The 121,896-nt window shown below is 50.1% G+C and overlaps 3 protein-coding genes across 26 annotated transcripts; all 3 read left to right on the top strand.

Annotated features, from left to right (window-relative positions):
• Window positions 1–643: 643 nt before the first annotated feature.
• Window positions 644–9,483, top strand: CDC23 (cell division cycle 23). 2 transcript variants are annotated; one of them, XM_065029340.1, is made up of 16 exons: window positions 644–803; window positions 871–943; window positions 1,829–1,966; window positions 2,222–2,264; window positions 2,626–2,731; window positions 2,826–2,958; window positions 4,163–4,340; window positions 4,434–4,531; window positions 4,748–4,829; window positions 5,403–5,556; window positions 5,709–5,828; window positions 6,165–6,240; window positions 6,570–6,631; window positions 7,496–7,574; window positions 7,666–7,785; window positions 8,670–9,483. In XM_065029340.1, the coding sequence occupies exons 1-16, from the start codon at window positions 688–690 to the stop codon at window positions 8,838–8,840; spliced, it is 1,749 nt and encodes a 582-aa protein (XP_064885412.1). In that variant the 5' UTR covers window positions 644–687; the 3' UTR covers window positions 8,841–9,483. The 2 variants fall into 2 exon arrangements, with proteins under 2 accessions (XP_064885412.1, XP_064885413.1); XM_065029341.1 differs by lacking the exon at window positions 5,709–5,828.
• Window positions 9,484–10,593: 1,110 nt separating this feature from the next.
• JAKMIP2 (janus kinase and microtubule interacting protein 2) lies at window positions 10,594–74,611 on the top strand. 16 transcript variants are annotated; one of them, XM_065029333.1, is made up of 29 exons: window positions 10,594–10,754; window positions 22,308–22,577; window positions 27,161–27,658; window positions 29,578–29,787; window positions 30,685–30,783; window positions 32,667–32,813; window positions 34,144–34,284; window positions 35,060–35,116; window positions 36,875–36,994; window positions 37,466–37,594; window positions 38,539–38,622; window positions 38,964–39,026; window positions 41,128–41,226; window positions 44,244–44,342; window positions 44,680–44,733; window positions 45,585–45,650; window positions 46,496–46,564; window positions 48,270–48,347; window positions 49,206–49,409; window positions 50,959–51,024; window positions 52,619–52,691; window positions 54,861–61,932; window positions 62,718–62,885; window positions 63,829–64,003; window positions 64,608–64,797; window positions 65,091–65,202; window positions 66,393–66,501; window positions 67,018–71,331; window positions 71,965–74,611. In XM_065029333.1, exons 2-21 carry the CDS (start codon window positions 22,449–22,451, stop codon window positions 52,667–52,669), a joined length of 2,463 nt encoding a protein of 820 aa, XP_064885405.1. In that variant the 5' UTR covers window positions 10,594–10,754; window positions 22,308–22,448; the 3' UTR covers window positions 52,670–52,691; window positions 54,861–61,932; window positions 62,718–62,885; window positions 63,829–64,003; window positions 64,608–64,797; window positions 65,091–65,202; window positions 66,393–66,501; window positions 67,018–71,331; window positions 71,965–74,611. The 16 variants fall into 16 exon arrangements, with proteins under 16 accessions (XP_064885405.1, XP_064885403.1, XP_064885402.1 ...); XM_065029331.1 differs by having other exon boundaries at window positions 66,286–66,501; XM_065029330.1 differs by having other exon boundaries at window positions 66,286–66,599.
• Window positions 74,612–88,076: 13,465 nt separating this feature from the next.
• Window positions 88,077–115,927, top strand: LOC135575390 (uncharacterized). 8 transcript variants are annotated; one of them, XM_065029315.1, is made up of 21 exons: window positions 88,077–88,208; window positions 91,966–94,350; window positions 94,535–94,777; window positions 95,482–96,103; window positions 96,240–96,334; window positions 96,463–96,554; window positions 96,688–96,826; window positions 96,991–97,182; window positions 97,420–97,551; window positions 97,754–97,831; window positions 98,116–98,280; window positions 98,434–98,555; window positions 98,871–98,936; window positions 99,047–99,185; window positions 99,336–99,474; window positions 99,759–101,505; window positions 102,281–103,582; window positions 107,149–107,326; window positions 107,633–107,744; window positions 108,935–111,698; window positions 112,323–115,927. In XM_065029315.1, the coding sequence occupies exons 2-16, from the start codon at window positions 93,976–93,978 to the stop codon at window positions 99,881–99,883; spliced, it is 2,724 nt and encodes a 907-aa protein (XP_064885387.1). In that variant the 5' UTR covers window positions 88,077–88,208; window positions 91,966–93,975; the 3' UTR covers window positions 99,884–101,505; window positions 102,281–103,582; window positions 107,149–107,326; window positions 107,633–107,744; window positions 108,935–111,698; window positions 112,323–115,927. The 8 variants fall into 8 exon arrangements, with proteins under 8 accessions (XP_064885387.1, XP_064885386.1, XP_064885382.1 ...); XM_065029314.1 differs by lacking the exon at window positions 88,077–88,208 and adding an exon at window positions 89,978–91,396; XM_065029310.1 differs by lacking the exon at window positions 88,077–88,208 and having other exon boundaries at window positions 93,491–94,350; window positions 102,281–102,448; window positions 103,392–103,582.
• The last annotated feature ends 5,969 nt before the right edge of the window (window positions 115,928–121,896 follow it).

Genomic DNA, 121,896 nt, shown 5'->3' with positions numbered 1-121,896 from the left:
AATTAAACAAATGAGAGCAAAAATTCAAAATAAAGACCAAATTAGCAGTGAACAAGATTTTCAGTTGCCACTAACTGAGGAAAGCCGCCCCCAAAAGTCTCCTTATGGTACTAACCCTTCCTTAGATGCCTCTGAAAGGCCCTAGATTTCTCTAGGCCTTCTTTCTCTTCGTTCTGTAGTCTCAACAAACACTACCTTCATCGCCTCAGCGTACACATCTGTTAAAGACGGGTAACTATATATCTCGGTGGAAAGGCACAAAGTCCAAACAGTTAATAACCTTCCGACAGCAAGCAAAAAGCGGGTGAAAACTACTTAAAAAGGCAAGGCTCAGAAGAAGGGAAGGACAGCGCCAAGATAAGCAGTTTGGTGCACTGGGAACCCTCATGTTCAGCCTTTCCCAAAGCACCTTGTTTTGCCGTCATTGCCCCTCCCGGCTCCCAGAGGAGACGCGTCCCAGCAGCGGAGGAGAGAGCGGGGCCGAGCGGGGCCGAGCGGGCCCGGCTGAGGCCGCTACCGGTGAGAACGCACGTCCGCCACAACTGGCCAATCAGGCCTCAAGGCTTTAGAGCGCCTGCTGTAATTGGGAGCGAGGCTTCCAGAGCTCATCCAACCAGAAGGCTGCGTCTAGAGAGCGGAAGCGCGCTCAGTGTGCGGCGCTGTGATTGGTGGGAGGCACACGGCGGGATGGCGACCGCGGGGCTGGGGAGCGGCGACTTCTCGGACCTGCGGGAGATCAAGAAGCAGCTGCTGAGCGTGGCGGAGCGGAGCCGCGAGCGGGGCCTGCAGCACAGCGGGAAGTGGTGAGCGCCGCGGCCGGGCCGGCCCCGCGGCCGCCGGGCCTGCGCTCACGGGCCTCTCTCCCCGCAGGGCCTCCGAGCTGGCGTTCGCCCTGGAGCCGCTGCCGCTGAGTGAGCTGCCGCCGCCGCCCGCGCTCACCGAGGTACGGCCGGGGGGGGGGGCCCGGCCGCTGCTGGCGGCGGGGACGCGGCTGTGCCCTGCAGAAGGCGCGGCCGTTCGGCTGGCGGGGTTGCCGGTCCATCTCCCGCGCTGCTGAGCACGAAACAGCGGCCTGCTTGGAAAGGCCGGGCAGGGGCTGCTCTGGGTTCGGGCTGGTGTACGATGCTGTGAAGTTCCCTCCCGTTCCATATTTAACGGAGCTTAGTGTGCTTTCCCAGGTGAAAGCATTCCATTTTACTTGTTGCTGTGCTCTAAATGAGATACTCTGTAAGCAAAATTTGAAATCGTGTTACTTTTTATTTATCCTTACTAAGCCCAAAATTTATTGTCATATCAGTAATTTTGTGCCATTAAACTTTTGCTCCTTGGGACACCAGAGAAACAAGTGTATCCCCATCCCCGCCTCAGCAGGTGTACACTAACACTTTTAGGTATATGCCTGTTTTGTTGAATTACAGGAATGAAAAAGTTAAGTGCATTTCACAACAGCTACCAAGGAAATGTTCGCATTTAAGTTAGGAGTTAATATTGTTTGAGATTAAATTCCTGATTAGGTTTCTTATTTACGGTCATTTCTACTCATTTAACAGCTAGTTTTTGGTCTCTGGTGGCTTGCCACAATTTGTTTTCTGGAAACTCATTGTTTACTCTAAATGTTTCAAACTAGTCTATACTCATTTGAGCACTAGGAATCTGATCCCTGAAGGGAGTGGAGAGGATTTTGTGATTGTACTCAAACCATCTTTGAGGGTGAGTACCTTATATTTTTAGCTTTCAGAGCAGCTTCATAGGTACATTTGTAACTAGGTGAGTTTCCTAAAGCATGTCAGAACTTCGGAGATCTTAAAACTCTTCTGTGTCCCTGCAGGAGGATGCTCGTGATCTGGATGCCTATACGTTAGCCAAGTCTTACTTTGATCTGAAGGAGTATGACAGGGCTGCCTATTTTCTACGGGGCTGCAAGAGCCAGAAAGCCTACTTCTTGTATATGTATTCGAGATACCTGGTAAGACAGAAGGTTCAGTGCCTTTTAGCACTGAACTCCTCTGCATCCCGCCCCTCCCTGGCATACCGTATTTTTTGCCTATTTGTTCCAGATGACCACCTGGAAACCCCAGTTGTGTTTGGGGGGAGGGAGATGAGGTGTTTTCAGAACTGTGATGTTTGTGCAAATTTAGTTTACATGCTGCTGCTAGCATTGCAGCAAACATAAGTAATATGCTACTGTAATGTAATCTTGGTTTTCCTCTCTTTTGGACAGTCGGGGGAGAAGAAGAAGGATGATGAGACAGTGGATAGTTTGGGTAAGTCTCTGGTGTCAAGAAACACAAGACAATATAATGAAACTTCCAATAGTGCCTCTTGATGTAAATCATCTTGGGTGTATGTCTTTCCCCTCAATTTTTGGGTAACAGTGTGTGGTAACATTATTTCTTTAATGCTCTCTCAGTTCATTGGCTTGGTAAAGGTTACAGATTTTCATTTATTAATTCTTCTGTTAAAGCAGGTGATCAGACTAAGTTATTTTCTTTTAAAAAGAGGAAAGTAGTCACAGGCTGGGAAGCATCTAGGTGATGTCAGTGATGATTCTGAATATACCCTACATGTCGTAACTGCCCTGGTACGACTCTTTACTGAAAGCCGTTTGACTTTCTCTTCGTGCAGGACCTCTGGAAAAGGGACAGGTGAAAAATGAAGCTCTCCGGGAATTGAGAGTTGAGCTCAGCAAGAAGCACAAGGCACAGGAACTGGATGGATTTGGCCTTTATCTGTGAGTGTCTGCATGTATTTCTAACATATTCATGTGTATTTGTGTGGATATGCAGGGTTTTAATTTCTGATTAACCTGATAACATTCTTTACAGGTATGGTGTTGTGCTGCGGAAGTTGGACCTGGTGAAAGAAGCAATAGATGTGTTTGTTGAAGCTGCCCATGTCTTACCTTTGCACTGGGGGGCCTGGCTGGAACTTTGCAACTTGATTACAGATAAAGAGATGGTAAAACTTGGGAGATATTAAGATGTGGTAACAAATTCCAGAGTTTAACCTGATTCAGTTGCCCCAAAATTGATGTCGCCTACTACTTTATTCTGTGAGACTCCATCAAGCAAGGCAATCTAAGGTTGTAAAATATGTTGTTAAAGTCTCTTTCTTCAATTGCTTGCCATGCTATAATTTGAGAATCTTTATGCAGGCATGGCTGATTTCTTATCATTCACCCACAAAGCAGTTTAAGAAATGGCTAATTCACATACTCTGAAGTAGTTACCAGCAGGGTTATTGCCTTGTCACATGGAGGAGATTCTCCTAAAATATTACTTTTTTTTTTTTTTTTTTCCTTAATCTGGTACTAGTTCCACGGTTATTCAGCACTTTTGGTGGCCTGAAATGATTTATAGAATCACTGCTTTTAAAACTGAAAGAGTAATGTAGGTGTTCCCTTTGTCAAGTACAAAGCCATGCATAGGATCAAAGAACTGAACTTGTGTATAGAACCGAAAACCCCACATTTTTCTTTATGCATGGGATTTTATGAGACCACTTCTGGAATTCTTCAGTCAGTTCTGGCTGGTGGGATATTTAAAAAAGTAGAGGAGGCACAGAAGAGAGCCTTACTGACTTGTGGAAAAAGGGAAATGCATTTTTGATGAGATTATTTGGATTCTGTTCACTTAGCTCATGAAAAATAGTGATGTGATATTGATGTTGAAACATAAGAAAGTACAGCCTTTCAAAGGACTTCTGAATTTAGTGGAGAAACAAGGCCAGTGGCTGATGCAGAAGCTGGGTGCTGTCAGATTTGAAGACCCATTCTTTACTGACTGACCAAATGAAATGGCTTCAATTCTTCTGCAATTTCAGTAGTCGTGGGAATAGATTGAGTGTGACTAAATAGAATTGTGTGGTCCATTTTGTAGTGCTTTTTACACTGGCTAGCTTAATGGTCCTTTCCTGTTTCAATATTGTCAATTTATAGGTATTATTTAGCCTCTCCTGTTGAAGAACCTGATATTAATTTTTGGTCCTAATACCGCTCTTTTGTAGCTGGTGTTATGGTTTAATAAAGCGATTGCAGGAAAGCCTCCTACCTCAAGACCATCTGCTAAACCATGGGAGGGAAGATAATGGATTCTTTGCCACAGGTGGCTCTTAGAATGCTACTGATTATCATCTCTTCCCCCTCTTCTTTGGTTCTTGCTAGTTGAAGTTCCTGTCCTTGCCAGACACATGGATGAAAGAGTTCTTCCTTGCACACATTTATACAGAGCTGCAGCTGATAGAGGAGGCTCTGCAGAAGTATCAGAGTCTCATTGATGCAGGATTTTCCAAAAGCACTTACATCATCTCTCAGATTGCAGTTGCCTACCACAATATCCGAGGTCAGTGGCACTTACTAACTAGTAGGAATGAGCCTTTTAATGCAAACTTGGCATTTATGGTTCTTGTTCTCCCACCTGCTGTTCTTTCTTCAGATATTGACAAAGCTTTATCCATCTTTAATGAGCTAAGGAAACAAGATCCTTACAGGATAGAAAACATGGACACTTTCTCCAACTTGCTATACGTAAGGGTAAGCACTCTTCCCGTTGCCTGTCCATAATGCTGTATCTGTCGCAGGCATGTTAAGCCCGGCAGAGCAGCTGGTGCTGTCTAGCCTCTCTGAATATAAGCTTTCAGCTTCTACTTCACAGCTCCATGAAATAAATGCAGTTGCTAAATGACTAGGTTTTCTTCGAAATTGTAACATGCTCCTTTTCTCATTGCTTTCATTTCTTTGTTTTGCTAGAGCATGAAGCCTGAGTTGAGCTACCTGGCTCACAATCTCTGTGAGATAGACAAGTATCGTGTTGAGACCTGCTGTGTAATTGGTGAGAGCCAGCTCTTCTACATGATCTTACTATGCTGTCCACAGGCTGTGTGAGGAAACGTTAGAAACAGTTGTGGAAGTGAGCAGCCAGCAAGGCTATCAAAACCACTTGGTGAATGTGGATTCAGGCAGCCTAAAAAGCAGACCAAATGAGAAAGGGTGCCCTTTTCCCGTACTTCTCTCTGAACGAGCGGCTGTAATACTGTCGGTGCACAAAGGAGTTGAAGAAATCACTATGAACACTCGGGTATTTGATAATCCCTTTTATAGTCCTGAAACTCCAATGGAAGTAATTGTGTGTCAGGACCAGGAAATGAATGTTAGAACATGACATAAGTTTCAAGGCCAGCGGGATGGGATCTAAATTGATTGGCACAACTGGAAAAGGAGTGACCAGAACACTGGAGAACAGACTGCTGTTGTTAGCTCTCTCGAGGTTTGAATCAGTTCTGCCTTTAGTAGAACTCTTAAGTTAGGAGGTGGTAGATAATGCCTCTTCCATCTTTTTTTTCCCTACTTCTGTTCTCTGTTTGTTTCTTTTAAATTTATTTAAATATTGTTACTTTTGCTTCAGGGAATTATTATAGCTTGCGTTCCCAGCATGAAAAAGCAGCCCTCTATTTCCAGAGGGCCTTGAAACTGAATCCTCGTTATCTGGGAGCCTGGACACTTATGGGACATGAGTACATGGAAATGAAGAACACATCTGCAGCTATCCAGGCTTATAGGTATCACTCATGTACTGCACAAAATGGTGTTTGAGTTTGCATAAATAAGGACTGAAGTGGTATCTTCTATTTCTTGTTAGTCTTTTGCTGAACTCTGTCTTGGCTTTGATCCTGACTGCTTTCTGACTAGTTCATCTCCTTTTCTTCGACAGGCATGCAATAGAGGTGAACAAAAGAGATTACAGAGCATGGTATGGTTTGGGGCAAACCTATGAAATCCTCAAAATGCCATTTTACTGTCTCTATTACTATCGACGGGCCCACCAACTCAGGTAGAGTTGAGAACAGAGCCATATTTATTGGTCTTCATTCTGACGTGGTAGCGTCTATTAATAGCTAAGGAAAGGGAAAGGAGAAGAACATCAATGCTATGTGATTTGTGCAGTCTTGCTATTCCAAATCCTTTTAGTTTTATTAATTAACTATTAGCAAAGGCTTTGTCAGTTAAATGCTGAGTAATGCTGGTCAGGAGTATAAGTTATGAGTGATGTTTTACGTAAGAAAAGATGACAGACACTGCCAGATGTAGATTTCCACGTTCTTTCCACCCGCCACCCTGAGATCAGCTGGCTGTCCATTATACTATGTTTAGAAATTCTCTTTTACAGACCAAATGATTCTCGTATGCTGGTTGCTCTAGGAGAATGCTATGAGAAACTCAATCAGTTGGTGGAATCTAAAAAGGTAAGTGAGAACTGATATGTGGAGTAAGACATCAGGATGTCTCCTAGGACACTAGGTGGCGTTGCAGTAGAATTAGTAGAATTGTGTTGCTAGTGCTACTGGAAATGCACACAGTGTGGTGTTAGGAGCTTATTGAAATGGTTTCTGTGGCAGTTACAATTGGGGAAGTTCTGCTGCACGGTAACTAGAGCAGCTGATAGAGTTGTCTACCGGTGATATATGCTCCTTTGGTGAAAAACCATGTAGTTTTCTGTTTCAAATTTGCTTGCATGAGTCATGAGCTGGAAGAATTTTTGTGATGTGCTTGACTGACTTTCCTTCCTTGACAGTGCTATTGGAGAGCTTACGCTGTGGGAGATGTGGAGAAAATGGCACTGGTGAAACTAGCAAAGTGAGTGTGTGTTATCACTGAACTGTCAATATTGTGTGAAATGTAACCAGCGCTTTGATCCCTGGTGATAAAATACTAAATGTAAAACAAGTGGAATTGCTGTTAGGTAGCATAACATTTACTACATAGCTCCAAAAGTAATCTTTAGGTCTGTAGTGACTGCGAATTCTGGTGTCCAGCTTTAGCTTTAAGTTTCCCTTAGAATAACTGGAGGGAATCATATGACCTGTGAATCCTGAGGTGATTTGAGCAGGCTGTGCTGGCAACTGTATGTGTTGTATTGAACCTTAAAGCAATCCATGAGGGTGGATGGTGTACAAAATCGTAGCTACATTTCCCTCTTCCCCCCCTGCCCCATCCAGTATATGGTGGTGATATTGGGAAAGGATCAAATGTGAAATAAATGTAAACACTCTGACATCAGCACTAATTTTTGGTGGGAATAAAGTAATACAAAGTAGAAAAAGTGAAGGGGAAGGAAAAGGGCAAGTGAAAGTGGAGCTGCTCTACGAAGACTTTTGGGATGTAGCGGGGGAAGAAGAAGCACTAGAGGAAATAGACAGAATAGGCTGTCAGAGGGCTGTTAAAAGCTTTAAAATGTAGTAGAATAAGCAAAGGTCCCTGCTTGGGTTGTCACTGCTTCTAGCAGTTAGTATCTGACTGGCTCCCTTCCTGGTAACATCAGTGTTCTCAAGCTGGATCATCGCTTTCCATGAGGGGCAGCACACGGTGCATGTCTTGCAAATTCTGAAGAAAAAGACCTGGCCTCAGTGCAGGTCAGGCAAAGTGGGTACTTTCTCATAGCCGAAGGAGGTCTTTGACAGCACAGCCTCGTTCCAGTGGCCCGTTTTTCTCCTTTTCTAGGCTGCACGAACAGCTGAATGAATCTGAACAGGCAGCTCAGTGCTACATCAAATACATCCAGGATATCTATTCCTGTTCGGTAAGATGATGTCTTGGTAATAAAGATAAACGTGGTGTAGAACTACCTTGGAAGGCACTCAGAGATGATGGTTTTCCCTCCCTCACTGTAGGAGTTAGTGGAGCACGTGGAGGTCAGCACTGCCTTCCGTTACCTGGCCCAGTACTACTTCAAGTGTAAGCTCTGGGATGAAGCCTCAGCATGTGCTCAGCAATGCTGTGCATTCAATGACGTGAGTACTTGCACAGTGTTTGGTGTTTCTTTCTGGAGGATCGATGATGTTGATCTCGGCTCCCTTCAGCGTAAAAGGAATCCTTTGTTGAAGGAATGAGGGCTGTCTGCCATGCAGGTCACATCGTGAGTGGTGGTGTTACATACCTGATTACCAGTGCTGCCCACGATTGACTAAAATAATGGCATATGGTGTAGATAGTAAAATTGAACCGTGTCTCAGTGGTGTTCACTAAATAAAATAATTTGAGACTCCATGTGTCAGTCTTAAGGCTGCTGAAAATCTTGGTGGTGAGAAGGTGGTTAAACGCTCACAGACTCCCACGCACTGTGTAGTGATGATACTCAAATGACTTTCTCTCATCTGTGTGTAGACAGTACAGAGGATATTGTATTACTTAGGTTTTGTATGTGACTCTGTACTCTGAGATGTTCTGTATCTGTAATAAGTGGGCAACTTTGGATGTTTAACGTCAGCCTGGTGACAGACACTAGCCAGGAGTGCAAGGTGTTTAGCCTATCCTTAACAAAGCTGTCTGGATCTCTAGAGAACTTGAATTCAGCTTCTTCGAAGCTTCTCCAGTCTACTTGTTGCTGGAATATTCAGCCAGCTTCAGTGGTTGATGGTATCACTGTCTGAAATACCCAAGTGACATGTAAATCTGGTGAGTAAAAGGAGAAAAGACTGGGGGAAAAAAAAAAAAAAAAAGAGAGGCACCTTGATATTTTTAAGTAGCAGAAGAAAAAAGAAATAAGGATGTTATTGTAACTTGCAACCTTACAGAATGACAAACTCCTATAACTTATGCTGTATACATACAGAGTTAGACCATGGAGCCACCCATCCATCGGTACATTGTTTTGTTTTTTACAAATTGTTTGCAGACTAGAGAAGAAGGAAAGGCCCTTCTGCGGCAGATCTTACAGCTTCGCAACCAAGGAGAAACATTATCGACAGATATTGCTGCTCCCGTGTTCCTCCCTGCGTCATTGTCAGCCACCAACACTCCCACACGTCGTGTCTCCCCACTCGATCTGTCTTCTGTAACACCATGAACAATGCTGGTGCTTCTAACCTGTGCATTGAATGTGATGTTGCAGATGGGGCTTGGGACCACTTCTTCATTTCCAGTGGAACTTCTCCATTCACATGAAGGGTAGGAGTTATTGGAAGCCCCAGCTGAAGATGGATGTGCCCCAACAGGCAGAGTGCAGCCTTTGAGAAAGTGCCTATGCTGAGATGTGAGAACCTGCTGCACTTCTCACCAGATTGTTCCAGCCAGAGGGCAGACATCTCCCCGTACACAGGACTGCTCCTAACTGGGGGATTGTGAAGATCTTGTCAGCTTGAGTTAAAACGTATTTGAAGTGTGATTCTGCCCCGTTACCTTTGGTCTTTACTGAACTTCCTTGAATGACCTCTTAGTGGTATCATCGCTGTCTAGATTGGAAACTGTTACCTGCCTGGCTACTTAAGGACTTCTGCTAGTCTTGAACTACACAGGAGCTGTTTCTCTAAAGCCGTAGAGAGAGGCACTTAGATATAGGTGCCATGTCTCTGAAGGATGGAAGGGTCAGAGGAATTCCAAGTAGCCAGAGTGACAACTGTTTGCCATTCTGGCTGTGGATCTGACAAATGTTTTGGCTTTCAGTAGAAAAGCAGCCAGTGGGATAAAACAATTAAAAAACTAATGGTTAACTTGCTGTCCTTGGGCTTCTTTATGGTACAGCTCTCATGTACTGTAGCAAATGAAATTGGATGGACTGTAATGGATCGTTTTGGTGAAGATGGCTTGTCCCTGTTCCCATATCCGGGGGGTAAGGCTAAATGTGACTTTCAAAGATGCATATGTACTACAGACATGACCGTAAATGAACAGATTAACATAAGCAAGAGGACAGTGCCCTTAGATGCCTTTGCTGAGAACAGGAACGAACCATTCCTGTTCCTACTTTCTTGAAGTTTGCTAGGGGAACACATGTGTATGCTTTCAGTGCCTGAAGCACACGTTCACAGCCTCTGGTCTCTCCAATCTCAGCCCATGACCTGAGGTCTCTTTGGTATCCATGTCTAGACTGTGGGTGTCTTGCTCAGTCTCAGCCCTGGACTGAGGATATCCACAGGTTTGGGTTTCTCCTGTCAGCTGGCTGGTCCCATTTGGGGTTGCTGTTGGAACATACATGTATGTACACAGAGCAAAGAGCACAATGATACAGAAAACAGGCACCAATATTGGTTAATTAATGAAAGCGTAGAACACACTATGATGATGAGTTGTGCCAGCCAGACCAAAGGTTGGTGACCAGCTGCAGGTGGCAGATCTTTTACCTGTCTGTCAGCACTCGCTTCCCCCGTTTTCTCATGCTTGTTTCTCCCTCACCCACCTTCACCCTCCTCTAGGCTCTATGGTCATTCCCCAAGGCATCCTGTGCCACATTTTATGTGGTCCTGCCCCCCCTTCAGACATGTTCAAGTAAATTTGCTCTTGCTTGTAGGCTGAGGTGCGATTTCAGGTGCGGGGACGTGATGCCCTCCCTCGCTCCCGCCCACACGAGTTGCTGAGGGAGCGCTCCCCAGCGCCCCGGGCTGCGGCTGTTTCGTGTCCCCAGGGTCCAGCCGGAGGGTCCGCGCCGCCAGGCCCGCCCCGAGCGGCTCGCGCGGCGCCCTGACTGACAGCCCCGCGGTGCGGGCCGAGCTCCCGCCGCGGGCGGCCCCTCCGTGGGCGCTGCCTGCGCCGTCCCCGCTCCGCCGCGGCGTTGCCATGGTGGCCGTGCGCGCGGCGCTGCGGCGGGGCGGGGCGGGGCCTGCGCAGACCCCCGCCCGGCAGCGCAGGCCTGGCCGGGAGGCGGCGGGGGCGGCGGAGCCGGGGCCGGGGCCGGGGCCGGGTGCTGCAGCCGCCGCGGCGGCGGGAAGATGGATGCGCCGTGCTCGTCCCTCGCCGCTCAGCGTTCTCTCCTGGCCGCGGCACGGTGAGCGGAACGGTGGCTTGGGCCGGCTGCAGGGGCCGGGCGGGGGCGGCGGCGGTGATCTGCAGCTGGAGATGGCGGTGATGGAGAGGAGGGCGGGCGAGCAGGAGCTGGTGATGGAGGCAGAGGTGTGGCCGGCGCAGCCCGCAGCGGCGAGCCGGGAGCCCTGCAGCTCCCGCACCGTTGTGCTCCGGGCGGGCATTGTCTGGCTGTGCCCAGCGCGGTGGGCTCGCTGGTTACAAAGGAGGTTTCCAGGCTGCGATGTGCGGAAGCTGCAGCGGCAGCGCCCGGGCTGGGCCGCCGTGAGATGGCAGCGGCGCAGCCGAGCGGCTCCCTGGGCTGTTGGTACGGGCGGTGTATCTGTGCCTGTTCCGTTATGCACAGAGCACCGCACAGCGTTTCTGGCCGACCATGTATTTTTTTAGAAATGCACCTGTACGTGTCTTGAAGTGTCAGGGTTGGTGTGTCTCTGGATGTGTGTGTGAAGACATTCTCTGCTGCAAACACAGACCCCACAAAACGCATCTCTTTGTACGTGCAACACATGCGTTTTTTCACAGCCATTAGCTGATGAAACGTGCCGCTTGGGCTGACGTGCAATGTATTTGTAAATCACTGGGCTGCCACCATTCCTCAGTTTCACTATGGCTTAAGAGGGATCGAAATCGTGCATTTCGGCTATCTTATGGCACTGAATGCTCATTTGTAGTCTGTTTCTATTTTTTGCTGTGAATGCAAATATATAAAAGATGCTGAGAGTACCTTATTGGCTAGGAACGTAAGTATATTCTTTTAAAGTTTAATTTGCCCTCTTGTATGGAAAAAAAATGAATGAGATGTGTTTTTTAAACCATTTGCGTTCTGATACTGCCCAATGCATCACTGTAAGGTGACACGTTGGAGTCCTGTTCTCAGTGTCTCTGATTTGCTGGGTCAAATTCTGCACAGGTGCACATATCATGCCTGGTCTAGGTGACTGGGTGGCCCATCAAGAGAGTTTTATCCCTTTTCAGGCAGTAACGTAAGGGTAATTGCTTCCGTTCTGGCTCAGGTTTTGTTTCTCTTGATCTGGCCTGCTACTTTCCGTACGGATTTCAAATCCAGTCCTGCTGTGCTGTAAATGCCAGCTTTGCTGGCACTTGACCAGGTTCAGATTGGTGCTTGAGTGAGGTAAGTATCTGGTGATTCTAAAAGGTTCTCTGGGAATGGTTCTGAGGTTGGTGAGAGCGGTTAGCTGGTAGTTGTTGAAGAGGCTGTAAGACATGAGTGGTCTATAAGTAGTTCTGTAACAACCAAAGGACACCACGGGTGCCTCCGTGCAAGGGCTTTGGGCCATTAGTGTGGCCAGAGGAGGGCGACAAGACAGAGAAAGGTCTCGAGGACAAGACTCACTTGTTTGGTTCAGCTTGGAGAAGAGAAGGCTGAGGGGGGAGCTCATCGCCGTCTGCACCTTCCTCATGGGGGGGCAGCAGGGGGGTGGTGACCGGTGACAGGACGTAGGGAATGGAATGGAGCTGCGACAAGGGAAGTTCAGACTGAACATTAGGAAAAGGTTCTTTGAGAGCGTGGTTGGTCACTGGAACGGGCTCCCCAGGGAAGCGGTCACAGCACCAAGCCTCACAGAGTTCAAGAAGCATCTGGAGGATACTTACTCTTAATCACATGGTTTAGTTTTAGTTGGTCCTGCAAGGTGCAGGTGGTTGGACTTGATGGTTCTCATGGGTTCCTTCCAAGTTGAGATATTCTGTGATTCTGATCAAGTCAATGGGGTTGCATCCAGTTCCACTCTTACTTCTACAGTGAGGAAAACCCTGCGGGGGAGCCTCAGGGAGGAAAGACGGGCGAGTTTCTGTTGGGGTTTCTGTAGGAGATGCCTGGTGGAGGTGGCTGCCAGAAGCTGTTGGTGTGATTGCCCCTTTGGCCTTGTCCCTCTCCCAGAACTGAGGCAGTGTGGGGGACTGCTGGGGCTCACTGGCTGCCGGTGAGCTCCTAGCTCAGGGGACCAGACTGCCAGTGCCAGATGCTGCCACCTTTCTGACCTGCTGATCTTGGACTGACTGTTCTGTTAGTGCCTAAGGCAGAGAAACGCGGCCCTTACCTGGAGATTCATTCAAGCCAGGTATTTCACAGTGTCCACCCCAAGCTTAATTCAGGCTCTGCGATATTGCGAATGCTAATGCATTGCCTTGGCCTCCCTTTGAATAACCTTGTCTCTGTCACCTTTTAGTGGCTTCTGATAATCCCTCTGCTTCCAGAGGCCATTCCCAGCTAAATAATCTTCTGAATAAGAACTTCCATATCCTACTTATTAGGAACTGAACATAAGGTACAGCTAAAACATGGTTGTGTGTTGGTTCTTGTAATGTATACATGTATGCTGGATTCTGTTAGACTTTATTATCAAGGCCTTCATGTAGCTGGAGAGGTGCTGCATAATTTCTCTTGTCCTTGCAAAGCCCCAGTGACCTCAGGGTATTCAAGTCAGGAAAATGCTGTGAAACAGAACTGGCAAAATGGTGCCCAGAATAATTTTCAGCTGTTATTTTTATTCATCCATTTGATAGACAGTTGATATTGTGGTTTAAAAAAGTGTAAGAAAATAGTCCTCTTGTTGTAAAAAAAAAAAAAAAAAAAAAACTATGGTGATGGATTCTACTGTCATAAGGCTGCTGTAGCTCAGGTGTAACTTGAGCAGTTGAAATCCAAGTAATTTGTTAATAATAACTTCTTTTTAACCAAATTATGGGAGACTGAAGATGCTTACAACTTGGCTTTCGCTACTGGGTCGTGGTCATTTACCAGATACCTGAACTTTCAATCACTTTCTAGTCAGTCGCTTTGTATCTTCTGGGTTCTGTCAGATTTCTCTCTCATCTTTGTGCATAGTGATGCAATGTTTGGCTTATAAGACTGGAAACCAAATGTTTTTGGTTTTGTTTTTTTAAAAAATATTTTACTTGAATTTACAATGGTGTGTTTGAACAAGCTAGGAACACATAATACAAATTCCCAGCAGGTAGCCTCCTCAAAGTTTCTCTCTAAATCTATATCCTTTGGTCATCTGGTCTTTGCTAGATTATAACAGATTTATCTTCCCATCCTCAGAGGTGGATTCGCTTCTGCTTTTTCTGTAGTAGTCATCTACATCTGTGCGAAGCACCTGTGCGGTTCTCTGCCATCAGCACTCAAGACCCAGAATCCCTGGGGGTAGAAAAATGTAATTTTTGTAGTACTTCTTGTTTTTGTATTTTCAAGGTCTATTTGAATTTCTCCTTTAACCTCTGAGGACTGGAAGTCTTTGCTCCGGGAGGTGGGGCTCTAAATAGAAAATTCAATGGTAAAGCTCTGTGGTCTTGCCACACTAAACGCCGTCAAGTTGAAGGAGTGTAAATACAGCTTCCCTGTAAGTGACAGAAAACCAGTGTGGATCGCAGTGTGCAGTTTGGATTCTAAAACATCCAGTGAACTTTCAAGGGAAAATAATGACAGGCAACCACTTTTGGGAATGCAGGCTTTCAGTTCACCTCACTAAAACTTACAGTGCTGTATGATTTGCTTGACGTGTATTTGGGTCACTGGTGGGTAGCTGAGAAACTGTCACACATCCTGGGAAATTTAGGACCATTTCATTTTTTAATCTGGAAGATCGCGTTTGGATGTCACAGCCGGTTCCGCATGGTACGTAGTCTGAATGGGCTGTTGTCGGAAGAGAAGCAAGGTGACCATCTGCACGTGGATGCAGCGACGTTTCAGAACACGGCTGCCTAGTGAGGTCCTGTTCTTGCAGATGAAGGCTGGGTAGGCCACAATTCCATTTCTGACTTTGGATGAAATGTGACTCTGTGGTGAATAATAAAGCAAACTGATATACCTGAGAAAATGGTTTAGGTAGAACAGCTGCTGTGGTATACCAGCTCTTCTTTTATATTAAAAATAATAATGCAAAGTATAACATTATCTCAGATTATTTTATCAAAAAACCCAAAATTAATTATTTGACCTGAGAACAACTGATGCTAAAATGCACGCTGTCTCCCATTTTCAGTTTATGCATTTCCCTCATCTACACCTGGGAGGTCATATCTCAGTTGCCATTTAACACCTGTACTCCATTTGTCAACCTATTTGTTGAATTTTGTTGAAATTGTTTCTTATAATATTCTTTTAAGTGTTTAGAGGGAAGACTTATTAAAGCTTACATTGTATGGACTGTAAACAAAGGATCTAAGTAACACAGAAATTAACACTGAAAAGGAGAAATAGCTGTTGAAAAATGCATTGAGGTCCCAGGAGGTTTAAGATCATCAATAATGAGTAAGCAAATAACATTGGGAGAAATGGTAGAGTCAGAGCTGCTGGGTTTTTTTCTGCTGCGTGTGCTCTGGTTTGCTAAAATTAACTAAGTTTATTTTCTTTTAAAACGGAGGCAGAAATATTTTTCAATATTCGTTTCTATAGTGTACGCCAAATCCTTAGAACTCTTAGTGTTACAAGCGATGTTACATTCTAATTAATTAGAATCAATACTGTACTGTTTCGCATGCATTTGGGGTAGGCTTGGTGTGGAAATATTTTAGTGCTTAATTAAAAAAGACTTAAAATTGTATTAATACACATCTTCTATGCATATTTTCATGAACGTGAATGTTATTTTTGTTCTTGAAGTTCTGCTATTCTTAAATAAGTCGTTGGGGTTTTTTACACTGTATTTATTTGTACTTAATATTTAATGTTCTGCAGGCTGCTATAATGTATTTCCTCTCTGTGCATTGGTGAGGAACAAAACAAGAAGATGCAGTAATTTTTGGAGAATCAGCTGGGAGAATCTGCTTTAATTTAATACAACCCTTAGTAATTGCCTCTTCTCCCCTCTCTGGTGGGAAGTTACAGTCAGTCTTAGACGAGCAAAGAGTATGTGGGGACTGTTGAAGAACATGGAGTAATTTACATTGTGTTGGTTACCGTTCAATAGTGTGTAACTAAGCAAAAGGTTGCATTAATTAACTTGGAAATGCTTTTAAGAATGACCCTGCAAGGTTGGAGCGTGTCTGGTGAGTGTTTCCGAGGCGCCGCGGGCGGCGGTTAAACCCCGCGCGTCCGGTGCCGTCACCGTGTCCCGCCGCACGGCGCGCCCGGCCCGCCTGCGCAGGGCTCTGCGTTGGCAGGTCCCTTCTGAATCGCGTCACGTAGTTTGTAGGTCGCAGCATGACCTACACGGTGCCGTTTTCCTGGAACACGCAGTGTGTCAGTGATCTAGCCTGTGTTAGGTGATCTCAAGTAGAGTGTAAGCATTGTCCTTGGAAATTGATTTGCAATGATAAACAATAGCTTAGTGCCTATTAAAACACCTCTGAAACTAGTGTATTTTTCTGGCTTTAGGTGCAGCCTTAATGGAAACCTGTGTGCTCAAGGCAGTAGCCCGACTGTCTTATAAGTGTAACCTTTTAATTTTTTTGTAGCTTGCCATGTCATGTATGAGCCAGCATCTCAGCTGGCTCTCACGGGTGGGGTTTTGCACTTATGCTTTCACCAGCTGAGAGCCCGAGCCATCACCTGCTTACATGGGAGGAGGATGCTGCTCCCCTGATCAGTATTAGCTGATGCTTGCATTTTTAAAACAGCACAGTTCAACTAAAAATCAGCCTGCAGATTTCAGGGGCAGTTTTTAAATAGTAAACTGTAAGGATGAATTCTACATTCAACACGAGTTTCACTATATCCTGGTTGTTGATCTGTTGAGTCCTGTTCTTCGCATGATGAGCAGAGCTGCTGAAGTCACCATGTACGACGTCGTGCGGTATGTTCCCGTTTGATTTGTTTTGTCAGGAATGGCAGTTACTTGTCCCTTAGCCATTAGTGGAAAAGCAGATTTCTGATGTGACCCGGTGAAAGCTCTGTTTCGGACCGGCGTTAAACTCACAGACTCCAGGCATGTTGAAGGAGCCTCTTTCCACATACGACAGAAAAGTAAGAATCACAGCAATTCAGAAATGGAAAAGACCAACTCTGGTCATAGTGCATTCATAAGTGAATGATCCTGAGTGTTTCTAGTGAATGTTGCTTGCAATGTTTCTATTTTTAAAGGTATTTTGACTCTAAAAGATGCATAGAAATGGCTAATGTGTTTACATTTCTGCTGAAAAGCTGATGTGAAGGGACAAACCGTAATTCATGTTGGCTTAGTCTTTGCCTGGTGATAGGAACATTCAGATTCTTTTCCCAGAAAATGGAAGGAAAGAGCAAGAGGGATATAGGACGTGGGAAATTAGAGCAGTGTGTACATGAGGTTCTGCAGGGCATTGATAGTGATACGGTGGGAGAAGAAAATACACGTTTTGAAATTATACTGAACTGCAGGCTGATAAGGAATTGCAGGAGGGACTGATCTGGTTGCAAGTAAGGTGTCCAGAAAAGAAAATTGTTCATTGTAGAGATCTGTGCTGTTGGACGTGAATGTGGGAGGCCAGAATGCACAGTTTTCTTGCTCATTCTGACATTGGTATCTACCTTTATTTGCTGTGGCAGGAGTTGAACTAAAAAAATGGCAACAACTTTCAGAAGTTAACCCTCTTACTTTAAATAGAAAAATTACCGAGATATCTGACGGTCTTTAGTAGCGCATGTAAAATATCCTCCTCTGATACCTGTAAGACAACAGATAATCAGGGCTATGGCCTTAGGAAGAAAGAAAAGGAAGGGTTTCCAGGATAAAGATACAGAGCATGAACTTTCCCTCACTGTTTGTTGTTTTCTTGTTTATATGCATTTGAGTTAAATAAAAGGTGGTTTTCCTGACTTGTCAAAATGAAAATCAAAGAAAGGAAAACTCGATGCTATACACTCTGGGAACGGCAATGGTTCTCTTTCAGGCTGTGTGTGTTGTCACTGGCAATGGTTGAGTGTGCCCCTGCTTGCACAAAATACATTTACAAAAACATCCTTTTAGTAAACTAGGAACAGGTCTGGAATAATGCTCAAAGTACAAAACCACTGAAGTGGTTTTTTAGACCTCCGTCCTGCAGTGAACTGGGCAGGCTGGTGCAGTTCATCCTTCTCCTGACAATCCTGCCAGTCTTAAATAGCGTGTTTAATTAGTGTCCATGTCTCATTCTGAAAACTATCAATTCTGGAGAATTTCCATTTCCCTTCAGGGTTGGGAAGGATTTTGTATTTTCACTGGCAGTATTATTCTCAGTGTGCATCATGTTATGGGAACTTCTTGGGAAATGATTGTATGAAAAAGAGAAAGACCTTATTTTAGCCACAGAATACTAGAATATTGGTTTCACAAAACTCCTCAGGTTTGCCGTGGATAACAATAACGCTTCCGTCACCTTTTGACTGTTTCCGTGGAGCCACCAGCAATGGATAGAGTTTTCTGGTTCTGTTTTAGAGCAAGGACCAATGGCGATTTTAGCACGAGCAGCCTGGCAGCACCACATTCGTCCCGTACTCCTTGTGCAGAGCCCAAATCTGAGGGATCATTTGAGTCAGTTCTGAAGGTATTTTAATATTCCTGAAAATTGTTGTGGTACTAACTAAAAATCTCATGACAATACTATGATTTTTGTGCAGTCAAAAGCAGGGGGTGGTGAGGTTTTGCTCTGAAGAGCTGCTTATCACCATTTGGTAAAATAAAACATATGAACTAGTGTGTGAAATTTGCCATCTTCTGACTATAAAAAGAAATACAGGACAGTACTGTACAAACGCTGCGAATATTTGCAGGAAGTCTGAGCTAAGGTTTTGGGTTGGTCTTGGATTGCTGAATTATGATTTCATACTAAATTAATATAAATTGTACTTTTAATAACAGTTTTCATTAATCATGTATTCTGTTACGTGACATAACACACAGCATAGAACACAATAACCAGGGCTTGAATTTTATTCTGAAACAATGCAAAGCATAGGTGAAACCTGGTAAATAAAAGCCAAAGCAAAGACTTAATTTAGGATTCATTCAAATCTCACTAGCAAAGTGAGACAGGCTTTGGAGAGATAAGGAGTTGTGTATGGCCACTGTTCCCCTTGTAGCTAACAAAATTGTTGCGGTGATGGGAATTGGCTTATACGGCAATGATATTTCCAAAAAATATTGCTGAAGAGCAGTTCAATGAACAAGGCTGCATGCTGTCTATCTACTGGACAACATTTCTAGCAGGTAAGCACTGGAACTACTCCTCTCATTCTAAGGGAGTTTCACCATCGTGTGGGAGCAGAAAGTGTCTCTCAAAATTGCTGCAGGTTGTTGGCAGAGACGGTGAAGCGCACAAGGGCCACAGGGATTTGCTGAGGATGAAAAACCTTCACAGTGGTATTTCCATAATTTTTTTTTAATTTGCATTGAGAACCTGCAAATGCAGGGAAGAACTACTAAAGGCCACAGACTTTTGTTCAACTAAAGCTTGCAGAAGAAGTTGTCTTCGTGTCTGACTTAGGGGTGGATATCAATTTGTAACCTTGAACCACCGTCAAACTTCTCTATTTGATGGAAAGACATAACAGCTTGATTTTGGTTTTTGATTTGCCATGTTCTGAAGTTCTGGTTCTAGAGTCAGCATTGGGATCTAGAGCCAGGGAGCCTAGATTAGCAGTCTTGATTTGGAAAAAGCCCTGATGCTGGGGTTACCTGACCCGCATCCCAGCAGCCTTGTCTGGTGGAGAGTTGGGTCAGCGGCGTTCTGAAGCAGCATGTTAATCGTTCTCTTGGCAAGAGGTGAAACGCTGTCTCTGAGCCCCGAAGAAAACGAGTTTCGACTCCTTAGAGTTTCTGCTTGTTTACACAGCTGCGTCCAGCTCACAGTGGAAGGAGTGTCCCCTGTCCCTGAGCAGAGCCAAGCGTCTGACGGCCGTGCTTTGGGAAGAGCACGTGTGTGACATCCCTGTCAGCTCTTGTCCTCAGAAGCAGAAGATGGAAGTATAACTGAAATGGAAATATTAGCCTTAGAGCGAGCTCCGATGGGGTAGGACTTTTCCTATGGGCACGAAAAATAAAAGCACCTTTCTTTTAATTGCAATTTCAGATAAAAGCAACTTGCTCAACAGTAAGCAAATGACTTGCCCATGTGACAAGTTCCAGTTTAGTCAAACATAGATGATTACATAAATGAGACAGTTCAAGAATTCTTGATAGCCCCTTCATAATAATGTCGGTGTTACATTATCCCAATAAACTTCCTCCCGAGACTGTGGATTTTGGAGGATTGGGTCAGACAATGGGAAGTTCATCTACTTTGTTACAGATGAGCAGCTGATCCCTTGAAACAGACAAAAGATAAGAGCTAGTACTTGTACCAACATCCTTACACAAGTATTTTTTCCTGTGTAGTCGGGACTCCTAAGAAATGTGAATATCACTCTGAAATACAAGCAGTCGCATGTTCCCTGCTTCTCGTTGGTGGAAGAGGCTGATGTTAACAGCGCACTGAGCGACTGGTTTTAAACACTGCTGAGTAGTGAGTGCCAGTTGTGCAGAACTGCACGGCGTTGCTCATGTTTCTGTTGCCCTCTTGTGCACAGAGGAGCGGAAACTGCCCCCCAGCTCTGGAAATCCTGAGGCTGTTGGTACTGTTATAGATTGCATAACTAAAGTAAATTTGCTAATCAAACCAAGAATATGTTAGTAGTTGACGATTCACTGAGTTGTGTAAATGTTAAACCGCCATAGTTTGCCACGTTTTGTTTTTGCAAGTTTTGGCTGGAAAGATGTTGCACACCCTGCTTTTCAAGTTTTGGCGGGAAAGATGTTGTGTGCTTATGGGGAGGGGAATGTGCTTCGCTGTGCGGGTAAGACTGACTGACGGCATAGCAACCAGCTAACCAATCAGGAAGAAGATTGGGGGCGTGTACTTACGGACGGTATATAAACGCTTTTCTTCTGTAACCCATTTGCGTGCCTTGGGTGCCGCAGTGACTTCCCAGCTGCCCGGTGCTGCTTTGCTCATTTATCTTTAATAAAAGTTATTCTAAACTAGATCTTCTCCAACATTGCAAACCAGATCTCCAAACATTCTCTTTGCTAGCAGCCACAGATGGGAATAATAATGCTGTCAAATAAAAGTGAATACGGGGATGATGATGGTGTTTGTCTAATGTCCACGTTTTTATTTGGTACAGTTAACAACCAGATGTTAAAGCCTCAGTGATTATATTATGGTGTGATATTGCCATTCCTTGTGTCAGCTATAAACTAGGATTTTATCCTCCGAAAGGCATAGGCATTCATTTCTCCTTCTGTGGCAGAGTCTAAGATACTAGACCCTAAAAATAAATCCCTGTGATTAACATTTTGCGTTGCCTGTGCCTTAGATTTAGTGGTGAGTATTTTGCCTTATTCTGTAGCTAGAAAGCACAGTTTATTTGGAAGCTCCATAGCCTTAAAGGCGTTCTGGAATTATGAACAGAATGGTCCAGTTGGCAGGTACCTACAGTGACCACCTCGTCCAACCGCCTGGCCACTGCAGGGCTGACCAAAAGGTGAAGCGGGTTATTAGGGACGCTGTCCAAATCCTCTTAAACACTGGCAGGCTCGGGGCAGCAACCGCCTCTCCAGGAAGCCTGTTCCAGGGTTTGACCACCCTCTCAGTTCGGAAATGTTCGTAATGTCAGGTCTGAACCTCCCCTGGTGCAGCTTGCTTTGTTCTCGCGCTGGGGGGATGGGTACCGTTGTGTTGATGTAAGGCAGGTGAATTCCTGGGAACAGTATTTCACCGAGTTTCAAGAAAAGAAGGAAGAGCTTATGCATCTGTGACACGTCTCTTTTCTTTTTTGTCAGTCCTTGGTTTGATTATATCTGGTCTAACCGAACCCTGGTTTTGGTGGTCTGGGAATGAATGCTATCTACTGGACAGAGGTGAAAACTTACTAATGTAAAACTTGTTTTTCTGTAGTGTACACCTGTCCTAAGATTTTGCATCCATAAAACTTATTCCACACATTGATTATACTGGGTGGTGTAATAAATGGCTGAAAAAACACCCTTGTACTTATTGGTCTGGTTGTGGAGCAATACCCTAAATAACTGATTAAATCTCTTGTTGGATCTAAGGGTAGAAATTCCGTGCAGGAGGTAGGTTTTTTTCTCTGATTTCTGTGGTGTAACTGACATCTCTCCTGTGACTTCAGGACAACTATTCTGGGGCTACACCAGTGCAAATCATCTTGGCATTCCCAGAGGCATTTTTAGACAGCTGCCAAATCCTTCTATTAAAGCAAAATTTGGAAAAAAAAAGCTTAAAGACTGCAAGGCTTGGATTAAGTGACCTCTGCTTTCTAGTCCTGTGCTTTCAACAGCACCCATCCTTATGGTAAACAAACTCCTGTCTTCATTGCACAGTGCCCCTTTCTGAGAACATTAGAAGGGACTATTTGGAATCTTCTCTAGTACACCAGACCGGCATACAGAAGCCTGATGGTGCTGCCATCTCCCTTGGACGTTTTCAGATAAAGATTGTGGTGTGTGGAGAAGTGAGCTATCTCTTGTATTCTGTAACCATGTCAACTGTCGTGCTGCAGTGTCCACTGACAAATGATAGTACGTCTTATTTCTCGCAGGGCTTCCAAAGCATCAGAGTCCAGGACCTTAAGGAATGTCACACAGTGGGTGCTGAACTAACTGGCACTGAAAGGAACAGGAAAACATGGCAGTCCATATTTGAAATAATTGAACAGGTGGACTCTCGCTGATAAGAAACCATGTCAAAAAAAGGACGTAGCAAGGGCGAAAAGCCTGAGGCCCTGATCGTTGCCCTACAGGCTGCCAATGAGGAACTCAGGACCAAGCTAACAGACATTCAAATAGAGCTGCATCAGGAGAAGTCTAAGGTAAGTGAGGACTTGGTTTTAAAGAACAGTGTCTGAGCTGAAGGAGAGAAACACATGGGAAAAACAGTATCACAGAAATCAACAGGTGCAACACAACTCTTTCCTAGAGCAGTGATCTGATTCTTTCCCCACATACAACAGTTTCTTGCTGTGGATAACCTGTTGCTTCTGTGGAAAAGACTCATTTTTGCTGAGGGACAAGTTTAAGAAGCCTATGGTCTTCAAATGGAGCAATATGTCTTTTGTAACATCTTTGGACATATTCCAATTAGTGGGTTTCATCCTATCCACTCAGTGTTTAGAGTGTTTAGTTTTAGTAGTGTTACTGTTTTTTGAACAGCTGATACTTGATAAAGATGTGCCCTTATTTCAAAGTCGAGTGAAGTATTCCTTAAATATATAGCATGACAATCCTTGTCAGCCCTTGTAATCCATCTGCAGTGTATTGTATACACTGGGGTATGTATGCATTGTTTAAAGCTTGTTCAGGTACCACTGGTCTGCTGGAGTTACAGTCTTGGGTATGTAAAGTTAGTCTAAACCCAGCTGAATATCATGCATGTAGGTTATAGCCGTGGCCATATAGTACAGACGTAGCTGTGAAGGTTTGAGATGCTTCCCATATACTTCAGAAGCCTTAGGTGCAACCTCAAGGCTGCATGCTGCAGCTTCAGCTCTGGCCTACGTTTTCGGCTGAACTTTTCACTCTTTTCTGAATTGTCTGTGCTAGGGCAGCGCTTGCAAAACACATAATACCTCCTTACACTGCTACAGCGTTTGTGCCTGGTAAAAAGACTGAGTGTTGTTTTACACCTACTCCACTTATGCCCTGCCTGCATTCTGTTAAAATCCTTGCAAGCAACATCAGTTTTCCCACAGGTGGTACTGAAGTGGCTTTGCAAAGACGTGTACTTTTTGCTCTCCGCTGTGTTGCTTCCCCTTCATTTAGAGATGCTTCTAGCGGCAAGCACAATATGCCTGTGTTGTATAGTCAGAGTACAGCTTTTGTGCAATAAACCCTTGCATGGTGAGTGCTAAAATTCCCTGAATGGGGGTGAGATTAAGGCTGTCTTCAGGTTTAGCAGTGTGTTCTTTATGAGCAGTGAAGATAACAAATGTGCGTTTAATAACTCCTGGTGAGTTGTTAGGAAGTGGAGTGGGAGCAGTGCTGGCTGCAGCCTGGCAGCCCCCGTCTGCAGTCTGGTTGGCAGCCGCGTTTTCCAGGGGTGGTGCCTAGTGATATTTTTCCAAATGAAATATATTGAAGTCTATCAACGTGGCTCTTTTATTCCTTTTCGGATAAGCGTATATACTGGGCAAAAAAACCCAGGGTGACTTGCATCTATCTTCAAAACCTGAATAACCACAAATCCTTTGACCTCTAAGAGGTCTTTTTCATAATTTATTTCTTTTAAGGACGGATGTTCATGCCAGTATCTTAAGGTTAATCACACTGGTAATCCCAGACAGCTATTAGTCAGTGTAGTGAAAGCTGGCTGATATAATCTGGGAGAAACTAAATGAAGGCAAGAATAGACAGTTCTGTGTTACCTGTTCTGAGAATTTCTAGGGGCATTCTACCTTCACCTGCCAGTGAAGTTTATAGTCATTAATTTGCAACCTTTTAAAAGAGATGAGATTTGCAATGTGCAACAAAGCAGACATCATCAATCCTTCAGACTCATTCTGCATCCTTTGCTTTCATAAATGGTTGATGACAGCAAGAATGTTTTTTGGTTCTTTTGTCTTCCCTGCGAGCTTTGGCATTCATGTGCTGCACACAGGCAAGGCTTTAGTTATTCTCTTAAGAAGCCACAGGCTGGCTGCCAGAAAACTGGCACAGGGAGCTTCTGCAGTGCTTCCCCCTGGACTCTGGGGCTTGCTGCTTTTGTTACCACTGCAGCTGTGGAATTCCAATGAGGAAGTTGCCAGTGCAGATTTTTGTTACTAGACTTCGCTTCAAGGACGGCCCAACGTAGCGAGAGTTACAAAAGTAGGCAAGTCTTGAAAACAACACCAAAAAAGCTAATCTGAAATATATTTAAATGTGCTTGAGTAACACCAGAAATGGGAAGGGGAGCAGAACATGAACAAAATTATGAAGTTGTGCACTTCAGTACCTCTTGGGATACCCATCTGTAGGTGCTCTTGTCCGTTCCTGTAACTAAATCAGACCGACTGCTCAGTTATTAAAGCAATTATCATCATGAAGTAGTGGGGGGATAAAAACTACAGAAGATCACACTTCTGAATATTCTGCAGTTCGGACTGAGAGGAGCAGACATTTTAATCTGGAATTCAGATTTTGGCTATTTTTCCTTTTTCCCTAGACATAAGCAGATTCAGACTGGATGTCTTGGTACAGCCTCGTTTGTAAAATCAGGTTAGAAATAGGATGCCAACACATCGAAAAGAGCTTTGAGAAAGTGTTCATCCCACAAAGGGGTCAAACAAGTAGAACCTTGGGACTTTTCCCATCTCTGCTAGCTGTAAGTTCTCTCTACCAATGAATCCAAAGAGGGTAGAAACCTCTGGGCCATTGTGGTATTTCATTGAACAGGTCTCTTTTCCATTACTTCAAATGTAATTAGTCTTTTTTTCCCACAAGACCCTCATTGACTTTCCAGTTCTTCCCATCAGGATTGTATGTCTGCAAGTCAGCCTAACTTATGATGGTGTATCAGTTGAATATACTAGGCAGCCTGTAAACTAATAGCCATGAAACCAGGCATCACAGAGCTTAGCTGGGGTTGTGCTCAGGCCCTGACTGGGTCTGCATTGCACTGCTGTGGATAACCAAACTACTTTGTTGAAAGTTTAGATGTATCTTTCTATGTTATGCCAGAATGGAACACTTAAAATAATTGCACCTTGTTTTGCAGTGCATTCAACTCCCGTTTTAAAAACAAGAAGATGCGTTATAAGAAAGAAAGAGGGCATCAGGGTCATTTGTATTCATGAGTATTCAAAATCAAGGATGAGCCTAGAATGAAGAAGGACTTAAGGCAAACCAAAAACCTAGCCTAAGGACTTGGGAGTTGAGTGGCTAAGGTTATGTGTGGCTTTCTTCTCGGAATTGATCTGTGTAGTAAAGGCACCTTAACATCTCACATGAATCATACAGGTATGATTAGGAGAGTGGTTTTTAGTCCTTGGCTGCAAAATCTTCTTGTTGCATATGACATATTATTGCACATAGTTACTGCATCAATAGCCTCTGCAGTTTTCCAGAGAAGTCAGTGGCAGTTGCAAGTGCAGACCACTTTTAAAAAGCACATGTATTGAATACTTTACTTTGAAAAGTTTTTGTGCATCCTAGAGCCCTGTGGAGGGAGTTCTGGGATAATATTTCAGATTTTTTTTTCCATGGAGCCTTCTGAGGAAGATACTTCTCATCTTTAGAGTCTCTTACTTGTCAGAATGACTTTGGTGATTGAAACTGAAGTAGAAGTATGTTAACAAAGTCAGTCAGCTCTGCATATAGCTGAGAGCACTTCCTACCTTCACTAAATCCTTTCCAAGTAATCGATGAGGCCCGCAGGTTAGACCACTGGTGTCTCTTGGAGGGCTTTCAGATGGCCTACTAATATACTTATTCATATTGACTGTTTTTTCCTCTGGTCTTTCTTTCTAGGAGGTTTGCTCACTCTTCCTTGTGCTTTGTGGTCTTTATTTAAGAGGAATTAACAAGGAAGTTCTTACAGTCTTTGAAACTGCATTCTTTTTCACTGTAAATAACAAACCTACTGAGTTTACTTTGTACTGAAACCATTCCTTATCCATTGCTTTCCTTTGGTGTAGGTTCACAGTGGTTTCTTTTGTGGAATTGCTCAGGGGTGTGGAGTTGCACCTAGAGATGTATGGGTATAAGTGTACTGAGGACTGATGGGTTGCTCTATAACTTTGCTTCCAAAGCCATGGACAAAGAACTTTAAAAATGGTTGTTAACTGAGAGTAGCAAAGGACATATTTTAAGTAAAGCTAGCTGTTCTATAAGCATGATAACCAGTGAAGCGTGCTTTTCTTTAGATATGTGTCTAAGAAGTGACTACAAATGCCCATTAAAGCTGAATGTATGGGTAAGAACATCTGTAAAAGATGAAATATTTCCTGGACTTTCAGACTTGCACTTTACCTCACTTGGAATCATACAGAGGCAAACACTTCTCTCACATCTGATAGACTGCCCATCGTTGTGAAAGTTGTAGGAACCTTGCTATTTCTGAGCCCTCTAATTTTCCGGTGAATTTGACTGACATTGACTGATGGGTTAAAAAGTTATTAGACAAATGCACATGCATCCACGGAGTCCGATCTCCTAAGGGAATACTGAAAGTACATGTAGTATCACTGCATGAGGCAAGACACCTGGAGAAGACAGGGTTGTTTTGCCTTGAGTAAAGACAGTTTAAAATCTATTTGAATGCTCCAGGAATTGGCCCGTATTTTGTTGTAAGAGGGTGGAGGTTCATCTAGGGTCTGCAGCGGGATCTTCCTTAATTTGACACGGCTGTGTGTCTGGGTGGGCTTGTTTTGATAACTTTATGTTGGTAGCAGGTGACTTTCATTTTATCTCAATGCAGGTTGCTAAACTTGAACGGGAGAAGACTCAAGAAACTAAGCGTATCCGTGAGGTGGAGCAACGCAAGCAGACCGTGCAGATCACAGAACTAAAAGCCAAACTTCATGAGGAGAAAATGAAGGAGCTACAGGCTGTGAGGGAGAACCTCATCAAGCAGCATGAGCAGGAGATGACGCGGATGGTGAAAGTCCGAGACAGTGAAATCCAGCGCCTGAAGTCAGCGCTGTGTGCGCTGCGGGACGGGAGCAGCGATAAAGTGAGGACAGCACTGACTATTGAGGCTCGTGAAGAGGCCAGAAAGCAGTTTGACTCCGAGCGCCTGAAGCTTCTGCAGGAAATAACTGAGCTGAAGTCTGCCAAAAAGCAAGTAGATGAGGCCCTTAACAACATGATCCAAGCTGATAAGATCAAGGCAGGGGATCTTCGAAGTGAGCATCAGTCCCACCAGGAAGCCATTTCCAAGATCAAATGGGAGAGTGAAAGGGATATTCGCCGCCTGGTCAGTAACAAAAACTGTTCATGTGGTCTCTTATGCTGTAGTGAGCTTGCTTCTTGTACCTTTTAGCTTTTTGTGAATAACAGAACTCTGTAATGCACCTGAGTTTGCAAAAATATCACAAAATTCTCAGTCACTTCTCAGTGGTAAATAGTTAATGGCGAGTTGGGCAGAGCAACCACTGTGATGGCAGCTGACACCTTAAAGTAAGCGAGTGGTCGGCCTGGTCTGAGAGGACGTGGCTTGCTGGAATGCTGATGCGTGTGCAATGGGAAGTGCTAGAAGAAGCGTGTTTGGATCTGCACCTGCAGTTTGTTAGCTTCTCTAGCCCTTGTGACGGTATCCTAAACACGGTAGACCACGCAGGAGGGGAGATGCCTGTTGGTTTGATCTTGGCCCAGCCTTTAGTAATTACTGTGGAAAATTAATAAGACGAGACCCGTACCAGCAATGGTGCAAGTTGTCATGTTTACCTGTCATCCAGGGAACTAGACCCACCTGCGACAGTGGAAAGTTTGGCTTGAAAACTGGAATTCAAGATTTGGCAGTAAACTAAAAGAAATGTTAATTTAAACTGTCAGGAATGATGTTTTTTTGTTTCCCCACGGTTCAAAGTCTGTGTACTAGAGGTATATTCTGGTGTTGCCAAAATGCTCAGTAATATAGTATAGACTATTAGTGGTGGATTCTTCCTGTCTGCCTTCTGACTTTTGACCCTTCTGGTCACTTTGTTCCCCATTTGCAGTTCTGCGTAGCCATGAGGACAAACTACTTTTTTTTCTCATCTGAAATTGCGAATCTCTTTTTGGGATTTTAATATAAAAAGGAAGCGTAGTGAAATTCACGGTGAAACAGAGCCATTTAGTAACGTGAAGGTCAACTCATGTTCCATCTGTGTATTGCATGACTTTACGTTTAGCAACAATGAAAGTCTTTTTGAAGGCTGTTTACTCACATGAAAACCTTGAACAAGTCCAGAATTACTTTTATGTGGCTTAGACAAGTGGTTTTCAAATCCATTATGTTGCTCTCAGAGTGACATCTAGTTAGTGGAGATCAGAATCTAACTCCTCATTTGAAAAATAGTTTGCAGAAAGCTGCAAGACCAGAAAGTGTCTTTGGCAGCTGTGGACAAAATTTAACATAGACATCATTTTTGTTTTCAGGGCATGATTCATATTATTCCCACATAATAGTACTTTTATGTTGGCAGAGCAATTTGCAAATTCCCGTTCACCAAATTTTCTCGAGCTCGATGTTAGCAGCTTTGTATCAATTTTTACGATTGCAAGGCTGATCTTGTATGGGCTGATCTTATCCTAAGTTTTAACCTAAAATCATTCTTAAAGTTGTTGTGAGGTCAGATAAGAGGCACTTCTTTTTGTGTTGGATAGTAATGGGATATTAGGCAGAAATGAAGTAACAACAAAATGAATAGCCTTGAGTTTGTACTCAGTAGAAGATTCATAACATGGCAATCAGCTTTAAGAAATACTGGGTCTGCACAGTTCTTCTGTTTGTGAGGATCGGACCGTACCCTCTGCTGCCTCAGCTAATGTAGCAACATTTACACGAGCAGGAGCCAGTCTAAACTTTTCAGCGTATGTTGGAGTTTATTTTTATTGTTAGCATAAAATAACTGACTGAAATACAGTATGAAAGCCTGAACTCTTTAGCCAGTTATCGATTAACACGTTACACCATGCACAGTTCCTGGGCTTCACTCTGTGTAACGCTGGTGAATCTGCTGCTGTGCCAATGTACGGTTATGGCTGTAACCTCAAAGTGTATTGTTTTACAAGCTTGGTGCAGTATGATATAGCAGATTTAAGTGGTGAACACCGCTATTAAATGATATACTACTGGCGTGGAGAAGGCTGAAATGCCGTTGCCTTTACACAGTGTGTGTTTCTCTTATTCAGATGGACGAGATCAAGGCTAAAGACAGGATCATATTTTCCTTGGAGAAAGAACTGGAGACACAGACGGGCTATGTGCAGAAGCTGCAGCTGCAGAAGGAAGCTCTGGATGAACAGCTCTTCTTGGTGAAGGAGGCAGAGTGTAACATGAGCAGTCCCAAGAGAGAGATCCCAGGAAGGGCCGGAGATGGTTCAGAGCACTGCAGCAGCCCTGTACGCAGATTTTACTGGCCCCTGCAAAACAGAAATGTGGCTGTGTTTCTCTTGCCTTAATATTTTCTCGAGCCCTGGGAAAACATTCCCATTCTTATTAACTACAGAGAAGTTAAGTCCATAGATTCTTCAGAGAGAACACTAGTGGGCCAAAGCTTTGTAAGGCTGTTTCCTCAGTTGCTCTATTTACAAACATAACACAGCTGAAATATTGAGTGCCCTTTAGAAAGAAGCATTCCATGAACATACCTATCTGAATAGCCTGCGTCCTTGAAACAGACAGAATTGGGAAGATGGGCAGGGAGAAGGCTCGGAGGGGGAATCCAGGAGACTTCTAGGAGATCCTCCTCTTTCTGTCCTATTCTCCACATATACAGCCCTCGCTGTCATTCACAAAACATGCAACTCACTGGTTGTGTGGTTAAGTCTATGGTTTACACAACAAATGTGCATATATACACACACATTTACACATATACAAGTGAGGAATAAGGAGGTAAATGCAATTGATACTGAAAGGGATGTCTGTACTTTTTCACCTGACAACGTGGTTCAGCAAATAGAAGCAATGTTTAGGAAAAGGCAATAAAAATTGCAGTCTTTTCTCTTTTTGCTTTTTCTTCCTCATCATAAAAAAATATCGACATCTGTTTTGTCGTTTTCTCTTTATTTGTTTAAACAGCTGAACATTTTCAATTAAAGTATCCCTCAAACCAGACGCTTTCTTTCCCCCCCAATACACATTTGCCAGCATGTTCCATACTGTAAAAATCCATAAATATAATTCGTTGATGATGACAGCTTAAGTTGAGTAGTATGTGTTTTTTGAGGATTCTTTTCCCAAGCATGTGTTTTGGAAAGAATCAGTAACAGCATTTTGTTGTTGCCAATGAACAGGACTTGCGCAGAAACCAGAAGAGGATAGCAGAGCTGAATGCCACAATCCGGAAGCTGGAAGACAGAAACACGTTGCTCGTTGATGAACGAAACGAACTGGTGTGTGAACTTTGCACTGTGGGACGGAGGGGGTCAGGAGCCGCAGGGGAGGGCGGCGGGGGGATCCGGAGGTGCCGGCGGGGGGTGAGCCTTGCCCAGCTGCAGGCTCGCCACGCGGGGACACGCATGATTTTTTTTTTTCATCCTAAACAGTAATTTCATTGAAGTTAAATGAGTACAAAATCACAATGGAAGTTGAGGCAGAGAAACTTGTAGGTTCTGTGTGAATGCTTATGTTCCCTCAACCTCCTGAGCATACAACAGTGTATGGTGAGACTTGCCTTGCAAATGAAATAATGTCTGTAGTCCGGTATTTGACCAGGTCGAGAATAGTTAAGTATTTGGTCTAGGGAGAAAGGACAATGGTGAGTTGATCCTCTTATCTGAGTTACTCCTAGGTTGTGATACCCGTGTGTTGAAGTCAGCACCCTGGCCTTTTAACCTCTCCATATTTCTATATCTGTGATTAAGGATGAGGTGGCGAAATTCAACTCTTGAATTTTTTATTTTTTTTTAATTCCTGAGCTAGGAGTCCTAATGCACTCCTTTGGTATCAGTTTAGCTGGTTTGGATCTCCTCGATGTTCTTATTGTAATATTTGCAAAATAACGTCTTATCGAGATTTCAAATTACAGATATGTTCTTGTGTCTTACTTCAGTTATGAAAAGCTCTCAACCCCCAAATTTCTGTGATACTGAATAGCCTGGAGTCTGATGAGCCAGCTTGATTAGCTATTGCATGTCATTAAACATTCAGCCTGTTTTTTCACAAGGAAAAAAAATTAAAGTGCTCCTAAGCTGTATCTTGCACAATGTGACCACAATGAACACATTTTGTTAAATGTGACCCCGAGTACTGCTGGAAGTACCATACGCCTTAAGGTACGTTCAGAGTAGCAACAACTAACTTCATTCTTAGGGTAGGACAAATGGTTGTTTTGCCCACAACTCTGCTCATCGAACATGCACCCTTTTCCTAGCTGCTCCCTCTTTTCTGTTAGCAGAAGGGATCTTCATGTACTTGCCAACCTGCTTCAGACAAAATCTTTAGGTTAGTTTAAATAGCCTAGTAAGATGTGATGATGTGGGCAAACATGGGAAACTGTCCTCAACGGCTACAGGAAATTCTCGTAGTCCTTTCCTCAGCAGAACTGAAAGGGGCAGGAGCCTCCCAGTGGCAAACAGTAATGCAGAACTGGGACAGCGCCTTTGTTGGGCAGGTCACCTGGGCACAGATAGGATGTCTTTCTGCAGCTGCATGCCATCTTCCTTGTCCTCCCTTAGAAGAAGAAATTATGTCTATAAAACACTCAGTATTACTGGATGGAACTAGTTTTTCAGAAGGAAGAGACCTTGTTTAAAATTCTAATTGAACCAAGACTGAAACTTCAAGCATTGCCCTAAGATACCTTCCTACCTTACAGGACTTTTTAAAACGTTATTTGATTTGTTGATCAAAACAAAGTTGAATGTGCATGTGCACGACTATTTCACTGTGTGCCATTACAAAAGAGACTTACAACGATGTTGTTATTGCTGTGATACAGACTGAATAGGTACCTATGCAAGTCTGTCTTTCAACAAGAAAGTCAGTGGGTTTCTGGACTTGTGTAGCAGGCTTGCAGTCACCTGTGTGTTGGGTCATCTCTGTGTCTGAGTTTTCCCATAGATAAAGCCATCTTTTGGAAATAGATGTAGAATTATGCTTTGAGATTTATAAAGTAAGTTACTGAGCTGTAAGCATCAGTTACAGTAGATCACTGTGGCATTTTACTGGGACAGTAGTTCAGCAGGGAAGTAACAAAAATACTTCTAACAAAGGAGGGAGAAAAATAGCTTTTATTTTGATTATTTACAACTATTAATTGCTTTAATCAATCCAGTTGAAGCGTGTTCGAGAAGCCGAAAAGCAATGTAAACCTCTTCTGGAAAAGAACAAGTGCCTCACGAAGAGAAATGATGAACTTATGCAGTCTCTGCAGCGCATGGAAGATAAACTCAAAGCAGTCACTAAAGAAAATATAGAAATGGTTGGTACTGAAGAGCAAAATGAGGATTACTGTATCATCTATGTCCGTTATGGTGGCCACATTTGCATAGTGTATGCATGTATTTACATAGAGAAAATGTGTAGTATATAGTGTGTAATACTGCTGATAAGATGCTTAGGTCTGTATATTAGGTCTTGCATACTATAGCATTGTGTATTATATGTACACGTGCATTTTATTTAAGTGAATACTGAATCAGTCTTTTATACTATGCCAAAAATGAGAATATCGAGTTTCAATAGTTTTTAAAAAGAAAAAAAAAGAAAAAGAAAAAAAAGTAGTTGTATCATGGGGTCATATCCCACTGTGCTGTTCTGCATCTGAAACTCAAAAAGGAAGCTGTTAAGAGCAGTATTTTCAGCCATCATGATGTTCCTCTTTGAATGTACGTGTTGGTGTTAGAGCTGATGATGGCAAAGTTCTGGTCTGCCACTAAGCGCGTGCAATCTTTCTGTAAAACATGCATGATAGGTGCATACGGGAAAGGGAGGATGGTGGTGTTATAAATTTGTCTAGGGTTATGAATTTCACATATCGGGGCTATATGGAGTGTGGTCAAAGCAGTTATGTCTGTATATCCTTCAAATGGAATTGCGCTGAGTATCAGTCAGAATATGGTCTCTACACATGTACTGGTGTTGCTTTGGCATTAATAAAAGAGAAGGTGGAAGTTCTGGGTTGCCAGGTGTAAGCTGGCAGGCTGAGGAGACTGCAGTAGCCACTGTCCTCGTCTGGAGCAGGCTGACTGTTCTGCCATGCATGCAGCTTTCCTGGTGATTAGGGTGAGATGATCGGATTTCCTTTCTTGTCTTATGGAAAAAAAGGCTGTAGTGTTACAAGGTTAATCTGCTTTAAGACTCTGCAATTCATCCATGCCCAGAAAAACAATAAACTTAATGCAGGTGTCGTGGGTCAGAATTATCACAGAATCAATGAAAGCATGGCATTCTGGGAGTAGATCACATTTGTGTACTCACTGGGCGGGTAGAGAGTTCAACTATATTTGCCACGTGTTGGGGCATCTTGGTGCATGGCAAAGGAAGAGCTATGGTATATGACCATTGAGGGCTGCTGTGGAGGCTGTATTGCCATAAATAGATAAAGCTTTGTTCTGGTTGATGAACCCAGCCTTGCTGTGCTGCTTTGTTGTTAAGAAGTGCTGATGGGTATTAATAAAATTATAAAAATGGGATAGCTGAAGCATATTTAAAGGGCTTAAATGAAAGATAATGTCTAATTTTTAACTGAAAGATGGTCTTTTTGTCTTTTAGTTGCTGGATCTTACTTTATCTATTTCTTCTTACCACAGAGAGAAAAAATGACCTCACATCCTCCACTAAAGAAATTAAGATCTCTCAATGACCTGGATCAGGCTAATGAGGAACAAGAAACTGAATTCTTAAAGCTTCAGGTCATAGAACAACAGAACATAATTGATGAGTTAACACGGGTATGTCCAGAGCAGATTCCTATGTACAGTTCACCACTGATAGTGTTTTTTCCTGTAATTAGAGGTCTGAGGCTTAATATCTTACTTTTAACACCTGCAAATTTGTAGACATAGGTGTGTATAGGTGAAGTTTAACTGACTTTCTAGTGGGGCATCAAATCCTACGACTCAAAAATATAACAAGAGGCAGGCACACAGTGAGATATGTACAGGACAAGCGTGTACTGCAAGAAAGTGGTTCACTAGTTCCTTTGTCATTTAACACTGACAGTCCCTTTTTCAGCTGACTTTGCGTTGTGATGTTGAGGGGCAGGATAAAGAGACTCCAAAAACAGGCTGTTGCCTCTTCTAAGACATCATTGCTAAGAGTGGTGAGATCAACACTACCACCATGTAATGGCTTTGAGGCAGAAGCAGCATCTCCTCCGCAGGGAAGGCAGATGACCTCTCATACAAAGCCCAAACCAGTCCCCTGCCACAGGCCTCCCAGTGATTTTTGACACGAAATCCATCAGCGTCTGTTGTTTGACAGCCTGTCAAGGTGACACTGTAACAAGGGTTTTTTTCAGATATCCTGTCTTCCCTTCAAGTGGTTTTCAGCTGACGCATGTACAGGTTTGGATATGAATCCTCCCTTCCACCTGGAATGAGATTCCTGTTTGAATGTACTAACAGAAAGTCAGTGGAAGCCAAATGGTTTACTTCCTCTGTAGATTTGGCCTTCTATAGCTGCAAACAAAAGGAGAGAGAGTAACTTCTAAATCTTCTTTTCCAGGACAGGGAGAAACTCATCCGTCGCAGAAAGCATAAAAGGAGCTCAAAGCCAATTAAGGTAAGAGGGAAAGTAATTTTCAGCTTATATAAAAATATTAGAGTAGGCTCTGTAGGAAAACATACTTTAGCAATCTGATTAAAGAGAGCTTTGTGGATTATAACAATCTGCTTTAGTGGTTGGGATTATAAACACCTTAGTTACTTAGAGAGGGCTTTTTAAGTCTACTTGGAAGTTCAGTTAAGGGTGCATAGCTATTTTATTTTCAGCAAAATGGGGCTTCCTCTACCTCTGGAATAGTAATAATCTTCCTTCCATCTAGTTTCTATAAATATTGGTCTCAAGGTCTTTTATGCTAAGATGTATTTACATTTCCAAATACCTTACCTTCTGCTGTCTATTTTTCACAGCATGTATGGGCTAAAACAAAATCCTTGTGCTTCCTTCTTCAAGTGGAAGTGTCTGCCTGAGAAACTGCACGTCATTCTCTCCTGTTCAGTTCCATGGGACTTTGGCTACCCCTTGCATTACTCTGAGTGGGGTCCAGTCCAAAGTTGGTATAATTTATAACCATTCTAGAGCTGAGTAGTCAGCAGTAGTTCAAGTAGCTTTTTTATCAGCTAGATATGAAGAAGAATGACTTTGCAACAGCCAGATCTCACCTCTAGAAAGCAGAAATACTGTATAGGAAACAGGGCTTGGTTGCTCTTTGTCCTTCAAGGACACCCCTTAGTACATCAGCCATGTGTGAAAGTAATGAAATGCTCTCCTACACACAGAGGATTTCAGACCAGTACATCCTAGATGTGTCATCACATTGTTTCTATATGGGTTTTGAAGCAATATGCAGCAGGCATAACTAGGAGACAAGGACTAAAAAGTATTTTCATCAGTTGACTTCATTTCCTAACCAGAGATTATAACATGGAAGAATATGGCTATTGTCTTCATTTGGAAAAATAATGAACAAAAAAAGGTAATATATGCAAAAGATTATTGGCATCTTTGGTACTTGTTTTTAGTGTGATTCAAATTCTAGGTTTAGAAGGTTGTAACCAGTCAGCAGAAGTGAAGAATGTTGCAAACCAGAAGTGCATCTTAAACGTTCGTCCATCAGTTTGTCTGCCCTCATAGGACATGACTCAGAGTTTTAATTTGATTTAATTCAGCTACTGAGATTGGAGATAGTGAGGTGTCAGACATAAAACCCTACTGTGCAGAGTGGGCAATCTCCTACAACATGCGGCAGTTACTATAGTACTGGAAAGATGTGCCAGATAAAAATTCCTTCACACTAAGTTTTGTGTTAGTATAGCTTTCGCTCACTCCAACAACAATATCAGTGAGAGAAGCACCGGGATATTAAAAATGTCAGCAGTGTCTGTGAGAGAAGAAGGAAATGCACACATTTCCAACTCTTTATGGTGTTATCTTTGCCCATCAGTCTGTGTGTTGATAGGTGTCTTCTAAACAGCTTTGGGGTTAACCATTCTCCTGCCTTCCTGCAAGGGCCGAGACTTTTCCTTGAGCATGTTGCTGCTGTCATGTTTTCCAATTTTTAGAATGAGCCAGATCCTGCGCTCAGAAAAATTAATCAGAAAACTCATTTTCCACCAGCACAACACCTAATCTTCAATATGGTTCCCTTTGGGTTTATTTGGAGATGGTAATTTCAGGGGTAGCCCACTGCTCTTTTTTTGTGTCTTGCCTTTTTTAAGTGACTCTCGATGCAATTTTGAACTAACCTTTTCCTCTCCATCAGAAACTCATGCTACCTGTTTCCAAGGAGATTCAGAAAACATGTTTTCCCTTTTTTAGAGACATGTTGTGGATACATTTTTTGGTTATGATGATGATTCCATGGACTCTGAAACATCCTCTGTGGCCTCATATAGAACAGACAGAACGCCAGCAACCCCAGATGATGATCTGGATGAGGTAAGATCCGACTCTCTCCATAGGCAAAGACAGGTTTTCAGGAGACACTGATTTTCAAAGCAAGTGGCCAGGTTTTCAAAAAGACTTAGGTTTTTGTAGAGCATTTTGAATGATAAGTTCTTCATTGAGTTTGGCCTTGATTTTGATTACCGATATACTGGAATGTTAAGTGGTTCTTCAAAATCCGGTCCATAAAGTCTACAGCTATGACTTCAATGGAATCTGAAATGATTTTGTTTCCTCTCCACCTTCACGAAAATAAAGCTATCACATTTATTTTAGCTTGAAGACATAAACGCTGTATAACTTCTGCGTTCTTACTACTTCATGTCACAGCAAGCTCACAAAAAAAAATCATTTGAATCAAGACTTGTAAACCAGCTATTGTGCTTAACAGATCACCCTTGCATTCTTTGCTGTAGCAGTGCTCGACTGCCTGGGTGCTTAGATATGTCCTTTCCGATCCTTCAGGGTTTAGCAGCGGAAGAATCAGAGCTGCGGTTTCGACAGCTGACAAAGGAGTACCAGGCCTTGCAGAGAGCGTATGCACTGCTGCAGGAGCAGACAGGGGGCATCATAGATGCTGAAAGAGAAGCCAAGGTCAGTATTTGTGTAAGAGTAAAAGCATTTCATTGCTATCAGGATATACAATCCCCCCAAAGTGACATACAAGGGAACAGTTACATATAACATACATACAACTGAGAGATGTCGGTTTCACTCATTTGCTGAGTACGTTTAAAGAGAGTGACAAGAATGGACACAGTCACTCCATTTACAAGGGGCTGTCCTCCGCCTGAACCTGAAAACTCTGCAGGCATGCTAAAACAGTTCTGCAGTTTAGCACAGAATCGCAAAGGTTTTCTCTGAAGTGGTTGGATTTTAGAGGTAAATGGAGATCTGTGGGTTTTCACAAAGACACATTGCACTGACTTTAGGAATATTCACCTGAATGTTTCTTACAGGGAAATGCAAGTAATATTCAAATTTGAATGTGATGCAGACTACAGTAAACCTGCCGAGGTGAAAAATGTTGTCCCTCTAATAAAATCATAGACCCATTCAGGCCGGAAGAGACCTCAGGCAGTCTCCAGCCCAAACTCCTGCTCAGAGCCATGTCAGCTGGGAGATCACACCAGATTTTTTAGCGCTTTGTTGAGTCAGCTCTTCACGATACCCCGGGCAGTTATAACTCCTTGTTTCCACTAGCTTTTTGCCACTCCCATCTACTAAGCACTTTCCTTCAATTCAGAGGCTGCCACTTGCTAGGATCTTTGAGCAAAGCTTGTCATTCCAAATACCCGAGTTTCTGTTTTGCTACTCCAATGCAATACCCAGTATTGGTTTGGCTAGGGTGGGGAGGGGCTGGTATACTACTTTGTTCCCTTTTGCATGCCAGTCTGAGGGGTGGCACAAAAAATTGCTGGTTACTTAGTCAGCGGAAGGAACAGCATAAATCCAGACTCTGCTGTGTCTGGTTTTCTTTTAATACTACTCACGTTGCTGTTAGTGTTACTGTTTAATGCTGTGCTTGACTTCAACAGGCTCAGGAGCAGCTCCAAGCTGAAGTCCAGAGATATAAAGCCAAAATAGAAGATCTGGAGAAAACTTTGGCACAGAAAGGGCAGGTGAGCACTTCTTGTGTATTTTCTTTTCCTATTTTGGATTTTACCTGCTCCACTTACAGAATACCCAGCACAATTTCAGTACCTGTTCCACTTACAGAATACCCGGCACAATTTCAGTATAGACTTCCATGAGACGGAATGTCACTGTTCAGTAAGCAGGCAAGCCTGTCATGCTCAGAAGCCTCGCTGCAGCTTGGTAGACTAATATGGTGTTATTCTGTAAATGACAGTTCGTTCCTGTAGGGTTTTAAAGCCTGAATATTGTGGCTCTAGTTTTCAGTAATGCGTGCCCAACCTCATGGAGTGTGATTATTCTGTAATAGGACTGTTTCATCCAACAGGACTCACACTGGGTGGAAGACAAACAGCTTTTTATTAAGAGGAACCAAGAGCTTTTAGACAAGGTATGTTCCCAACTTTTGTGTGCTCATTCTGAATGGTAATCTGGATCCTACAATACACATTTTGGATGTGAAATCTGGTGATTATATATGTTGGATAAGGATAGAACAGCATAGTTTAATATGGACAGGATAACAGTTGGAGGGACAAACCCTATACAGTTCTGCTTAAGCAGCTTAAGCTGCTGGCAGTTGCTGATGCACCAACTGCTGGTGAGCTCCAGCCTGAGAGCTGGGAGCTCTATTCGTCATTCTGGCTCTGAGGCACAGACCTTTGTGTTCCAGTAGCATTGCCCTGAAGAGGCTACTGCTGCTGCGCTGGCAGGATGCACTGTCTTCGCTTCTGGGTGTGAAACAGCAGCAGAAAGGCAGTTACCCTTTAACACCAGGACCCTTTCATACTGCTAGTCCCTGTGCATTCTGTATATTTTTAAGGGCTTAAAGTCATATCTAGGTCCAGTGGCACTGGTACTGCTCAGTCCCTTGGTACATTTAAGAATATCACCTCTTTGTGTGTGTATGTTTATGTTTGCATGTATGTATACATTTTTAATCATGGAACGCAGGGATACCTCAACATTGCTAGCATATCACCAAGAGTAACAGCAGCGGCCGTACATATGACTGCATCAGCAAGAGGCCGTAATTCCCAGCATCAGCTCTCCTGCCGTCTTTCACCTCCCCAGATGAGGTTTCTTAGCCTGGATTTCTCCTCTTCCATAAACACACCTAGTAAGTCTCCATCCCTGTGCCATCTTTTCCCATCCAGACAAACTGAGCCATGAGGACTTGACCTCAGTTTTACTGTGTTCCCTCACTGTCCTTTTCTGGGCTCTACTCAGACAACCCAACTGCAAAATACACATCCTGGCACTGGCTGGAGACTTGCAGAAGAGAGCAGGCTGAGGAGCTAGTGCTGGAGTTGTCCACAACAAGCAAGGCATAGACAATTATAGCTGCACTCAACTCTGTGGCCTCCAAGATAAGAGGGACATGGACTTGCTGGAGAGAGTCCAGAGCAAGCCATGAAGATGCTCAGAGGCTGGAGCACCTCTGCTGTGGAGACAGGCTGAGAGTTGGGGTTGTGCAGCCTGGTAGAAGAAAAGACTCTGGGGAGACCTAAGAGCAACTCCCAGTACCTAAAGGGGGCCTGCAAGAAAGATGGGGAAGGGCTTTTTACAAGGGCCTGTAGTGATAGGACAAGGGGTAATGGCTTTAAATTGAAAGAGGAGAAATTTAGATCAGATATAAGGAAGAAATTCTTCATCATGAAGGTGGTGAGGCTCTGGAACAGGCTGCCCGGAGCAGCTCTGAGTGCCCCATCCCTGGAAGTGTTCAAGGCCAAGGTGGATGGGGCTTTGAGCAACCTGGTGTAGTAGAAAGTGTGCCTGCCCATGGCAGGGAGTTTGGACTAGATGATCTTTAAGGTCCCTTCCAACCCAAACCATTATATGATTCTGGCCAGTGGGTGGTATTTAAATCTTATCTGCTAATTGACAGAACTACTTGTGTGGTGATGCTGTCCATGCAGTTCACAGAAACTCTTGCTTGTGGGTTGACTGCTTGGGTAAAACTGCCTCCACAAAGACAGCTCTCCCTGCATGTCATCTGTGCTTCATGTACTGCACACCGAGAATCTGATCTAGCCCAAGTTCTTCTCCAAGGCAGGTGCAGCTGTTTGTGTGTCATTCCTGACAGACGTTTATCCAACCACTTCCCAGAGTCCTCCAACAATGATGTCTCCACATCCTTCCCCAGACAATCTCTTCCGGTACTGTACCATGACAGCAGTGTGTTTAGTAGCTAACACTGATGAATCTAATCACTAATCTGACACTTCTGTAGAGTTAACTTCCCCTCTGATCTTCACAAGGATTGGATTCTTTTAGGAAGACCTCCAGCCTAAGCGTGTTATGATGTTTAGGAAGTTGATGAGCAGAAGTTCACTTGTAAACTAAAGATTCACTGAGGTAAAACAGCAAGCAGCGAATCACCTCTATAATTGGGACATTGTGATGCCTATGCTACCTCGACTACTACTCACCAAATATTCGATGTTTATTGTAGCAGTCACACAGATTCTGAATTTACATGTTTTTATTAGATAGAGAAACTGGAAGCAGAAAACAACCGTCTGCAACAGGAGCTGCAGGATGCCCGAGACCAGAATGAGCTGCTGGAGTTCCGCAACCTGGAGCTTGAGGTGATGGATGAGCTCGTTACAGTAGAGCTGTACCAAACTAAACTAGTGCACTTGTACTGGACACCAACTCTAATCAAGTGTTTACACCAGCATTGTAGTCTTAGAACAGAGTAGCAGATCAGGCCCAGCACTTCTAATTGCAAGCTGAAGGCTGTCAGCTGTAATATCCTGGAAACAGTAAGCTCCGTGCTTGACTGGTTCATATCTCTCTGAGCTAGGTGTCCAGAGCGCATAGATAAGCTTAGCTGATTTATATCAGCATGGTTCTTAGTTACTACACCTGCAGATATGTTTTTTTCTAGTACTTTGGAGCGGTCTTTTGTCAACATGCTTTGTTCTTCTTGCTGGCATGGAGTCTTCTAAAATCAACAGAAATTTATTATGTGCAGATCAACCAAATAAGCAAGGCTTAAACCCCATCGTCATGTGCTTTTCTCGGGGCTGCATCCTGGTTCACAGCTAAGATGGCTCCTGAGAACAGGCATCCAGGTTTGGGTGTGGTGGGTTTCGATTTTGTTAGGGTTTTTTTGTGGGGGGGGGGGGTGTGTGTGTCTGCTTTTTGTTGTTTTTCATGAACCCGAGCAGGTCTTGGAAGAGAAAGAAATGTTGAGTGTACTTTTATCTGTAATAGCCGAAGAGCAGAGTGTTCTTCTAAGAAGTCAGATAAAGCAGGTACAATTCCCTCTTCAGGGTCTTCGAAGCCCTGTTTCCCCCTGTGATAGTCTTACTGCTAATCTTTAAACTGCACTGGCTTTGTTTTTTTCCCCTCTAGCCCCGTGCTTGAAGGACTGGAAATGCATGAAGTTTAATTCAGCAGTGATCAATGAAATTGCATAAGCAGTTGTAATAGAAAGTGTCAGACCCAGGGCTGTTGTCTTCCAGTACGGTACCTGTGGGGGTGGAAGGGTTGTACCTCAACCCCCTTGACCAAACAAATCTTGAATTAGTTTGTCTGTGGGGAGCTGGCTGTGAGAGGAGAGGGGGACTGTCCTACCCACACCAGTCTGTACTGGGTGGTTAGAGCACCCTCTTCAGAGGAGAAACGTGCCTGTCAGCTCCTGTGGCAGAGCGAGCTGATACCGGGCTTGTAGCAGCTGCGGGGCACTCGGGCTCTGCTGGGGACGTCTGTGGATCCGCAGGGCCACCGGGCTGGACTGTGCTGGGGCCGGCGGTGCCGGTGCTGCTCCTGGGTTGTGAGTACCCCAGGGTGGCTTGGTGCGAGTACGCGGCTGAGGGGAACATGCAGGCCGACTCAGTGTGAGTGATAAAGCATGATTCAACTTTATTGCCCGAGATAGCGTGTATTTATACCAAATACCATAATTATGCATACTTGTCTCTATCTAATAGGCTAAGCACTAAAAGGTTACATTTACTTACTCCACCTACTTGGGTTTAGCTAGCTATGCGCATCCCGCATTCTTCTGACTCTTATCTCTTCAAGGATATCCTGACCCTGCCTTAGTCAGTACTTTTCCATTCCCCCCCTTTCCCACGGCCTAATAGAAAAGCTAACTAAGGCCTACTTATGTCAACTACAATGGGCTCTGCTCGTACAGTTGCTTGGTGGACTCATGTCCATGCTCCTTGAGCCGATCCCTGACAGCTTGGTACAGAGCCAAGGTGCCCGAGGAGCATGGGCTCCCTGGAGAAGGCTTTGGAATGGTTTCTCTGCTGTTGATCCCTGAGGCACGTTTAGATTTAATCCACCTGTACTTCAGCTTCCTGTCACTGTGATGGGGATAAGAGATATTTTATGCAGGTGAATGTGGTCTTGCTCTTACAGCCTTTATCATCATTTTTGCCAATGCTGGCATGCATGAAAAGCCAACAGTGCCTGCCTGTGTGTGTATAGTGCTTAGCCTGGAGCTGTCCTAATTTGTGTCCGGAGGCCCTAGCACAATGAATAGCGACAGCCTGTCTACCCACTTGCAAGCACTGTCACTTTTGCAGGCACTGGACACAGTCCCTGTTGAGCAGCTCTCCTCATGACCTGTGTTAGGTGAGAAAGGTCCCTCAGATGGCACTGGAGGTTGATGGAGGAGCTCCAGAAGCCTCTACAGGCAGCCAGGGGACTGGGTTGGACTTCAATCTCCCTCTTCTCAGACTATCCCTAGTTACAGATTCTCGTGATGAGCATCAACTGACAAAAACTTCTACCTGGTCTTTTCTCCAGTATAAACTGGTTTATTTCTCAGTTGTTCTTTTTGTTTGCTGTCCAAGGCATTATGTACTTGCCATTCAGAGCTTGTAGGTAACACAGAGGCTTTCCTGGCCCTCGTGAATCAGTGCTGTGGCAGATTTGTCCCCTATTTATACAACTTTTCCACAGTTTTCCCTGACACCTGTGTTTCCATATGACATGGAACTGGATGATCAAGTGAATTACGTGTTCATAAACCAAAAATTTATTTGAACATGAAATTTCATCGTCACTTCTGTGCTTCCCTGAATACCTGAAAGGGATGAAAAGTAACATCTTCAAATTTTTACTTTTGTGTTTGGTCCTTTAAAACTGGACAAATATTTGTAGGTTTTATGCAGTGAAGGTGTATAGCTAAGTTAATCAACTTTTTTGAACTTACTGCTTTCCACAGATATTAGAACATACAACATACCAGGATGAGCAAATGTGTAATCTGAGTATCCTAACAGTGTTAAGTCAAATACCTGTTTCTAAAGGGAGTATTTACAACGATATATAGCTGTTCAACACTTCATTAAGCAAATCACTTGAGTTTTAGCGAGGTGACAGCCTTTCCACAAACAATTTGCAAATTGACATAATTCATCAAATAAATAATCTCCTGTAAAATATTTAGCTCGGGTTTAGGACCCTATCCCATTTGGCACACTGTTTTTCAGACTAGGTCTAAATGTTTCTTCCTTTGACTTGTAAAATGAACAGCTTGGCTTTGTGAAGGATGGTATAAACAGCAGCTATGGCATTCAATGAGTTCTGTGTGATTCCCCTTCATTCTCATACGTTCTCTGGCATTTTTTCAATTTATTTTCAGGAAAGGGAGAGACGGTCTCCGCCATTTAATCTCCAGATTCATCCATTCTCAGATGGTGTGAGTGCTCTACAAATCTACTGCATGAAGGAAGGGGTTAAGGTAGGTCTGTTTTATAAGGTAGCACTTCTAGCTACAGCAGTGGCAGATGCTGCCCATATAACCCGTTACATTAATCTCTGCTAATAACGCCACTAAACTTTTAGCATTTAAATGCAATCAAAATGCAAGAGTGTGTGATGACTTACATAATTGAAGTGGACTCGTAATTTTTGCCATAATGATAAAACCTGGCTCGAAGGCAACTGAAATCAGTATAAGATGCATCTCTGTGGAATATAATGAAGTGGTTGGTTTCAACATTGTTTGTAAGAATTATGAATATTGCAGTCGTGATAAAATGTGCATACCATGCCTTTACCTTATTCTCTTTTTGCAGGATGTCAGCATCCCAGACCTCATAAAGCAGTTAGATATCCTAGGTGATAATGGGGTAAGTTAAAGTGGGAGATATTTTCCATTTACAAGCTGCACTTTGTACAGCGGTGTAAGTGAAATCTGTAATTATCACAACTGTTTTCTAAGATACTTGTTAAATTATGTAATATCAGAAGAATTCATTTAAGGAGTATTTATTTCCATAAATTAAGGATTTGTAAGAGAACTAGTAATAAGGTAGTAGCTTTAACATCTGGTTTAGCAGACTGCGAAGAATGTCCAGAGTCCACTGATACTTGGAACTGGGCCTGACTGCACTGCAGTCATTCAGGAAAGCACATTAACTTGTTTGGCACTGTGAGCCAGCCACATCTTCATCAGTACTAGGATTCCTCTGCAAACAGTTTCACAAGTAGGCAAGAACTATCAAATCCCTTGTGGCTTTCTGCGTGGGCATTCCTGCCTGCTCTTGTCATCCATGTAAAAGAGATCATCCTGTATCTCTGGTCAACATCAGGTATGTTTTAAGAAAGTGTATAGGACATAAAAATAAAGGATCATGGTTGTCTATTCATGTGCTGGTGTAAATCAGCATTATTTTTACAAAAGTTTTAATGGAAATCAAGCTTTGTAAAACTAGCATGAAGACACAAATGGGTCTAATTTTAATTTACATTTCTCATAAGACGCAATGGAATTAAAACATATAGTTAGTCTGTATCGTGCAGAAAGGCAAAAGCAGTGTTCTTTTTGATAGATTAACAGACTCTGAATGTTTCAATGGGAATAGGATACCCAGTACTACAGAGATCCCCTTAAAACTGTAGATGTAGCCTGTAGCCTTGATTGTCTCTATTCATACAGGAAACTGCTGCCAATTTTCTTCTTCCCTCTTCCTCTTGACAGAATTTAAGAAATGAAGAACAAGTAGCCATAATTCAGGCTTCCACTGTTTTGTCCTTGGCAGAAAAGGTAAATTGTGTGCTTGCTTTTTCTCATGTGTTGTCTAAGGCCTCATCTAACACTGGAAATTTTCTGCTCTGTTCCTGTCAATATTGTCAAACTTTCTAGTCTAGGAAGTGATTCCCCAGATAAAGTAAAGTGTGCCAGCACAGTCCCAAATACCTTACTGAAGCAGCAAAAGTGTCAAACTTGGCTGGCCCAAGCTATGAGGTCAAAAAAACTGCAGATACAAAAAGCATGTCAAATGAAACTTACAATTATAAATAGAATAAGAAACCATCAGACTTTTAAGCCATAATTAGTTATAGCATGGGATTTCTAGTCTTGAGATTTCCAGAGCTTCTGAAGGGATCTGTATGAAAAACTTCCACTGGAAGTATGTATCTAAGTTCCTTGTTTAGGAAATGAAAAAGAAAGTCAGAGTTGGCTAAAATTGCTTTCCGTGGCTCAAATACAGCACACAATTTTGGCAACATAGGATCTTCCAAGGATTCTACTCAACAATTCCTCCTGTGCAAAGGGAATTGTCACCTACCCAGCTAATCTGTTTTTAAGATGCTAGAGCTCCATCGCAGGCCCTTATCCCTGGGCTGAAATGGGTGCCCTGTCCGTCCAAAGAAGTGTGCTCTTCCATCTTCCAGTGATCTAGTAATGGTGATCCTCTTGCTGCTTCTCTGTCAAGCGCTACTGACATTGTGGATGCCCCTGCCACAGGAGAGCAGCCTCAGGATGGGCCCAGAACTAGCAACAGGTTACTAAAAATAGACTAACAAGAGGCTGTAGATATCCCACTTGCCACTATCCATGTGCCTAGAAAACATAGAAGGTTACAGCTCTCGTTGTCTTCCCTCCAGTGGATCCAGCAGATTGAGGGAGCTGAAGCCGCTCTGCATCAGAAGATGATGGAGCTGGAAAGTGATATGGTAAGCAAACTTTCCTTAACACGTTTTAGGGGCAAGGCCCTGAGTGTGTCATATTTACTTGATGTGCCAAAAGATAACGAGAAAGGTCTTTTTGCAAATTAAGTATGTAGGCTTTCTCTGATTATTGGTGAATCCATACAATTGTTACTAGTCTAGTTCATATGCAACGGCAGAGTAACATAGAAACAGAATAGTGAATGTCACGGAGACACCCCCGAGTTAGTTTTAGGCAGACAACAAGGTCCAAAACAGCTTTTATTCTGGCCGGAAGAGTACGGCAAATCAACTGACTAGAAGGAGGGTTTATACAATTAGGTAGCACTCTGGTAACATAAAATACAGGTTGGGATATCAATTGAGGAAATTGTTGGGGTGCAGCAAATTAGAATAATGATGATCCACAGTGTGCATGCTCACACTCACAAAAAACAAAGCCAGAGCTCTCTGACTTCAGGATACTACACTCACCTGAGTTCGGCAAGGAATTACACTTGCCTGATGCGGCTAGGACATAGATGATCGCTCACCCAAACGAGGAGGTGGGGCGCTTCCAGTCCCGGGAAGTTTCCTTAGACGGCGTCCCACTCTAAGGGGAGGGCTCATTGGCTTCAGCAGACCCCCTGGCTCTGAGAAGACCACACAAAGTGGATCCTCGGTGGGCACTCCGTTCTATAGCCTGATCAGATCTGGCTGTGGGCATTCTCAGCTTCTCCGCATCGCCCGTTTCCTCCCCCAGCCCTGGCCAATGGACTCGGGGGTCTCACAAAAGAGCCATTACCTGCCCCATTGAAGGAGAGGGGATGTGCATGCAGCTGCCACATCAGTTCTCAGGGAGCGGGGGGAAGTGCAACTGCTACAGTGAAGGTTTGAAAACTTTCTCTTTCCATGAGGATGACTGTTTATTAATAAGTACAGAGAGCTCAAAGGTTGCTCAGTGATTTTCAGAGATGTAAATGACTGCACTCTTTGTCTCATGAGATTCACAGTCTAAACACCAGGTGTTGTATCACATTTCTTCAATACCAGTATGTGGGAAACTAATGAATTATTGCACTCTTTTCTTTCGTTACATTTTAAGCCCATACCATCCTAAATGCAAAACATTCACAGCTGTATGGAAGTTGCTATAGCACCAGTAAAGTTAGTACCTTACCCTAGTTCTAGTTAGTGGAAGTTGAATAGCTGTAGTGGTTTACATTCTGTTCCTATGGTAGCTTTGTACTTGAGTCAATTCAGCTTAAGGTAGGCCGAGAAGTTAAAGCACGGCAGCTGCCTCCAAATAATGTGAATGTGAGTACGCCTGTTTAGTTCCTGTTTATCTCCTTGCACTTTCACACTTCTTCCAAAATAAGAGGAAGCACAAAAGGAGTTGTCACTGATGACAGAGGAGGTATCTTTAGAAAAAGCACACAGAAACCCCTAAATTACCCTGCAGAAATGCCAAGCGATATCGCTGAAGTCAACAAAGAGATGATGGATTTAGTTTTGTGTAGATCAGATGTATTAGCATACAAAAGCAATCCTTAGCTATTTTGCCTTTATTCTGTTTTATCTGAGTCAGATACTATTAACTCTGCAGATTGTCAGTTGAAGACCAGTTTCCCAGTCCTGCCTGAGTCAGATATCTGTAGTTGATTTAATAAAACTTCCCAAAGTATTTTGAGTAACTGATTCAATTTTCTGTCCAAATGATCTTTCATTGTAGGAACAATTTTGCAAAATAAAAGGTTATTTGGAGGAAGAATTAGACTACAGGAAGCAAGCTCTTGACCAAGCATACATGGTATGTACAGAGGAAATCCCGCAGCATATATTGGCACTATGACAGGACACAGACTCCTCTTGGATTAGGAAGAGAGGTTTTTGCTTTTTTATCAGTAACTTACTTTTAATTTGTTTTTTCCCCATTCTTCTAAGGCACTAGCATGCAATCTGCACAGCTTTAACACAACACCTTTTTCAGGTCACAAAGAGGCAGATCTCCTGAAGTCTGAGACTCTTTAGTCAGTTAATCATTAATGTTGTTTTGTCCAACTGGAGTCAGTGCAACCAACTGGGACTCATCTCTGGAATGCTAGCCGTTTTGTACATGCCATAGCAAGACGACAATATGCCACAAAAAGCAAAAGATCCTGCTATAAACACTGGTGTATCGAATTCTGATATGTATGTCTGATAATTGGTTGTGTGAGTTCATCATGTTTGGTTTGTCGAATTAATGAGAACGCTCATTGATTAGCAGGATTAAGAGCAAAGTAGTTGGACGGTGACCTTCAATCTTTCTTCTTCTGTTTTTTAGCACAATTGGTCAAAATTTTAGAGTTGGTGAAGAATTCATCTTTAGAGTCATAAAATAAGAAAATTCTGTCCAACTCCTAATAATTTCTGTAACTGTTTAAAAAAAAAAAAAAGTCAAAGTGAGGAATTTCAGTGAAAATTAATCTTAAAATATCTTAAAAGTCCACATTATTTTGTCAAGACATTGAACCATTTTATGAGTTCTGTTTTTCACAGTTTGGCACGCTTGAGCACAGAGACCACCTCTCATGCAGACACCTGAATCTGCCACCAGCCCCCCAGTTTCCACTGTGTTTCAAACAATGTTTCATCTCTAATTGGCTTTTGGTATTGCATCAACCAGAGGATCCAGGAGCTTGAAGCCACCTTGTACAATGCTTTGCAGCAAGAAACAGTGATAAAATTTGGGGAACTACTCACTGAAAAACAGCAGGAGGAGCTGAGGACAGCAGTAGAAAAGCTGAGACGTCAGATGCTGAGGAAAAGCAGAGAATATGATTGCCAGATTCTTCAGGAGAGGATGGAGCTGCTCCAGCAGGCTCATCAGGTAAGAAAAAGGAGCAATGCACATGTGTATCTACTCAGCTTTCCTGTATAAGAACATAAGTTGAGGCCAAATTTAGGCAAGCTCCTGGTCATGGGAGCTTTCCTAAATTGTGTAAACAAACATGTGTGATAATAGCTTGTGGAGGATTGCTTTGGTGTATTTTGAGCCTTAAAATTCTGAACCAAAGCTTTCAGCCAGAATTCTGTCCACATGGATCTAGTTTTGTAATAAAAATGGTCATCCCTAGTTACTGGAGGGACTGTATGAATGCTTCTGGCTCATGTTACACAGGAGAGCTGTGTGTTTTTCCAGCGACTTCTGCTCTGTCCCCCAGCAAAGCAGGCAGTTGCTACTTTTCACTACCAAGATATAGTACTGCCTTTCACGTTCAAAGACTGCGAATGTTTGCTGCTCTGCAAGCTGTGAGGCCGCAGAGCAGAATGGCAAACAGTCATAGCATGCTGATTAATGTGACAGCCGTGCAGTGGAACAAAACTTACTCAGATGTTTTTGGGAATAAGAGAGAAAGCAGATTGCCTGGTAGTTAGGGTTTCTAGTTGACAGGAAGATTGTTTTCACAGTCCTGACCCGTCTTGAACTGGACACTGGAGACTGGTCCACCCTCACTCCTTACCAGGCCTTTGCAGCGTGAGGAGCTGCTGCGTTGCAGCTGTGGCCGCTGCCCTGACTAGTGCTGCCTCAGCAGCTCCGGTCTGTTTGAGCAACTCTTAGCCGGCCTCGGTTGCAGATGGGGTTGGGAAAGGCTGACAGGCAAGGAAAGAAGAGGTGATGTTTGAAAGCTGCCGTAAGCTAGTCATCTCATCTCAAGACTATTAGGGAGACTGTCACAAGGTTGCTGCCTGCCTTCGAGGTGGCAGGGCCTCCAGGTGTCTCTTGGTTTGCCTCTTTTGATCTCTGCTGTTTGCTGGCCAGCTCTTACACTCTGACTAAACAGAGTGAAGATACCGAGATTCAAGGCCTCATTTTTCATGCTTAGTAATTCTGTTACCTATTCTGTGGGATCTCTCTTCCCAAGGGGTCAAAAGTTTAACTCATGTTCCATAATTTTTCAAGCAGTACCTAGCTCTGCTTAAAAAACACACCTTGTCCATGTTACATATATCCCGCTCACCACAGAATCAATGTTTTCTTAGTATTGTATACATTTATCATTTCAGATCTAATAATAACAACACTGTAATCATCTTTCAACACATCAAACTGTGAGAAATCATAATGAATCATGATATAATTCTAAAGAGTATAACTATGATCTTACGCTTTCCATCTACGTAATTCGGGATTAATATAAAATAGATAATAAGAAACAGAATATATGTCGCAGCATATTTTGAGCAGTTGTACATACAGTAAAGTTGTGGTTGGGCAGAGTTAGTGGATGGAGTCATGGTACTACACAGGATTATCCCTGCTGAAGAAATGGGTTTGTTAATTTATGGGCTTCGCGCACTTGGAACATGAAGTTACTTGTTCAGTGGAGTAAATTTACCGATAATTTAGTCTAGATGCTTTCTCTTCTAATTTCCAGAGGATTCGAGATTTAGAAGATAAAACTGACATCCAGAAGAGACAAATTAAGGATCTGGAGGAAAAGGTTGGTTCTGTTACACTTCTGAAACACACTGATCAACTTTCAAAAAAGTAACGACCTAGTTCTCTTGAACTACATGGACTTCTCGTTCAGCTGAATCAGCTGGACCTGTTGGTGTTGTCCTACTATGCTTTCTTTTCAGTTTGTGCTTCAGTATATACAGACTTTAGTCTTAGAGTCTCCTCCACAACATTCATTTTAGGAAATAAATGTGAAACACTTTTAATTATGGTGAATGGAACAGAACCAAATTATGAAGCCTTTATTTGGCTGTAAAATGCTCTGTTGGTAGACAGGCAATACTTCCATTAAAGGCCAGGTGAGGCTAGCCTGCAGGAAGGACAGAATGAAGCTGAGTGAAGATTTGAAGACTGTCCTTATCTGGTGGGACCAGGGTTCTGATGCTGTCCTCTTTATTGAAGCTTGTAATTGACTATGCAATATAAATGTGGTACTGGAGTCTTGCCCTTAAACTGAACTGTCAAAGAACTATATTTGCATGTTCTTTATATATGCTATATGTGTGTATGTATCTGTATGTATACCCTCTCCCTCTCTAAAAATATATACTACATTTTTTTTTTTGTGAATAAGGCCAACTCTGTCACACCGAGTTTTGTGACTTGTAGACAGGTTAGATAGGATTGTTGAAAACAGATCATGGCGTGGGACAGCATACTGCTACCCATAATATATTTTCTAGAAAGGCCAGACTGGTGTAAGATGCATCTCCTGTGGCAGCCTTGTCAATGTACTTGTATTAGTAAATATCAACCTACATGTGTGAACTATAATATGAAATAATGGCTATATTAGTACAATGGCAGTAGTGTTAATAAGTCCTTTTAGTTTATATGTATGTTCCTAAAGTGAAACCAGTGGGCATAATTTAAAACTTGATACACACAATTCTTTCCGCTTTTCTGCCAATATTTTTGTGATACAAAGACTCAGTGTCTTTCTTTCTAATATATATAACTTGGAAAAATAACAGATTATACTCTGTGATGAAAATAAAAAAGCAAAGCAAAATTTATGCTACAATCAAAAGGAGACCTCGAATAGAAGACCTTTAGTGTGAATTTTCAAAAGAGCTTTTGACCCACAAAAATTCATATCTCAAAAGACGACACATTCATGATTAAAATAAGACGTAAAAAAAATTGTTACTAAACATTTAATGGTTAGAGTTTGGTATTACTCAAGTGTGTGTATGCGTATATGTACATATATATATACATATTCCCAGGCTATTTCCAGCATGGATTGCAGGCACTGGTTTTTAACACACTTAAAAATACTACCCATGCTATTTTTGATATCCAGCTTTGTGACTTCAGTCAAACCATGGTGGTTCATAGTGACAGTTATACCTCAGGCTTTCAATGTGGTACCAATTGTAATTCATCACCAAAATTCACTGGATCTGTTTCCTAAGCCTGGGATGTGGTGTGGTGCTTACAGAATTAACTAGGGAAATGCAGTGTTTTCTGAATGCCTAGTTATTCTAATTGTCCTACAGAGTGCAAAAATAATCCTGACTATTACAATGCCATGACCTTAAGTTTTTATGCAATCTTCTTTTTTTTTTCTGCAGTTTCTATTTCTATTCTTGTTCTTCTCACTTGCCTTTATTCTTTGGCCTTGATGTCAATGTGCCTCTTGGAAAGGTAAGACTATTTTATTTATTTCCTCAAATCCAGCACTTCTTGCACAGAGTGGGGATCTCATCCTGGTGTGTTCTTGTCTGTCTGGAGTTAGAGAATTCAGCAGGTCATTGTCGATCTGTAATAGTTCACAATGGAGAGTCACGCTGCTGAATTGACACAGGGAGTTGCAGTCAGTCCAACACCGCCCAGCGTACTCGTAAGTGAACTGCCAAAACTTGCTGGTGATACTATGCTATTCAGAATTTTAAAACTAAAAGCTAACAAGAATTTCACAGTATCAAATAGCCAAGAGAATTGCAGGTGAAATTCAATGCTGATGTTTGCAAAGTGATGCAGATGCAAAACTGTTATAAATCTCAGCCATATGCGCGCTGTGGTGGGCTCTGAACTGACGCTGAGAAAATGGATCAGGAGGTTGTAACAGGCAGAGCTCAGTGCCTGGAAGTGGGAGAGGTACAAAGGAGGGCAGGGAAGAATCATCAGCTGCTGAGAGAAGTGGAAGGATTTTTCTGGCTCAGGAAGTGAGACACTGTTAAAAGGTCTATAGAAATTGTTATAGAATGGGTGGATAGATTGCAATAATGCACTGTCTCCTCCAGTACAAGCAATTATCATGTAATAAGTTTAAAGTAAAAAAAAAAAATAAAAAATTGTAAAGATGGTTGCAGCAGGCCCAGCATCACAGCAAGCGTCTCATCTGTAGAGTGTTTTACCAAGGCAAGCCACTCCATAAATGCAGAGCATGAAGTCTTGTAGCAGTTCCTCAAAAACAAGGCAATGGTAAGCAGCTGTTAGCTATTCATCCCCTGCCTGATCCTAGTCTTCACCCCCTCCATCTCCCTCCACAGGATCCTCACCCCTCAGTACCTGAAAGGAAATCTAGGGACAGAAGCAATTTGGGAATGGTGTTGGCAAGATTGAGAGGGGTTTTAGCAAGGTCATATTTTCTGAAGCTGCAATATGTAGAATCAGAGAGAATAACTTTGATTTGTGTTTCCCGTTCACTTGAAAAACCACCTGCCTACGCAGGTGACTTTGACACTGGAAGTAACTCAGCAAGGCTGAGCGTGGGTGGGGAGCGTGCCATCAGCATTTCTCGTTCTTGGAAGTACTGAGGTATATATCATCACGGGGATCTTTGCAAAATTGCTTTAATTCCACTGGGTGCAAGTTAACTTTGTTAACATGATCATGAGAGGCTACAAACAGACCCTTGATAAAGCAAACAAAAAAGTGCACAATGTATCCTTCAAATGTACTTAGGGAGGCATTTGATGATGAAAAGTCTTTGTTTTTGTTCATGCGTTGCTGCAGTTTATCCTTTACTGATCTTTTAACTATCAGAGCAAACCGTGATGCAACCACAGATTATTATACTGCCTGGTCTCTTTCTCCCTCTGAGTGAGCACAGCACTCACTGCTGTGCTTTTCAGATAAGGAAGGACAAGCAGGAATGAAACCATGTGGAGCAATACATAGTATCCACACCAGCAGCTCTCTAGTTCCTGTTTATGTGAGATTTTCTCATCCACTTTTTTTTCTGTGTTTGTGAATATATACATTCACTTATTTGTGATCCCATAAGGAAGTCTGGTCTGCCTGGATATTGTACGCAGTGAATTTTACCATGTAGGCTTGAGTGCTGAGGGAACAAAGACAAAATACGCCCTTTTTTCCTTTGTTTCAAACCTGAGACGTACAAATATATTCCATAGGTAGGGAATGCTTCCTCAGAACAGCAGCAATCTGTGTTCGCCTCAGTGCTGCATCAGCCGAAGTTCTGGGGTTGCCCTGACACCACAGGTGTACCACCCGCTGTCCTGTCTCCTGTCACTGGTGAATTTGAGGCAGCTTTGGTTCAAGAATTACTGAAACTGGTGCACAACTGTTCCACCTAAAGATGTCCCTGGGGACTTCTATGAACTAGAGGGCTGTACTTTGTAGGGTCAAATCAACAGGCTTGGTGAAATATCCAGAATTTTCACAAATGCCTTTCGTACAGCCAGAAAAGTTTTCCACTGATAATTGTAAGAACAGACCGTTTCAACTTTCTGATTGACTGCATCTTGTTAGCAGGGATAGGTAGGTAGAGGAACTTATCACTTACCTGATAAAGATATTGTGGTGGTGGTGGTGTTGTTTTTTAATTTATTTTATTATTATTTTTAGAGTGGCCAACCACACAGATGAGTCCTTATAAAGGCAAATGCTTCCACCGCACCAATGAAGAGAACATTGTTTACATCTATTTTTGAAAGTATAAAAATGAAGAACCTGTAGCCAACACTGCGACCACCTTGTATTTTAAAGCCATCACTCAAAATTTGTTACTTGACAGTTTCTGTCTAAAGCTATGATATATGCTGCATCTAATGAAATTCTGTATGTCGAAATTACAAAAGGGGAAGAAAAACTGTGAACCTTTATCACTTAGGAAGAACTTAAAGGGATGGAACCACTTTCAGCTGATCGAGTCAGTGTGTCTTGGGCATGGAACCAAAGTTACAACAGAAAAGTCTATCCCTGCTGTGCAGGGTGATCGTTTAAATGTGATGCTGTCATCCCAGGAATGGATCAAAAGTCAACAGGAACGGAGCAAAAGAAACACGAGCTGTGGAGAGATGCTGACAACAAAGTGTTCGCTTTGAACTGTCTGCTTTTGCACTGCAGGGACTCCTCCTCTCCCTCTTTGGTTTTAACCTCAGGAACAAATGACAGCTGCAGTGTGGGGCGAAGAAAAATGCATTCTGGCTTATTGGAGGATAGGCAGGACAGGGCACCGTGTTTTGCACTTGAGATCATAATAAAGCACCACCCTACTCAACAAAGGAAGGGAAGAAGAGGGTGTCTGGCATAAGGAGGATTTCGTACAGAGTTGTAGCCTTATCTCTCTGCACCCTCCCTCCATGAAGAACAGCCCGTCTATTGTCAGATTCTTTTCATACTCTTCAAAGACTGCCGTTGAGATAACAATGACCATATGTGGGTTTAGTATTTGAACAGTACACTGAGGATCACTGTTTTGTTTTGGTTTGGCCTGTCAAATTGATTTTGTTAGCTGGCTTACTGATCAACGACACACAAACCAAAACCAAGGAAAAGCTGTGTGAATACATCGTTGTTAGAAGTAAGAAGAGTATTGCTAGTCTGTTTAGATTTTTCTGCAGTTACGTAGCAGTTTGTGTTTCAAAGCATTACTTACCTCTTCAGTCACAAAGCCCAGAACCCAGTCCTGGGGTCTCCCTGCGGCTTACCAGGTCCATGGCCCTTGTCAGTAAGGAACGACGGCAGAGGAGCGTCGCCCGTGCGCAGACGTGGCGCGGGCCCTGTGCTGGCTGGGAGCAAAGCAGCCAGCTGCACCTGTCTTCCCTTTTCTCACTCGTGCTGCGTGAGCTAGGCCTGACAATACGCTTCTCAGTGTCTCTGCTTCCATTTCCCTGGACATGGAGTCATGCCTGCTTAGACTTCAGGTTCCTGTGGCAAGGCTCCTTGTTTGAGCTGTGTTTTCCACGGTGGAGCCTTAATTTTAACTGGGAGAAATGGATGTCTGTATAACAAAATAGAAAACTAAGGGCCAATAGACAGCCTGAGAAATGACTTAAATCTTCAAAACAGGGCTCACATGTACCAACATCTTACACAGATTCTGCCCATCAGGAGCTTTAAAAGTGCTTTGCAGAGAGTCTCTCCCTTGTTTGCTTGTTAACTTTCACGGTTGAAGCAACTGAGGCACAAAGCAGTGAAGTAACTTGCCACAGCAGCTCAGCAGGTCAACAGCAGTTCCTCAGCCATAGCAGGGATGAAGTTACTCTAGCATCAAGGATGCTTGCCCCTCACTGGTATTGTTTGACCATAATAGCTTTTAGGCATCTATGTCCCTTCACCCAACTGGGTTGCAATGCTGGGCTCTGTTTCTCCACAGAGACTTCTAACATCCTCATTTCTTGGATGCCCTGAGATTGTTTTAAGCTTTCTATCAAAGGTTAGAAGCTAATAGAAAGTGATTTTTTTTTTCCCTGCTCCTTAAAATTAATTTAAACTACATAATGACCACATGTTCTTGAAGCAGTCTGTTTCAGTCATGGGATTTACGGAATTCTGCACCGGCTGTATGTTTGTTACTTCACTTTTTGAAAAACAGTCTTGTAGGCAGGTGTGTTAAATGAATACAGGTATGTTGCATGCTCTTTGTTCAAATTAATTTTCCCCCCAAGAAGAATACATGGATAAGGTTCGCTCAAACCTACATCGATTTCCAGGAGTGCTGCTGGCAGTTCAGTCCTGAAGCTCTGGAGTCAGGCCCTTTGAGAGACTCGTCTCACACCTGTGACACCTTCAGGTCACTAAGCGACCGTACAATATCTTGTTAGCTACAAAAAGAGGGATTACCTCTCTGGTAATTCCTTCTTCCCCCTCTCACTCTTTTCACCTGTTGGAGCACCAGTTCATTTCATACCACTTGGCTGCAGTGTCCTGCGAGTAAATACAGACTGGAAACTATTTTCCCAAGCAGTAGAGCCAGCAATTAAAACATTAAGCTCTTCTTGCAGAAGAGTGAGTGGCATCTATTTTCCGTGATAGCGCAATGACTTCCACCTCTGCCTTGGTTACAATAATATGGAGGCCTAGAAACATTTGTTTAAGGCAGTTGTGGGGACGGTTTGTGCCACAGATAGAAATAGGTAGTTTCACAACATACCTGACGGGTCTTGTGGCCGGATTCATCGTTTAGATCCTCTGAGCCAGGTTGTGCACATCTTATTTCATTTATCTTTTTTGCCTGGCTTCCCCCATCTTACATACACATTTGCATGCAGGTGCTCCATTTCCAAGGGCTCAGGGTGGGGTGGGGGGTGGTAGAAAATCCACAGCTTATCTTGGTCTGCAAATTTTTGAAATATTGCTGTATTCCCTCCAGAGAGCTGAACAACAGCTGCTTTATTCCTCGCAGCATAACATAAACCAAGCTTAAAACACACTTGCTGATATGAGTAATACAAACCTTTTGCTGTGAGCTAGATCAAAATGAGTTTGATGTTTGTGTGTGTATATATATATATACACACATCTATATATAGTATATATACATATATTTATATATATATGCATATATCAATCCCCTATTGTATATAGTAAATGGATGCTATAGCTTATGAAAGTATACTTCCAATCTAGGTATGGGGAACTGAATCTAGACTTGTTTAGCTGCCACAACTGGTACATGCCTTGTGGTTTAGTTTTACATCTTATGGGCACATAGTTTTTGGATCTGTTTTTCCGGGGTCTCCCCTCTTCTCTGTCCTGAAGTTTTTCTAGGGCTTTCTGCTGTTCCTCACATTCATTGAGGCAAAATATTGAGAATCCTCCTACAAATTAGTCACTCCAGCCAGCCTCCCCTCCCCAAAACCTCCCAACAAAATAAAAATCGATTTATTGCAGCCTTTGAGGACAGCATGTATAGCCCTGGACTCCTCCCGTTCATCCGTCCCAGGCGGTAGCAGGGTGCCGGTGCTCCAAGGTACCCACACCGCCAGAGCAGTGGATGAGCCACATACTGTAGTGCAAGTCAGTTTGACCACAACCTGACTTGCTGCTTTGTCTCCACTGGCCAAGCCAGGAGATTTTGAAGACTATTCTTTCAATTTAAGCACTTCAGATGAAGGCCCAGCTAGGTGAGATGAATTTAGGCAGTTGGGAAGGAATTACGGCTTCTTGCAGTATTACTAGTGTGGCTCACAGCTCTGTCCTCTCTCGCTGATGTGCCTGGAGGAACATGTAGTCTTTTTTGTAGATGTGCTTCGTTTTCCACCTCCCTGCTCTCATCTCAGTGGGAAACATCCTCAGAAGCCCCAGAGCTTTTCATTCCATGGCATCCCATGAGGGCTGGATAGCCCAGGGTCTCCTCCTTACCAGGGCAAGGTTCAATACACAGCCACACAGTTGCTGATGATTCAAAGGGTTTTTTTCTTTTCCCCTGCCCAATCAGCACCTGTGTGTTTTTATATGTACTTTTTGTTCTCAGCTTTTTTTTGTGTGTCTATTCCAGAACAGAATTGTAAATGACTTGGCATAATGACCCTTTGATAAACACTGGACATGTATCTGTACTATATGTATTAATGTGTAGAAGAGAATCCTTATTGTATGTAAAGTTTTATGAATGGTTATTTTTTAATTTATGTATTTAATATAGGATTCAATGACCTCTGGTGTTTTAGTTTGTATAAAAAAATAAAACAGCAGCATTTTTAAAAAAAAAACTATCTCACATTACATTCATGGAGATATTCAGTGTCCGTCTGGAATCTGTTGAGGAGAATCCTTTAAAGCTGAGCCACAGCGACGTGCCGCCCTCGGCTGCCCTCTCCCTGCGAGGTGCTCGCAAGCCACGGACGGGAAGACAGGAAGGGTTGGACCAGAACATAGCAGCACACTCTGAAACATAAATCTATTAAAAAGTGGACATCCTGAGGTAATTAGTTGATAAGGGGAACACAGTCAGCTTTCCCAGCACGGGCTCAAGGTTGAGTTTACTGGCTTTTTGCTAGTCCTGGGCAGAAAAAAGAAAAATAAAAAAGCTGCCTACGTCTCTTCACTAGAGGTGGGGAGAAGAGCGTGTTTCCTCAGAGGGGTGCAAGTCCGTGTGCGTAAGACAGACAAAAACCCCGAGGCGGCGGCAGCGCCTCCTCGGTGCCGGGGGGCGGAGGGGAGAGAGACCTGCCGGCCGGAGCCGCGGGGCGCGCGGCCCCTCGGGCAGGGCGCTCCCGGTCTCTGGGCCGCAGGCCGGGGGCGGCAGACGGGTTCAGGTGCTCTGGCCTGCTTTTTAGCCAGCGTGGCCTTCTCCGCGCTGTGAAGAAAATCCCGCGCGGTCGATTCCGCTCGCCGCTCGGGAGATGCCGCGTCTCTGGGGCCGTGGACTGGGGAAGAACGTTTGCGAGTTGGAGGGCGCTACAAGATATTCCGCGGGGAAGCCGGAGAAGAGGCAAATTGGCTGCCAGTGGAGTTGCGTTCCTTCGGTTTAGGACGTTCAGCTTGTCCTTCCAGAGAAGGAGCAGTCGTGGGTAGGGCCGAGAGAGGCTTTTAAGCGCGTGATCGGAATTGGAGCCAAATGGCACTTGACGTTGCCGCTGTGGGTCTTGGCTTTCAGTGGTTTCCCCGCGGCTGCCTGGTGTTTGGGAGCTCGGAGCGGGCATTTTTTTTCCCCCAAGGAGAGGCTGTGCTTGAAACAGAACTTGCTTGAAGAAGACAGACGAGGCGGGTGAGGATGCAGAGCGGGCCAATCAGATCGCTCGGGAGGGCTGGAGGGGCGGAGCGCCGATAGGCGGGGAGAATGGCAATTGATGTGCGTAGGCAGCCAATGAGGTTGCCGGAGGGGCGGGCGTTGCCGTCTCCGTACTGCGCATGCCCAACTTGCGCAGTCCTCAGTCAGGTCCGACGCTGAGGCGGGCACCTGGGCGCGGAGCGCGGGAAGGAGCATCCAATAGGAGGACGGCGCGGCGGGGTGGAAAGCAGCCAATCAGAGCGCGCCGTCTCAATCCCGTTTGAACAGCTGCCTCCCTGGCAAACGCGTCCGTGGGGTCCCGGGGCGGGTACCGGGAGTTAACGGGGAAACGGGGGTCGGGGCGAGGGAGGGGAGGCTGTGGAGCGCTCATTTTGGCCTCTCCGTCCCTTTTGCCTCTCTCTCCCTCTCTCTGTGTCTCCTTGTCTTGCTCCCTGTCCCTGTCTTTCTCTGGTAAGCTGACCTGCTCTTTGCCCTTCTTTTTTTGTGGAATCACAGGCTCCTTCTGCTTGGAAAAGACACGTGCAGTTTTAAATTTGGGTTTGAATTCTAGGGTTTTTTTCCCCCATTAGTGTAAATGGACGGCACGTTGTCCTGTGGCTCAATCCCCGTTCTGTTCCGTGGAGCCTTCAGTTTAGGATGTTCAGGTAAGACAGTTTGTCCTTCCAGAACAGGAGCAGTCACTGGTAGGGCCGAGAGAGGCTTTTAAGCGCGTGATCAGAATTGAAGCCAAATGGCACTTGACGTTGCCGCTGTGGGTCTTGGCTTTCACTGGTTTCCCCGCGGCTCCCTGGTGTTGGGGAGCTCGGAGCGGGCACGTTTTTTCCCCGAGGGGAGGCTGTGCTTAAAAAAGAACGTGTTTCCTCAGAGAAGTGCAAGTCCGTGTGCGTAAGACAGACAAAGACCCCAGCCAGCCTAGTCAAGTTCTGAGCGTGCGTCTGTCAGGCGGCTGCTTTACGTTGAGGAGCGCACGGCCGTGCAATGGTAAGGGCGAAGGGCAACGCAAGACAGAAGGGTTTTTCCTGCTGCGGGTGACCAGCCGCCCCCCTTTTCCGCGTGAAGCAGAGGAGCGCGGTTCGTTGTCGCCTTTTAAACGCGGCGGCGGCGGCGGCAAGCCGCGCGGCCGGAGGGCGCGGGGTGCGGGGGGGGGGGGTCCCGGCAGGGCGGCGAGCCGGCGGGTGAGGATGCAGAGCGGGCCAATCAGATGGCGCGGGAGGGCTGGAGGAGCGGAGCGCTGGTTGGCTGCCTAGGCACGTCAGTTGCCTTTCTGTCTGCCAATCAGATTGCACGGGGGGCGGGCGTCGAGGGCTGGGTACTGCGCATGCCCCAAAGAGGGAGCGCTGATGGGCGGAGAGATGCTGATTGGCGTGCCGTCCGCAGCCAATGATGTTGCCGAAGAGGCGGGCGTAGTGGTGTCCCTAGTGCGCATGCCCCAGCCGCGAGCGCTGATAGGCGGCGAGAGAGGTGATTGACGTGTCCCGGGGAGCCAACCGGGTTGAGGAAAAGGGGCGGGTGCTGCGGTCTCCCTAGTGCGCATGCCCAGTCCGCTAGCGCTGATAGGCGGATAGGGAGGTGATTGACGTGTCCCGGGGAGCCAACCGGGATCTGGCAAGGGGCGGGATCTGCGGTCTCCCTAGTGCGCATGCCCAAACCGCGAGCGCTGATAGGTCCGCGGTGTCTCGGTGCCGGGCCGGGGGGGGAGACCGGGAGCGAACGGGAACGGGGGTCGGGGCGGCTGCGGAGCGCTCGCTGCGGCCGGCGCCCGGGCATCGGGAGGCGGGCGGCTCAGGGCCGCCCTTCGTGAGGTTTCCCGGAGGCGGCAGAAGGGCGGAGGGGAAGGACGCGACAGCCGGGGACCTCCCGCCGCGGGCGTGTCCGGGGCGCGGCGGCTGTCGGTTCCCGCGGAGCCCGGCGGGACGGCGGGGGAGCGCGAGGGGCACGGAGCGGCGAAAGAGGCGGCAGGTGAGTGCGGCAGCGGCGAGGGTGACCGTGCCGTTGGAACGGGGGGAGCGGGAGGGGCCGGCGCGGCACGGAGGCGTTCGGTTCCGGTTCCCCCCCCCCCAGCCCTTACGGCCGCGCTGGCGAAGCTGCTGGGAGGCGTGCGGTCCGGAGCCGCGTCTCCCTCCGGCGCAGCGCCCGTGCCCGGTGCGGCAGCCCCTCCGGGAGCGGCGCAGCCCCCGTCGGTCGCGGGGACGGTTACAAGCAGAGCTAAGGCGCGGTTGCGGGCGGGCTGGGTGGCGTGGCGAGCGGGGCGCCGCTTCGGCGGGAGCTCGGGGCGAGCCCCGGCGGGTTCCGTGTCCTGCGGGCGCGGCTTTCGCGCCGCGGCTCTCTCTGTGCGCTTTTTTGTTTGGTCGCGTTTGTTTTTTGGGTTTTTTTTGGCGGGATTCCCGCGAAACGCGGCACGACCGCTCGCCCGGGGCTGCCGCGGCGGGTCTCAGTGGCGCCGTCCTGTGGGCAAAGCGCGGTACTGCACCCGGCCGCCCCAACGCGGTGCCGCGGCGCGCCTCGGTGCTGCCGCCCTGTGGCGAAACTCGGGTACTGCAGCGCCCGGCAAGGGGGGGCGCAGAGACGCCGATCGAGCCGCGGGGGTTCGCGGTCGGGTCTGTGCGTGCCGGTGTCCGTCCCCCCCGACGGGGGTCAGGTCCCCATTGGTGTGCAAACGACATCCCTCCCTCGGTGCCTCCTTAAACGTTTAATGACGTAAATATTGCTCCTGCTAACGTTTTCGGCGCGGCTTCTTTCCTCAGGGGATCCGTCCGGCAGTCGGTGGCCCACGGTTGCTCGGCAACAGCAGAAGCGGATTGAAGGGACCGGCCGCTGGAGGATGCCGAAGCCTCCCGGGTCAGCGATGGGAGCAGCTTTGCGTAAAGCGAGGGGTACGTGAAGCCGGGCGTGCGGTGCCGACCGCCCAGCAGGTAAGGGAAGCTAAAGCTTTACCTCCAGGGACTTCTGCCCAGAAAGCTGAAGAAATTGCTCTCGCGTGAGCTGTAGAGTTACGCAAAGAGAAGAAGATTAGTGGCTGCACTGATTCTAAGCAGGTTTCTTGAAGGGTGCGGGCCCTTGAAGCCGTTTGAAAAGAATAAAGTGTATTAACGGCACAAGGGAGGCAGATTAAACGTGATGCTCCGGTTGCTGGAAGCTGTGCTGTTGCTAGGAGAGTTGCCGTCACGCGTTGCAACGGGCCTCAGAAGGGAAACGCTGCTCAGGAAACTGGCCATAAATTGGCAGGCGCCGCTGTAAAACCAGCCACCGAAAGGACAGAGACCGGTACGGAAGCCGCGTCTCTGAGCCCAGGTGGCCGTGTCCTCCAGCCAACGTCAGGGAACTGTAACAAAGAGGATAAGCAATTAATAGGAGATTAATAGCCCGATCAGAATTAGGGTCCAAAGGAGCCGTCACCGGCGACGGGAGAGCAGCGGCGCCTCGCGGCGCGAGGAGCTGACGCGCTCTGTCGAGATCGGACGAACAGGTAAGAGCGAATTTAGAAGCTCTGTGCGAACGAGGCAATGGGAAACGTGCCTAGAAAACCATCTTGATGGTGCACGCGGGGTACAGACAAGAGCAGCCGGACGAGGGAAACGTACCAGGACGACGCTGGCAAAGGGAGTTCTCCGAGCTGCCTGGAAAAGGGGGGTGTCGATACCGGCCGGCACGAACGGCTCCCTTCTCGGGTCGGCCGGAAGCGTTGCCGTGCCGGGGGGCGGCTGCCGGCCTGCGGGCCGGGGCTGCGGCTGTTTGGGGCGCTGCCCCCTCTTTGTTTTCCTCGGGGAGCCCCCCCACGTTCGGGGGCTTGTGGTACGTGCACGTGCAAATGACACGGTGTTCCCAGCTGCTCTGTTCTCTGCCTTGTTTTTTCAGACGCCTGTCCCTGTTTTCTCTTCCCGCTTTTGAAGAGAAGCTGCCGAGTTAGCGTACGCTGCGGTGAAGCTGTACAAGATGTGGCCCTCAGGAACCGGTTGCTGTGGGGTTGCTCGTGCGGCCAGCTTTTGGTGTCGGTTGTTCCGGCGCTCCGTCGCGGTGTAGAGCCGGCCCCGTACGTAGCGGTGAGGCGTACCGCAGTTCGGTTTGATTCTCGGATAGGCCTCGGCTCTGACTGTGCACTCGAACGCCAAAACCTACAGCGGAAGCTGCGGTGGCTTTAGCGTGCAAGGGGCGCGAGCGCCGTGAAGCCGCCCGTGTGGCCGAGCGTCCCGATCGCGGCGCTGAGCGTTAGACGGACTTGAGCCGCGTGCCGGAATCGTTTTGTTTTGGAGAGGGCGGGATAAACCTGGAGCACAACTTGTGAGGGCGGTACGTCGTGGGCAGGTTTTAGTATTGCCTGTGGAGTGCCGCTAGAAGCGTTCGTAGTTCTTGCTTGTCTCTGTTACAAGATGAGCCGTGTCGTCCTGCGTGACGCGTAACGGGAGGACGGCGCGGTAGCGGTGCTCTGCACAAGAGCCCGTTGGGGGGTATTTTAGCTGGCGGGAAAGGGATTGGGGAACCACCTGGTGGGAATGCGAGGAGAGCAGCCCTGGCGGAATCTGAGGAGCCGAGGCCGTTGTATAAATTGGACAAGGAAGGAAAGGCTGCGGGCAAAGCGCGGTGCTGCACCCGGCCGCCCCAACGCGGAACTCTAATGTGGAATTCCTGTGTTTCAGAGGGGGAGCTGTGACCGCCCCGTGCTCAGCAGACCCCCCAGCCCGGGTGGGGGGAGCAGCGCCGGAGCGGGAGACGCGGCTCCGTCCTCCGTCCCCAGCGTGCCGGGGGGCGGCTGCCGGCCTGTGGGACGTGGCTGCGGCTGTTCGGGGCGCTGCCCCCCCATTTTTGGGCGCTCTGGTATGTACATAGGTAAGTGGCGTTTTAAAGTAACGTGCTGCCCGCTGGGGCTGTTTTCCTTTTCTACCTTTTTTTTTTTGAGTGAATAAATGGGGGGACTCGGGGGGTGACGATGATGTTGCTGGAGGAGCAGGCCAGTGAGAGATGGGGCTTTCAGCCCCAAAATGCCTGAACAATCATGGGTGGGGTGTTTAGTGGTACTGTGGGGAGGAGAAATGTCTCCCTGTCCGTTGCAGAGAAAACAGAACAATCCCACATCAAAGCTGTCCTAGAGAAGTACTTGCTGTTTGTCATTCCGGTTCTAGAGCAGCCCCATGTGCTGTTAAAGGTTGTGGTGGTGCGGGTCAGGGATCCCCAGGCTGTGCCGAGACCGCAGGACGGCTGCTGGTGGAACAAAGTCCGGGACAGCTTCTCAGAGTAAGGACCTCTCTATTTGTTCTCCTCGGGACACATCCCTTTGCCTCTGGACCCCTCACAAGCTTACTCGCCACCTTGTTCCCTCAGAAACCCGTTTCCTCCCAGTTCCTCTGCGATTGCCCTGCCTGCCTTTGGGTCCCTGCAGGCTCGTTGGTGGCATCACGGTGCCTGTTTGACCTTTTGCCCCGTTAAATTCCCCTCTTTTCTCTCTTCCCCTCAAAACTTCCCCAGTTGCTCTTGTCACATCCCAGAGGCCTCATTTTCCCCTCTTGTCTCCTCTCAGGACCCCCCATCTGTTGGCCCCTGTCGAGGGTTTAGATTGCGGGGTGACAGTAAAACCCTGGCAGATGTATTGTTAACCCCATCTCCCCCCCACTTCCCCCTTTTGCCCCTCCCTCTCCCCCCTTCCCACTCAGGACAGGCGATCCGGAGGGAAAGAAGGACAGAGAGAAGAGAGTTGGAAAAACTGACAATGTTTTACTAATGCTATATTAAGAGTAGAGAAAATAATACAAAACCAATCCTGAAAGTCTCAGCAACTGCAGAGCCGGCACCTGAAGTCCTGGACTGGACTCTGCAGCCAACCGGAGCTGGATTCAGTCTCTCAGCAGGCCTCAGTTTGCAGGGACGACTAGCAAGGTCCTCTCCTAATGTCACCATAAGCAGAAGGGACGAAAAGGGGCAAAGAGGACAAGATCCTCATGATCTGCCACTTGTATATGAAGTATTCATGTGAAGGGGATGTTATACACGGTTGGTCAGTTTGTTGGTCACCTGTTTCTTGTTGCTCCTCTTGCAAGATGTGAATCTGTCCTTATCAACAAGTAAGCATTCCGTTGCAATGTTTACCAAAACATGTATCTGGTTCTCCAGGAAAAGGCAGCTAATATGAAGCTTTAGCTGACAGGCAACTTCACTGAAAGAGAAACTTGTTTTTTAATGAAACCAGGACAGCCCCCTCCCCAATCCCCTCAGGACTCCTCTGATTCCCATCTGCTCCTCTCAGGACAGCTGAGCTTGTCTTTTGGGGCCCCTGAGAGCCCCCATTTACCTTCTTTTACCTACCTTTGTTGTTGTTCCCAGCCTGTCCTGGTGTTTTCCATCCTTCAGGACTTCCTTATTACTGTTGTGAGAGTCCGAGAGAAAAGGAGGAGTGTCTGTGACTTACAACTGTCGTTGTTGATCTACAGTGTTTTAGAGACGGATTCTTGCAGGATCTATTTCTGGTTCGTCCTTCACTCCTCCCCAGACCGCAGCGCTGGTCCGAGTTCCCCAGCACACGTGTGTGTGTCCAGCCGGGTACGCTGGGGGAGCGCGTCAGGGCGGGCAGACGCTGAATGGACGCGCTGTCAGCGACTGCGGAACGAGCTGGGGCTGCTTTGACCGTGTCCAGCCTTGTGCGTGTGGTTTGTTTTCACTTGCAGGCTGAAACAGCAGTTTCCTTAATTAAAAACACCCCAACATGTGCCCCGGCCCCCAACAAAAATAACGCCAAAAATGCCACTGAAAGAAACACAGGGAGTTTTTAAAAAATTTCCTTTAGCTTTCTCCCCCCTCCACCCCTACCCTGCTGCGTTCAGTGCAGTGAATGACCGTGAGGAGATGGCTGTGGGTCTGGCTGTTGAAGGGTGTGTGAAGGAGAAGGAGGTGTGTGTAGAGCAGGATTGGTGGTGGAGGTGAGTGCAGCTGGTTTGGGTGTGGGGCTGTAAATTCTTTTTGGAGGCTTCCTAGTTTCTGGTGTCACCTGCGGGGTGAAGTGTGACTCTGTGCAGGTTTGAAAGGTGCAACGTGCAGAGCTCCCTCATTTGCCACCAGATCTCCCAATCACAGAGACAGCGTCGCTGTGCAGCTGCTAAGGACAGCGCGTCTCGTGCAGAACAGCATCCTTTGTGCTCCGTGTGCGTGTTCCTCCTTTGAAATGAAGTTGTGCCGCCCGGTGTTCCACGTTACGTGCGGTACCTGCTGGGCTGAGTCTCCTCCCCGCGCTCCGGTCGGTTCCGTCGCGCTGCCGCAGCCCCGGCAGCACCGCGGCGTTCGCTGGACGCGTTGTTGGCGGAGCCGGCACCGACAATCTTGACACGTCGAGGCGCTGCGGTGGGTTTGCCTGGAAATTCCAAGGTAATTCCAAGGCAGACAGTAATAATCCCCAATTTATGTAGTAAAATTTAAAAGAGTGGAATATAAATACTGGAGCGCTAATTGGAAGTAATACCTGTAGAGAAAAAAACCTCTAGTTTATATCTACAATAAAAAATAATGTGTGCTAGTAAATCCGCCTGGTAGTAATGTAATGATAAAAATGTTAAAGTGTAAATAGATGAAATTATATAGGCATGAGCAAGAAGTAAATTTAATTTCAGCTATTACTTGGTGAACTAGGCAGCAGTTGTTCCCAATCTGAATGCTAGTTTAAAAAACACATTGTTTGGAATTCCTTTTAAATGATAAAGGCAGAAAACTAATGTGGAGTCATTGGTAGCTTCATTTGAACAACCGTTATGAAATAAACCGCAGACACGAATGACTGCATAGGAAACAAAGTGAGGAAGCTTTAGATTTTAAACAGCATTGGAAAGTGATCGGGAGTGTTTAGTATTTAAATTATAACAGAGCCACGAGATTGGAGGCAACAAAGCTCAGAACCAAACAGAGTCAAAACGTTACATTTCTTTTTTTAAAGAGAAGTATAAAGGAACCACTAAGTAGTGGCTGTTTATAAACAGAGGTATTAAAAAGTTCCCAGGTAGTAATGATTCCCAACAGAACACTAAAAGATATTTAGATGTAAAATAATATTAGAAAACAGTTATGACAGTCTGAATTTAACCACAGCTTTTTTGGGGTTGTGCAAAAACATGACCGCTATTAATTACCTCTGAGTTAAAATAAAAAGACATCAAACTAGATGTGATTAACAACAGCTCATTTTAATTTTTCAGTGTGCTATCCAGTCCGGCTTCTCCCTCCAAGGGCGTGGTCTGAGAAAGCCACACCCCCAACTCCACCCCGTCCAAGCTCCGCCCCTGCCAGTCTGTGCCCTCCCCGAGGCGCGTGTCCCTTACAGACCCCTCCCAGCAGCATAATGCATCGAAGCCCCGCCCGCGGCTCCACACCTAAACTCAGCCCCTGCTAAACCACGCCCCCTCAGAGCACGTGCTGTACAGAGCCCACCCTACTCTCGGCTCCACCCCTCCCTTCCTAAGCTACGCCCTCTTTGGGCGTGTCCTTCTCCCTACCCCAAGCGGCTTCTCCTATGGGGGTGTGACACACGGAGGCCCCACCCCCTGCCCAGTTCCCCCAGGTGGGCCTCCCAATGGGCGTGTCCTCCCAGTCCCCGCCCCTCAGCACGGATCCCACCCCCGTGGGTGGGGCTACACCCAGCTGCGCGCGCGGCCCCACCCACCCATACGTGACCCTAAGTAACCCCATGGCAGCCCTATGGCTGCCCCACAGGTACCGCTACAGCAGCCCTGCTCCTGCCCCGCAAGAGCTCCAGACACGCCTCTGCAGAGCCCCCACAGCAGCCACTTCAGTGCCCCACAGCTATCACCGCAGCCGCCCCATCGCGCCCCACGGCCGCCGCTGCGGGACCCCTGGAGCCCCCGGCCCCACACCCGCCCCGCAGCCCCACAGCGCGCGGTCTCGCGGTCCCGGTGAAGCCACGTGCCGGCCGCGGCCGGAGGAGCCGCCGGTTTCCCCCCCGCACCCCCCGATCGCTGCTGCCGCGGCCGGAGGAGCCGCCGGTTTCCCCCCCGCACCCCCCGATCGCTGCTGCCGCGGCCGGAGGAGCCGCCGGTTTCCCCCCCGCACCCCCCGATCGCTGCTGCCGCGGCCGGAGGAGCCGCCGGTTTTCCCCCCCCACATCCCCCGATCGCTGCTGCCGCGGCCGGAGGAGCCGCCGGTTTCCCCCCCCACACCCCGATCGCTGCTGCCGCGGCTGGAGGAGCCGCCGGTTTCCCCCCCGCACCCCCCGATCGCTGCTGCCGCGGCCGGAGGACCCGCCGGTTTTCCCCCCCACACCCCCCAATCGCTGCTGCCGCGGCCGGAGGAGCCGCCGGTTTTCCCCCCCACATCCCCCGATCGCTGCTGCTGCCGCGGCCCGAGGAGCCGCCGGTTTCCCCCCCACACACCCCCCGATCGCTGCTGCTGCTGCCGCGGCCGGAGGAGCCGCCGGTTTTCCGCCCAGCCCCGACTCTCCTCCTTCCTCCTCAATCGCCGCTGCATGCCGCCACGATGTCTTCTCTTCCGCCATCTTGTTTCCCCCTTCTCCTCTCATTCGCTATTTTATACCGAGGGAGGGAGGAGGCGCTCGCTGATTGGCTGACAGTGTCAGCCTCGGAAGTCGTCCATTGGCTCATCCCCACGAGGGGTTCTCCGAGGGGGTGGGAGAAAGGCGCTGATTGGTCACCGTGTCGCTGAGGTGAGGAAGGCACTGATTGGTCACTTTCCGCCGAAGTTCGCCCTCCCAGTAACAGGCGCTGATTCGCTAGCGCCCCTGAGGTAGAAAGGGCGCTGATTGGTCGGCGTTTTCTCGCCGACGTTAGCCCACAGCAACGAAGCGCTGATTGGGCAGCGCGGCTGACGGGGCGGATCGTCCATTGGAAGGAGGGCGGGCGGGGGGCGGGACCGGGCGGGACAACGAGGTAATAAATGGGGCGGCGCAGAACGCGCGCAGGACCAGAAAGGCGGAGGCGGCAGCGGCAGCGCGAGCTCATCGGGTCCCCACCCCCCCCCTCCCCCGCGGCGGGAAACCGGAGAACGGCAGGAACGGCGGCCGGAATCAGTTAACGGGGCGGGTCAGGGTGGTAATTATCGTGCGGGTGTTAATTGGGGCTCGGCGGGTTAATGAGTGACCGGTGGGCTGGGGTGTATCTGGGGGTTATGATCGGAACTGGGGTTTTAAAGCCGCGGGTTTGTGGGGGGGGGGGGGGGCGGGGGCGATTAAGGCTCCCGGAGCCGCTTTAGCGGCTTAAATCGTTGTGTTGAACGTGGGAGGAGCCGGTTCGGGGCTTTTCTCAGCAAGCGGGGCTGGTTTGGGTCTAATTCGGCTTTTAAAAGATGTTTTTACGTAATTTTTGGGTGCCGATTTGTGCCAGAAGGCGCCTTTGAAATCTGTTTATTGAGGGTTTATCAGGAGAATTAAAGTTTAAAGCTCGGGGAGATTTGGGGCTTTTCCCCGGGATTTTGAGTCCAACTCGGTTTTTTTAGAGCCCTTATTTATTTAAATTGTTATGTTTAAAGGGTTTATTTGAGGTTTTATTTGGAACATTTTGGGCGGGTTTGAGGCTCCTAAGATTTAATTGTTGGTTTATTATTTGATTTATTATTTCACTGCGGTTCGGGGCTCCTGAAGACGCTGAGTTGTTTCAATTATTTAGCGCTGTGAGGAGCCGTTTTGGGGCCGTTGGGGTCTAAATCGGCTTTTTAAAAGGTTTATTTAACGCGTTTAAAGTTTGAGGGGCCGATTTGCGACTTTAAAGCTTTTTGAATCTACTTATTGATAAGAATTTATACAATAGATTAATATTTAAAGCCCGGGGGGAGATTTGGGGCTGTTTCCCAGGATTGCGAGTCCAAATGCGTTTTTTTCTGTTAACCGCTTATTAATTTAAATTATTATATTTAATCGGGGCTTTTTGAGGTTTTATGAGGGTTTTTTTGAGCATTTTGGGCGGTTCTGAGGCTCCTAAAGCCGGTTAATTGTTTAAATTATTAATTGTTAAAATAATGTAAGTAGTTGTTGAAATAAGTGTGTAAGTTATTGTATTTAAAGCCGGGAGGGGCATTTCGTTGCTTTTTGGGGGGTTTTAGGGCTGAATTCACTTCATTGAACGTGTCTAGAGCTGGGGGTCCCAGATCTGGTGCTGATTTGGCCCCAAAAAAAGCTTTAAAAATGTATTTATTTATATAATTTACTGAATTAATATTTAAGCGGGAACATGTTCGGCTTTTTTAACCCGCCGCCATTTTGTCTCCCCCGTCCCGCTCTTCCTCACGCTGAGGGGGCCGAGGAGACGCTCGCTGATTGGCCGGTGCCGTCTGGCGGGAAAGCCTCCCCCGGCTCAGCCCCGCTCGGCTGTCTCCGAGGGAGAGAAAGGCGCTGATTGGTCGCCGCCTCCCTAAACCCACGTAATTGTTTACATTGTATTTTAAAATTTATTTCTATATTTTAATTTAATTTAACTTATTTTTAATTTAATTTAAATTTAAATTATTAAAGTTAATTTTAATTTAATAGTAAATATATAGACTAAATCAATATAGCAATATGCTACTATAAACGATACAATATGATGAATAGTAGAAATATATAATATATAATCTGATATAATTAACTGATCAACTAATGCTCATTGATATTATGTAATGAAATTTATAATTAATATATAATGGCATAATATAATGATATCTATAATATACTATTGTAATGATATTCATTAAATATTAATATATACTATATATATTATGTATAATTACTATGTAATGTATCTAATCTATTTTTACATTATATCTTATTATATAAAGCTGTGAGGGACCATATTTGGGCAGGATTTTGAGATTTTTAAGGCTGTTTGGTCTCAAATTCAATTTACTTCATTTTGGGGCTGTTTTTAGGATAATTTGTGCTCAAAGAAGCTTTCAAGATCCATTTTTTTGGCAGTTAATTTGCTCACTCGGTTAATGTTGAAGCGGGGGGATTTGGGGCTGTTTCCCAGGACTGTGACACAAATAACGGCCCTTTCCTTCCCTTTCCCACTGCAGCTCCTGCGCAGAGAACAGCGAAGGCAGCCTGGCCACGCCCCCTCCGGCTGACCGCGCCCCCCGCTCCGGCTGACCGCGCGTGCCCCCCCCCCCGCCCCCCGGCTGACCGCGTGCCCCCCCCACTGCACTCCTGCTGACTGTGCGCCCCCCCCACCTCCTCCGGCTGGCCACATCTCCACTGCACACCATGGCGGGGATGGGGTGGGGGGGATCACAAGGGTCTATGGGGCGGTGTGGGGGTCAGGGCGGCTGTGGGGTCAATGGGGTTGTTGTGGGGTGAAACACCCCTGAAGAGGCTGAACCCCCTACAGGTGAGTGACCCACACAGTGCCCCACAGTGCCCCATAGCACCTCCACTCTGCCCTACGGATCCACAACACTGCCCCACAGCACCCTATAGCTCCTGCTTGCTATCCCACAGCACCCCATGGCTTCTCCACTCTGCCCCATATGTCTACAGCAGTGCCACAGAGTACCTCATATGTCTTCCACTCTGCCCCATGGGTGCAGAGTGCTGCCCTACAGCACCCTATAGCTCCTGTACTCTGCCCCACAGATCCACAGTGCTGTCCCACAGCACCCTATAGCTCATCTGGCCTATAGACCCACTGTACTGCCCTACAATGCCCCATGGCTCCTACACTCTGCCCCATAGACCCACAACACTGCCTCACAACACCCCATTGCTCCTGCACTCTGCCCCATGGATGCCCAGTAACGCCCCACAGCACCATATAGGTCCTGTACTCTGCCCCATATATCCACAGGAGTGCCCTACAGCACCCCATGGCTCCTGCACTCTGCCCCATGGATACCCAGTAACGCCCCACAGCACCATATAGGTCCTGTACTCTGCCCCATATATCCACAGGAGTGCCCTACAGCACCCCATGGCTCCTGCACTCTGCCCCATGGATGCCCAGTAACGCCCCACAGCACCATATAGGTCCTGTACTCTGCCCCATATATCCACAGGAGTGCCCTACAGCACCCCATGGCTCCTGCACTCTGCCCCATGGATGCCCAGTACTGCCCAACAGCACCATATAGGTCCTGTACTCTGCCCCATACATCCACAGGAGTGCCCCCCAGCACCCTATGGCTCCTGCATTCTGACCCATGGATGCCCAGTACTGCCCCACAGCACCATATAGGTCCTGTACTCTGCCCCATACATCCACAGGAGTGCCCCACAGCACCCTATGGCTCCTGCACTCTGCCCCATGGATGCCCAGTACTGCCCCACAGCACCGTATAGCTCCTGTACTCTGCCCCATACATCCACAGGAGTGCCCCCCAGCACCCCATAGTGACTCTACTCTTCCCCATAGACCCACAGTGCTGCCCCACAGGACTCTACTCTGCCCCTTAGACCCAGAGAGCTGCCCCACAGCAGCCTGTAGGTGCTGTGTTCTGCCCCATTGGTGCAAAGTGCTGCCCCACAGCGCCCCACACCTCTGTCCACCTGACCACCCTTCCCTCCTGACTGCACCTGCACTGCCCACTATGGGTGGGTCACAAGGGTCTATGGGGCGGTGTGGGGGTCAGGGGGGCTGTGGGGTCAATGGGGTGGTTGTGGGGTGAAACACCCCTGAAGAGGCTGAACCCCCTACAGGTGAGTGACCCACAGCAGCCCATAGCCCCTCTGCCCTATAGAGTCACTGCACCCCATAGCTGCTTTTACTCTGCACCATAAATGGACAGCAGTGCTCCACAGCACCCTAAGTCTCCACTGTGCCCCATAGACACACAGTGCTGTCTCACAGCACCCCATATCTTGTTCACTCTGCCCTATAGACCCACAGTGTAACCCTACAGCACCCCATAGTTCCTCTGCCCTATAGATCAACAGCACTGTCCCAGAAAACACCATAGCCTCTTCCCACTAGCCCATAGGCCAGCATTTCTGCCCTACAGCGCACTAGCTCCTGCACCCTATCCCATAGACCCACAGCAGTGCCCCACAGATCCAGTCTGCCCTATACATCCACAGCACTGCTCTGCAGCACCATATACTTCCAGCACTCTGCCCCACTGATTTGTAGCACCCCACAGCTTCTGCATTCCACCCATAGATCGACGTTCCTGGGTCCCCTCACCCCACCAGCTGTCCTGGGTTGCGATGCTGCACGGGGCCCTGTGCACAACAAAATGAGGACAGCATGGCTGCTGGGCGCCACCCTGCTTGGAATCCAAGATGGCTGGGGGGGAGGGCTGGCAGCCATGCTGGCACTGCCGGAGGGGCTGTTGGTCTGCGCCGTGCTCAGGCGGCAGCTCCCGGCTGTATCGGCTGCTCCTGTGGCCCTGCACCCTGCCCATGGGAACAAGGTGGCTGCCCTGATGGGCGTGGCCATCTCGGCTGCTGTGTCCCTGCTGGTGGGCGGGGCCATGGCTGTCATGGCTGCCAAGCCTGTGCTGGAAGGGTGGGGCTGAGGTGGGCGGGGCCTGGCTAGGGTGGCCATTTTGGGGTGGGGCCCAAGGTGGGTGGTGGGGCCTGTGGCTCTGTTTGCCCCTGACGGCCATCTTGGAAAAGGGCAGCACTGTGCCGCTGCCATCCTGACGTTGCTCCCCCAGGGCCATGTTGGGGGATTTTTAACCTGGTTTTGGGGCCAATTCTCACCCAATAAAATTAAATAATGTAAAAAAACCTTAAGCATTTGGTTTCTTCCATTTCCAGTGAAGGATTTGGGGGTGGGGTTTAGGGTTGAGGGTGGGGCTGAAGGTGTGGGCGGGGCCACTGCCAACCCCACCTCCCTCCCAAGCTCTCCCCAATGTGCCTTCTTGAAGGGGTGTGCCCCAACCAGGCCCCACCCCCTTTCCAAGTACCCCACCCTCCCCGCTGGGCTCCTCCCCCTTGACCCACACTTCACCCCCATTGGTGGGCTCCCTGCAGGGGGTGTGGCCTACAGACCTACAACTCCTTCCCCTCCCCTGCTGAGCCATGTACCCGACAGGGCATGACAGGGGCAGACAAAGCTCAAGAAAGACCAACAGAGCCAGGCAGGGCCTGAGAGAACTTGAGAAAGTCCAACAGAGCCCGACAGGGCCCGAGAGAGCTTGACGGATCCTCACAGAGCCTGACAAAGCTTGGCAGAGCCCAACAGGACCCGTCAGGGCCTGACAAATCTTGTCAGTTCCTGATAGAGCCCCAATGTGTATGACAGAGCCCTGGGGGTCTCAACAGAGCCTGAGAAATCTTGACAGGGCTCAGCAGACCCCAAGAGGTCTCGACAGAGCCCTACAGAGCCCATCAAAGCCTGACAGAGCCTGACAGACCCCAAGAGGTCTCACAGGGCTTCACAAAAACCAACAGTGTCTGACAGAGCCCGACAGGAGTGCAGGTGCTGTCACTTCCAGTGAGGGTCCAGGTGATTTGATAAGGGTGGTGTGTGGGGCCTGGGGTGATTGACCCCTCCCCTTTCCCAGGGGATTGTGGGAAGGGGTGGGCGGGGCTCAGGGTATTTGAGCCCCAGTCCCCAGGTGGGGAGCTCATTCTGCTGCTGGGCTGCTTGGGTGCTGGTTCTCTGCTGCTCCTTTAGCAGTCGGCAGCTTTTGAGCTGTTTAAGCTGCATGGACAGATGTGTTTGGAGAAGTGGAGATGTCTGCTTGAGGTAGGACCTTCAGGAGCAGAAGAGTTTCAATTGCAGCTGTAGTTGAAAGTATGTTTGTAACTATTTTTCATTTATTGCATCAATTCCTGGTACTTGGTGTTTTCCATAAATTCCTGATTGCAATGAAGATGGGGTGTTAATTCTTGGTTTGTATTGGTGTGTAACAAGTTGCTGATACAATCTCTCCTCCTAGGATGCTCAGGTTATCTACCAGGGGTTAGGATGAGCATCTCGTATCTGCAGGTGGAGTTTTAGCATTTCTGAAGGAAGCAGCAGGACCATAAGGCAGAGTGTCTTTCAAGCTACGGGGCGGCTCATGGCCTCCCTGATCACCCACAGAACAGTGTGTTGTCCACAGAACCTTTGCAGTGTGCGGTGGACCCCGGTAGATCATTCAAATGTAACTCCCAGAACTCAGTCAAGGCGAACGATGGCTAGGGAACTAGTATGGACAACCGCTATCTGAGTGCTTATTATTGTGTATGTCTTTTCGTATTGTGGGTGATTGTCGAGGGTTAAGATTGCGGGGTGACAATAAAACCCTGGCAGATGTATTGTTAACCCCCTCTCCCCCCCTCCCCACACTTCCCCCTCCCCCCTTTTCACTAAGGAGAGGCGATTGGGAGGAAAAGAAGCAGAGAGTGAAGAGAGTTGGAAAAAAATTAAAGATGTTTTACTAATGCTACTAATAAGAATAGAGAAAATAATACAAAATATACAAAACCAATCTTGAAAGTCTCAGCAACTGCAGAGCCAGCACCCAAAGTCCTGGACTGGACTCTGCAGCCAACCGGAGCTGGATTCAGTCTGTCACTGGCCTCAGTTCGCAGGGACGACTAGCAAGGTCCTCTCCTAATGTCGGCCATAAGCAGAAGGGAAAAGCACACGAGATCCTCGTGATCTCCCACTTTTATATGCAGTATTCACGTGAAATGGATGTTATACACAGTTGGTCAGTTTCTTGCTCACTTGCTTCTCGTCGCCCCTCTCGCGAGATGTCCATCTGTGCTTATCAATAAGTTTGCATTCCATTGCAATGTTTACCAAAACATGTGTCTGGTGCTCCAGGAAAATGCAGTTAATATGAAGCTTTAGCTGACAGGCAAATTCACTGAAAGAGAAACTTGTTTTTAGCAAAACCAGGACATTCCACCCCTTATAATATGCCATTCACTGAATGCTTAAACCTTATCAATACAATCTATCAATACAATCTAATTACTCACTACTACTATATATATATATATACATATGTACATATATACACAGGAGTAATTAATCAGTAGACCATCCTTTAAAAAGTTCATTAAGTTCATTTTGTCACGACAGTCTCCCAGGGCAGGAAAAATGGTACAAGTGCATCTCATGACCACTGTTTGTGGGTTAAAGACATCAACTTCGATGAAGTTGTCAGGCGCCACTCGAAGAAGCTAGCTCTGGTTTCGTCATCACTGTTTTGATCTGAAAAACACTTATTAAACATTGTTAGCATGGCAATTCACATCATGCAGTTCAGTATTGCGTATTTTCACCTAAACTCAAATCCCCTTGAGGTACACACCGAACTTCTCCATCCTTAAGCATCACCCACCAGGTGCTGCCAGGTCCCTGGGCAAAAACAATCCCACGAATGGGCTTGCCTTTGCCTGAGACAGGAGTAACCCAGACTGCCTTTCCTAACATGTTTTTCATGTGTACTACAGGGACTTTATCTCCTTCTACAGTCCGTAGAACTTCTGACTGGGCAGGCCCGGCTTGATTGGTTGATCCCCTGGTGTTGACCAACCAAGTGGCTTTTGCTAAATGTGAATCCCAGTTTTTAAAGGTTCCACCACCAAGTGCCTTTAGTGTAGTTTTTAGCAAACCATTGTACCTTTCAATTTTCCCAGAGGCTGGTGCATGATATGGAATATGATATACCCACTCAATACCATGTTCTTTGGCCCAATTGTCTATAATACTGTTTTTGAAATGAGTACCATTGTCTGATTCAATTCTTTCTGGCGTACCGTGTCGCCAAAGGACTTGCTTTTCAAGCCCCAAGATGGTATTTCGGGCTGTAGCATGAGGTACGGCATATGTTTCCAACCATCCAGTGGTTGCTTCCACCATTGTAAGTACATAACGCTTACCTTGACGTGTTTGTGGAAGTGTAATATAATCAATCTGCCAAGCTTCTCCATACTTATACTTTAACCATCGCCCCCCATACCGTACAGGCTTTAACCGTTTCGCTTGTTTGATTTCGGCGCAAGTCTCACATTCGTGAATAACCTGTGAAATAGTGCCCATAGTTAAATCCACCCCTCGATCGCGAGCCCATTTATATGTTGCATCTCTACCTTGATGCCCTGAAGCATCATGGGCCCACCGAGCTAGGAAAAGTTCACCTTTATGTTGCCAGTCCAAGTCCACCTCAGCTACTTTAATCTTAGCAGCTTGATCTGCTTGTTGGTTGTTTCGATGTTCCTCGGTGGCTCGGCTTTTAGGCACATGAGCATCTACATGCCGAACTTTCACAGGCAGGCTCTCTAGCCGAGCAGCAATGTCTTGCCACAGTGTGGCAGCCCAAATGGGTTTACCTCTGCGCTGCCAGTTGCTTTTCTTCCATTGCTGTAGCCACCCCACAAGGCATTTGCTACCATCCATGAGTCAGTATAGAGATAAAGTATTGGCCACTTCTCTCGTTCAGCAATGTCCAAAGCCAGCTGGATGGCTTTCACTTCTGCAAATTGACTAGATTCACCTTGTCCTTCAGTGGCTTCTGTAACTTGTCGTGTGGGACTCCACACAGCAGCTTTCCACCTTCGATGTTTTCCTACAAGACGACAGGATCCATCTGTGAACAGTGCACACTGCTTATCAGTCTCTGAAAGGGTGTTATACGGTGGTGCTTCTTCAGCACGTTTTACTTCCTCATCATCTGGAGACATCCCAAAGTCTTTGCTTTCTGGCCAGTCTGTAATCACTTCTAAGATCCCTGGGCGACTGGGATTTCCAATTCGAGCTCGTTGCGTGATCAATGAAATCCATTTACTCCACGTAACTTCGGTTGCATGATGTGGAAAGGGAACCGTCCCTTTGAACATCCAACTCAGCACCGGCAGTCGAGGTGCCAGGAGGAGCTGTGCTTCAGTACCGATCACTTCTGAAGCAGCTCGAACTCCTTCCTATGCTGCTAGTATCTCTTTTTCAGTTGGAGTATAGTTGGCCTCAGATCCTTTGTATCCTCGACTCCAAAAACCTAAGGGTCGACCTCGCGTTTCTCCTGGTGCTTTCTGAGGCTCCAGGTAAGTCCATTATCTCCGGCTGCAGTGTAGGGCACATTTTTAACATCTAGTCCAGTCTGAACTGGTCCAAGGGCCACCGCATGAGTTATCTCACGCTTAATTTGTTCAAAGGCTTGTCGTTGTTCAGGGCCCCACTCAAATTGGTTCTTTTTACGAGTCACTCGATAGAGAGGGCTCACAATCTGGCTGTAGTCAGGAATATGCATTCTCCAAAAACCTACAACGCCCAAGAAAGTCCGTGTCTCCTTTTTATTAGTAGGTGGAGACATTGCTGCAATTTTGTTGATCACATCCATTGGGATCTGACGACGGCCATCGTGCCATTTTATTCCTAAAAACTGGATCTCTCGTGCAGGTCCCTTGACCTTGCTTCGTTTTATGGCAAAACCAGCATCCAGAAGAATCTGAATTATTCTCTCACCTTTCTCGAAGACTTCTTTCGCTGTGTCACCCCATACGATGATGTCATCAATATATTGCAAGTGTTCTGGAGCTTTACCTTGCTCCAGCGTGGTCTGGATCAGTCCATGGCAGATGGTAGGACTGTGTTTCCACCCCTGGGGCAAGCGATTCCACGTGTACTGGATGCCTCTCCAGGTGAAAGCGAACTGCGGCCTGCACTCTGCTGCTACAGGAATAGAGAAAAATGCATTAGCAATGTCAATTGTAGCATACCACTTAGCTGCCTTTGACTCCAGTTCAAATTGCAGTTCTAGCATGTCCGGCACAGCAGCACTCAGTGGTGGTGTAACTTCATTCAGGCCACGATAGTCTACAGTTAGTCTCCACTCGTCACTAGACTTACGCACTGGCCAGATTGGGCTGTTAAAAGGTGAGCGAGTCTTACTGATCACACCCTGGCTTTCCAATTGACGGATCAACTTCTGGATCGGAATCAAAGAGTCTTGGTTGGTGCGATATTGCCGACGATGCACCGTCGTGGTAGCAATTGGCACCTGCTGATCGTCAACCATCAGCAGTCCTACAACAGAAGGATCATCTGAAAGACCAGGCAAATCAGACAGCTGTTCAATTTTCTCAGTGTCCACAGCTGCTATACCAAATGCCCACCTATACCCTTTTGGGTCCTTAAAATACCCTCTCTTGAGGTAGTCTATGCCAAGGATGCACAGAGCATCTGGACCAGTCACAATGGGATGCTTTTGCCAGTTTTTTCCAGTTAGGCTCATTTCAGCCTCTACAACAGTCAGTTCCTGGGATCCCCCAGTCACTCCAACAATATTGATGGATTGCGTTCCTTTATAATTAGAAGGAATTATTGTGCACTGAGCACCAGTGTCCACTAAAGCTTTGTACTCCTGGGGGTGTGTTGTACCAGGCCATAGTATTTGTACAGTCCAATATACTCTGTTATCCCTTTCCTCCACCTGGTTGGAGGCAGGGCACCTCTAATTTCTGTTTTGCACAGTCTCTGGGTGTGAATTAGAGGTTCCTTCAAGAGCATCAGAATCTCTTCTGCTCCTTTTGTAAACTGGAGCAGCCACCTTCCTAGGAGTTTTTCCTTTTATCTCACGTACTCGTTCCTGAAGTTCTGAGGTAGGTCTTCCATGCCACTTATTCATGTTTTCTCCCTGCTCATGTAGGAAGAACCACAGTGAACCTCTTTTTGTGGGCTGCCTCTGTCCTCTCTCTCGAGATTGGAAACGCCTTTTCCTAATAGCTGAAACATAGGTTTGTGCAGGTCGTGAATGGTATGTGTCTTCGCTGAGTTCTTTGATTTCTTGCAATATCTTTTCAAACCGGTCATCAGATTTTTCACACAGTTTCTCTACAGCGGAGACACAAGCCCGTAGAGAACCAGCAAGGCTGTCCTCAAAGTTCCGAAGCTGCTCAATCACTTCATTAATCTCTTGTTGACCTCCAGCTGACCAGACCATTCCTGCCAATGACTTAGCATATGCAGGGGGTGCACTTTGTACAAATCTGCGCCACAGAGATCGTGTACAATTGATTCTATCTGGGTCTGTCCCCTCTTGGTTGTCTGATCCAAAATAGATGATCTCTCGCACAGCTAATTCTCTCAGGAACTGAATACCTCTCTCCATAGTATTCCATTTCCCTAACTTGGATATACAATCTTCCTTGTAGGGGAATCTTACTTTCATAGCTGCCATGAGTCGGGTCCAGAGACTAGTGGCATTAGACCCTCTTGAAATTGCCCTACCAATGGTGGAATCTCTTGACAGAGATCCCAGCTGCCTGGCTTCACCACCTTCCAATTCAATTGTTTCTGCCCCATTGTCCCAGCATCGGAGCAGCCAGGTTAAAATATTCTCGCCTTCACGACGACTAAAGTCTTTTCTCATATCTCTCAGCTCACCTGGAGAAAAGGACCGAGTGGTGGTCACTTCATCTCCTCCCTGTCCTGATGATGCACCTTGGGTTGATGTTGGCCCTGTGCCATCATCTGCTGCACGGGTAGTCTTTCTAGTGACTTTCTTACAACCAGCAACTGATGCTGATATGGGTTTACCATCATTTGATTTATTTCCAGAGTCTGAATGACTGTCACAGTGGTTACAGCAGCAACAGTGCCCAGTGTGTGAAGAGGGGGGGGCTGCCTTGTTAGCCTTTGAGGCTGGAGAAGGGATGTTATCTGCAGCGACCTTGGCAGAGGAGCTCTGCGGCGGAGCTGTAGCTTCAGCCTGCGAAGCCGCCGTTGGGGGGCAGTGGCTGCAGCGGCAGCTTTGGCTGTTTTGCTCTTTCTCGAGCGGCTCGGAGTGCTTTTTGCTAAAGCTTCCGAAGACGCACCGCAAATCTCAGGACAACAAAGAGACGCAAACCTCCTGTTGAACGCCATTTCTCTTAACAGAAGCACAAACTGACACACATTCAGCAAACCAGACAACACCATCACAGTTCTATCAAAACTCCAAGGATATTCAAAGTTCTCTAAAACATTTGTGAACTATCCTAGCGAAAAAACGAAAGTATTGTTAGTCAGCCTTTCTAAAGATTCGCCTGACCAATTAGCAAACACAGAGCCGTACTGCTCTTTAATCTCTCCTGGAGGCTTTTCAAGGTAAAGCAGAAGCGAGTAGAAATTCATTAGCGGCTGCAGTATAATGAAATAAACCAGTGACAAACCACACAGTATCATCATGACCATTGTCCAGTTCCTTGTTGTTATATAATGAATACTTCGATTTAAAAAGAAAGCCCAACACAGATATGGAATCAGTGAGCACAGTGTAGAAAATAACTGATACAACTTATGCCATAACATCTTTAAATCAGTGTAATTCACTTTGCCTTAATACAACTAAATAATATCCAAAGCAAACAGACGCCCGAGTATCACAACTCTATGAGTTGGCACCGTGCCAAGAAAACTGAACGGTACGTCAGAGCAGTAGAAAAGCCAAAAATCTTCAAATTTACCCCTTTCTCGTGCCCCACGTTGGGCGCCAATTTATCTGTTGAGGGTTAAGATTGTGGGGTGACAATAAAACCCTGGCAGATGTATTGCTAACCCCCTCTCCCCCCCTCCCCACACTTCCCCCTCCCTCTCCCCCCTTTTCACTAAGGAGAGGCGATTGGGAGGAAAAGAAGCAGAGAGTGAAGAGAGTTGGAAAAAAATTAAAGATGTTTTACTAATGCTACTAATAAGAATAGAGAAAATAATACAAAATATACAAAACCAATCCTGAAAGTCTCAGCAACTGCAGAGCCGGCACCTGAAGTCCTGGACTGGACTCTGCAGCCAACCGGAGCTGGATTCAGTCTGTCACTGGCCTCAGTTCGCAGGGACGACTAGCAAGGTCCTCTCCTAATGTCGGCCATAAGCAGAAGGGAAAAGGGAAAAGCACACGAGATCCTCGTGATCTCCCACTTTTATATGAAGTATTCACATGAATGGGATGTTATACACAGTTGGTCAGTTTCTTGCTCACTTGCTTCTCGTCGCCCCTCTCACGAGATGTCCATCTGTGCTTATCAATAAGTTTGCATTCCATTGCTAGGTTTACCAAAACATGTGTCTGGTTCTCCAGGAAAATGCAGTTAATATGAAGCTTTAGCTGACAGGCAAATTCACTGAAAGAGAAATTTTTTTTTTAGCAAAACCAGAACAGTGACGAAGGGGAAAGTGGCAACTTCCTGGTTTGTCCCAAGCACTACAGTTCTTTTGCTTCTCGCCGTCGTAGGCGTCACCAGCGCTGAGGGTTTGTGACGGCGCCAGCGGCAGGACACGCCGACCGGACCGCCCTGGAGCTCAGCAGGAGGTGGGTGTCGCGGACGGACTCGGCGTTTGCCCCGCGGCGCCGTGTGCCGGCGTGGCTTAGCGAGCGCGTGCTTTCTCGTGCTCCTGCAGGCGCTGAAGAGGAACCCGGCGACGCGGGAAGACGGCCGTTGGCGCACGTGGCGTTTTCCTCTGCCGAAGATGGGTTCGGTCCCTCGGCCCTCTGAAAGCTAAGTGGAGGCGCGAGGGCTGGGAAGGGGCCGGGAATGGCAGGGACGGGGGGTTTAGCTCTGCTAAGGGCAAGGGCCGTCCAGGAACCGCGCCCTTGGCGCGGGTCAAGGGCCCGGGGACCTTTACCGTGCGATGCCAGCGTGTGCCGGGCAGGGCAGCTCCAGCCTGCGTCTGCGTTGTGGTGTAGTTCGGGAAGCCTGCCTTGCGCCTGTCAGCCGATCCTATTTTAGCTCGCGGGAAAGGGATTGGGGAACCACCTGGTGGGAATGCGAGTAGAGCAGCCCTGGCGGAATCTGATGAGCAGAGGCCATTGTATAAATTGGACAAGGAAGGAAAGGCTGCGGGCAAAGCGCGGTGCTGCACCCGGCCGCCCCAACGCGGTGCCGCGGCGCGCCTCGGTGCTGCCGCCCTGTGGCGAAACTCGGGTACTGCAGCGCACGGCAAGGGGGGGGGCAGAGACGCCGATCGAGCCGCGGGGGTTCGCGGTCGGGTCTGTGCGTGCCGGTGTCCGTCCCCCCGACGGGGGTGAGGTCCCCATTGGTGTGCAAACGACACCCCTCCCTCGATGGCTCCTTAGGAGGGTTAATCCCAGTCCTCGTTCTTTTGGCAGCGGCGGGTCTGTGACCTCGCGGGAAGCCCAGGCTGCTGCACAGAGCTCGTCGGGAGCGGGAGCCGCGGAGGCGGGGGGCCTCGACGAGCCAGAGCTGCGGCAGACGGAGGGGGCGCGCGCGCTGCCCGGGGGCCGCGTCCGGCGGAGCCGAAGTGACCTGCGGCGGCAACGAGCGGGAGCCGCTCGGAGCTGGAGCGGCCGTTGGCCGCGCCTTCCCTGGGGAGGTGAGCGCGGGGAGCCCGGCCTCTCTCTCCCTCGGGGGTTAAACCCGCGCCCGTCCGTGCCCTTCCCGGGGGCAGCGGCGAGGCGGGGTCCCCCGGCTCTCCCGGGGCGGCCCCGCTGCCGGGGGGCGCGGGCGAGGTGGCGGCAGCGCCTCCTCGGTGCCGGGGGGCGGAGGGGAGAGAGACCTGCCGGCCGGAGCCGCGGGGCGCACGGCCCCTCGGGCAGGGCGCTCCCGGTCTCTGGGCCGCAGGCCGGGGGCGGCAGACGGGTTCAGGTGCTCTGGCCTGCTTTTTAGCCAGCGTGGCCTTCTCCGCGCCGTGAAGAAAATCCCGCGCGGTCGATTCCGCTCGCCGCTCGGGAGATGCCGCGTCTCTGGGGCCGTGGACTGGGGAAGAACGTTTGCGAGTTGGAGGGCGCTACAAGATATTCCGCGGGGAAGCCGGAGAAGAGGCAAATTGGCTGCCAGCGGAGTTGCGTTCCTTCGGTTTAGGACGTTCAGCTTGTCCTTCCAGAGAAGGAGCAGTCGTGGGTAGGGCCGAGAGAGGCTTTTAGGCGCGTGATCGGAATTGGAGCCAAATGGCACTCGACGTTGCCGCCGTGGGTCTTGGCTTTCAGTGGTTTCCCCGCGGCTGCCTGGTGTTTGGGAGCTCGGAGCGGGCATTTTTTTTCCCCCAAGGAGAGGCTGTGCTTGAAACAGAACTTGCTTGAAGAAGACAGACGAGGCGGGTGAGGATGCAGAACGGGCCAATCAGATCGCTCGGGAGGGCTGGAGGGGCGGAGCGCCGATAGGCGGGGAGAATGGCAATTGATGTGCGTAGGCAGCCAATGAGGTTGCCGGGGGGGCGGGCGTTGCGGTGTCCGTACTGCGCATGCCCAACTTGCGCAGTCCTCAGTCAGGTCCGACGCTGAGGCGGGCACCTGGGGGCGGAGCGCGGGAAGGAGCATCCAATAGGAGGACGGCGCGGCGGGGTGGAAAGCAGCCAATCAGAGCGCGCCGTCTCAATCCCGTTTGAACAGCTGCCTCCCTGGCAAACGCGTCCGTGGGGTCCCGGGGCGGGTAGCGGGAGTTAACGGGGAAACGGGGGTCGGGGCGAGGGAGGGGAGGCTGTGGAGCGCTCATTTTGGCCTCTCCGTCCCTTTTACCTCTCTCTCCCTCTCTCTGTGTCACCTTGTCTTGCTCCCTGTCCCTGTCTTTCTGTGATAAGCTGATCTGCTCTTTGCCCTTCTTTTTTTTTGTGGAATCACAGGCTCCTTCTGCTTGGAAAAGACACGTGCAATTTTAAATTTGGGTTTGAATTCTAGGCTTTTTTTTCCCCATTAGCCTGGGGATGCAGAGCGGGCCAATCAGATGGCGCGGGAGGGCTGGAGGAGCGGAGCGCTGGTTGGCTGCCTAGGCACGTCAGTTACCATTCTGTCTGCCTATCAGATTGCCAGAGGGGCGGGCGTCGAGGGTTGGGTACTGCGCATGCCCTAAAGCTCGAGCGCTGATAGGCGGAGAGATGCTGATTGGCGTGCCGCCCGCAGCCAATGATGTTGCCGAAGAGGCGGGCGTTGCGGTGTCCCTACTGCGCATGCCCCACTGGCGAGCGCTGATAGGCGGCGAGAGAGGTGATTGACGTGTCGCAGGGAGCCAACCGGGATGCGGCAAGGGGCGGGAGCTGCGGTCTCCCTAGTGCGCATGCCCAAACCGCGAGCGCTGATAGGTCCGCGGTGTCTCGGGGCCGGGGCCGGGGTGGGGGGGACCGGGAGCGAACGGGAACGGGGGTCGGGGCGGCTGCGGAGCGCTCGCTGCGGCCGGCGCCCGGGCATCGGGAGGCGGGCGGCTCAGGGCCGCCCTTCGTGAGGTTTCCCGGAGGCGGCAGAAGGGCGGAGGGGAAGGAGGCGACAGCCGGGGACCTCCCGCCGCGGGCGTGTCCGGGGCGCGGCGGCTGTCGGTTCCCGCGGAGCCCGGCGGGACGGCGGGGGAGCGCGAGGGGAACGGAGCGGCGAAAGAGGCGGCAGGTGAGTGCGGCAGCGGCGAGGGTGACCGTGCCGTTGGAACGGGGGGAGCGGGAGGGGCCGGCGCGGCACGGAGGCGTTCGGTTCCGGTTCCCCCCCCCCCAGCCCTTACGGCCGCGCTGGCGAAGCTGCTGGGAGGCGTGCGGTCCGGAGCCGCGTCTCCCTCCGGCGCAGCGCCCGTGCCCGGTGCGGCAGCCCCTCCGGGAGCGGCGCAGCCCCCGTCGGTCGCGGGGACGGTTACAAGCAGAGCTAAGGCGCGGTTGCGGGCGGGCTGGGTGGCGTGGCGCCGCTTCGGCGGGAGCTCGGGGCGAGCCCCGGCGGGTTCCGTGTCCTGCGGGCGCGGCTTTCGCGCCGCGGCTCTCTCTGTGCGCTTTTTTGTTTGGTCGCGTTTGTTTTTTGGGTTTTTTTTGGCGGGATTCCCGCGAAACGCGGCACGACCGCTCGCCCGGGGCTGCCGCGGCGGGTCTCAGTGGCGCCGTCCTGTGGGCAAAGCGCGGTACTGCACCCGGCCGCCCCAACGCGGTGCCGCGGCGCGCCTCGGTGCTGCCGCCCTGTGGCGAAACTCGGGTACTGCAGCGCACGGCAAGGGGGGGGGCAGAGACGCCGATCGAGCCGCGGGGGTTCGCGGTCGGGTCTGTGCGTGCCGGTGTCCGTCCCCCCCGACGGGGGTCAGGTCCCCATTTGTGTGAAAACGACATCCCTCCCTCGGTGCCTCCTTAAACGTTTAACGATGTAAATATTGCTCCTGCTAACGTTTTCGGCGCGGCTTCTTTCCTCAGTGGATCCTTCTGGCAGTCGGTGGCCCGCGGTTGCTCGGCAACAGCAGAAGCGGATTGAAGGGACCGGCCGCTGGAGGATGCTGAAGCCTCCCGGGTCAGCGATGGGAGCAGCTTTGCGTAAAGCGAGGGGTACGTGAAGCCGGGCGTGCGGTGCCGACCGCCCAGCAGGTAAGGGAAGCTAAAGCTTTACCTCCAGGGACTTCTGCCCAGAAAGCTGAAGAAATTGCTCTCGCGTGAGCTGTAGAGTTACGCAAAGAGAAGAAGATTAGTAGCTGCACTGATTCTAAGCAGGTTTCTTGAAGGGTGCGGGCCCTTGAAGCCGTTTGAAAAGAATAAAGTGTATTAACGGCACAAGGGAGGCAGATTAAACGTGATGCTCCGGTTGCTGGAAGCTGTGCTGTTGCTAGGAGAGTTGCCGTCACGCGTTGCAACGGGCCTCAGAAGGGAAACGCTGCTCAGGAAACTGGCCATAAATTGGCAGGCGCCGCTGTAAAACCAGCCACCGAAAGGACAGAGACCGGTACGGAAGCCGCGTCTCTGAGCCCAGGTGGCCGTGTCCTCCAGCCAACGTCAGGGAACTGTAACAAAGAGGATAAGCAATTAATAGGAGATTTATAGCCCGATCAGAATTAGGGTCCAAAGGAGCCGTCACCGGCGACGGGAGAGCAGCGGCGCCTCGCGGCGCGAGGAGCTGAAGCGCTCTGTCGAGATCGGACGAACAGGTAAGAGCGAATTTAGAAGCTCTGTGCGAACGAGGCAATGGGAAACGTGCCTAGAAAACCATCTTGATGGTGCACACGGGGTACAGACAAGAGCAGCCGGACGAGGGAAACGTACCAGGACGACGCTGGCAAAGGGAGTTCTCCGAGCTGCCTGGAAAAGGGGGGTGTCGATACCGGCCGGCACGAACGGCTCCCTTCTCGGGTCGGCCGGAAGCGTTGCCGTGCCGGGGGGCGGCTGCCGGCCTGCGGGCCGGGGCTGCGGCTGTTTGGGGCGCTGCCCCCGCTTTGTTTTCCTCGGGGAGCCCCCCCACGTTCGGGGGCTTGTGGGACGTGCACGTGCGAATGACACGGTGTTCCCAGCTGCTCTGTTCTCTGCCTTGTTTTTTCAGGTGCCTGTCCCTGTTTTCTCTTCCCGCTTTTGAAGAGAAGCTGCCGAGTCAGCGTACGCTGCGGTGAAGTTCTACAAGATGCGGCCCTCAGGAACCGGTTGACGTGAGGGAAATGCTTTCTGACCGCCTGCGCGGTGAGGGGACGTTTTTCACCTTTTAGCTCCTTCTGCACGACAAGAGGGAGACGGAAGGTTAAGTAACACGTTGTTTAGGAGCTGAGAGCTTAGTTTGTATTTAACTAATAATTAAGAGACGTGTTGTCAGCGAGAAACTAAACGATTACAACTAACCTCATCAAATGAAGTAAAGACAGGCCAGCCAGGCGTGGTGGTGGAGTTGCTCTCTATGTGAGAGAGCAGCTACAGTGTACTAAATTCTGCCCAGGAGCGGATGAGGAGCGAGTTGAGAGTGTATGGGTCAGGATCAAGGGGCAGGCTGGCAGGGGTGACACTGCTGTGGGCGTCTGTTGCAGGCCACCAGATCAGGCTGAGGAAGTTGATGAGGCCTTCTATGGGCAGCTGAGAGCGGCCTCACGGTCACAGGCCCTGGTTGTTGTGGGGGATTTTAAGTTCCCTGGTGTTTGCTGGAAGGACCGTTCAGCCAGCCAGCCACAGTCCAGGAGGTTCCTGCCGTGCATCGGTGAGAACCGCCTCATGCAGGTGGTGGAGGAGCCGACTGGGAGAGGTGCACTGCTGGATCTCATCCTCGCTAGCAAGGAGGGTCTGGTCGAAGCAGTAAAGGTTGAGGGCTGCCTGGGCTGCAGTGACCACGAGAAGGTGGAGTTCAGCATCTTGTGTGGCAGGAACAGAACAGCAAGTAGAATTGCAACCCTGGACTTTAGCAGGGCCAACTTTGGCCTTTTCAAGCAATTGCTGGGGGAAATCCCACGGGCAAGACTGCTTGAAGGAAAAGGGGCCCAAGATAGCTGGGTTGCATTCAGAGATTGCTTCTTCCACGCTCAGGATCAGAGCATCCCCACACGAAGGGAGTCGAGGAAGGGAGCCAGGAGGCCTGCGTGGTTGAACAGGGACCTGTTGGGTATGCTCAAGCAGAAGAGGAGAGTTTGCAGGTCATGGAGGCAGGGGCTGGCCACTTGGGAGGAATATAAGGCTGCTGTTAGAGGATGCAGGAAGGCAGCTAGGATAGCCAAGGCCCCCTAGAATTACAGCTGGCGAGAGGGGTCAAGGACAGCAAAAAGAACTTTTTCAAATACATAGCAGATAAAACTAACACCAGAGGCAATGTAGGCCCACTGATGAACGGGGTGGGTGCCCTGGTGGCAGAAGATACAGAGGAGGCAGAATTCCTGAATGCCTTCTTTGTCTCCGTCTACTCTGCCGGAGGCCGTCCTGGGGAGCCCTGTACCCCTGAGACCCCGGATGAAGCCAGGTCAACGGAGGAGTTTGCTTTAGTCGATGAGGACTGGGTTAGGGAGCAATTAAATAGTCTGGACATCCATAAATCCACGGGTCCGGATGGGATGCACCCGCGGGTGCTGAGGGAGCCGGCTGAAGTCACTGCTGGACCGCTCTCCGTCATCTTTGCCAAGTCTTGGGAAACGGGGGAGGTGCCCGAGGACTGGAGGAAAGCAAATGTCACTGCAGTCTTCAAAAAGGGCAAGAAGGAGGACCCGGGTAATTACAGACCGGTCAGCCTCACCTCTGTCCCTGGGAAAGTAATGGAACAGCTTCGTCTGGACAACAGAGCAGTGAGGTGGGTTGCAAACTGGCTTAAGGAGAGAAGCCAGAGAGCGGTAGTCAATGGTGCGGAGTCCAGCTGGAGGCCAGTATCCAGTGCAGTGCCTCAGGGGTCAGCGCTGGGGCCAATGTTATTCAGTATATTCATTAACGATTTGGACGAGGGAATAGAGTGCACTATCGGCAAGTTTGCTGATGACACCAAGCTGGGAGGGGTGGCTGACACGCCAGAAGGCTGTGCTGCCATCAGAGACCTGGACAGGCTGGAGACTTGGGCGGGGAATAACCTGATGAAATTTGACAAGGGCAAGTGTAGAGTCCTGCACCTGGGCAGGAACAACCCCAGGTTCCAGTATAGGTTGGGAAATTACATATTAGAGAGCAGTGTAGGGGAAAGGGACCTGGGGGTCCTGGTGGACAGCAGGGTGACCATGAGCCAGCACTGGCCCTTGTGGCCAGGAAGGCCAATGGTACCTGGGGTGTATTAGAAGGGGGGTGGCTAGTAGATCGAGAGAGGTTCTCCTTCCCCTCTGCTCCGCCCTGGTGAGACCACATCTGGAATATTGTGTCCAGTTGTGGCCCCTCAGTTCCAGAAGGACAGGGAACTGCTGGAGAGGGTCCAGCGTAGGGCAACAAAGATGATTAAGGGAGTGGAGCACCTCCCTTATGAAGAAAGGCTGAGGGAGCTGGGTCTCTTTAGTTTGGAGAAGAGGAGACTAAGGGGGGACCTCATTAATGTTTATAAATATATAAAGGGTGAGTGCCATGAGGATGGAGCCAGGCTCTTCTCGGGGGCAAACAATGATAGGACAAAGGGTAATGGGAGCCGGAGGAGGGGATTGCTTTGGGGGCTTCATCAGGGGTCTGGGACATGCAGAGGCAGGGGGCCCAGCGGCTGTGTGCCCCCAATCCAGGGTGCCCCCATAGCCATGACCTGGGTGCCGACAGCTGCCTCTGGCCATTGATTTCTTCGTTATTTGCGTCCCCTTCGCTCTCCCGCCCCGCTGCAGCGATGCTGGTGGGAGGGGGCGTTAAGAAACCCCCCCCACCCAGCACCCACCCCTGTGCTGCTGCTCCTTCTCTCTAGATTTATATATATTAAATATATATTTTTAAAAAATGAGGGGAGAAAAGACCATCTAGAGGCTCTCAAGGGCCAGTGCCCTCCCCAGCAGTGTGTGCCCCCCACCCTAGAAATAATACCTAGAAAATTGTTCCAGTGCGATTCTCAGGGGAGCCCCCGCTCCCAACACCCTGGCCCGGGACCCCCCTGACCCCCCCACCTCCGCCAACCCAGTCTGGTCTCTGGCTGTCCATGGTGGCCGTGGCTTTCTGGGGGGCAGGGGGTGGTGGAGGCCGTGGGCGGTGGGTGAGGAGGGGGCAGCCAGGCGGGCTGGGGGTTGTGGGTGAGGAAGCCCAGTAGGGACTGAAGCTCCCGGGGGCACAGGCCATGGAGGTGATGGGGCTGATGCTGCTCTGTGGCTCTCGGGGGTTCGCAGCTTGGAGAACGTGGCCAGAGCGTCGGGGAAGTTGGGCGGCGTGGCCGGTGTGTTGCTGGGGGTGCACATCTGCGGGGGTGTCAGATCGGCCATGGATGGTTTTTGGAGTCCCAACCTGCCAACTCCCCATCACTGAAGATCTGGCTGCATCCCGCACCAGGGGATGCTCGAAGCCGAGCTCTGGTGGGTATTGGGGTACCCAGCGCTGCAGGGTCTGGGTGGCACCCCCAGAACGTGGGGGCTGCCTGGGGAGGATCTCCAGCCCAGGCAGGGCCAGCTCGGGCTGCGAAGAACAGTTTGGACCATCCAGGGTGCTTAGAGCGCTGGGGTGCAGCGGGTTTGGGGAGGGGACACTGCTCTGATGCCAGCTGCCCCGGGCAGGGATGAGGTTATGCAATGAGGACCAGCACGATGGGTGGGGAGAGTTTTGGGGTCCCTCAGGACCCTCTTCACCCGGCTCCCTGTCCCCTGCTCCACTTCGCACCCCATTAGGACACAGAAAGTCAGGCAGGGCCCCCGGGACACGAGGCGCTGGCCGGGCCCCTCGCGGTTCCCGGCACGGCCCCTGCTTTCTGAGCACTGAGCTGAATTTAGTGCCCTCCCCACCTCCCCCCCGGACAGACCCGGCCCTTTTTGAGGCCAGTCTTGCCAAAAACCCCAGGAGCTCACGATGAAAATGAGAAGTTAAATGATTCCTCACAACACCATTCAACACAAGAACCGAGAGGTTTTTGACACCTGCTTCCTTGTAGGTGTCCTACTGAGCACTAGCACAAAGCCAAGAGTGTTGCTCAGCAGCACCAACCGCGTCTGCCAGGAATTAATCTTCAACATGAACCAGGGGCAGCAGAAGGCAGTCACCAGCACCACAGACAGCAAAGGAGAAGTCTGCAAGATCCCATAAGGCTGGAATAGACTGTTGGCATCTGCTCTCCACGGCTAAAGTGGAGGAGAGCGTAGAGGGAAAAGAAATGAAAGTCATTGACAGTGAAAAATGCGTGGCGAAACACAGGAGGTTCTGACACAAGAAGACCCTCCCGGGAGCAAGCCATGACTTCTGGAGCCAGCATCTCTGGCCCGGGATGAACGCTTGCCCATTGCCGTGCGGCCACTTGGGGTGCAAAACTGGGGTTTGAGAGGGGCTGTTGCCCCCCGGTGTCTTGCTCTGCCTGGAGATGTCTCTGCAGAGGTCCCTGGACAGGACGCCTCTTCCTCAGTCAGCGCTGGCAAAAACCATCTGGGGACACGCTCCGTCCCCTGGAACTCTTCCTTGTGTGACTCGCAGCTCACGTGTGACAGCGCTGCTCCAAACTTGGCCATCTCTAAGGACCGGCTTTCTTTGGGATGTGGGGTTCACTCTCAGAGGAATCATGGCAGCCCTGCTTTCTGTGTTGGGGTCTCCCTTTCAGCTATGGAGCAGCTTCAGTTCGCAGTGCAAAAGGATCTTGCAATGGCTGTGTAGCTAGCAGCAGCGTTTCTGAAGCATCAGAGGAGATGTCAGAGCCATGAGGCTGAGGGACGGGACTCCCAGCACAAGATTGCCCGTGTTTCAAAAGGGAGGCAGCCGTGCCAGCTGGAGAACCTCTCTCGCAGCTCCATCCCCAGCAAAGAGCTGTCTCTAGAGCAGTTTGTGCTGCTTACGGGCAAGATCAGCCTTTGCATTTGAACCACCTTCTTGCAGAGGTGACAGGAAACATCCTCTGGTTTATGTCGTTCCAGCTGCAAAGGCCAGGACAGTGTTCTTGAGGGAGCAAGCGATGAGCACATTTCCTGGTCAGCAGCCGCTGGCTCGTGCCAACGGTCAAGAGAGGCAGAAGAAATCCCTTCAGAACAGCTCCCTCTCAAAAGACACCCTTCTGCTTGATGAACCGCAGGGAAAGGCGTCCTAAACCAGGCACTTTGACCTTGTTTTCAGCCCAGGTTCCCAGTGCTGGTGCACTCGTGAGCCAGTCGCTGCCCATCTGCCACCAAGGGGAATCGCCTCCGAGGCCAACTGTGCCATGGGGAAAGGAAAGGGTGAGACGTCGGGAGAGTTTCATTTAGTGCACAACACGGATAAAGCCATTCTTTCTGCAATTAAAACTGAGGGTATTTAATTGAGTGAAATGAGATTTCATTCCCCATGACCTGTCTGATTGTACTTTGAATCTGGGCACGGGCTGCAGTGACCTGCCACAACATTTGAGGTGTCACCAGCTGCATTGTAGGTGGTAAAGTGGGAAAGGCAGGAGGGAGCCTCAGCATCTCCCATCCCGTGGGTGACTTCATCACAAAGGACCAGGGCGGCGCCCGCTCGCTCCTGGGGCGGCTGTTGCCAGGCAACAGAGACACTATATTGTCCCCTGTCACCTGTGCCCCTCGCCCATTTGGTCACTGGCCGTGGTGGGATCACTTGCCGTGGTGGGATCACTGTGGTGGTGGACTCATTTTGGCAGTTGGATTGCTTTCGTGGTGGGATCGCTATTGGTGGTTGCACCACTTTTGGTGGTAGGATCGCTACTGGTGGTTGAACCACTTCTGGTGGTTGAACTGCTGTTGGTGGTTTTATCACTTTCGGAACTTGGATCTGTTTGGCGACTGGATCACTTTCATCACTCGGATTGCTTTTGGCACTTGGATCTGTTTGGTGACTGGATCACTTTCTGTGGCAAGGAGGAGGAGGAGAAAGGCTGCTGGCTGCCCATCCCTCCAACATCATCTCCGGACAGAAGAGCTCCCGTCTTCCCACATCCAGTTCAGTGTTTTCGGGCAGAGCAGCAGCGATGGCCACACGTGGACTGCTGGAGATGCTGAACGCCGCCATGGGGACACCCCATTTGGGGGTTGTCGACTTGGTGGCACTGCACAAATTGCTTGAGGCCATCATCGGGCAGCTGGGCCAGCAGGAGCTGTCTGTCCTGGAGCCAGAGCAGAGCCCGACCCCCGGCCTGGCAAAGGATCAGGACAGCAAGGCCCAGCCTGGCCAGGAGAAGGAGGAGGATGGAGCCCTGGGCACAGGGCAGCACCTCTGGAAACCAAAGCAGCAGCTGGATGAGAAGGACATGCTGGAGGGGACCGGGAGCAACTCCAAGGTCTCCTCCGTGGCCAAGGAGGCCACGCCAAAAACAACGGAAGAGGAGAAGAGAGATGTCCCCAAGGTAGATGCTCTTGCTGGTCCCTGGGTGCTCCCCCACGAGACGCCCCCTCCTCCGGGCTCCGCGCTGCCGTCGTGCCGCCCTCAGCCCAAGGGCTGGGTTAAGCCCGAGCTCCCGCAGCAGAGCACAGCGGGGCCCAGGTCCCCAGGGACCCTCCCCTGGGCTCACCCCCCACCCGCTCTCCCAGAAAAGGGCTTCGCTCCAGGACCTGTGGGAGGAGATCAGCAAGTTTAAGGAGGCGCAGTCCAGCCTGGAACAGGACGTGCGGGAGATGAAGGAGGCCATGCAGGAGGCGCATTCTGGCCTGGAACAGGACATCCAGGAGGTGAAGGAGGCGCATGTCGGCCTGGCAGAGGACATGCATGCCCTGCAGGAGGCGCATTCTGGCCTGGCGGAGGACATCCAGGAGATCCAGGAGACGCTTGGCCTGGTGAGCATCCCCTGGTGCCCCGGGAGGGAGCTGGGCCCTCGTCCCTCCCCGCTCCTGCTGCCCTGTCACACTGTGCCCCTGCCCCACGGCCATCGGTGTCACCAGCGTGAAGGGCAGCAGGAGGGAAGATGGGAAGGGTGTCCCAGGAGTTGCTAAGGCACTTTTGAACTAGAGAGCCCTCAAAACAGAACCATGGGAGGGGCAGGAGGGGAGATAAAGTTCTGCCCATGCAATTCAGCCGCGGTCCCCAGGCACAGCCCTGCCCAGTGTCCCTCTGCCTCGTGCCCCAGTTCACTCGGGGATACTCTTTAAATCCCGCTCCCACATCTGAGCGGGTGTCCCTCTCCTCGCCCAGCTCCAGGGGAAGCCCCGGGACACTGCCGGGCTGCGCAGGGACAGGAGGCGGCTGCGTCCCCCGCTCCCTCGGGGACACCAGCCCTCCTGCCTCGGGGCACAGCCTGTGGGCTGGGGTGCTGGGCAGTGATACTGGGGGTTCCATCCCTGGGGATCCCATCCCTCTGGTTCCATGGCCGGGCTGACCCCGTGATCACTTTGCATTTGGGCTCTCGTTTTCAACACGAGTCTGGCCATGCAAGATGGTGGTTTGGGGACGGGGACTGGGGACATGGCGGGGGGTTCTGGGGTCTGTCCTCTAGGCTGCCCAGCTGCCAGTAAACCTGCTGCCTTTTGCCTCTTCTTCCCAGGAGGGTGGTGGGGGCCAGTCTGCCCCCGCTGAGCCCACCCAGGTGGCCATGGACAGCCAGGCCAGGAGGAGCTCAGCACTGGAGCCAAAGGGACGTGGGGCACAGCCTGGGATGGAGACCAGCAAGGGGACTGCAGGGTCTGGCTCCCCGGGGATGCAAGCAGGGATACAGGGGCAACCAGCGACCCCTGTGAAGTTGTCAGGCGCTCCCTCCATTCACAAGAGGTCTATTGGTGCCAACGCCACCACCCCGGGGATGCAGCCAGGATCCCCGGGCACCCAGGCCAGCACCTCCCTGGGGACACAACCAGGGGCCCCTGATGCCCAGGCCAGCACCGCGGGGATGCAGGCAGGATCCCCTGGGACCCACACCACCACCCCTGGGGTGCAGCCTGGGTCCTCCAGCTCCAAAGCCACCATCCCAGGGGATGCCCAAGAGCCGGCCAAGCCCTGGGGCTCCACCAGCACCTCAAGCTACGAGTCGGAGATGCGGGAGGTGCTGTCACAGGTTGGGCAGCTCGGCCAGCTCTGCGCTGGTCTGAAGGAACAGGTGGAGCAGCTTAAATCTACAAAAGCAGAAAGCACAGATCTTGAGGACGTGCGCCGGCTCTTCCCAAAGGGAGGTGAGAGCACGGGGGGGCTGGCGGGGTTGTTTGGTGTGGGGACACCCTGGGTCAGGGGCTCGTCATGCTCAGAGCCTGGCCCCACGGGTGAGACCCCCTCACCGACAGCACATCCCCTTGCACCATGTCCCTCTAGGCCGGCAGAGCATCACCAGCATCCTGGCCGACCTCAGGTGCCAGGTGTCCTTCCTGCAGGACATGGCCAGGGCCCTCCACGGGGAGAAGGAGAAGGTGAGCCGGCAGCAGTCCCCGAGGGGCTGTGGGGACAGCAGTTTGGGCAGGGAGGGGGCAGCTGAAGGCTCCCCGTGCCGGAATGACACAGGGGGCTGTGCCCTCACCCCCCCCACTGCCGTTCCCAGATCAGCAAGGTGGAGGATGCTCCCAGAAAGACGAGGGGGTCTGGAGCCGGTAGGAAAGCAGACGGCAGTGGCCAGATGACCCAACAGCCACGGTAAAAGGATGGGAGAGGGTTTCCTACCTGCAGGGCTGTGAGGGAGCCTGGGGTCTGGGAACATCCCAGTTTGGGGGCCGAGGGACACCCCCACGAAGGCTAAGCCTGCCCCTGCCCCTGTCTCGCTGTCCAGGCCCAAGGGACAGAAGGTCAAGGCAGAGCGCAAGGAGCTGGGGAAGCAGCAGGAGCCAACCCAGGCCGAGCTGGAGCAGTTTGCGGCCAAGTACGTGAATAAGTTGGTGATGGAGGCAGCACAGCAGCTGCAGGCAGAGGTGAGGCCCGGGGGCAGCGCTCCCAGCCCCCGCTGGCTCGGGGGGGGTCCTGGCGGGGTCCCGGCCACGTCCCCTGGCTGGATGGGGCCATGGAGCCTCCACGGCACCTGGGCTTGTGGGCGGCATCCAGCCCGGCTCAGAGCTGATTCCTCCTCCCCTGCCAGCAGGTGGACGAGCCGAGGACGACGGCGCAGAGCGGGGGACACGAACACGCAGGGTGCCACGTCTGCAGCCCGGACACCAGGGTGCTGCTGGGAAAGCTCCTCCAGCGCTGCGAGAAGCTCGAGGAGCAGGTGGAGTCCCTGGTCCAGAAGGCGGGCAGCAAGGTGGAGAGTCATCCGAAGTGGAGGAGACAGGTAAGGAGATGTGGTGTAGGGGGCTTGAGCTGCCAGGACCCCTCAGACATTTCAACATGGGGGAGCCCCTCGCTGCCCCCCTAATTGGCTTGTGAGAGTCAGCAGCACGGAAGGGAACTAAAGCCTTGGAGCAAATGTCCTGCTTGCACTGAGGGCCCGTGGCCACCAGCCAAAATACCCTGGGTCTGTCCCCGAGGGGCAGCCACCCCCTTGCTCAGCACCGCCTTGTCCTCTTAGTCCCTGCAGCAGGACGAGCAACTCAAGTGCCTCCAGGCCAGCATCATGCAGCTACAAAAGGACTATGAGAAGTTGAGCTCGGCCCTTGCAAACCTCCAGCAGGATCGTCAGCAGAAGCAGAATGACATCAAGGTGGGTGGCTGTAACCCGCAGGAGAGCCCAGGCTGGGACCCCAAGGGGTCTGTCCCCCTGCCACCCTGCTCGCAGCCCTGCACAGCTTCCCCATGCCTTTCCTGGAGGTTTCTGATGGGGTGGGGAGGCAGGGGGTGCTCGGCTGGCCGGGGGGCAGCTCCGACCCTGCCGTGGCATCACGGGCTGCTGTCTGCCTTGGAAGGCTCTGTCCCAGGCCCTGGGGAGGCTGGAGAAGAAGCAAGCAGACAAGGAGGAGATGCTGGTGCTGGGAATCGATGAGGTACGGGCTCGAGGGGCCCTGGTGCCAGCCAAGGGTGTCCCAGGCAGGGTGACAAACACCCCTTGTCCCTTGGGTGCTGGCTGGCAGAACCAGCCAGGGGGAGGGAGGATTTCCAGCCCGGCTGCGGGTCCCTTGCCAGGTCCCTCTGTGGCCCCGAGTCCCTTCGGCTGGTGGGACCAACGCCACGGGGGTGATGGGGTGAACAGGACCACGTAGCCACTTCTCCCTCTCCCGTTGTCCCTGCATCCTGTCCCCACCGCTCTCCTGCCTTTCCCCGTTGCTAGAAAGCAGACAAAGCCGCCCTGGCTGACAAAGTCAGTCGCAGCCAGCTTGAGGCGTGCGAGGAGCGGCTGACCAAGATGATGGAGGAGGTGACGAGCCAGGTGACGGGCCAGGAGAAGGGCTGGCACCAGTTCCAGCGAGAGCTGCAGAGACAGATGGACTGCAAGGTGAGGGCTTGTCCCCTCCACGCAGAACTGGCACCTTGGGGGCCTGGCAGCCTAAGGCAGCATTCTTGCGAGGGTCCCCCCTCCCGGCTGTGCCCCCGGGGACCGCCATGTCCCATCCTGGGGTAGCTGGCTGAGGGTGTCACCCGTCCACAGCTGGACCGCCGGGAGCTGGGGGCGTTCCGGCAGCAGCAGGAGGAGCGGTGGAAGAGCCTCAGCGGGCAGCTCCAGGAGAAGGCGCTGCAGGCAGAGCGTGACGATGCCGCTGGGATTAGGAAGTGAGTGCGATGGGGACAGTGGTGGCTTTGGCAGTGCTGGCCCTGTTCCTGCTGGCTGTCCCGGCTCGTGCCGGTGTGGTACCTGGCGTGGGAGCCACGTGGGCAGCGCCCCTGGGGATGCTGAGCAAGTGGCTGTGCCTTGTGCTCCTGCCAGCTGCAGCTTCGCAGCGATAGAGGCGGCACAATGAGGGGGCACGTGCGGGAGGAGCCCTCCTGAACCAGTCTTGGGGGGTGGGTGCAGAGGCGTTTTGTGGCAGGTGTGCAGGTGGGGCTGTGCCCCCCAGGAGCTCCCCAGCCCTTTTCTCCCCCCTCCAGGCAGCTGCTGCCCGGTTTCCATTGCCTGTCCTGCGACCGGCCCCTCAACATGCTGGCACCTGGACCGTGAGTAACTGCCCCCTGAACATGGAGCACCCCCCGACCCCTTCTGGCGTCGAGTGACACACGGGGTGCCACCTGCCGGGCACTGAGCACCCCCATGTCCTGTCCCACAGGGAGCGGACGGGCGAGTGTAGATACCCCACTGTTCCGCGGAGCTGCGGAGGCCAACACACCGTCACGCCCCCGCGTTTCCAGCCCCAACCGCCCAGCACCCCACGGCCATCCAAACCCAGTGCCCGCAGCCCCAACAAGGTAGGGATGACAGAGGTGGGGAGGGGGATCTGAGCCTGTGGGGGGATCCATCCGTGCCTCAGTTTCCCCGGGGAGAGCTGGCTGGGGGAGGGTTGCTGGGGGATGCGGAACGGGGCCCCGTGTTTGGGTCACACGCTCTCCCCTTCCCAGAAGGACGCGATGCAGCTGTCGGGCCAGGACGGCACTGATGGGAACCGGCAGGACGAGCAGCTCTCCATGATGGGGGGCTCTGAGCTGCCCACAATGCCAAGGGCCACCCCAGACACCCCGACCTCCAGGAACCGGCCAAGTATGGCCCTGTCAGGGCACCGGGGGGCAGAGGACACCCCGCTGTCTGGGGGGACGGGTCTGTGCCCACAGCTGGGCGGGGTGGGAGGGGGGTCTGGGGTCTGGGCTGGGCTGTGGGGGCAGCACTGGCTGCTGGGGCAGCCGGTCCTCGTGGTGGAGCTGGAGGGAGCTGGGGGCACATGGGGGGTGGTGCTGGGCAGTGTGGGACAACAGCCTGTGTGCTTCAGGGTGGGGGCAGGACCCTGTTGGTGGGTGTCTGTGGCTGACCCTGCCCCTCGCCCCCAGGCACCCGCTCCTCGCTGAGATCAGCCGTGCTGCAGCACCTACCAGTCTCGTCTCCCAGACGCTTCACCCTGGCACCGCAGCTGCTGCCGCCCATCCCGCCCCCCCGCCGTGAACCAACCCCCTGACAGCCGGGCAGGACGGGGTCCCGGCCCCGGTCCCACCGCCCCGGGCACTGAGCAGGCAGCGGCTGCAATAAATGGCGATGGGAAACCAAGCACCGGTGTGGTCTGAGAGGAGTCCCTGGGGCAGGATGGCAGAAAGCCCCGCTGTGTTTGCTTTTTCAGGAGAAAAATAAGTGCTAAAAAGGCGCTTTGGGGGTGCCCAGGTGGATCCAGTTGGTATCCAGGCCCCCCCAGAAGGAGCACGAGGAGCAAACCAGTGGGCACCAGGGCAGAGCCAGCAGAGGCCCATCCTGCCCCCGGGTGGGGCTGAGGTGTCCATGGGCTTCAGAAACACCCCTGGGACTAACTGGGGGGACGGGGTGAGGGGGGAACCAGGGGGCTGTGCAAGAAGCCGGGCTGGCTGTCGGCAGCCGGAGGAGGGGAGCGCTTTGCGCTTTGCTCTGGGTCAGGGGATCCAGAACTGGGGGGACGCAGCAGCTTCGTGCCCCGCCCCGGGGTGCCCGCAGCCGCCATGTCGCAGATGTATTGTTAACCCCGTCTCCCCCCCACTTCCCCCTTTTGCCCCTCCCTCTCCCCCCTTCCCACTCAGGACAGGCGATCCGGAGGGAAAGAAGGACACAGAGAAGAGAGTTGGAAAAACTGGCAATGTTTTACTAATGCTATATTAAGAGTAGAGAAAATAATACAAAACCAATCCTGAAAGTCTCAGCAACTGCAGAGCCGGCACCTGAAGTCCTGGACTGGACTCTGCAGCCAACCGGAGCTGGATTCAGTCTCTCAGTAGGCCTCAGTTTGCAGGGACGACTAGCAAGGTCCTCTCCTAATGTCACCATAAGCAGAAGGGACGAAAAGGGGCAAAGAGGACAAGATCCTCATGATCTGCCACTTGTATATGAAGTATTCATGTGAAGGGGATGTTATACACGGTTGGTCAGTTTGTTGGTCACCTGTTTCTTGTTGCTCCTCTTGCAAGATGTGAATCTGTCCTTATCAACAAGTAAGCATTCCATTGCAATGTTTATCAAAACATGTATCTGGTTCTCCAGGAAAAGGCAGCTAATATGAAGCTTTAGCTGACAGGCAAATTCATGCTGTCTGCCTATCAGATTGCCGGAGGGGCGGGCGTCGAGGGCTGGGTACTGCGTGCCGCCCGCAGCCAATGATGGTGCGGAAGAGGCGGGCGTTGCGGTGTCCCTACTGCGCATGCCCCAGTTGCGAGCGCTGATAGGCGGAGAGGGAGATGATTGACGTGTCCCGGGGAGCCAACCGGGATGCGGCAAGGGGCGGGTGCTGCAGTCTCCCTAGTGCGCATGCCCAAACCGCGAGCGCTGATAGGTCCGCGGTGTCTCGGGGCCGGGGCCGGAGACCGGGAGCGAACGGGAACGGGGGTCGGGGCGGCTGCGGAGCGCTCGCTGCGGCCGGCGCCCGGGCATCGGGAGGCGGGCGGCTCAGGGCCGCCCTTCGTGAGGTTCCCCGGAGGCGGCAGGAGGGCGGAGGGGAAGGAGGCGACAGCCGGGGACCTCCCGCCGCGGGCGTCTCGGGGGCGCGGCGGCTGTCGGTGCCCGCGGAGCCCGGCGGGACGGCGGGGGAGCGCGAGGGGAACGGAGCGGCGAAAGAGGCGGCAGGTGAGTGCGGCAGCGGCGAGGGTGACCGTGCCGTTGGAACGGGGGGAGCGGGAGGGGCCGGCGCGGCGCGGAGGCGTTCGGTTCCGGTTCCCCCCCCCCCCAGCCCTTACGGCCGCGCTGGCGAAGCTGCTGGGAGGCGTGCGGTCCGGAGCCGCGTCTCCCTCCGGCGCAGCGCCCGTGCCCGGTGCGGCAGCCCCTCCGGGAGCGGCGCAGCCCCCGTCGGTCGCGGGGACGGTTACAAGCAGAGCTGAGGCGCGGTTGCGGGCGGGCTGGGTGGCGTGGCGCCGCTTCGGCGGGAGCTCGGGGCGAGCCCCGGCGGGTCCCGTGTCCTGCGGCGCGGCTTTCGCGCCGCGGCTCTCTCTGTGCGCTTTTTTGTTTGGTCGCGTTTGTTTTTTGGGTTTTTTTTGGCGGGATTCCCGCGAAACGCGGCACGACCGCTCGCCCGGGGCTGCCGCGGCGGGTCTCAGTGGCGCCGTCCTGTGGGCAAAGCGCGGTACTGCACCCGGCCGCCCCAACGCGGTGCCGCGGCGCGCCTCGGTGCTGCCGCCCTGTGGCGAAACCCGGGTACTGCAGCGCACGGCAAGGGGGGGCGCAGAGACGCCGATCGAGCCGCGGGGGTTCGCGGTCGGGTCTGTGCGTGCCGGTGTCCGTCCCCCCGACGGGGGTCAGGTCCCCATTGGTGTGCAAACGACATCCCTCCCTCGGGGCCTCCTTAAACGTTTAATGACGTAAATATTGCTCCTGCTAACGTTTTCGGCGCGGCTTCTTTCCTCAGTGGATCCGTCTGGCAGTCGGTGGCCCACGGTTGCTCGGCAACAGCAGAAGCGGATTGAAGGGACCGGCCGCTGGAGGATGCCGAAGCCTCCCGGGTCAGCGGTGGGAGCAGCTTTGTGTAAAGCGAGGGGTACGTGAAGCCGGGCGTGCGGTGCCGACCGCCCAGCAGGTAAGGGAAGCTAAAGCTTTACCTCCAGGGACTTCTGCCCAGAAAGCTGAAGCAATTGCTCTCGCGTGAGCTGTAGAGTTACGCAAAGAGAAGAAGATTAGTAGCTGCACTGATTCTAAGCAGGTTTCTTGAAGGGTGCGGGCCCTTGAAGCCGTTTGAAAAGAATAAAGTGTATTAACGGCACAAGGGAGGCAGATTAAACGTGATGCTCCGGTTGCTGGAAGCTGTGCTGTTGCTAGGAGAGTTGCCGTCACGCGTTGCAACGGGCCTCAGAAGGGAAACGCTGCTCAGGAAACTGGCAATAAATTGGCAGGCGCCGCTGTCAAACCAGCCACCGAGAGGACAGAGACCGGTACGGAAGCCGCGTCTCTGAGCCCAGGTGGCCGTGTCCTCCAGCCAACGTCAGGGAACTGTAACAAAGAGGATAAGCAATTAATAGGAGATTTATAGCCCGATCAGAATTAGGGTCCAAAGGAGCCGTCACCGGCGACGGGAGAGCAGCGGCGCCTCGCGGCGCGAGGAGCTGAAGCGCTCTGTCGAGATCGGACGAACAGGTAAGAGCGAATTTAGAAGCTCTGTGCGAACGAGTCAGTGGGAAACGTGCCTAGAAAACCATCTTGATGGTGCACGCGGGGTACAGACAAGAGCAGCCGGACGAGGGAAACGTACCAGGACAACGCTGGCAAAGGGAGTTCTCCGAGCTGCCTGGAAAAGGGGGGTGTCGATACCGGCCGGCACGAACGGCTCCCTTCTCGGGTCGGCCGGAAGCGTTGCCGTGCCGGGGGGCGGCTGCCGGCCTGCGGGCCGGGGCTGCGGCTGTTTGGGGTGCTGCCCCCGCTTTGTTTTCCTCGGGGAGCCCCCCCACGTTCGGGGGCTTGTGGGACGTGCACGTGCGAATGACACGGTGTTCCCAGCTGCTCTGTTCTCTGCCTTGTTTTTTCAGACGCCTGTCCCTGTTTTCTCTTCCCGCTTTTGAAGAGAAGCTGCCGAGTCAGCGTACGCTGCGGTGAAGTTCTACAAGATGCGGCCCTCAGGAACCGGTTGACGTGAGGGAAATGCTTTCTGACCGCCTGCGCGGTGAGGGGACGTTTTTCACCTTTTAGCTCCTTCTGCACGACAAGAGGGAGACGGAAGGTTAAGTAACACGTTGTTTAGGAGCTGAGAGCTTAGTTTGTATTTAACTAATAATTAAGAGACGTGTTGTCAGCGAGAAACTAAACGATTACAACTAACCTCATCAAATGAAGTAAAGACAGGCCAGCCAGGCGTGGTGGTGGAGTTGCTCTCTATGTGAGAGAGCAGCTACAGTGTACTAAATTCTGCCCAGGAGCGGATGAGGAGCGAGTTGAGAGTGTATGGGTCAGGATCAAGGGGCAGGCTGGCAGGGGTGACACTGCTGTGGGCGTCTGTTACAGGCCACCAGATCAGGCTGAGGAAGTTGATGAGGCCTTCTATGGGCAGCTGAGAGCGGCCTCACGGTCACAGGCCCTGGTTGTTGTGGGGGATTTTAAGTTCCCTGGTGTTTGCTGGAAGGACCGTTCAGCCAGCCAGCCACAGTCCAGGAGGTTCCTGCCGTGCATCGGTGAGAACCGCCTCATGCAGGTGGTGGAGGAGCCGACTAGGAGAGGTGCACTGCTGGATCTCATCCTCGCTAGCAAGGAGGGTCTGGTCGAAGCAGTAAAGGTTGAGGGCTGCCTGGGCTGCAGTGACCACGAGAAGGTGGAGTTCAGCATCTTGGGTGGCAGGAACAGAACAGCAAGTAGAATTGCAACCCTGGACTTTAGCAGGGCTAACTTTGGCCTTTTCAAGCAACTGCTGGGGGAAATCCCACGGGCAAGACTGCTTGAAGGAAAAGGGGCCCAAGATAGCTGGATTGCATTCAGAGATTGCTTCTTCCACGCTCAGGATCAGAGCATCCCCACACGAAGGGAGTCGAGGAAGGGAGCCAGGAGGCCTGCGTGGTTGAACAGGGTTCTGTTGGGTATGCTCAAGCAGAAGAGGAGAGTTTGCAGGTCATGGAGGCAGGGGCTGGCCACTTGGGAGGAATATAAGGCTGCTGTTAGAGGATGCAGGAAGGCAGCTAGGATAGCCAAGGCCCCCTAGAATTACAGCTGGCGAGAGGGGTCAAGGACAGCAAAAAGAGCTTTTTCAAATACATAGCAGATAAAACTAACACCAGAGGCAATGTAGGCCCACTGATGAACGGGGTGGGTGCCCTGGTGGCAGAAGATACAGAGGAGGCAGAATTCCTGAATGCCTTCTTTGTCTCTGTCTACTCTGCCGGAGGCCGTCCTGGGGAGCCCTGTACCCCTGAGACCCCGGATGAAGCCAGGTCAGTGGAGGAGTTTGCTTTAGTCGATGAGGACTGGGTTAGGGAGCAATTAAATAGTCTGGACATCCATAAATCCACGGGTCCGGATGGGATGCACCCGCGGGTGCTGAGGGAGCCGGCTGAAGTCACTGCTGGACCGCTCTCCATCATCTTTGCCAAGTCTTGGGAAACGGGGGAGGTGCCCGAGGACTGGAGGAAAGCAAATGTCACTGCAGTCTTCAAAAAGGGCAAGAAGGAGGACCCGGGTAATTAGAGACCGGTCAGCCTCAGCTCTGTCCCTGGGAAAGTAATGGAACAGCTTCGTCTGGACAATAGAGCAGTGAGGTGGGTTGCAAACTGGCTTAAGGAGAGAAGCCAGAGAGCGGTAGTCAATGGTGCGGAGTCCAGCTGGAGGCCAGTATCCAGTGCAGTGCCTCAGGGGTCAGCGCTGGGGCCAATGTTATTCAGTATATTCATTAACGATTTGGACGAGGGAATAGAGTGCACTATCGGCAAGTTTGCTGATGACACCAAGCTGGGAGGGGTGGCTGACACGCCAGAAGGCTGTGCTGCCATCAGAGACCTGGACAGGCTGGAGAGTTGGGCGGGGAATAACCTGATGAAATTTGACAAGGGCAAGTGTAGAGTCCTGCACCTGGGCAGGAACAACCCCAGGTTCCAGTATAGGTTGGGAAATTACATATTAGAGAGCAGTGTAGGGGAAAGGGACCTGGGGGTCCTGGTGGACAACAGGATGACCATGAGCCAGCCCTGTGCCCTTGTGGCCAGGAAGGGCAATGGCATCCTGGGGTGTGTTACAAGGGGGGTGGTTAGTAGGTCAGAGAGGTTCTCCTTCCCCTCTGCTCCGCCCTGGTGAGACCCCATCTGGAATATTGTGTCCAGTTGTGGGCCCCTCAGTTCCAGAAGGACAGGGAACTGCTGGAGAGGGTCCAGCGTAGGGCAACAAAGATGATTAAGGGAGTGGAGCACCTCCCTTATGAAGAAAGGCTGAGGGAGCTGGGTCTCTTTAGTTTGGAGAAGAGGAGACTAAGGGGGGACCTTATCAATGTTTATAAATACATAAAGGGTGAGTGCCACGAGGACGGAGCCAGGCTCTTCTCGGTAGCAAACAACGATAGGACAAGGGGTAATGGGATCAAGCTGGAACACAAGAGGTTCCGCTTAAATTTGAGAAGAAACTTCTTCTCAGTGAGGGTGGCAGAGCCTGGCCCAGGCTGCCCAGGGAGGTTGTGGAGCCTCCTTCTCTGGAGACATTCAAAACCCGCCTGGACGTGCTCCTGTGCGACCTCACCTGGGCGTTCCTGCTCCATGGGGGGATTGGACTGGATGATCTTTTGAGGTCCCTTCCCGTCCCAAACATACAGTGATACTGTGAAGAATGCGGCTTAGCAGCGCTGCTGACTCTGCCGTCCCGTTCCCTTCCCCGTTTCAGCCGGCGAGGCGGCCGGAGGACCCGCTCTGTGCGGCCGCGGGGCCCGCGGAGTCGAGGGCTCTGTCGGCGCGCCCCGGGGGTTTCTCTGGAGAGACTCCTCGTCTCGGTCGCGTCGCGGCGGGGACGGACGAGGACCTCTGGCGAGGGGTCTTTCTGCGCTGGGAGCCGGGACCGGGCACGCGCTCGCGGGGCGTCCGTAAGTCGCGGTACGGAATTTAGGCAGGATAGCGCGCACGGGCTTGCGAGCGCCTTACAGGCGTGCGGTGGTTGCTCGTGCGGCCAGCTTTTGGTGTCGGTTGTTCCGGCGCTCCGTCGCGGTGTAGAGCCGGCCCCGTACGTAGCGGTGAGGCGTACCGCAGTTCGGTTTGATTCTCGGATAGGCCTCGGCTCTGACTGTGCACTCGAACGCCAAAACCTACAGCGGAAGCTGCGGTGGCTTTAGCGTGCAAGGGGCGCGAGCGCCGTGAAGCCGCCCGTGTGGCCGAGCGTCCCGATCGCGGCGCTGAGCGTTAGACGGACTTGAGCCGCGTGCCGGAATCGTTTTGTTTTGGAGAGGGCGGGATAAACCTGGAGCACAACTTGTGAGGGCGGTACGTCGTGGGCAGGTTTTAGTATTGCCTGTGGAGTGCCGCTAGAAGCGTTCGTAGTTCTTGCTTGTCTCTGTTACAAGATGAGCCGTGTCGTCCTGCGTGACGTGTAACGGGAGGACGGCGCGGTAGCGGTGCTCTGCACAAGAGCCCGTTGGGGGTATTTTAGCTCGCGGGAAAGGGATTGGGGAACCACCTGGTGGGAATGCGAGGAGAGCAGCCCTGGCGGAATCTGAGGAGCCGAGGCCGTTGTATAAATTGGACAAGGAAGGAAAGGCTGCGGGCAAAGCGCGGTACTGCACCCGGCCGCCCCAACGCGGAACTCTAATGTGGAATTCCTGTGTTTCAGAGGGGGAGCTGTGACCGCCCCGTGCTCAGCAGACCCCCCAGCCCGGGTGGGGGGAGCAGCGCCGGAGCGGGAGACGCGGCTCCGTCCTCCGTCCCCAGCGTGCCGGGGGGCGGCTGCCGGCCTGTGGGACGTGGCTGCGGCTGTTTGGGGCGCTGCCCCCCCATGTTTGGGCGCTCTGGTATGTACATAGGTAAATGGCGTTTTAAAGTAATGTGCTGCCCGCTGGGGCTGTTTTCCTTTTCTACCTTTTTTTTTTTGAGTGAATAAATGGGGGGACTCGGGGGGTGACGATGATGTTGCTGGAGGAGCAGGCCAGTGAGAGATGGGGGCTTTCAGCCCCAAAACGCCTGAACAATCATGGGTGGGGTGTTTAGTGGTACTGTGGGGAGGAGAAATGTCTCCCTGTCCGTTGCAGAGAAAACAGAACAATCCCACATCAAAGCTGTCCTAGAGAAGTACTTGCTGTTTGTCATTCCGGTTCTAGAGCAGCCCCATGTGCTGTTAAAGGTTGTGGTGGTGCGGGTCAGGGATCCCCAGGCTGTGCCGAGACCGCAGGACGGCTGCTGGTGGAACAAAGTCCGGGACAGCTTCTCAGAGTAAGAACCTCTCTATTTGTTCTCCTCGGGACACATCCCTTTGCCTCTGGACCCCTCACAAGCTTACTCGCCACCTTGTTCCCTCAGAAACCCGTTTCCTCCCAGTTCCTCTGCGATTGCCCTGCCTGCCTTTGGGTCCCTGCAGGCTCGTTGGTGGCATCACGGTGCCTGTTTGACCTTTTGCCCCATTAAATTCCCCTCTTTTCTCTCTTCCCCTCAAAACTTCCCCGGTTGCTCTTGTCACATCCCAGAGGCCTCATTTTCCCCTCTTGTCTCCTCTCAGGACCCCCCATCTGTTGGCCCCTGTCGAGGGTTTAGATTGCGGGGTGACAGTAAAACCCTGGCAGATGTATTGTTAACCCCATCTCCCCCCCACTTCCCCCTTTTGCCCCTCCCTCTCCCCCCTTCCCACTCAGGACAGGCGATCCGGAGGGAAAGAAGGACACAGAGAAGAGAGTTGGAAAAACTGGCAATGTTTTACTAATGCTATATTAAGAGTAGAGAAAATAATACAAAACCAATCCTGAAAGTCTCAGCAACTGCAGAGCCAGCACCTGAAGTCCTGGACTGGACTCTGCAGCCAACCGGAGCTGGATTCAGTCTCTCAGTAGGCCTCAGTTTGCAGGGACGACTAGCAAGGTCCTCTCCTAATGTCACCATAAGCAGAAGGGACGAAAAGGGGCAAAGAGGACAAGATCCTCATGATCTGCCACTTCTATATGAAGTATTCATGTGAAGGGGATGTTATACACGGTTGGTCAGTTTGTTGGTCACCTGTTTCTTGTTGCTCCTCTTGCAAGATGTGAATCTGTCCTTATCAACAAGTAAGCATTCCATTGCATTGTTTACCAAAACATGTATCTGGTTCTCCAGGAAAATGCAGCTAATATGAAGCTTTAGCTGACAGGCAAATTCACTGAAAGAGAAACTTGTTTTTTAATGAAACCAGGACAGCCCCCACCCCAATCCCCTCAGGACTCCTCTGATTCCCATCTGCTCCTCTCAGGACAGCTGAGCTTGTCTTTTGGGGCCCCTGAGAGCCCCCATTTACCTTCTTTTACCTACCTTTGTTGTTGTTCCCAGCCTATCCTGGTGTTTTCCATCCTTCAGGACTTACTTATTACTGTTGTGAGAGTCCGAGAGAAAAGGAGGAGTGTCTGTGACTTACAACCGTCATTGTTGATCTACAGTGTTTTAGAGACGGATTCTTGCAGGATCTATTTCTGGTTCGTCCTTCACTCCTCCCCAGACCGCAGCGCTGGTCCGAGTTCCCCAGCACACGTGTGTGTGTCCAGCCGGGTACGCTGGGGGAGCGCGTCAGGGCGGGCAGACGCTGAATGGACGCGCTGTCAGCGACTGCGGAACGAGCTGGGGCTGCTTTGACCAGTGCCCCACAGCTATCACCGCAGCCGCCCCATCCCGCCCCACGGCCGCCGCTGCGGGACCCCTGGAGCCCCCGGCCCCACACCCGCCCCGCAGCCCCACAGCGCGCGGTCTCGCGGCCGCGGTGCCGGTGAAGCCACGTGCCGGCCGCGGCCGGAGGAGCCGCCGGTTTTCCCCCCCCACACCCCGATCGCTGCTGCCGCGGCCGGAGGAGCCGCCGGTTTCCCCCCCCACATCCCCCGATCGCTGCTGCCGCGGCCGGAGGAGCCGCTGGTTTCCCCCCCTCACACCCCCCGATCGCTGCTGCTGCCGCGGCCGGAGGAGCCGCCGGTTTCCCCCCCACACACCCCCCGATCGCTGCTGCTGTCGCGGCCGGAGGAGCCGCCGGTTTCCCCCCCACACACCCCCCGATCGCTGCTGCCGCGGCCGGAGGAGCCACCGGTTTTGCCCCAACATCCCCCGATCGCTGCTGCTGCCGCGGCCGGAGGAGCCGCCGGTTTCCCCCCCACATCCCCCGATCGCTGCTGCTGCCGCGGCCGGAGGAGCCGCCGGTTTCCCCCCCACACACCCCCCGATCGCTGCTGCTGCCGCGGCCGGAGGAGCCGCCGGTTTTCCGCCCAGCCCCGACTCTCCTCCTTCCTCCTCAATCGCCGCTGCATGCCGCCACGATGTCTTCTCTTCCGCCATCTTGTTTCCCCCTTCTGCGCTCATTCGCTATTTTATACCGAGGGAGGGAGGAGGCGCTCGCTGATTGGCTGACAGTGTCAGCCTCGGAAGTCGTCCATTGGCTCATCCCCACGAGGGGTTCTCCGAGGGGGTGGGAGAAAGGCGCTGATTGGTCACCGTGTCGCTGAGGGGAGGAAGGCACTGATTGGTCACTTTCCGCCGAAGTTCGCCCTCCCAGTAACAGGCGCTGATTCGCTAGCTCGCCGACGTTAGCCCACAGCAACGAAGCGCTGATTGGGCAGCGCGGCTGACGGGGCGGCTCGGCCATTGGCAGGAGGGCGGGCGGGGGGCGGGACCGGGCGGGACAACGAGGTAATAAATGGGGCGGCGCAGAACGCGCGCAGGACCAGAAAGGCGGAGGCGGCAGCGCCAGCGCGAGCTCATCGGCCCCCCCCCCCCCCCCCCCCCCCGCCCCCCCGCGGCGGGAAACCCGAGAACGGCAGGAACGGCGGCCGGAATCAGTTAACGGGGCGGGTCAGGGCGGTAATTATCGTGCGGGTGTTAATTGGGGCTCGGCGGGTTAATGAGTGACCGGCGGGCTGGGGTGTATGTGGGGGTTTTGATCGGAACTGGGGTTTTAAAGCCGCGGGTTTGTGGGGGGGGGGGGGGGGGGGCGGGGGCGATTAAGGCTCCCGGAGCCGCTTTAGCGGCTTAAATCGTTGTGTTGAACGCGGGAGGAGCCGGTTCGGGGCTTTTCTCAGCAATCGGGGCTGGTTTGGGTCCAATTCGGCTTTTAAAAGATGTTTTTACGTAATTTTTGGGTGCCGATTTGTGCCAGAAGGCGCCTTTGAAATCTGTTTATTGAGGGTTTATCAGGAGAATTAAAGTTTAAAGCTCGGGGAGATTTGGGGCTTTTCCCCGGGATTTTGAGTCCAAATCGTTTTTTTTAGAGCCCTTATTTATTTAAATTGTTATGTTTAAAGGGTTTATTTGAGGTTTTATTTGGAACATTTTGGGCGGGTTTGAGGCTCCTAAGATTTAATTGTTGGTTTATTATTTGATTTATTATTTCACTGCGGTTCGGGGCTCCTGAAGACGCTGAGTTGTTTCAATTATTTAGCGCTGTGAGGAGCCGTTTTGGGGCCGTTGGGGTCTAAATCGGCTTTTTAAAAGGTTTATTTAACGCGTTTAAAGTTTGAGGGGCCGATTTGCGACTTTAAAGCTTTTTGAATCTACTTATTGATAAGAATTTATACAATAGATTAATATTCAAAGCCCGGGGGGAGATTTGGGGCTGTTTCCCAGGATTGCGAGTCCAAATGCGTTTTTTTCTGTTAACCGCTTATTAATTTAAATTATTATATTTAAACGGGGCTTTTTGAGGTTTTATGAGGGTTTTTTTGAGCATTTTGGGCGGTTCTGAGGCTCCTAAAGCCGCTTAATTGTTTAAATTATTAATTGTTAAAATAATGTAAGTAGTTGTTGAAATAAGTGTGTAAGTTATTGTATTTAAAGCCGGGAGGGGCATTTCGTTGCTTTTTGGGGGGTTTTAGGGCTGAATTCACTTCATTGAACGTGTCTAGAGCTGGGGGTCCCAGATCTGGTGCTGATTTGGCCCCAAAAAAAGCTTTAAAAATCTATTTATTTATATAATTTACTGAATTAATATTTAAGCGGGAACATGTTCGGCTTTTTTAACCCGCCGCCATTTTGTCTCCCCCGTCCCGCTCTTCCTCACGCTGAGGGGGCCGAGGAGACGCTCGCTGATTGGCCGGTGCCGTCTGGCGGGAAAGCCTCCCCCGGCTCAGCCCCGCTCGGCTGTCTCCGAGGGAGAGAAAGGCGCTGATTGGTCGCTGCCTCTGAGGAGAGAAAGGCGCTGATTGGTCGCCGCCTCCCTAAACCCACGTAATTGTTTACATTCCATTTTAAAATTTATTTCTATATTTTAATTTAATTTAACTTATTTTTAATTTAATTTAAATTTAAATTATTAAAGTTAATTTTAATTTAATAGTAAATATATAGACTAAATCAGTATAGCAATATGCTACTATAAACGATATGATGAATAGTAGAAATATATAATATATAATCTGATATAATTAACTGATCAACTAATACTCATTGATATTATGTAATGAAATTTATAATTAATATATAATGGCATAATGATATCTATAATATACTATTGTAATGATATTCATTAAATATTAATATATATTATATATATTATGTATAATTACTATGTAATGTATCTAATCTATTTTTACATATATATCTTATTATATAAAGCTGTGAGGGACCATATTTGGGCAGGATTTTGAGATTTTTAAGGCTGTTTGGTCTCAAATTCAATTTACTTCATTTTGGGGCTGTTTTTAGGATAATTTGTGCTCAAAGAAGCTTTCAAGATCCATTTTTTTGGCAGTTAATTTGCTCACTCGGTTAATGTTGAAGCGGGGGGATTTGGGGCTGTTTCCCAGGACTGTGACACAAATAACGGCCCTTTCCTTCCCTTTCCCACTGCAGCTCCTGCGCAGAGAACAGCGAAGGCAGCCTGGCCACGCCCCCTCCGGCTGACCGCGCCCCCCGCTCCGGCTGACCGCGCGTGCCCCCCCCCCCCGCAACTCGGCTGACCGCGTGCCCCCCCCCAACTCCGGCTGACTGTGCCCCCCCGCCCCCCCCGGCTGACCGCGTGCCCCCCCCACTGCACTCCTGCTGACTGTGCGCCCCCCCCACCTCCTCCGGCTGGCCACATCTCCACTGCACACCATGGCGGGGAGGGGGCAGGGGGGGATCACAAGGGTCTATGGGGCGGTGTGGGGGTCAGGGCGGCTGTGGGGTCAATGGGGTTGTTGTGGGGTGAAACACCCCTGAAGAGGCTGAACCCCCTACAGGTGAGTGACCCACACAGTGCCCCACAGTGCCCCATAGCACCTCCATTCTGCCCTACGGATCCACAACACTGCCCCACAGCACCCTATAGCTCCTGCTTGCTATCCCACAGCACCCCATGGCTTCTCCACTCTGCCCCATATGTCTACAGCAGTGCCACAGAGTACCTCATATGTCTTCCACTCTGCCCCATGGGTGCAGAGTGCTGCCCTACAGCACCCTATAGCTCCTGTACTCTGCCCCACAGATCCACAGTGCTGTCCCATAGCACCCTATAGCTCATCTGGCCTATAGACCCACTGTACTGCCCTACAATGCCCCATGGCTCCTACACTCTGGCCCATAGACCCACAACACTGCCTCACAACACCCCATTGCTCCTGCACTCTGCCCCATGGATGCCCAGTACTGCCCCACAGCACCATATAGGTCCTGTACTCTGCCCCATATATCCACAGGAGTGCCCTGCAGCACCCCATGGCTCCTGCACTCTGCCCCATGGATGCCCAGTACTGCCCAACAGCACCATATAGGTCCTGTACTCTGCCCCATACATCCACAGGAGTGCCCCCCAGCACCCTATGGCTCCTGCATTCTGACCCATGGATGCCCAGTACTGCCCCACAGCACCATATAGGTCCTGTACTCTGCCCCATACATCCACAGGAGTGCCCCCCAGCACCCCATGGCTCCTGCACTCTGCCCCATGGATGCCCAGTACTGCCCCACAGCACCGTATAGCTCCTCTACTCTGCCCCATACATCCACAGGAGTGCCCCCCAGCACCCCATAGTGACTCTACTCTTCCCCATAGACCCACAGTGCTGCCGCACAGGACTCTACTCTGCCCCTTAGACCCAGAGAGCTGCCCCACAGCAGCCTGTAGGTGCTGCGTTCTGCCCCATTGGTGCAAAGTGCTGCCCCACAGCGCCCCACACCTCTGTCCACCTGACCACCCTTCCCTCCTGACTGCGCCTGCACTGCCCACTATGGGTGGGTCACAAGGGTCTATGGGGCGGTGTGGGGGTCAGGGGGGCTGTGGGGTCAATGGGGTTGTTGTGGGGTGAAACACCCCTGAAGAGGCTGAACCCCCTACAGGTGAGTGACCCACACAGTGCCCCACAGTGCCCCATAGCACCTCCATTCTGCCCTACGGATCCACAACACTGCCCCACAGCACCCTATAGCTCCTGCTTGCTATCCCACAGCACCCCATGGCTTCTCCACTCTGCCCCATATGTCTACAGCAGTGCCACAGAGTACCTCATATGTCTTCCACTCTGCCCCATGGGTGCAGAGTGCTGCCCTACAGCACCCTATAGCTCCTGTACTCTGCCCCACAGATCCACAGTGCTGTCCCATAGCACCCTATAGCTCATCTGGCCTATAGACCCACTGTACTGTCCTACAATGCCCCATGGCTCCTACACTCTGGCCCATAGACCCACAACACTGCCTCACAACACCCCATTGCTCCTGCACTCTGCCCCATGGATGCCCAGTACTGCCCCACAGCACCATATAGGTCCTGTACTCTGCCCCATATATCCACAGGAGTGCCCTGCAGCACCCCATGGCTCCTGCACTCTGCCCCATGGATGCCCAGTACTGCCCAACAGCACCATATAGGTCCTGTACTCTGCCCCATACATCCACAGGAGTGCCCCCCAGCACCCTATGGCTCCTGCATTCTGACCCATGGATGCCCAGTACTGCCCCACAGCACCATATAGGTCCTGTACTCTGCCCCATACATCCACAGGAGTGCCCCCCAGCACCCCATGGCTCCTGCACTCTGCCCCATGGATGCCCAGTACTGCCCCACAGCACCGTATAGCTCCTCTACTCTGCCCCATACATCCACAGGAGTGCCCCCCAGCACCCCATAGTGACTCTACTCTTCCCCATAGACCCACAGTGCTGCCGCACAGGACTCTACTCTGCCCCTTAGACCCAGAGAGCTGCCCCACAGCAGCCTGTAGGTGCTGCGTTCTGCCCCATTGGTGCAAAGTGCTGCCCCACAGCGCCCCACACCTCTGTCCACCTGACCACCCTTCCCTCCTGACTGCGCCTGCACTGCCCACTATGGGTGGGTCACAAGGGTCTATGGGGTGGTGTGGGGGTCAGGGCGGCTGTGGGGTCAATGGGGTTGTTGTGGGGTGAAACACCCCTGAAGAGGCTGAACCCCCTACAGGTGAGTGACCCACACAGAGACCCACAGCAGCCCATAGCCCCTCTGCCCTATAGAGTCACTGCACCCCATAGCTGCTTTTACTCTGCCACATAAATGGACAGCAGTGCTCCACAGCACCCTAAGTCTCCACTGTGCCCCATAGACACACAGTGCTGTCCCACAGCACCCCATATCTTGTTCACTCTGCCCTATAGACCCACAGTGTAACCCTACAGCACCCCATAGTTCCTCTGCCCTATAGATCAACAGCACTGTCCCAGAAAACACCATAGCTTCTTCCCACTAGCCCATAGGCCAGCAATTCTGCCCTACAGCGCACTAGCTCCTGCACCCTGCCCCATAGACCCACAGCAGTGCCCCACAGATCCAGTCTGCCCTATACAGCCACAGCACTGCTCTGCAGCACCATATACTTCCAGCACTCTGGCCCACTGATATGTAGCACCCCACAGCTGCTGCATTCTGCCCATAGATCGACGTTCCTGGGTCCCCTCACCCCACCAGCTGTCCTGGGTTGCGATGCTGCACGGGGCCCTGTGCACAACAAAATGAGGACAGCATGGCTGCTGGGCGGCACCCTGCTTGGAATCCAAGATGGCTGGGGGGGCAGGGCTGGCAGCCATGCTGGCACTGCCGGAGGGGCTGTTGGTCTGCACCGTGCTCAGGCGGCAGCTCCCGGCTGTATCGGCTGCTCCTGTAGCCCTGCACCCTGCCCATGGGAACAAGGTGGCTGCCCTGATGGGCGTGGCCATCTCGGCTGCTGTGTCCCTGCTGGTGGGCGGGGCCATGGCTGTCATGGCTGCCAAGCCTGTGCTGGAAGGGTGGGGCTGAGGTGGGTGGTGCCTGCCTAGGGTGGCCATTTTGGGGTGGGGCCCAAGGTGGGTGGTGGGGCCTGTGACTCTGTTTGCCCCTGACGGCCATCTTGGAAAAGGGCAGCACTGTGCCGCTGCCATCCTGACGTTGCTCCCCCAGGGCCATGTTGGGGGATTTTTAACCTGGTTTTGGGGCCAATTCTCACCCAATAAAATTAAATAATGTAAAAAAACCTTAAGCATTTGGTTTCTTCCATTTCCAGTGAAGGATTTGGGGGTGGGGTTTAGGGTTGAGGGTGGGGCTGAAGGTGTGGGCAGGGCCACTGTCAACCCCACCTCCCTCCCAAGCTCTCCCCAATGTGCCTTCCCAAAGGGGTGTGCCCTAATCAGGCCCCACCCCCTTTCCAAGCACCTCACCCTCCCAGCTGGGCTCCTCCCCCTTGACCCACACTTCCACCCCCATTGGTGGGCTCCCTGCAGGGGGTGTGGCCTACAGACCTACAACTCCTTCCCCTCCGCTGCTGAGCCATGTACCCGACAGGGCATGACAGGGGCAGACAAAGCTCAAGAAAGACCAACAGAGCCAGGCAGGGCCTGAGAGAACTTGAGAAAGTCCAACAGAGCCCGACAGGGCCCGAGAGAGTTTGACGGATCCTCACAGAGCCTGACAAAGCTTGGCAGAGCCCAACAGGACCTGTCAGGGCCTGACAAATCTTGTCAGTTCCCGATAGAGACTCAATGTGTATGACAGAGCCCTGGGGGTCTCAACAGAGCCTGAGAAATCTTGACAGGGCTCAGCAGAGCCCAACAGGTCTCGACAGAGCCCTACAGAGCCCATCAAAGCCTGACACAGCCTGACAGACCCAAGAGGTCTCGACAGGGCCCTACAGAGCCCATCAAAGCCTGACAGAGCCTGACAGACCCAAGAGGTCTCACAGGGCCCTACAGAGCCCATCAAAGCCTGACAGAGCCTGACAGACCCCAAGAGGTCTCACAGGGCTTCACAAAAACCAACAGTGTCTGACAGAGCCCAACAGGAGTGCAGGTGCTGTCACTTCCAGTGAGGGTCCAGGTGATTTGATAAGGGTGGTGTGTGGGGCCTGGGGTGATTGACCCCTCCCCTTTCCCAGGGGATTGTGGGAAGGGGTGGGCGGGGCTCAGGGTATTTGAGCCCCAGTCCCCAGGTGGGGAGCTCATTCTGCTGCTGGGCTGCTTGGGTGCTGGTTCTCTGCTGCTCCTTTAGCAGTCGGCAGCTGTTGAGCTGTTTAAGCTGCATGGACAGATGTGTTTGGAGAAGTGGAGATGTCTGCTTGAGGTAGGACCTTCAGGAGCAGAGAAGTTTCAATTGCAGCTGTAGTTGAAAGTATGTTTCTAACTTTTTTTCTTCTATTGAATCAATTCCTGGTACTTTGCGTTTTCCCTAAATTCCTGATTGCAATGGAGATGGGGTGTTAATTCTTGGTTTGTATTGGTGTGTAACAAGTTGCTGATACAATCTCTCCTCCTAGGATGCTCAGGTTATCTACCAGGGGTTAGGATGAGCATCTCGTATCTGTAGGTGGAGTTTTAGCATTTCTGAAGGAAGCAGCAGGACCATAAGGCAGAGTGTCTTTCAAGCTACGGGGCGGCTCATGGCCTCCCTGATCACCCACAGAACAGTGTGTTGTCCACAGACCCTTTGCAGTGTGCGGTGGACCCTGGTAGATCATTCAAATGTAACTCCCGGAACTCCATCAAGGTGAGGAATAGCGAGGGAACTAGTACGGACAACCATGATCTGAGTGCTCATTATTGTGTATGTGTTTTTGTATTGTGGGTGATGAAGGGGAAAGTGGCATCTTTCTGGTATGTCCCAAGCAATACAGTTTTTTGCTTCTCGCCGTCGTAGGCGTCACCAGCGCTGAGGGTTTGTGACCGCGCCCGCGCCACGACACGCCGACCGGACCGCCCTGGAGCTCAGCAGGAGGTGGGTGTTGTGGACGGGGTCGGCGTTTGCCCCGCGGCGCCGTGTGCCGGCGTGGCTTAGCAAGCGCGTGCTTTCTCGTGCTCCTGCAGGCGCTGAAGAGGAACCCGGCGACGCGGGAAGACGGCCGTTGGCGCACGTGGCGTTTTCCTCTGCCGAAGATGGGTTCGGTCCCTCGGCCCTCTGAAAGCTAAGTGGAGGCGCGAGGGCTGGGAAGGGGCCGGGAATGGCAGGGACGGGGGGTTTAGCTCTGCTAAGGGCAAGGGCCGTCCAGGAACCGCGCCCTTGGCGCGGGTCAAGGGCCCGGGGACCTTTACCGTGCGATGCCAGCGTGTGCCGGGCAGGGCAGCTCCAGCCTGCGTCTGCGTTGTGGTGTAGTTCGGGAAGCCTGCCTTGCGCCTGTCAGCCGATCCTGGGGTCTCGTTGCGTTCGAGGGGCACGGAAGGCCTCTCGGGTGCCACCCCGGGATCTGGAACGCCGGTGCCGATCGGCGTAGCGCCGATCGGGCGCTGGTTTTCTGGTGTCGGCAGCCGAAAGCGTGGCGCGTTCTTGCCTTTGGGCCGTTTCTGGTCAGGGCTGATTGTGGCGTTGTCCTGGGCTGTGCCGGCAGCTGTGCTCTCTAGCCATCCAGTCTCAGGGACTGGAACTTCAAGATGCTGGGAAGAAGTTCTTAGGTTTTTCATCAGCTTCTCGTTTGGTTGCGACGTCTCTGCTCGGTTGTGGCGCTGCCGCCGTCTCGTCAGGAGCCGTGACGTCGGGCTCCTTTTCCGTTTGAGGATGCAGGAGAGGCTCCTCTCCTCCCCGTAGATTATTGGGATCGATGCCCTTCTGGTCTCAGAGCGTCGTGTTCGTTGTGGAGCGTTTTTGGTGCTGTGGCCGTCGCGTGGTCTATAAGTGCCGCGATTGAGAGACGGGGACGCAGCTTGATGCAAGCAAGGTGTCCGCTTTATTGTTTGGCAAACATACATTTATATAGTCTAAGGCACACATGTTTCATGCTGATTGGCTAATCACTTTAACAGACATTAAGCTAGCTAAGGCGGGAATGTTGGTCAGGCAGTGTTCGCATGGTAACAAGATCGTTATCTCGTAGTCACAAGCTGTCCCCCCGCTCCAGGGCGCAGGCACCCCCACCGACCACAAGCTCCCCGCCTCCAAGTCGCCTCACAACTAGCGCAACACTTAACTTTATTCATACAGCAAACTAGCCTATTAACTCCAAATACAGAAAACTAACTCATCACCTCTAAATTCAGACAACCCACATCTCCCCCTTTTTGTTTTAATTAACTGACCCTCCCAAGGTCGGCGAACGACCAACTCGAGGACATCTTATTTCACTAACAGCTCCGTACTGGGGGTTTTCGTAATTTCGTTCTGATCTTGGTCCGCTCCTTGCTGCACAAGGAGAATCTTGTTCATTGAAGCAGTTATTGATTTTTGCAAGCATTGTAACACACATGGGATTACTATTAATAATGCACAAATCATTAAAAGAACAGAAACTCATTTGAATGTCTTTGGCGTATTCAATCTTAGAATATAAAATGTCTCCAGACCTTTGTGCTACAATTTTCCCCCAATCGTTAGAATAATAATCATACCGGGGAGAATATTCTGTCTCTCTACCTGTTATCAATAACACCTGAACTGTATTCCACTCAACTGTTAGGCAGTTATCACACCAGCGTCCTACTGTATGGCGATTTAGCCACTGTGATTTTCCACAATTAGCACAAATTCTACAAATCCACGGATTACATTTTTCACATTGGGGACATTTAAGCTCCCATTTGTTAACCTCTGGAACAGAGTTCATTCAATTATTGATCGGTGGTGTCTTCTATATCAGTCGCAGGATCAGGACCAGGAATGTCTTCAGGAGGCTGCTGCAGTGTCTCTCGAAAAGGTCTCACGTTTTTAGCTGGGATCCAGCGGGTGCCTCTTTCTGTGGAAACACAAGCATAGCCTCTTCCCCACGTGACAAGGGGATAGGGTCCCATTATCTTACCTGTTTCGGGGTCCCGGATCAATACTGGCGGTTTAATCTTGGGTTCAAAAAGGGTGTTTGTGCTAAAATGGCGAACTACTGGAGGATTGCTGTCTAATAGGGAACAATTCAAAAAGTTAAAAACATACAAGGCTTTCTGTATTCGCTCCTCTGGCGTAGTGGCTCCTATTCCCCCTTTTTGTTTTAATAACAGGTGTTTTAAGGTTTGGTGGGAACGTTCTATTAAAGCTTGTCCTGTAGGAGAGTGAGGGATACCTGTAACGTGTGATATACCCCAAGAGGCAAAAAAGGTAGTTAAGGTTTTAGATACATATGCGGGGCCATTGTCAGTTTTAATTTGAGAGGGTACCCCTGAAGTAGCAAAAGCGCGCATTAGATGTTTTTGCACATCACGTGCTTTTTCTCCTATATGACAGGAAGCAAATAACATTCCTGAAAATGTATCAATAGAGCAATGAACAAACTTTAAGCGACCAAATTCAGCAAAATGAGTGACATCTGTTTGCCAGAGTTGAAGGCTCTGTAGCCCTCTGGGGTTGACTCCTTCTGCTATAGAAGGGAAAGAGTGCCTTTGACAATCAGGACACACCGCAATGATATTATGGGCTTGTTGTATAGCGAGGTCAAATTGACGCTTAAGGCCTGCAGCGTTTTGATGAAAAAAGGAGTGGCTGAGTTTAGCTTGCGCTAATCGATGTGGTAACACCTGCACCGGTAGCGTAAGCAAATCCGCTTGTCGGTTCCCTTCTGCAATAAAACCAGGTAGAGAAGTGTGAGATCGAACGTGCATAATAAAATAAGGGTGAAGACGGGAATTTAACAGAAAGATGAGTTCTTGTAACAAATTAAACAGTGCCGTATGAGAAACATCTCGTAGCACAGAAGCCTCTGCTCGGCTAACAATTCCTGCAACATAAGCAGAATCAGTGATTATATTGAGAGGAATAGACCATTTTCGAAACACTCGAACAACTGCAGACAATTCTACTATTTGAGGAGAACCCTGTACAGTCTCTACATCTGAGTTCCACTGTTCTCGATGATCATCCCACCAAAGGATGACAGACTTGTGAGATTTGCCAGACCCATCTGTGAATACAGTGAGGGCTTGTAAAGGCTGGTCACTCCGCTTTGTAATAGGTAAAAGGTGAAAATCAACGCTTAACAGTTTGTGAGAAGGCGGATGAGAAGTGAGTTGGCCTGCATAGCCAGTTAGAGCTATGCCTAGTGCATCTGATTGTTGTTGTAACCATTGCAGGTAAACACTTGTTACCGGCATACATATAAGGATGAAGTCCGTGCCCGCCAGGGTAAGTAATCGCTGTCTGGCCCTGATGATTAAAGATGCAAACATCACATGTTGGGTAGAAATCGTCTTTGTGGCTTGGTTAGGCAGAAAAATCCATTCAATGATCAGTAAAGGGTCCGTTTTCTGGCAGTCCCATTGGAAAATAAGTGCATGAGGCTGTCGAACAGGGTTAAGGATGATTAATTGAAAAGGCAATTCTGGTTCCCATTGATGCGCTTGTCTGGAGGTAATCGCTGACGCAGCTTTATGCAAGGAAGTTATGGCTTCAGGACTGAGAGTTCGCGGAGCGTTTAAGTCCGAGCTTCCTTTAAGCATTTCGAATAAGGGACGAAGATCCGCATTAGTGATTCCTAACAATGGTCTGACCCAATTGATTGTTCCTAACAGTTTCTGCACATCATGTAAATTTTTTACATTTGCCTGTATTTGTAAAGGTTGCGGAGCAATAGTCTGAGCCCTTATACGCCATCCTAAGTATTTCCAAGGTGGCACTTTTTGAATTTTTTCTGGTGCAATACAGAGGTCTGCTGATTTTACAGCAGCCACGACAAGGGCTACAGCTTCCTCCATGACTTCATGGTGCTGTGCTGCCACTAGGATGTCATCCATATAATGATATAACAATGCAGCAGGTACTACAGTTCTGACAGGACTAAGTATTTTTGCTACATACCATTGGCATATTGTAGGGCTATTTTTCATTCCCTGCGGTAGCACAACCCACTGGTATCTTTGCAAAGGGGCTTGCATGTTGACGCTAGGAACCGAAAAGGCAAATTTAGGAGCATCATCTGGATGCAATGGAATGTTGAAAAAACAATCTTTGAGGTCTGTGATGGTTAAATGCCAATCTCTAGGGATCATGGCGGGTGACGGAAGCCCAGGTTGCAGGGCCCCCATGTCTTCCATAGCGTCATTA

Source organism: Columba livia, chromosome 14 (genome assembly GCF_036013475.1).
Source record: "Columba livia isolate bColLiv1 breed racing homer chromosome 14, bColLiv1.pat.W.v2, whole genome shotgun sequence".
Taxonomy (NCBI): Eukaryota; Metazoa; Chordata; class Aves; order Columbiformes; family Columbidae; genus Columba; species Columba livia.
The sequence above is the reverse complement of the archived record's forward strand: the minus strand, read 5'-3'. Positions and strand labels throughout refer to the sequence as shown.

What these genes read in the sequence shown, in the direction of transcription:
- JAKMIP2 (XM_065029324.1), top strand. Translation starts at nt 22,449, where the DNA reads ATGTCAAAAAAAGGACGTAGCAAGGGCGAAAAGCCTGAGGCCCTGATC. An exon ending in ATGCTGAAAGAGAAGCCAAG is followed by an intron (nt 37,595 to 38,538) that starts GTCAGTATTTGT and finishes TGACTTCAACAG; the next exon opens with GCTCAGGAGCAGCTCCAAGC. An exon ending in TTAAGGATCTGGAGGAAAAG is followed by an intron (nt 51,025 to 52,618) that starts GTTGGTTCTGTT and finishes TTTTTTCTGCAG; the next exon opens with TTTCTATTTCTATTCTTGTT.
- CDC23 (XM_065029340.1), top strand. Translation starts at nt 688, where the DNA reads ATGGCGACCGCGGGGCTGGGGAGCGGCGACTTCTCGGACCTGCGGGAG. An exon ending in ATATGTATTCGAGATACCTG is followed by an intron (nt 1,967 to 2,221) that starts GTAAGACAGAAG and finishes TCTTTTGGACAG; the next exon opens with TCGGGGGAGAAGAAGAAGGA. An exon ending in TGAGACAGTGGATAGTTTGG is followed by an intron (nt 2,265 to 2,625) that starts GTAAGTCTCTGG and finishes CTCTTCGTGCAG; the next exon opens with GACCTCTGGAAAAGGGACAG.
- LOC135575390 (XM_065029315.1), top strand. Translation starts at nt 93,976, where the DNA reads ATGGCCACACGTGGACTGCTGGAGATGCTGAACGCCGCCATGGGGACA. An exon ending in AGAAGCAGAATGACATCAAG is followed by an intron (nt 97,552 to 97,753) that starts GTGGGTGGCTGT and finishes CTGCCTTGGAAG; the next exon opens with GCTCTGTCCCAGGCCCTGGG. An exon ending in GTGCCCGCAGCCCCAACAAG is followed by an intron (nt 99,186 to 99,335) that starts GTAGGGATGACA and finishes TCCCCTTCCCAG; the next exon opens with AAGGACGCGATGCAGCTGTC.